Raw genomic sequence first — 129,209 nt, forward strand, 5'->3', positions numbered from 1 at the left:
CAACTCCCTCATCTCATCCTCTTCACGGGTCAACAGTTTGTCAGTTTGTGAGTAACTACTGACTCAAGTCTCACCTTCTCTCAGCACACAGATGCCATAATCTGATACTGTAAATACTTCTTTAGCAACATTCACAAAACTCTCCCAAACTTCACTCCTTATTTGACAGGCTATGGTGCTATCTTGCGTAGCCTTCTGCATCTGCCACCCGTCTGCTCATCTGGGCTCTGTCATTGAACCATTAAATGATCCAGAATGCAGCAACAAGAGTTGAGTTCGACCAGCCAGAGTGTTTCCATGTTTGCTCTGCTCTCTCTCCATTGGTCTTCTGCAGCTGCTCGGACTAAGTTCAAGACACTGATTACCATCTACAAAACACTTAAAGTATGAGTACCTTGACCCCTACAGAACCTTATAGTTCCCTACAACCCAGCAAGGCCATTAGGCTCCTTTACCTGCTCTGACTCAGCAGAGGCTGAAGATCCCAAATCTATAGGTTTTCTCTTTTCTCCTTGATGTGGTGGAACAAACTCCACGAGAGCGTCTGAATCTGTCACAGCATTCAAGAAGCAATGCAGAGTCCGTCTCTTTCAGACCAATTTCTGCGCCGATCTCGAGAGCCGCATGCATTTATCTGACACGTTCTGCTACGATTATCTACACATTTGATTTTTCATTCCTGTGGGGAGCTGCTTGAGTAACGCGTACCAGCAAAACTGCTCCGCGAAACAAACAGGCCGTGTTCACGTGTTGTCCGGTGCACTTTTGTACGCTCCAAGTTCTACGTTGCTATGGAGAAAAAGGATCAGCCAAGTGAATAAATGCAAATGCTGCATAGCGTCGTGGAAGAACAAAAAGTACCACTAACCATTTCGCTCGTGACTCGGTACTTGTATAGCGCACTCAGTACCAGGCAACTGTCTAAACATCTGTCTTGCTCATCTTTCTCGCGGAATCTCGCCCTAACCTTTTGTAACCCATGCTTTCTCATAATGGCTTGACTGTTTATGAGCCGTTGTCCTCGCCTTCTTCATAGTTCTTCTTAAATGATTAGGTCCAAAGTGGGCCAGTCCTAGGCTGACCTTGTGTTTGCCGCAACACAGCATTTCGTGGACCGTCATCGTCACACTGCTATCTATCTTGTGACCTTGCAAGCACAAGTTTTTCTTCGCACAGAGCCTAACACTGAGTCAACTTGGGGCAAGGTGTCAGTTTATTAATAATAATAACAATCATCATCATCACTGGTTGCCCCTGCATGTTTTGTACACTCAAAGCGACTCGATAAGATCAGAGGTGTCATGATGTTGTCCAGTTACAGTGATGCATTTACAGCAGCGACCCGCACTCCCACTCCTACCCACCCACTTTCCTGTTTGTTTGCTTGCAGTGAAGAGCGATCGCTCATAGCAGCGGGGCTCGATTGACGCTGTCTGCTGATCTGCTGATCTGCTACTGCGGCTGGCTCGCGCTAACGAGGCGCTTGGCTGATCGCCGTCAGCCGGGGCTTCTCTCTCTCTCTCTCTCTCTCTCTCTCTCTCGCGCGCGCGCGCGCACACACATACACACACACGCGCGCCGTCAGGAACCAGCGAGGCAGCGAGTTCCGCACCCCGGGATGGCTTCAGGGGATCTCTACGAGGTACCGTAACAGTCGGTCAAAAAAAAAAAAAAAAAGCAGCACTTTCTTCGCGTTGACACATGGAATTAGGAAGTCAGGAAGGTGTGTGTGTGTGTGTATACACGTATACGTATGTTTGTGTTTGCGCGCGCGCCGCCCTAGGGCAGTGTAGAGATGAAGATCTCCACTTGTTTTTCTGCTCTCGGATCTCCCCGGTACTTTTGGGTCGCGCGGGCGGCGGAGAGTCAGTCTCGTGCTCGCGCCGACCGAGTTACACGGGCGGCGCGTGTGTGTGTGTGTGTGTGTGTGTGTGTGTGTGTGTGTGTGTGTGGGGACAGATGTGAGTGAGGTGAACTGCCCGCGTGCCAGCCGCTCCCGGGGCGCAAGTGTGGCCGCGAAGTGCGGACACGGCTGGACGGACGGAGCTGACAGGAGGAGGAGGAGGGGGGGCTCCTGGATGGATCGCGCCTCAACGTGGGCTTGACGGATCGTGCTGCTGATCCGCGCGCGCGCCACCCGGCTCTTTTATCATTAGCAAATGGTGACGCGCGTCGCGTGTCCTTGAGCGCGCTGCTCTATCTATGCATGATTACCGCGGAGTTCACTCCTCAATTTGAGCGTGTGTGGCTCAACACCTTGGGGGTGACAACTTGGTGGCCGGTGGTAGATGGCGGTCGGCCGGAGGAGGCTGGATGAGGCTAGATCATGAGGGTTCCTTGGTCTTGCGTGGTCTTGGTTGCTCATCATCCATCGTGTTGAGGGGACATGATTCATTGGGTCTCCATTGGGACACCATCGGGACAGCAGATTGGGACCCCCAAGGTGCCGTTGAGTTGCTCTTGATCTCCATGCAACCACTCTCTGACTTCAGCCCTAATCATCTTGATGCACTGATGATGTCATGGAGTCACTCTGCCTTTCACTTTCTCTTCATGGTTGTCACCTGAACAGCTAATAAAGCAAACAGTTGTCAGAGCAGGGTGGCAGTACTACATTTTTATTTATTTATTTAGCACATGCTTTTCTCCAAAGCGACTTCTAGTGAACTCTATGTAGTGTTATGAGCCCACACACCTTATTCACCATGGTGACTTACACTCCTAGATACACTACTTACACTGGGTCACTCATCCATACATGAGTGGAACACACTCTCTCTCTCTGTCACTCACACACTACAGGGGAACCTCAACAGCATGTCTTTGGACTGTGGGAGGAAACCAGAGCACCCAGAGGAAACCCACACAGACACGGGGAGAACATACAAACTCCACACAGTGGGGATCAAACCCACGTCCTCTCACACCACCCAGGCGCTGTGAGACAGTAGCGCTACTCGCTGTGCCACCGTGCTGCCAAACTTACATTGAAAGACTTGTTTTTTTTGGGCACTTAAACAAGAAAGCATTTCGGTAGGTATGTGGGCCATGACAATGTCTTTGCCGCCATGTCCAGGAACCCCTCCTCTCTGGCTATGGAAGTAGACACCATTGGTGTTATTATTTTTTCTTTGGGCAAACTGATTTCTTTTTCATCTTTCTCCATATTTCTTCATCATATTCACCTTCATGGTCTCCGGAGAAACGACATTCCATTCCACTGTATACAAGCTATATGGAGGAATGACAATAAAAAGTCTTTCTCCTTATTGGGTTCCCAGTGACACGAAATATTAATGACAATACTGTCTCATCTATGTTTCAGTTTTAAACTACTGTTTTTGGAAAGTCTAGATGTTTTTTCAATTCCCCAGCAGCTAATATGCATAAATGTATGTGCAAAAGGCTATACCTGTAAAATGAAGTAGTTCATGTATTTGTTAATATTTCTTAACTATGAATTATTTGTAAATCAGTAACATTTACATGTATTCATTTAGCTGATGCTTTTCTCCAAAGCAACTTACAATGTTAAGCTTTTTACAATTATTTACCCATTTATACAGCTGGGTAATTTTACTGGGGCAATTTAGGGTAAGTACCTTGGTTGAAGGTACTACAGCCAGAGGTGGGAATGGAACCTGCGACCTTTGGGTCCCAAGGCAGTAACAAATGGTAAGTGCTGTGAATCCAGTGAATTTAGTGAGTATAACTTTCAGCTGAGCAGTAAGCTTTGCGGGTAACACCAACTCTTTATTGGTGCAAAGATCTTCTGTTGTGATGATGATGATTGTGATGTTGTGCAGTTAGTCAAGCAAACTGTGCTGCCAGTAAAGGAGTCATTCTGTGTCTCTTCTATAAAGAAAATGTGTGTTTAACATTCGTTGCATTTGCTCTTTGTTCAGTTCGGGTGGATTTGCTTCTCAAAAATTATTCGCAGTGATTTTGATCTACCTGACTGGTATTTTGCAGCATCTGTTATTGTGTAACATCTGTGCGGTGTTACAGTGTGTCCCTGGCATGCGGGACACACACAGAGGACACCGAGATCCTTTGTTAGCTATTGTCCAACCCATCTGTGTTAGTACAACCAAATTTTGACATGTGAATAGTCACGTATAACATTTAAAGCTCCATAGCTAATGTCCTTTACATTGTCTCACTATTGGTCCAATGCCATTGGGTAGAGTGGATATGAATTATAATGAAATAAAACAATACTTGTCTGTTCTTATGAAAAAATGTCGTATCATCTTTGAAAAGTGGTTGCTTAATTCTGTCTTGCTTTTTAAGCTGTAGAAAAAAAATGGAGGATTGAACTGTTTATTGAAATTTAACTGTTTGAAATTTGGGGGATTATAAAAATGTTCTATATTTAAGTGATCTGATGCAATGTTTATGAAACTTGAAATATGTACAGTTGCAGAAAAACTCAGTTTTTAATGCAGACAACGTCTTTGCACGCCGATGCTTCTCTAAATCAAACTAAATTCCCTGTTCAAATCAACCAGTTAGTCGTCACAGTATAATGAAAGTTCTTTTACTGTAAATACTGTCTCTTGATGTTATGATTTTATAATTTAACCATGTTTTTGTGGAGCAAAGATGTGGTTGCCCGATACACATCTTGAAGATGTAAGTTCTCCTTTCTTTGTATTGATGGAAGGGGCATTGTTTCTGGTTTCCTGTTAATGACGGAGGCTTTCTTGTATTCGAACCTTTGGTCTAATCCAGTCACATTTCAAAGTGACTAATATTCAAACAAACTTAGTGGACTCATAAGGTGCATAAAAGGCTAAATTCTTTCCTAGGGTCTTATTAAACTAACCATTGAGTAACTACTTCTCCACAATGGAGACTAAGTTATTGTCAGCTGGTTTCTGAGAATTAAAGTACAGCAACTGGATTCTGTTTTAAGATTTAACCGAGAAAAGTGACTTACTGTGCAAGCAATGTAAAAAAAAAAAAAAAAAAAAAATACTATGGCTTATATGTAGCCAGTAACTTCTTGTTGCAAAAATGGAATGATTAACAGCTTAAATGTTTTATATCTTAATATTCCATCTCTTCTGATATTTCAAAGTTTTTCAGTGTTTTTTTTAGCTTTTTTTTGTTTGATAATAGTTATAAATTGGTAGAGTAGCCAGTCGATGATTATATGGCATAATGGTGTGTTGAAAATCAGTGATAGCCTCCCCTTTTAAAGTTGACACTTTTTCCTCTGTACATGTAGCCATGTGCACCAGTTAAATACATCGATGGTGTGGTAACAGCCAATTTTCTTAACTTGCTTACTTCATTAGTTATTAGCCCAATAATTGAATCTCTGCCATTCTACTTAGGTCATTATTTGCACATGATTGAGCAGGATTTTTAAGCAATTCAGCAAGGACTCCTTGTCCCCCCCCATTAGTAATTTGTGTCGGTGCTAAAATAAAAATATTAAAAACATTTCCTGCTGACTCAGCTAAATATGCCACTCTAGGTTTTAATTACCAAGGAGGCACAGTATTGGATCGTCCTACTGCTAGATGAAATGGTAATAATGATCAGGATTGGTATTGGTATTAATTGTTAAGTTAATTTTAGTTACAACTGCTTTGAGCTCAGGGTACCAAAAGTAGGGGGAAAATACTGAAGTTGGCAACATTGGGCTAAATGTAAGACAAATGGAAGGACGGGTAACAAGAAAGAGGAAGGAGGAAAAATGAATATGACAAATTAGCAGAAAAAGGCACATTTTTCAGGAGCAGGATCCTCAGGCCTGTTTTAAAAGGAAGGCGCTTGCGAACGGCCCGAAGGCGATTCGGTAACAAGCTGCTGAGCGGAGCAACAGACTTGCTCACCCACTGTGTGCTGTCTAGTCCTGAGGCTGGGCTGCTTGAGCTTCCGGGATTCTTCCTGGCTCAAAGTGGGCCAAGGTGCTAAATGGCGCGGGCCAGCATGTGCTGCGTTCTGATCCGCAACTTCTGGGAGCCGCACGATACAGTAAAATCAACCAGGACCCATAAAACGTTTACAGCTGGTCCCCGATTTCCGATGATTCGACTTACGGTTTTTTTCGACTTTATGATGGTGAGCTGGCGGTAGGCATTCAGTAGAAACTGTACTTCGAATTTTGAATTTTGACTTTTTCCCGGGTTAGTGATATGCGGAGCGATACTCTCTTGCGATGCTGGGCAGCGGTAGCGATCCGCATCTCCCGGTCTGTCACGCAGATGTGTGTATAAGGTGTATTAAATGCATTTTCGACTTACTATGGATTTCGCAGAACGTAACCGCATCGTAAATCGAGGACCACCTGTACTCATTTAGCTGACACTTTTCTCCAAAGTGACTTACACTGTTAGGGTACATACAGTTATTTACCCATTTATACAGCTGGGTAATTTTACTGGAGCAATTTAGGGTAAAAGTACCCTTGAGCAAGGTACTAAAGTTAGAGGTGGGAATCAAACCTGCGACCTTTGGGTCCAAAGGTGACAGCTCTTACCACAACACCACCAGCTGCCCTGCGAGCTGCTGATTTGCGTATGAAGAAAATCACATTGAACAACATATAAATTGCATTATTATTCCCAAACGGTTCAGGCTTGGGCGTCACGCTCATTTTTTTTGAAAATCGGAGTCCTTTTGAAAATGGTACAACTCTCTGGGCGACTACTGCTTTGTTGGAGGAAATACAGCGTTTTATGAGTCACACCGGTATGGCACCGTTTGTCATACTGCCCTGACAACTGTGTCACATACAGTAAATCTACAAGAGCTTTTATGAACATTTACCACTGCCAGTATAAATCATTCTGCTGCTGTTTCTGTCATTGTTGTTCACTAACTACTTGCAGCTGACTGACTCCGTTGTCTGCTGTTCCTGTTGTCTTTATTTTTGTTCTTCATTCTTCTGCCGCTCCGCTTGCATGTTTATGTATGCGAGAGAACTGTATTTAGCCGTTTGCAGTGTACCTCTTCTCTAGGTCCGGAGGATCCCTGCGTATGCTGGTTTGCGTCCAAACTGAACTTTGAATTAGTCTTAACCGAGCTGTTCTTTGAAAGAATGTCCTAAATCAAATTATGTCAGACAAAAACCTTTTTGTAATCACTGAAAGCCCTGGGGGCCTCCCTATAATTTCTGTTATTAGTGGCTGGATTACCTGTGTTAGTAAATAACCAGCACTTTTTTTTTTTTCTTTCCTTTTTAGCTCGCAGAATACACGAAACAGCTTTTCATGTCTAAGTTATTCATTGACAAGCATAAAATTAACTCTGTTATTTATGCTATGGGGGGGCGCGGTGGCACAGCGGGTTTGGCCGGGTCCCGCTCTCTGGTGGGTCTGGGGTTCGAGTCCTGCTTGGGGTGCCTTGCGGCGGACTGGCGTCCCGTCCTGGGTGCGTCTCGTCCCCACCCGGCCTTGTGACCCGTGTTTCCGGGTTAGGCTCCGGTTCACCGCGACCCCGCTCGGGACAAGTAGTTTCATCCTGTGTGTATTTATGCAATTTATTTGATAATCGACTCAATTACAGCAAATGAATAAAAAGATCAACTTGCGAAAGACCGGCTTGCGCAGAGGTTGTCTGGAGCACGACGGAAATTTGTTGTGCTCAAATACCTTTGTTTTGGCTCCTGTTCTTTTCTTTCCAGAGTTGCTCTATCACTACGCTCTACCGCTGCCAAAAAGGTGTTCCCTACTCGGGCTGGTTGGAGGACTGGTATGCTTGGACAGAAATGTACATGTCAATAACATGGGAATAAAAAAACAGCTTCCAGCGATCTTTTGGGCAGATAAGGTAGACTGTGTCACCAGCATGGTAATTTCCGTACCAGATCGAAAGAGGGGAGTAGAATCTCGATGCTGTTGTGGGTTTTTCGTTGAGGACACTAAAAACTAGAAATAAAACCGGGCGGCACGGCGAGTAGAGCTGCTGTCTCACAGTGCCTGGGTGGTGCGAGAGGACATGGGTTCGATCCTCACTCAGTCTGTGTGGAGTTTGTATGTTCTCCCTGAGTCAGCATGGGTGCTCTGGTTTCCTCCCACAGTCCAAAGACGTGCTGTTCAGGTTCCCCCGTAGTGTGTGAGTGACAAAGAGCGTGTGTTCCACTGATGTATGGATGAGTGACCCAGTGTATCTAGCAGTGTAAGTCACCGTGGTGAATAAGATGTGTGGGCTGGTAACACTACATAGAGTTCATCGGAAGTCGCTTTGGAGAAAAGCATCTGCTAAATAAATAAATGTAAATGTAATAAGACACTACTGGTGTGCTTCTTTTTACTTAGCTTAACAAGGAGCCGAAGGAGAGCGGTTGAGTCCTGGGGAGACATAAACAAGCTTGTTCTTTGGAATAAAAAGGAGTAATGTTACGTGGGCAATAAACGTTTGTCTTTACTGAATAATGAGTGTTACCAAAGAATATCTGTGGGTGCAGAGGTCCATTTGCTGGTGATCTGCTCCAAAAAGGGAGTCCCTATCCAACCTCTTATCTGCTTATTTGACATTGATTGTACTGAGGGAGATAGCAGGAAAAGTACGGTACATTTCGTTGCAAGTGATAATAGTGAAATGATCACGAAAGAAGCTTGTAAATCTTGAATTAGACTGGACCTTGTACTGATCGTTGTGTTGGTGGCTTCTGATGATGAGGTCACTTACACATTCACTTTGCTTAGATAAGTGAAACATTTTTAGGATATTTCCCGAAAGTCCAGAATGTATTTTTTATTTTTTTTTTCCCTCCTCTCCTCCTCCTTTTTCTTTTTTCAAGATGCTGTGTTTCGAGCCGCACTCACACTCATGAGAAAAGCAAGACAAGGCTGGGAGCCATTAATAAATCATTTGCAACCTTGAATTCAGTGTTGCGCTCTTGTCTGAAACGAGACTGAACCTTTTTCTAGTGGTTTGTAGAGTCTGAAGGATGCCAAAGCTTTTTTGCATCAACTTTTTATAACGAATTAGTGAGATATAAGCGGCCTGTTGTTGACTGACATGTCAAGATGTAGGGTTAGTGCACATTTGTTTATGTATCAGTGGGCTCTCTGCCAATAGGTGGCTTTTTTGCAGTGAAGCACAGATATGATCAAGTGGAAGGGTTGTAAATTTCTTTGTAGGAATGTAGGAATCTCCTACACATCTCAGTTACTTTTCTGAAGGCCATAGAGGACGGTGAGCAAGTGGTGAATACCCAGTTTTTTCCCCTGGATTTTTAAAATTGAAAAAAATTCTTAACCTCACTATTTAATTTTTTTTCTTAAATTCATTACCTTGTTACACTACCCATCTTGAGTGTTAATGGTACGCCGCTCTGTTGTTCCAAGCCGTGGTAATTGCTGGAGAGGTGCAGTTAGTTAATTCTGAAAAAGGAATAAACCTCTACTGCCTGACATTGTTTGAGATATATATGCAAAACATTCCTGAATATCTCCTTTATGCGTAAGAGCTGAGCTTAGCTGTTCGAGGTGTAGATCAACAGATTTCATAGTGAAGTTTGTCGTCATCAATGTATGGCTGCTTACCTGGTGATTTTATTCAAAGGAAACTGAATCTGGGCCGTTGCGCAGTTGGATATTTTACTGGAGCTGTTCAGGTGAGCTGTGTTGCTCAACACTACAGCGGTGTTCCTCCAGGCCCAGTCCTTGAGCACCTTCAGTTTGTCTCCTTTAATGTGCTCTCTGTGCTTGTAAAACAAGATGAATTTGCTCTGAAATCATCTTTGCTTTGATACACTGTGTGTCCCAGAAAGCCATAATGGCAAGGGAAGTTATTAAAAAAGCTGAATACATACCCATAGCTGAGAGAAGAGGGTAAATGGAAGAATTAACTGGTCATTTTTCAATTTGTGACGTAACATATGTAGGAATTCACCAATATCCACAAAGGAAGGTGAAGTTTAAATGTATATTACAGTCCATTTTTAATATGGATATGAATCAATGAGCTCTGATGTAAAAGTTTTGCAGGATTTTGGTGTCTGAGAATGTTGAAGGGTCAGAGTTGCCAATTATAGCCAGACTAAACTTTCCAAATATGAAACTGGAGTTCATTAAAGGTTCAAAGGTCTCGTATTATTGGCTTATTACTAATCGCTACAACACTGATAGCCGTAATTATTATGAGCAAATAAGATGAATTTTGAATGCGTAGACCCCAAGGCCTTCTTGAGACGTGAATATTCCATTGTTTTGTTTTAGTAAAATAAATCTCCGCAATGATCCAACTCTAATGAAAGAACTGGTTGTGGACATTAGCACAACTTTGTCGTGTTTCCAGTGGTATTTTTTGCACAGAATTTTTGTTACATACTGAATGAAATGTAAGTTAACGTTAAACAGTATGCGTACTGTTAACTGTGCAATGCTTGTGTTACTATTCTGTTTGTGTAGGATATATCTTTTGGGAGGACTCTCTCCATCTCCAGGATGTTTTCCAACCTTATATTTATCATGTTCACCCCAGGAATTCTGGGGAATTGATAATCATTTTTATTCATGTGTTCTGAAATACAAGTCTAGATGATGCCTTTGACTTCAAACCTGATCAGGATGGGCTGCCAGCACGGTTGCTGGGAGTGTAATCAAATTTTCATTATAATCGCATCCTGTTTGCAGTTATGCGTTTGTATATGTAGTCTTGCGTTCCTCCATCATCTTCTGCGATTCCATTCAGATGTCAATAAAATAACAGAAAAGGAGTAGACGTTAACAAAAGGTAGCTGAAGTAATTGCTGACTCTCTCAAATTGCGAAAGGCACATGTAAATCAACAAACATACAAGTGGACGAGGGTTCTGCCAAGGGGAACAGGTGTTGACGTTTCTTTCGAGCTGACATTTTCAAGAGGCACGTCAGGCACGGAAATTAATCTCATCCTTGTGATGGATGAGGAAACCATGAAAATGTACGCCATTTGACATACGTCAAGATCTTCTAGAAGTGTAGTGTCAGGAATGGGTTTTGGAATGGCTTAATTGCACATGTGGCTACAACAGTTACTTCATCCTCAAATCACACTTGGAATAAATTTGAAGAGCTCGTTGCTTGTTCTGATCTATATCATGGCAATACCAACTTATTGTTCAAGACTGGAAGTGTTTATTCCCCGGTGAATGAGATTTTGTATTGGTGACTTTTGCAATCTAGATCTTAAAAACGGAGGAGATGAATAATACATTAGTTACATTAGTTACGGCTTTCAAATATAAAGTATCTCCGTGGCAGTCAAATTTATATTCAACTTCAACACATGAAAGGGAATCATTGCTCCAGTGTTTAAAATGTCTTATTTGCTGAACATTTTTCCCAGAGGAAGATTTTATTAGATAGTAAAGTCAACAGCTAATAAATAATTGCGTAGAATAATATGGTAATGAAGAGCCAGGATGATTTTATTTTTTTATTTATGTTCTGACACCAACATTGGATCTAGTTTGTCAAGAGGAAAGGAAATCTTCTCTGTCAGTTGTCTCCCAAAACTTTCTTCTGCTGCCTTCTTTTTTCATTTTTTGTGCAATTCGCTGGCCCCGTATCTTACCTTTGTGGCTCATCAGGATGATGATCAACGAGGAGACATTTAACTTTTAAGCTGTTGGCTGCTTTTGTCGTTGGCCTTTATTACCGCTCTTTAACACTCAAGGACACTGCAACCACATTTTAAGTTGACTGAAAAAAGAACATATAATATGTGATATATTTATACATCATCACCTGACCAGTTAACAGTTCAAGTGTTAAGATGACTAACATTGCGTGTTTTCTCTAGTTACAGTACTATCAGACAGGAACAGCATATATTTTAAGGGCTTTTCCCTGTTGTTTATTTTTGTCATTTTCTTTGACACGATTGTGTCTTGATCTTATTAGCTAGATGACAAACTATTTATTCAAATTTTTTTCAACTAAGGGTAGATGACTGATTGTGTAAACATCATGACTTACAGCTAGACTGTGATTGACGTCATTACCGGTTATCAGGCTACCTAGTGACAAGTGCTTCGGAGTTCGAAGCGATTACTGGAGTTGGAGTCAGTAAAAATATACCAACTTTGACTAAATGCACCGTACATGCCAGCATATAAGTCGACCCCCAAAATAATGTCCAACTTTTGAGCAGCGCTACGGAGTCGTAGACTCGGTCGGAAGCAATTATTGGGTCACTGGAGTCGGAGTGGAAGGTTTTGTGTACCAACTCCACAGCCCTGCTAGTGTCACCAATGAAAGCTATAGCTAACACCAATAACAGAAGATCAAAATTGCAGTTTTACCTGAAATCTTACATTGGTGGTAATTTTATAGTAGGTTATTTAGCAAGTAGGGGGGTGCGGTGGCGCAGTGGGTTGGGCCACAGTCCTCCTCTCCAGTGGGTCTGGGGTTCAAGTCCCGCTTGGGGTGCCTTGCGACGGACTGGCGTCCCGTCCTTGGTGTGTCCCCTCCCCCTCCAGCCTTACGCCCTGTGTTGCCGGGTTAGGCTCCGGTTCCCCGTGACCCCGTATGGGACAAGCGGTTCTGAAAATGTGTGTGTGTTATTTAGCAAGTAGTTGAAAAGCAGGGGTCATCTGGCAAGGGTCTGAAAACGCACCTTTTCCGGACCCATTTCACCCAAGATCTCTCCAGCTCATGTATGGTGTAAAAAGTTCATGCACCGTAACTTCGTGATCTTCCTCAGATAGGCCTTTACACAGCAGGTACTCCGGCATTGTATGCGATTGTTTGTTTGTGTACCTTATTCTTAAAAAAAAAAAAAAAGAGAAAGATTTGTGGTAGGAAGTCATCAGGATTCATTCAACATCGGTGCATCAAGTGGAAAGTAACAAACCAGGTTTACTTAGAGACATGGCTGCAGACGTGTCTCTTTCTCTTAACGTAATGCACAAATTGTATTTTTGCTGAGATGTATGCCGCTTTGGAGAAAAGCCTCTGCTAAATGAGTATATGTGTCAGTTAGTGATGTTTGTTCCTTGTGTTAAACCGAACATTTTATTTACTGTTACGGCACATCATTTTGCCTTTAGCAACACTTTTTTTAAAATAATTTAAAAATGGGGGAAAAAAAATTTATCAGTTATCATGATCATGTTTGGGAGGGGGCTATTAATGGTCTTTCAGCCTCTTGGAGTCTTGTTCATCCCCGTTCCCTGGCTCACCGACACCCCTGTTTCTCCTACTCGGTTTAGTTAGTAGAATACATGCATAGAGTTACACAGGGACTGGAAGAATAATCCCTCCTCCGTGAAGCCAGGACTTGGTGTGGTAATGCCTGTGAACAACATCGCTCTGACTCATTCGTCAATGTGCCGCCTTTACCGTCCATTGCAGCCGCCGCCACGCAGCTCAGTATTCCTGCTGATTGCCTTTCATAGGAGCTTTGCATATGTAGTCTCAAGCGTTCCCCTGCTTACGGAAATATTTTTAATTCTTTCTACAACTCGTTTCAGAGGAGATGAGAAGCTGTAAGGAGCTAAGTGGTGAAAATTGACCGGGGGGGCTATATACTAGTGTGCAGTGCTCTGATGGGCACCGGGGCTATTTAAAGGGACTGGACACACGTCACCCCGTGTGCTGCTCCACCAGCATGCATATATAGACAAATGTACAGTCAACAGAAATAGACATCAGCCACTTATGCGCATTGTTCATCTTGCGTTGCTTTTTGGTATTATTTACATTTTATATGCAAACACATTGTATATTTTATTTCCCATTTTACATGTGGCACCTTGAAATTCTTGTCCTAAGTTGCAAAATTTTAATTGTAGGTCACCTAACATTGTAAGTCACTTTAGAGAAAGTGTCAACTAAATGAATAAATGTCGATGTAAAACCCTGATTAAGCTGCTGTCAAGAAATATTCTTAGATTACTCCAGCTGTGAGGTCAAACTCACTGCAGAACTCTCACTGAGGCAGCTGGTAGCATAGTGGTTAGAGCAACTGCCTTTGGACCCAAAGATTGTAGGTTTGAGTCTCACCTCCAGCTGTAGTACCCTTGAGCAAGGTACTTACCCTGGAAATTGCTCCAGTAAAAATTACCCAGGTGTATTCATTTGCTGATGCTTTTCTCCAAAGTGACTTGGAATGTTAAGGTTACAGTTATTTCCCCATTTATACAGCTGGGTAATTTTATAAATGGGTAAATTAATTGTGAGTAGCTTTGGAGAAATGCATCAGCTGTATGAAGTAATGTAAATGTAAACGGTCCGTGTATGTTGCGTTCATTTGTTTTTTGATTCAAAATTGGAAAAACAAAATGCGAATTACGATGCCTTCATTCGTCTTTTGTTTTAAAAATGGAAAAAAAATTATGAATTAACTGTTTAAATTATGTAAATGATTTAAAATATGGCTCATTTATAGTTTCTTGCCATCTTATTTTTTGACTTTGAGTTATTTTGTTTTGTGGTATTCTTGAACAACCCGCATGGCTCCTTCAAACGTGCCGCCTTCGCTCCGAGTTATTGATCATAAGTTAATATGGATCACTAGGTGCTTTTCAAAAGCAGCAAGAGAGTGACAGTAAGGGAGGATGACATGTCCACCGAGAAAATCGGCAGGATTTATTTTTCAGGTGCTACTTAAGAATCTTATTACTAATTAAGCGCTGGTGTTAAAAGCACCATGAAGTTCTAGTTTACATTTATTTAGCAGAAGCGATTTCCAATGAACTCTATGTAGTGTTATGAGCCCACACACCTTATTCACCGTGGTGACTTACACTGCTAGATACACTACTTACACTGGGTCACTCATCCATACATCAGTGGAACACTCTCTCTCTCTCTCTCTCTGTCACTCACACACTATGAGGGAACCTCAACAGCATGTCTTTGGACTGTGGAAGGAAACCCTTGCAGACTCAAGGAGAACGTGCAAACTCCACACAGGGGATCAAATTCTTGTCCTCTTGCACCACCCAGGTGCTGTGAGACAACAGCGTTACTCGCTGTACCACCGATTCTAGCTTAGGCTACTTGCTAGATTGGAAATAATTGTGCACTTTAGGGCATTCATCATATTTGATACAGTGAGATTTTGATTTCTACGCTTTGTATGATTAAACGAAAAGAGAAGATTACGTAATCACACAGTGTGCACAGATTGTAAACCACTGAAATGTTCATACGTTCTCTTTTTTAACCTTGTTAAACTCTATGTGGGCTTTCTTCAGTGCTCCTTAAAGCATCTGAACGGTGTGATGGTAGCGTGCTCTGGAGACTGTTCCTCCAACATTAAAGAAGAGGTTTCTCAGCCACAGGTTGCCAGTGGTGACTTGGGAGAGTGTTGTGGAATCCTGTGTGAACACTGCCACCCTGCTGGACCCACATGGTGCATGGCGACATGACGTGGTTGGTCTCTTTCGATGTAGGAAACCATCTCAGAACCTTACAGATAGAGATAGTTGCAGCTTTGGAGCCAGAGGCAGAGTGCAAGGTGTGTGATGGATGGATGGATGAGTGAATGAAGCTCTATTAGTTGCAGATGGGCTTCAGCAGTATAAAGTATTCAACTAAATGATAACGGGAAAAAACAGCTGGTAGCGTAGAGGTTAAGCTGCAGGTTTGAATCCCACCTCTGGGTGTAGTACCCTTGAACAAGGTACTTACCCTACATTGCTCCAGTAAAATTACCCAACTGTATAAATGGGTAAATAATTATGAGTAGCTAAACGTTGTAAGTCACTCTGGAGAGAAGTGTCGGATAAGTCAATAAATGGAAAAAGTGGGGACGTTGGCAGAGGTTGGACTGGGAAGAAGGAAAACTGGAAACATCAAAAAAAGGAACATAATAAATAAGCAAGCAGATCCACACAAAAAAAAGGGGTGAGGGGTATGATAAGGTAAAACAGAGGAAAGTCAGTAGCAGCCCAACTGCCTGAGGAGTTATAGAGCCTAATGGTGGCTGGCAGAATATAGTGAAAGTTAGGGTAACACACCTGTGTCCAACACCTGTGGTGAGCTTTGGTGAGCTGTTTACTTCATGCTCCATGTTAGGTGTGAGCTTCAAAGTTCAGATCTGGGACTCACCCTCCATTTCCCAGATTAATACGCATATTTCATATGCCAGCTGTGTTTGCAGCCTGAAAAACATACTTCAAAAACAATTCCAACCTCAAAAGAAAGTCTCTTTTTGCAGAAACTTGAACTATAGTGTGGATCGAGGAGGTACGTTCTGTAAGCCATGTGCTGAAAACACAGTACATTTGCATGTTTTGCATATCTCTCACCTTAATGAGGTCTACCTTACATATATCATATTTTCTTTTTTAATCCATTTATCTCTGTATTGTTACTGTAATTATATCATACAGTGGCACATTTTTGGACTTGTTCATAATGCTGGTGACCCCCTATCTGCACACAGGTGTTAGAGCCGTTTACCCCTGGAGTGAACTCATTTACAAACGGGTCGGTTTTGTTAAAGGTTACACTTGTCAGTGTTCAGTGCACTCTTATTACTGCACAATTTTTTTTCTTCATTAGCATTGCTCATCCTACTGAAGTGGATAGCACACCTGAGGGTGTCTCTTCATACACCCTGTATGCCTTTGTGCATACAGGGAATTTGGCGTGGGATAAAAATGTACTCTGATAAAATAATAGAGGAAGTATCATGCAAGATGTTTGAGAAATGCAATAAATACTATATAAGCAATGCAGTTATGTACATTAATGTGTATGAACACATGTAAGTAACATGAACATAGATCTGGAACTACCAGTGGGGATAAATATGAATAGGTGCAGTTGGTGACACTAATAAATATACAAGTCGTCCTCAACGTAGGACGTATGAGTCTTTCACCAACCTGGACTTACAAGCGCTGACCCGTTAACCTTATATTATTTTCGAATCCCGACATCTCGTTGTAACGTCTAATGGCGACCGCTCCATCTGCTGTACGGCAACATCGACTGGCAGCGCTGCTAGAGGACACGATTTCTTATTTTCTGGGTCTCGATCTATGTTTGGGTGTCTAGCAGTAATTTTTTCCGTACAGAACTTTTCATTTGCGATTCCCTTCAAATCACGTTTTATTTAAAATCAATATCAAGGGAAAAAGTGTGTCCCGGTGATACAGGAAAAAAATGCAAAAGGCAATAGATTTAGAAATTAATGAAAATACAAAAATATTTCACAGTATCATTATTTTATATTGGTATTCTTGTAACAAGATAATATGTGAAATTAGTGGAAAAATATGACAGAGCCATCTTGTAAAACATTACAGGTATTCCTGTTGTTGTTTTCTTTTTTTTTTTTAAATCTTTATCTATCTTTATGATATATAATGTATGAGGGAATTTGATTTTTGACCAAGTCAAATTATGATGGAAATGTCAGACTTGAACTCCATCGTAAGTCCAGGACTAGCTACATACTACCAGCATGAAGCCTTAAATGAAATCTGTTGGTTTAGAGGCTGGATGTCGATGGAGGAAAACGGTATTAATGTGTATTCACGCATTGTACGGTTTATAATGTGCACGTCTTAGTGCTCCAAATATAGGACTTCTTGCATTGTGTTCCGTATAAAGTACGCATGATGTGTCTCAGTTCCGTTGTACACTTATTCGTGTAGCTGACACTTGACTTGCAATTATTTCCCCATTCACACAACTAGGCAATTTAGGGTAAGTACCTTGCTCAAGGGTACTACAACTGGAGGTGGGATTTGAACTTGCAACCTTTGGATCCAGAGGCAGAAACTCTGGCCATTACGCTACCATTTGCTGTTCTTTGAAGGTTCTGAGGTGTTACACTTCCGTATCACGGTAAAGACTTACTATGAGCCTGTGTTTTGTGCATTCCAGAGAGCAACTTCATTCTCCACATCGCGACATTCCTGCTGTTCTCCAAGGCTGTTGCCGAGCCTTCTTTATCAGTCGGACATATTTGCGGCCATCCATTTCACACAGCAACTTTGTAGTGACCCCACCCCCCATCCCCCCGTGCAACGTAGAAGAACACCCCTGCTGTTGTTCATAATTCCGTGCGGCGGTTGCAGTTGGGCTTGCCTGGGACCTTGCGACAGAATTTTTGTATCTGACCTCAAAAAGTCAAAGTCATGTTTAAGGGAGATGTGATAGGCAGTGTACCGTACTGAGTGTACTCTTATCCGTGCCCCGCATTAGCTACCGCCTCATCTTACACACGTGGAAGGTTAAGGGAAAATGCACAACCTCCTGGAAGAAGGCACCAAATAAGAGCATTTCTTCAGAGCAATTGCTCTTTCAGCTGTTTTTGTTGGGGTCAAGATGTAAAGGGCTGTCGGCTGCTCTTCTGCCGCTGCATTTATATTTATTCGTTTAGCAGACGCTTTTCTCCAAAGCGACGTACATCTCGCAGAAAATACAATGAGTGCGTCGCGTCAACAGGAAGGGCGACTTGGATGCAGACACACGATTGTAAAGCACAGTTAGTTTGTTCCTTTCTGCTATATGACCCAACGTACATCACACGAGTAGCTGCATAAATGTTTATCCATTAATGGACAATTCCTAATCACAGAATCGTTGCAGACATTTACGCCATACGAGTAGCTGCGCAACGATTTATCCGTTCAACAGTTATAATCAAAGAATTATTGAGCATAAACATTTAGGGGTTCATCATGCACTTAGGAGCTTAGGGGAGAAGTGAGTCCAGAAGAGGTGTTTTAAGACCGGTCTCAAACGTAGAGAGAGTCGAACGTATAAAAAAGTACGTCTTCGTAAATAAGAAAATATGTCGTAAAATGCTTTTCTTGTAAACATTTCGCTGTCTCTTAGGCCAGCCCTACACATGTCAGGAAGACGGGCAAAATTTCAACAGCACTGCGGGGTCAATAGGACCACATGGGCGCGATCCACACGATCGAGGTGTCCGTGTGTCCTGCCTCCATTCCTCATCAGCGTTTCCACAAAGCAGAATAGATCAGCGATCCTTGAAAGTAGTTCTCCTCCGAGGCCCTGGGCTGTCGGGAGAGCCCGGTCCCGCTTCAAGCGTTTGCTTTATTTGTGCATCATCGTTTCGAAGAGGCCTAGTGCATTAGTTTGATCCAATGGGCTGTTTTTACCCCCAAAGCCCCCATGTAAGCTCTGGATGAATGGATACAGTTTAGCTGCTTACGCCAAACAGTGAAACAGTGAAATAAAGAAACGTTCATTGTTGTTGGACACAGCTGTGGAAAATTGAGGCACACTGGACATTTGTTTTGCAGAGAACAAATTTATACATTTATAAATGTATAATTTTGCCTGAAAGTGCTCACTGTGCCTGGGAGACTTTAATAAAAAAAAAAAAAACGTGTGGCCTGAGGCAGGATAATGTGATCTTGGACTTGTAGGGACGCAGATCCAGAGCTCTGCAGTGTTTTACAAGAGATAAGTTGTCCTTGACTTGCGTTTGTTTGCCTGCTGCCTCCAACAAGGAGGCGAGATGAACCACGCGGTTTGGGAGCAGTTTGCATGATGCTCTGCTTATGTGTTTCATTGGGAGTCTTCTGGGGTTTTTTTTTTTTTTTGTGCTCCCAGCTCTGCAATTCTTGCCCCCCCCCCCCCCCTTCCCCAACGTAAGGCTGTGGTCATTCGAGCCACAGAGTTATACGCTTTCTTGGTTACTTGGTTGCTTGCAGGCGCGCATCTTCTTCCTTTCCTCTGTCGTGTTGGAAGGTATTCTTCAAAAAGACAAAAGCAGAGGCTCACATCCCCACTTGTGTGAATTCATTCTCTTAGGGTGCTGGTGTTCTTAAAAAAAAAAAAAGGACAGTTTTCACATGACAGTTGATTTACGGTTAGCTGAATTTTCACAGCGTTGGTGTTTTTTAGGGATTTTCCGTCCGCACAGTCGCTATTGTGTTGTTCACGCTGATTGTTTGCGTGAATAATTTTTTTTTCCTTTTTTTTTTTTTGTTTCCAGTTCTGTATCAGCTGAGTGCAGGAGGACCACGCTTCTTCGATTGTTATTCCACTTCCTTTACCATGCTGTCAGTTGCCTGGCGCCATGTGGAAGGGCAGAATGAAGGAGCGATGCTTCTCGCAACCCTCACAGTGGGCAACTTTGTGGGAAGCCTTTTGTGACAGTGGGAGGCATTTTTTTTTTCCTTTTACAGACTAATGGAATTAGTGTGAATATAAAGTCATCCAACTACATTATTGTTATTATTGATAGTAACCATTATTTGGCTCATTAATCCCAAATCTTACAATTTTAGGTTGTATTATGTAGTAGTTGATAGTGTGCTGGTCAGACCTGTTGCATTTGGATCCAAAGGTCACAGGGTCAAATCCCACTTCCTACTGTAGTACCCTTGAGCAAGGTACTTCCCCTAATATAAGTATAAATGAGTATACAAATTGTAGGCAATTGAACATTATAAGTCACTTTGGAGAAAAGCATCTGATAAATGTAAATTACTTATTTATACAGCTGGGTATTTTATGTTGGAGTAATTTAGGGTAAGTACGTTGTTCAGAGGTACTGCGATTGTAAGTGGGATTCAAACCTGTAACTTCTGGGTAGTAGATGAAGTCACTATGCTATCATCTGTCCTAATGGAGGACTAATGTACCTTGTTTCAACATTTGCTTTGTGAAACTACTGAACAGTAGGTTTTAGCAGGTGTTTAAGAACCTAGATTATATTTTCCAGTAATGTTTTCCCAGGTCATAATATTTTCATTTGTAACAGGAGTAATGTGGGTAGGTGGGATTCAAACCCAGGTCCTCCGAAAGGGACAGCTCTGACCACTATGCTGCCTGCTGTCCCATGGAATAGTCACAGCTGTTTTATAATATGAACATAAGATTTTATTTTTTTAATTCATTTTGCAATTCAGTTTACATTTATTTAGCAGATGCTTTTCTCCAAAGCAACTTCCAATGAACTTTATGTAGCATTATCAGCCCACACACCTTATTCACCGCAGTGACTTACACTGCTAGATACACTACTTACACTGGGTAACTCATCCATACATCAGTGGAACACACACACACACTATGGGGGAACCTGAACAGCATGTCTTTGGACTGTGGGAGGAAACCCGAGCACCCGGAGGAAACACAGATACAGGGAGAACATGCAAACTCCACACAGACTAAGTGGGGTTCGAACCCACGTCCTCCTGCTCCACCCAGGCACTGTGAGAGAGCAGCGCTACTCGCTGTGCCGCCATGCCATGGTTCTATAAAATGTTATGGGTTTTCTTGTTCTCATCACAGACACATTGTCTACTGCGTGCGCTTTATTAAACTCATTTGTGTAGTTTGCTGTCATGTGCTGTGGGGTTGGTTTTTGGGACTGTGTGTCTGATCACATGTGCTTCAGCACCAACGCATTACAGTTTTTTACTCGGTAGCGGCTCTTTTTAATCCAGCCATTTCAATGTCACTGTCACTCACCACCACGATCTTCAGCTTCTCATTCTTTGACAGTCACCTTTACATTTTACATATTGAGATATTCACAGCCTGTGACAGTTTTTATTATGAGGTTTGAAAAGGATGTGGAGGATTTTCTATGGCTGTTGAATTCTGATGAACTTTGAATGCAATAGTGGAAGAAGCAATATGAAATAATATAGATAGTTTAGTGGTTAACGCTGTTGCCTTTGGATCCTCTAGGTCACAGGTTCAAATCTCACCTCTAGCTTCAGTACCATTAACCAAGGTACTTACCCTGAATTGCTCCAGTAAAGTTACCCAGCTGTATAAATGGGTAAATAACTGTATCTTTAACGTTTTCAGAGTTTTCACAATTGGCAGAATGGAAGTTCTCCGCGCATCAGCGTGCCATGTGTTCACGTGGCTGCGAAAAGGACTTTCCTGGGACACAAGCTGGTGGTGTTTCATTTCCCAGGTGCCTCTGTGTGAATGATTCATGGCAGGCACATGACAGGAGCTGTGCCAATGACATTTCCAGCAGCCACCCGCTGCCTCGGAGCGGATTCCACCTCTCCCTGGGTTCGGAAGAGCTGCCGCGTACATCCTCTGTGAGACGCGGGGAACAGCGGGACCATGTGGGTTGGCACATTTTCAGAGAGGAGGGGAAAAAAGCATTTTTACATGATACTCTGGTGTCCACCTTCAACAGATTTTCAAATATGGGGGTTAGAAATAGGCTTAATAAACCTTCCTAAATAATTGACATGCAGACTTGAGGGCATACATACTTTGATTTGATCCGTTAAACGGCATAGAAGTTATACAAAAGGGACAGAGTTTAAGGTGCTTTGGAAAAAGTATCAGTAAAGCAGTGATGTAAGAAAGAAGAGTGCTTACTGAGTTCTCTGTAGAGCTCTTAGACCCCCCAGGCTCTTATAAGGACTATGTGTCGTCTTACTTGTCACTTAAAAAATAGAATACAGGAAGAGAATTTGACACTTACACCCTCCTCGTGAATTCCCATTCACATCTGTGGTTAACTCTGCTCTGGTCTCTTTCACAGTTCCTTTATGTGAATACAGCTCTTTGTCTTTACCATGTTAAAGCAAGATGCATTTTCTCACTGCCTATAGCTCTATCATCCTGCCACCTCCACCATTTGCAAAATACACTACAAAAATGCATCTATCAGAATTCAACAACCATGTGACTATTTATCCATTTCGATTATGTTCACAGAGGACAGTTGCTGTGCTCCGATCAGGCCCCAGTTTCCATGATGGGAATAGAGGATGAGGCTTGAATGAAACATGAATATCACAGTGCAACAAATCTTTCAACATTCTTAATTGTGTTGATTTTTACGTTGAGTATGATTTGTTACTGATTACAGAAATACCACTAGTTCTTCTAGAATGTTTTAGTTTGGTACTTTACAGCCATTGTAAGAGTCTAGAAGGCACCAGAACATTCTAGAAAGCATCAGATCCTAAAAGGGTACTGGAATATTCGGTGCTCAGAACCCGATGCCAAAATTCGCTAATTTCATGAATGTGGAATATTTTTCTGGAAACTGACATACTTTTGGTGGTAGTTCGTGGTGTATGATTAATCTAAAAAAACTGAATGAAAAATGCAAAAAAAAAAAATGGGCATAATAAACTTTGTCTGAAACCTTATGTCAATAAGGTCTGAAAATGGGTTGCACGCTCTAGCAACTTCAGGTGTTTTCGCTTACATCCTGTTGCTGTTTGTGCATTGATGCCACAGGTTTTTGCATTAAATATATTAGCCTTGAATTATCACTTGGATTTGAATACTTGGATACTGCTGTTGCTCTCAGAGAAACTCTGTACTCAATAGTTGAGTTAGTCTTGGTCATGGCAAGAAGCCTAAGAGAAATGACATAGAATAGGTGAAACACCCTGTTAGCTGTCATTTACACTCTTGTACACTCAGGGAACTGGACTGATGAGGTTCCTTTAGATATTTGCCTCTGGGTCACACAGCAGCCGTGTGGAATAATAAATCAATGGAGCACTTTGCAATCACATCAACGTTGTGGCCTTTGTCGGAAACCGTATTGCCGGGAAAATGTCCGTTTACGAAGGTGAGGAAAAAGTACTTCCTTTATGCGTGGCGTCATCGATGGAACTCAAAGATAAGGGAGACTAACGTGGTGCAAATAGGAGACTTGTGTGCATAGAAAGGAAATATTCTGTAGATGGTCATATATGTATAGCATATCCTTCTTAAATGTAGAAGGATTCAGCAGTAGTGAGAGAGAGGAGGTCATTCTGCCACATCAGGTCCAGAATACTTTTCTCTTCCTTTGTAGTAAGTCATCTCACCCAGTATGCTGACATCAGCCAAGTATAATGTCAATGAAAAACATAATATTTGCAAAATTACAGAAAACATGTATTGCCTAAAGTAAATCCTTTTGGTACCAGGTGTCTGCTGAATAATTCCATGTAAAAATAAATGGAGGGTTAACTAATTATGTAAAAGTATAGTGTGTGAGTGACAGAGAGAGTGTGCATGTTCCACTGATGTATGGATGAGTGACCCAGTGTAAGTAAGTGGTGTATTTAGCAGTGTAAGTCACTACAGTGAATAAGGTGTGTGGGCTGAAAATATTACATAGAGTTCATTGGAAGTTGCTTTTCGTTGAATATCGGATACAGTGTTCAAGTTAAACGTCATCTGATAATTGGCACACAGTCATGGATTGTGGTTCCAGCTTCTTTGCTGTCTAGAGTTTGTTTATTGCTCTTTGATTAGATCTGTGGTCATCTTCTTCCCTTTTCCTTTCAGGGTCTGGTATATATTTTTGCATGTGGGTTACCTGTTTTTTCTGCTCTTTGAAGGTGCACACAGGACGAGGAAGAGGGGGGAAAAAAGCATCTCCACTCAGCCTACATACTCATTTGCATCAATTACAGTCATAGTTATAGTCCTGTATTACTACACTGGGACTCTGCAATTTATTAATTCGATGCTTTTAATCAATTATTTACTGGTGTCGTGTAAATCTTCTGTAAAATGCCTACACAGACAGCACTGATGTGTTTTCTGGATCTCCCAAACTAAACCACCGTAACAAACGCCACCAAAATACAAATTTATTTAAGCTGTGTTGGTTTCTACGAAAACCCTTCTTGACACCTCTTCTCTTGCTTAAAGTTGGAATCCGAGTGTTTGTTTACATGGGCGGTGTTTACGTTCTCCAAAAATTTCTTTGAAAAGTGTCCGAGGCCTCGCAAGACGGAAGAAACGAGCGTAAGGGTGTTTAAAGGCATTGTGCGTATTTGTGTTGTGCGTATAGAAGGACTGTATATTACCCTTAAAGTGGGCTTGCGTTGACCTGGTCTCTCCTGCTTTTTGGAACTTTGCCGTACCCAGGTGGAGAGAATAGTGGACAAGCGGAGGAACAAGAAGGGCAAGTGGGAGTACTTGATCCGGTGGAAGGGCTACGGACCGAGCGAGGACACGTGGGAGCCCGAGCACCACCTGCTGCACTGCGAGGAGTTCATCGACCAGTTCAACGCTCTTCGTCTCCACAAGGACAAACGAGCCAGGCAGGCGCGGTCAACGAGCGAGCAGCGCAGGAAGAGGCGGTCCGGTGCCGGAGCTCCGCTCAAGCCCAAGAAGGCTGGCGCCAAGCAGCCCGGAGACAGGGTAACCAAGGCAATGCCGTGCAGGACCGCACCCGGTGACCTCCAGTTTGTGCCCATCAGGAAGCCGCATAGCGGCGGGGTGCCCAACGGGGAAGCGAGCCCCCTGAGATATGATGGAGCTGCCGGCGGGAGTAGAGTGGACACTGCCATGCAGGACTTGAACGTTCCCGAGACGCCACTCCTCAATGAGTTAGGTAATGTCCTTTCGCCTCTTCCACGCTTCAGTGTTTTCATGCATTTGTATGTATGTTCTGGGTGACAAAGTATGCAGCGATCCAGATGTTTTATGTATATGAGGACACAGCGAGTGCAGCGTACTAGAATGTCTTTTTACGTATATTTCCGCTCACAGGCTGCTGCTCCAGAGTGCTTGTATAACAGAGCAATATACTGTGCAGCTGGGAGTTTAAAAAAAAAAAAATTACGTCACCACCTCTGATTTATGTAGAAATCAGATACTGAATTTTTATGTCAGTCAAAAGTGGTTCTGAAACTTCTTAAATATTACATTTTGAAAAACACTCCTACAAACTTTCCAAATCCTCATAAAAAATTTCTTAGAATGCCTTAAAAGTAGCATTAAGGCGAGGAGATGTGAATAAATCAGGTATGGAGGTTGTTAGTCTCTATTACATACACAGCGTTCGCCAACTGAAATCTTGAGTTGAATCTGATTTTAATCTGAAAAGTGTAGGGATTCGACGAGGGCGGCGAAAATGCTGCTTTCCATCTCCGATTCCGCTTCTTTTATTCCGTCAGAGTTTCCAGTTATTGATGACGTTTGGCCCCCAGCATTTAATATCAGCGTTGCATGCGAGTTTGTCCCGGTGTGTTTCTGAATACTGAACTGACTAGATTTGATGCTCACTAGTAGTGGGCTGTTTGCGGATCGATAGAAATCATCTTAAAATGAGTTACGAATATTATAAAAATCCACTCATGTCATCACTGCCATCCATTAAAAAAAACTTGTATTTTAATTAATTTTAGTCCAGGAACCAATTGAATGTTATCCAGAAGGAATAGTGATAATTTGACCCCCCTCGCAATGAGAATTTGCCCAGCAGTGTGGTGTGTTTTCACAGAATAATTTAAAAGCGTGAGGAATGTGTTTTAGATGTTTTTTCTAATGTATATTTAAATGTTACTGTATAAACAGTATGTAAAGTACAATGTAAACATGCAACTTTCAGCATCCATTCCATTAATTACAGAATTAATAAAAATGTTACGTTGATTTATAGGGGGTGCGGTGGCGCAGTGGGTTGGACCACAGTCCTGCTGTCCGGTGGGTCTGGGGTTCAAGTCCCGCTTGGGGTGCCTTGCGACGGACTGGCGTCCCGTCCTGGGTGTGTTCCCTCCCCCTCTGGCCTTACGCCCCTGTGTTCCCGGGTAGGCTCCGGTTCCCCGTGACCCTGTATGGGACAAGCGGTTCTGAAAATGTGTGTGTGTGTGTGTTACGTTGATTTTTTTTTTTTTTCTTTTGCATTTTCCATCAAGTTTTGTTAGATTAATCATAATTTTGGCATTAATTTATACTATATGTCAGTTTTTAGAAAAGTATTTCTTATGTTTGGAATTAGCAAATTTTGGTGCCAGGTTCCGAGCATTGAATATTCCTGTACCTTTTAGGATCATTTGCTTTCTAGAATGTTTTGGTACTTTCTAGGTTCTTCCAGTGGCAGTACAGTACGAAAGTAAAACTGACTCTCAAGAAGAACTAGTGGTATTTCTGTAATCAGTAAACTTTAATGAATCGTAACCAACAGAAAAATTGATATTTACATTTATGTTTATTTAGCAGATGCTTTTCTCCAAAGCGACATACATCTCAGGGAAATACAATTTGTGCATTACATTAGGAGAAAGAGAGACATAGTTGCAGATGTGTGATTCTTAAGTAAACTTAGTTTCTTTCTTTCCACTTTATACACCGATGTTCATCGCACGAGTAGGTGCATAAAACTCAGGATAGACGAATCCTGATCACCTTCCTCCAACTTTTTTTTTTTTTTTTTAATAAGTAGGTACACAAACATTTACAAACGATACAGGAGTAGCGACTGCGTAAAGGGTTATCTGGGGGTGATCATGAAGTTACGGTGCATGAACATTTACATGAGCTTGGGAGATCATGGGTGAAGTGAATCCGGAAAAGGTGAGTTTTCAGACCCTTCTTGAATGTAGACAGTTTCAGCAGTTCTGAGTGAGGGGGGGAGGTCATTCCACCACAACGGAGCCGGAGCCAGAACCGAGAACCTTCGTGCTTCACCTTTCGTGCGCGGGACCACCAAGTAGGCAGAAGTAGACAAGCGAAGGGGTCTGGTTGGGGTGTAGCGGTTGATCATGACCTGTAAATAGCTGGGAGCAGTTCTGTTGATGCATTTGTAGGCAATAACCAGGGTCTTAAGTTTGATATGGATAGGGTACCAATTTCCTACAAACCACCGATTTGCATTGTGTTATCAGTAGTTTCGTGCTCGATTGCTGAACCGTGTTCTATCTCTTGAAAGGAATTACTGACCATCAGTCTTCTCATAATGGATGTATTGTCAGAAATCTTGTGTGTTTTTTTGCGACCATGTCGGAAATAAGAGTTGCTGGAAACCAAACCAGAACTAACAGAACTGGTTGTGGCAAATGAAATATGACGCCTTGCCTGTATTTGCTTTGGACTCGCAGGGAAGCAGCTTCAGAGGGTGTCGGAGCAACCAGAAAGACACGTTGAGCAAACTTTCATTACCGAAAAGGCTCAGCATTTCTTCAAGAGCTGATACCTCACACCCCTGAAATGGAGATACGGGGAAATTCACACATACCCTTCGTGCATTGTGTGTATAATGCATTTGACTCCTTCTTATCTTCGATCCCTTGAAAATTCTCTGTAATATTCAGCTGTATAGTATAAATCCCTGCACGTTGTGTGGAGACTTAAAGCAGTTTGTTGCTTTGTTTTTCTTTACAGAGCCACAGATATATAACGTATTCATTCTAGCGAGGTCAGCTCCTTAGAAGTGATTTGTGCGATAGATCCACGGCATAAACTTGGCAAGGTAATATCCACAATGAAGTGTAATTTCCTTCCATAATGGATTGATGCTCTGTTAAGAGGCTTCTCAATGATTTCCGCGTGCAGGGTACCAATTTCCTACAGTTATTTCATATTCATCTTTAATATTTAGTGTCTTTGCGGTGAGCCGGTGAATGGGTTCTGTTTTCTGAATTTTTAGAAATGGATCCAGGGCAACTGGACACACAGAGGTATCACTGCAGAACATGGTGGCCTTTCATATCAAATCGCAAATTGTGCCAGAGTCCAAAGTCACAGTAACGGCAAACCTGGTGGGCCTTCTACAGGACTCATGTTTCACGTACAGATACATTGTGTGTTGTTTCTCACGTTTCACGTACAGATACATTGGGTGTTGTGTTTCTCACTCTATTTTTCCTTAAAACTGAAATATAATGGAGTCCAAAGTTAATGGGTTATGTTCAAGCGTGCTGTTCGGGAGGGAGTCCGTTTCCGGCTTGGTCTGTGTGGAGTTTGCATGTTTTCCCTGTGTCTGCGTGGGTTTCCTATGGGTGCTCTGGTTTCCTCCCACAGTCCAAAGGCATGCTGTTCAGGTTCATCCATAGTGTGAGTGACAGAGAGAGTGCGTTAAATTGATGCTGGTGACACTTAATTGCCCTTAGTGTGTGAATGGGCGAGTGACTACGTGTGGCTACCCTGTGGCGGACTGGCATCCCGCCCAGGGTGTCATCCCCCCGCCCCGCCTTGCACTCAGTGATTCTGGAATAGATTCGGGACCCTCCCGACCATAATCAGGGCAAGCAGTTAATGAAAATGGATGGATGTTCTAGGGTTGTATCACTTTAATATATAGCATAAAATATTGTCATGATTTGCACCAAATTGCATTTGCCTATTGTTTTGATATACTTTGCTGTCTTACAATAACTTATTTTTGTGTTTTGTGTAACGATAATAAGTGCCCATTTTGTTGCTCACATATAACACACAGCTGGACAAATACCCCTGAATAATTAATATTATGTACCCATAACTATTTAACTAGGGACAATTTTTTTTTTTTTTGTTATTGCTCAACAGATAAATGGAAATAAACAACTAGAGAGAAAATAAGAACATAAAATGCAAAATATTTCAAATTATTGAGCTTGCAGAACAGTCCTTGAATATCACAGTATTATTCTGGTTACGAGAGCAACTGTAGTGTAAGTAGTGTCTGAAACAATATTCTGTATTTATATAATTAAATCAAACTGTGAATTATGTGGGTACTGTAATGATATGTAAATTGGGGATTTGCATAAATGAAACACTGTAATTAAAAAAAAAAATGAGTGATAGGGTAGCAACTGAGTTGTACATTAATTCAGAATAAATTAATTTTAGTACTGTGGTGATTATGGTCATAGATGTCACAGCACAGTGTTTTGGCTAATAAACATTTTACAGTGCTTGTCTTAGTTCTTGTTTTAATTAGACATTATGAAGACATTTTGTGAGCCGTTACTGAATTGTTTTTTGAGTTTTGATATCATATGAACAGATATGTAGACACATAGTTTTTCGAGGAGCAGATTAAAAAAGTAAGTCTCAAAAATCCTTCATTATCAAATGCCCTCATTGTGAGAAGTATAAAATTCCTGGGTTCGCTGTGTTTATTGGGTCTTTCTCCATCAGACACCCGCGCCCAGGTGACCCCAGCAGGGTCGATCACATCCCAGCCTGCATCCGGATGGCATAACCTTGAACCCACTGCTCACATCTCCCGCTCCGCAACCATCTACTATAGATGCCCTCTCGTTCGCCTTCTTAACATCTTTGAACATCTTCCTCCTCTGGCTGCCGGTGATACCGAGCCACCTGTAGACCCTGTGCAATGACTTTCCTGCAGAACCCCTGTAGCTCATTTCAAAGGACCCACACAGTGTTCTCCAGCCTTTCTAGTGGTGCTACCCCACCAGTTCCTCATGCTTCCTCTTCTTCCTCATATTGGCCTTTTCCATGTCTTAGTAGCTGGTCTGCTAGTGACTTCAGTGGGACTCGAGGAGTCCCATTTCACAGGTGTATAGATGTCATTTTCTAACCCAATCCACCAGTAAAGGTACCTTTTTATTTATCATAGCATTTAGTACATCATGGTGCCCTATACATTAAGACAAAATGAGCTGGAGAGCCATCCATGTGTAGCAAGTATGTAGTTCTTCTATGGATTAATACACACACACACACACATTGTCAGAACCGCTTGTCCCTTACGGGGTCACGGGGAACCGGAGCCTACCCGGCAACACAGGGCGTAAGGCCAGAGGGGGAAGGGGACACACCCAGGACGGGACGCCAGTCCGTCACAAGGCACCCCAAGCGGGACTCGAACCCCAGACTCACCGGAGAGCAGGACTGCGGTCCAACCCACTGCGCCACCGCACCCCCCTCTATGGATTAATATTTGAGTTAAAAATAGATATATGGGTAGATGCAAAGAAAGAAACCAACTTTATTCAACCCACGGGAAATTTCTTGACCCTACAGCAGCACACATACAACACAGTGTTGACTGAAGACACGTGAATAACATAAGAATAAATAAATAGTATCTCTCAGACAAGTATGAAAGGGTTCAAAAATAGACAGTGTGTAAATAAATAAAAAGGAGGTACTGACAGCTCAATAACAGAATAAGATGTTGGGAAGCTTCCCCGCTGGCGTGGAGCAGACACACTCCCTAGTATCTAAATAACTGTATTGGCAGAGCCAGAGGATGGAGATTTGGATATAATGTGACCTGCCGTGCGCCACGTGCTTTATTTGCAGCCCAGAATCATGGATGCATCTAGTGCAGTTTATTGGACGATACATTTCCGTCGCTGTTCTTCAAGACGAGTAGTGGAAGAGATGTTTCTGTTGGCAAAGTTCATAAAGAAACTAAATAATGTATTTACTGGTAGGTTTCGCAGGTTTATTGTGAAGGTTTTCTAAATGCAGGAGCATCAGTGCAGCCTTGGTTTCTGACTCTGTGTGCGTGTGTGTTCCAGAGATATACATAGCAGGTATGGATGTGGTTGAGCTGAATGATGGGGCACATCATCATCATCATCATCATCCTAACCCTGTTCTGTTTCTCCCCAAGCAGGCCACACTGTCTGCACTGGATAAGTAGAACCACTGCTTCTCAGCACAGGCTGGGAGCTGTCAGTTCGACCAACAACCCTGCAGCGTGGCGCTGCATCGAAATGCTCCTCCCATCGCAGAAAATGCTCTTCTTGCATGAGAATTTCCCCATGCGTTGTGTGATTATTCGCACTGCTGGCACCCGGTCCACAGGTGCACAGGCTGGGGCTGTTGAGGGAAATGTACCGTACTTGTGCAGCATCTTTATTCTTTGTCTCTCAGGCTGTTTCCGTTTAGGTTAAAAAAAAGATGTGTATGTGTTTGCATATATATATATAATTTTTTTTCCTTCCTTTGGTGTTAAAGTGGATGTGTTACTGGGTTCTTCTCAGTAGGTAAGCAAGCTTTTTTTTTTTTTTTTTTTTTTTCTCTCTCTCTAATTTAATTACATCATTAGAGTGACAGTTTGAACATAGAGGTCAATGGCACGTTTCAAAATGTAAAAAAATAAAAAACCTATCCGTTTTCATCTTTCCTTCCCAATCTGTACATGGGACTGGAATTTTCTGTTTTTGTTACATTTTTGGCACTATTTAGCAGCAAGAAAGAAATGGAAACATCGGTTGTGATAGAGAGCTACCTGCTGCATGTTTGCAATGTTGCACTGGAACACTGAATGTTTTTTTCCTTGAAACCCTTAATGCGCTGCATGGTGTTATTAATAGATGTGTGCACGATTTTCAAAGCGTGCTTCTTGGTAGCAGCAAAAATAGAGCGCTGCAGCCTAGAGGAACGATGTCAGCAGTTAAAATTGAGAATTAGAAAGTTTGAGTGTTGAAAAATCAAAGTCCCAGTGATACGAATGCATTTGGACGGGAATGAATCGATCCGACTGGGGTAGATGTGAACGTCCTCAGTTGAAACCACCTGACATCCAGGCTAGGAATTCCCAGCAGGTACGATCGAGAGAATCCAGGTGTAAATTGAATATCCGCAGCATGGTACCGTGCCGGATGGGAGGGGGTGCTTTTCCTGTGGGTCTCTGGGCCTTGTGCAGTGGAGGGGAATCCACCGCCGTCTTTACGTTGTCCACATCACATCGTGTCACATTGACATAAGTGCTACAGGTCACAGTCCAAACTGATACTGATCACCCTTGTCTCCCTTGTGTTAATAATTAAATCTTGTTAGATCAGCATATACAGTGCTGCTTGAAAGTATGTGAACCCTATAGGAATGGTCATTATTCTTGTATAAAATAGTAGCATAAACTTAAAAAATGTAAATCTTAAACTTGTAAAATGAAGAAATTACTATGATTTACACACCTGATTCTACTTAACCTGCTTGGTTTAACCAATATAACTTATGCTTCCCTTATTTTTTTTACATCTGCACTACATGTGTATTTCTACTACACGCGTGATTTCCTCTACGGCAACATATGGAACTGATCATTGCACAGCTATTATGTCACATGAGAAACACCGATTCTCATTAAATAACCATTTTGTGGTAAAACTAAGGGATACAATGGGTTCACATGCTTTCAGCAGCACTCCATAAGCATGGTTGAGCTTTGTCCTGTGCCAGATCTGGGATTCGCAGAAGCTCTTCTCTCCACCACACACTTCTCCCCAGCAGTTCTCCCCTGCATGTGTGTCATGGGGCGAGATTTCCGAGGAGGATGAGCGCGACACGTTCCCTATTAGAGAGCTGGCCAGCTTGCAGGCCTGACATCGGCAGGGGGTTTTCTGTTCAAAGTGCCTCCGCTGTGTGGAAACAAGCCCTTAATAGAATAAGCCTTTTAATTCCATACGAACCCATTGTTACCGTCAGCTGCACTCTGCTATAGTCCGAGTTATTGGTTCAGGGGCAATTACACTGTGGCATTTCTCTCAGTTGAGTTCGAGGTTCCCGGGTAATAAAATAGACGTGACCATCCGCTTTCTAGGGTCAATTTGTTACGGGTAGTGTATGTCCACAACGTTTGATGTGCCCCTGGCTGGAGGTATACCCATTTGTCGTAAACACATTTTGTTTGTCAGTACTTTGAGAAGCTTATTTATACATGTAAAGAGCTATTTCCACGAAGAGATGAGAACTTTTATTTGTAAATTCTCATTATTAAAAGCATTTCATGTTTTAATAGCCTTGTTTTAACCCTTCCTATTTGCTGAAGTAGTGTTAGGGCTTTTTTTAAGCTGCACTGATTTAAAATAATGCAGCAGTAGATGAGTGATACGTTAATACAAGCTTTGGGGTAAGTGCCATTTGGGCTCCAGAGCTCGTTGGACGCAGTTTCATTTTCGCCAGTTTCTCTTTGCTGTGGCCTCAGGCTTGGTTCTATGTCCAGCTTTTTTGCAGAAACATGTGCCTCTTCTTTATTTTGAGGCCAAATGCTATACGCAGTCCAGGCTCTCGTATTAACGTCTTTTCTCCGACATTATCACGTTTATATCTAAGCCACCTGCTACGTTCCACTTCTGTCCTACTTTACCCTGGTTCCTGAGATCCGGAGTGGACATATATGAATTTTTCATTGTTTTCACTGCTCATTTTGAGGGATTAGTCATGTATTGATTTATTTATACAAGTGCTCTGGACTTCCGGTTATGGCGGGAAGAGATATTTTGCTGCAGTACCTCAGTTTCCTTTCCTTTCCACCACACTGAGTACACATAACACTTCTTGAGCAAACAATGGATTGGCTTGGTCATGTAATCAGTTAATGATAATTTGTATGTCAAGGTTTTCCCTGGAAATTTATTTAAAATTTTTTATTTTTTATTTTTTTTTTTTTACAAAGCAATCATCTTGTCACAGTGATACAGAGGTCTAAGTTACTGAAAATAGCTCAGAATTACTGCTTTGACACATATAAGCCACAAGAAGGGGAGCCAGGTGGCAACAGTGGAGAGGAAAATAAAATAAAAATCACGGTCACAACAAAAGGGATAAATAAATAAATCTCTGGGGGTCCAAGTATCGGTGGCTGCCCACCGGTCCTGGGCATTATTCTGTGCTGATAGGGGATTCATGTATATATGTCTAATACAAAAAAGAGCTTTTGTTGAATTTTGCATTGTCATCATTGACTTAAAATTGCATAAAATTTCTTATCTTTTTTGAAGTTGCATGCAGTCTGTGCTTTCATCTGTGCATCGATTACTATTAAACAGGGAGAATGCTGTTGTGCGTATGTACCTATAGTTTCAGCGTGTACAGTCGATAAATATTGTTGAATCAATACGTTCCATTTTACGTGTTTAATGCGAAATGACAAATAGTGTTTCCTGGTGTTATAATTTGGTCTGCAGGTAACTTTAAAGCATGCGGTTAGAAGCTGAAAATGAAAGAGGATGAAACTGAGAGGCAAGGCTAGTTGAGTTGAGTCGAATGGACCGTTCTGTTTGTTTTACAAATGCACGTAGATTAGTGTGATTTTTGTAATTATAATCCTTGTTAGGGGCTATTTTCATCACCCTTCTGTGTTAAAATTGAAAGACCTTCCTTTCAAGTCCAGGTACCATGAATAGAAGCAGCTACAGTATATGCTCGGGAGTAGATACCCAGTTTTAATTATAATTAAGTAATGTCGTCTTGAGAAAGGCATTACTTGACTGTAAAATACAGTTTAATTATATAGGATTAATTAAAGACAGTAAATGGGCTGTGCATCATTCTGTATGAGTTGTTGTGGAGCTGCAACAACTGATAACGTTGTGGTTACAGCTACTGCTTTTCAATTCAAAGGTTGCAGGTTTGATCCACACCTCTGGCTGTTGTACTCTTGAGCAATGTCCTTACTCTAAATTGCTCCGGTAAAAAAAAAAAAAAAAAAAAGATGATAAATTACCCAGCTGTATAAAAGGATAAATAATTGTAATCTTAACATTGTAAGTCACTTTGAAGAAAAGCATCAGCTAAATGAATGTAAGTGGTGAGGAACACACCTGTGGCAGTATTTTTTGCTATTTACTCTACTGTTCTTTTTTTCTTATTTTTTTTCCCCTCTTCTCAGTGCTGTTTATTATTTTGCCTTCTTTTACTCTTGAACAATTAAATGATGTTGCCAGTTCCGGTCAGTCAGCTTGGAAAACACTGGAATAAGAGATGTGATTGAATTGAGGCCTTGAATTGACTTTTCTTTTGGAACTGGAGCGAGAAGTGGTTTACATTATTTAAATGGGGAAACTTGTCAGCCTCCCTAATCAACCCGCGATGTGAAACTATATATAGCCACTGTGGGAGTAACCACTAGTTTCCACTGAGGAGGATTATGGTAATGGAGGCTCTGAGGATCAATGCGAAGCCCGAGTGGACTCTCGCTAACAAATCACAGATCAGGGCATGAATCGATGGCAAACTCATTTAAATTCATCTCTTGTGTTTTTGTCTTTGTTTTTTCGGAAGTGGGTGAAAGGTTTGCGCCGTCTCCAGCTCTAGAACATAATGCGGCACTCTGGACCGTTTTACGGGCCTCCATGTGTTTACAAACACAATGTTTGTTCATGAGTTGTTCACTCCGAGGCTGAGGCTCCTTTGAGTGTGTGAATGGCGTGTTTGGTGAGAACAAAGGCCACCCTGGCATACATGAGTCACTGGGAAAACCTCTAAACTGACCTCCCTGCTCCTTTCCCTCTTCCACTGTGTCTCCAAACAGCGGCTACACTTTCTAACGGCGGCATGAATTTGCACAGTTCTGTGAAACGGAAGCTTGTGGAGGAGAAAGGCTATGTGTTCGACAAGAGGCTGAGGTATAACGTCCGGCAGAACGAGAGCAACTGCCGATACCGGGACATCGTGGTCAGGAAAGAAGAGGGCTTCACGCACGTGCTGCTGTCGAGCCAGACCTCCGACAACAACACTCTGACGCCAGAGGTATGTAGCAGACAGCGGCAAACGGCAGTTGTGTGTCTCTTTTTTGTTTCTACTGAACATAATGTGTGTCTCGAACCCATCTGGATCGTTCAGAGTAATGTATTCCATCTGGCTGGAGTGGTCATGAGCCATTCCATAATTGTTCTATTTGAAACATAACAGTTACAACACTTACAACAGTTCCAACACAAATTTTGCTGTGTTGTTTCTTTTCTAGGCTTTTTCTTGCACCACTTAAAAGCTGTTATTTCCATTTTGCCCTCTTGATGACAATGTTGGGGTACCAGATGTCAACTCAGTCACTCGCCATTGCCTTGATTCATCATTTGTGGCATGCAAAGCAGCTCTTGCAATCAATAATGAAATGGTTTGTTTCTTGTTATGCTGTGACCGGCTAAAAGCTTGTGCAAATGTTGCCTGGAGCTTTTCTGCTGGTCCTTTAAGCTGTTTAGCAGCATGATGTCATAGCAGAGTACACCTGCTTAGTAATCCTTCCCACCCGCATGATTCAGGATGGAGAGAAAGGGAGATGAGGGCAAAGTAGGCGATCCCGCCTCCTGCCCCTGCAAACATGAGCTAGTGTTTGCTTCTTTTCCATTTACATGTATTCAGTCAGCTGATGCTTTTCTCCAAGATGATTTACAATGTTCAGGTTACAATTATTACAGTTACAAGCTTACAATTGGTTACCCATTTATACACCTGGATATTTTTTACTGGAGCAATTTTGGGTATGAACCTTGCTCAAGGGTATTACAGCTGGAGGTGGGGATCAAACCTGTTACTTTTTGGAGCCAAAGGCAATAACTCTTACCAGTATGCTGCCAGCTCCCTCTTTTTATTTATTTGTTTGAGTACTGCGAGCCAAACCTTTGGAGGAAGTCTATGACTTGAAGGCTCAGTTGAGTAAAAGCAGCACTGCTCTACCAGGTTGGGCCATTTGGCAAAACCCTCTCTACTGAAGAAGTTTGTCCAAATGTTGCCACTCCAGGTAGGGTTCTGCTGGTCATTTCATGTAGTTTTACGACTGCAGTTAGGCAGCAGGGTACACTATTTTATAACAAGACTGTTAAAGATTAATGAAAATAAAGATGTCGTCTTCAACGCTTTTATGACAAAATCCTGAGAGTATGATGTCAGACTATGTGATTTTGATGCGATATATTTCTGTCTGATAATGGCTGACCATAAAAATCCTGCCTTGAAAATATTCTGTAATTCTGAAAAAGAAAATACTAGAATGGGGAGGGCCATGGCGGTATGATGTTGCAGTAGGTTTAGCCTGTGCCCGCTATGTGGTGGGTCTGGGGTTCGAGCCCCACCTGGGGTGCCTTGCGGCAGACTGGCGTCCCTCCCAGGGTGTGTCCCCTCAGCCCTCCACCCAGCATTGCTGGGTAGGCTCCGGCTCGCTGCAGCCCTGCTTGGGAAAAACAGTTGTAGCAATTGCAAAAAAAAAAGACTAGAATACACCCATTTTTAGCTATTATACAGTGTAGCGTGGATCTGACAGTTTTACCACAATACCGTTTAAGGCAAATAGGCTTAAATGTTCTTCTGGGACAGTTTTACTCCAAATGGAACCATTACCTGCAACTGCAAAGAGTTGTTTCACTTCATCTTATTGACAAGCTTCTCAACAGGCCACAGTTGTCTGGTAAGTAAGACATCTGTGTATCATTGGCACAATTAGATTAGCAAATAATGTTTCTGTCTCACACTTGCGGTGACCTGGTGGGTGAGCTGACCTTATGTGGTCTATTTATTTTTGTTGCGTTTTGCGATGTTCCGGCTGCTGTAGTCAAGCCCTGCCTGTGGAGTTTTCCTGTGTCCAACCGCAGTCCACAGACATGCAGTCTCGGATGACGGGTGTTGCCCTCCTGGGTGTGCATGCTGTGGGGGTGGGCTGGGAGGAATCCAGGTGTACCTTGCTTACATGCAGTAGCTGGCGTGGTAGAGTCCATGAGGACCAAACGGTTACTGAATGTGAGCGAGGATTGTTCATCAAGCAGGCTGCATCATCAGTACAACGTGATGGGTCGTTTGGGTGAGACAGCACTTTGTCATGATGTTTCTACATTCTCACTGCATCACAGGGTATACAGCTGACAAATGATGCATTCAGAGAGCTACCCATTATGAATCTTGAGCTATGTGGAGAGGAATTAGGCGAACAAACGGAGTGAGGCTTGGGAAGAGAAGTCTTTCCGAGAGGCGGCGGTTCACGTTTTGGTGTGTAGATGGCTCTCTGGCTTTACCTGTGCCGCACAGAAATGCGCAAATTGGTTGGACGTACTGTAAATTTTTAACATCTTCATCGTTGGCAGGACAAAACCATCAGTGGCTTTTAGGATCAGAGTGTTGCTAATGGGTATGGATTCAGGCAGAACAAATTCACTTAACACATCCACTTCATTTAATGGCAACTAGTTACAGTAAGATAAACCATACTGAGAACATTTCGGAACATAGCGTTAACCCAAAAATAGAAATTGAGCTTCAGTGTTGCAGCGAACCAGGCTCTCGCGCACATTTGTATAGCAGCAGCTCCTTGCACGAGTCATAATTTGCTTTGTAACCTAGCAAGGCAGTGTGGGCTACAGAAACACAATCTTAGATGTGAGTACGGGTGATGCAGAAAGCCAAAATGAGCTAAATTCAGCAGGTCTTGAATGTTTCTGTTCATCTTACAGAAAAGTGTATGAATACTAATGTAAATACACATGGATACCATGAACTCAAACTTCAGTCCTTCACTGACATAGATCCTCTATAAACTTGGGGTCCTCTGTGATCCTCTACAACTTCTTTGTGACTCTTGGAGGTGTCATTTTCTTGTCATGTCTAAAATGTCTCTCAATTTGGTAATATTTTGCATAAACCACTTCACGCACTAGTCAGCCAGTGCTGTGTGATCTGTGATTGTAAAGAGTGCGATGAGCGGTCTACATATACAGGTGGTTACAGGATAGTGTACTGTTCCAAATATAAAAACTCAGTTTAAATCCAAGTTAGTGAACTTAGTTCCTTGCTGATCTTGCACAGAATACTTTACCCCAGTCTATCCAGCGACCATTTGTCTATGTAAATTGATTAATTCCTGAATGCAACAAAGATTTAAAGTGGAAAGTGTGGGAAAGATCAACTGTTTTCCCAATGAATATTTGTTCGCCTTAGTTGTACTGGTTTGCTTGGGGAATAAGTGACTTTCTGTAATCCCACCATTCTTTCTGTGTGTTTATCTTAATGGTATTCATGTTGATTTTTTTTTTTTTTTTTTTTTTTTTTTCCCCCCCCCCTGCCATTTTTGAATTGCTAATTGCCACTTACTTAAAGCGTGGCAAAAAGGTAATGGGATTGGGGCTTCCAATGCCCTGCATGACATACTGCCATTTATCAGGTTTGACAGCCATGATACTCTTTTGATTCCTTGCTAGCAGAACATATATTACCTTGATATGTTGCTTCAGTCCGCTGCCACCACCACTCCTTTATAAATCCGGTTTTATCGGTTTAACAAATGGCAGCACGGACCGTGTGAGCCTTTTTTTGTCGCCTAAGGTAACACTCACGTATTCTGAATTAATTCAAGGGCATTACTCCTGGAAAATTCAAGGTAATTGAAGAAAATTGAAATAGTTTATTTATAGTGTAACTCTTGACGTTTTGACCTCGGCAGATGCGTCGTTGACCCAGTGGGTTGAAGCTCTTTGCTCTGACAGCCTTGACTGTTTCTCCACAGGTGTGCTGCAGGCCAGCAACACTGCGTTGTCGTGAGCCAACAAAATGCTCAGGAAAAAAGCTGCGTGTGCTTTCCACGGCATGCCACATAGTGAATTTCCCATTGTCTGCAAAGCCAGAAATAGTCTGTCAACGTAAGCTGGTTAACAGTGTTCATTGAGCCTTGCCTCTTTATCCATTTCAGTTCTAGCTCATGCCGCAGATGTATGAAACCCAGAAATCCTATTTTTCTCCTGAACAATGGGGTGAGTCATTCTGTACCTGGGAGAGGAATTCTCATTACCTTGGGCTTGTGTACACTTCAGTGTGCAATATTACGGAGACCACCCCATTGTCTGCAGAATCAGGTGCGCTAGCATACTCTTGCCAGAGCTAATCCTCAGACACATAGCTCTTCCCATTACAGCATGCGTTGTCATATTGTACCCATCACCCTGTGCTCTGACACTCACTGGGATTGTGCTTCTTTCTTCTCCATCTTTCACATTGACAAACATGGGTGCCAGTTACCTTGCGGTGTTCGCCCGTAAATACCCGTCAGTGCTTCCAGCACCAAAGGCAACCCGGGAGAACAATACACTGCGGCGCACCAGAGATGGAAAGTTTAATATCTTCTCGGAGAGGCAGTGGCGTGCTCTCATCAAGCGTTTCTGAAAGAAGGATGAGTAAGGTTCACATGCTGCACTGCGTCTGCGTTATTTTATCCTAAGGCTGACAAATCGCAGTTAATATCAGAATTTTTGAAGACTATGTGAGAAAGTTGTTTGATTTTGCTGTGCCTTTTGCTTTGGAGGTATGAATCAACAGCAGAATTGTGAGTAGCTTAATATTTTAAGTCACTTTGGAGAGCTAAATAAGTAAATGTAAATGGTGTGTAAGTCATCAGTTTCCGATTCCAACTAAATTACCTACTTGAAGGCCAAAAGGACCCAGACGCCACATAATGTACACTTTTGGAATATCTGTCCACTGGGATAGGGTTATTCACAAAAGAAGCAGATAGATTCATTAGTCTATAAGTTAAAATGACAAATTTTCTCACGTGACTCTGAATGTCCTGCATCCTTAGAAATCCGTTGACAGCTGCAGACCCAGAGAAAGAGAGACGGTGAGGTCTAAATTAACATCCTCCGTTGAGAACAAGGAGAAATGGTGGTATATCTGGGACATCATGCAACTCTGTGTAAAAAAAAAAAAAAAAGGGTGAGCACTTGAAGGAGAAGGACCTCACAAACCCATGTGACTTTCCATAAACAAAATCCTATCAGTTTTAGACTGCTTCGTTGATTAAAACCAGCAATCAATAGCAAATGATTATGCATATCCACTTAATGTTTCTGAATCGTTTTAATAAGCATAGTCCTCTACATCCCACCAATGTGTGAGTCATGATAGTTATGCTTAAAATGCAGGGCAAAATACATTGCTGTAAGCTGGGGGAGGGGACATTCTGCTGCTGTGTCCCACTTTTGGCATGGCCTCATCATTATGTTGTCCTTCATCATCTTGCTATCCTTTTGTCCTTAGGTCTCAAAAGTACTTCCTACAAGTCTGAGCTGCACAGCGACCCACTGCTTCGTACTCTGCCTAACTAGTAGTTCGTATTTTGTAGGGATAGCTAGGGGCATAGTGGTTAGAGCTGTTGCCTTTGGACCCAAAGGTTGCAGGTTTAAGTCGTACCCTTGAGCAAGGTACTTACCCTAAATTGCTCCAGTGAAGTTACCCACCTGTGTAAATGGGTCAGTAGCTTAACGCTGTAAGTCGCTTTGGAAAAAGCCTTGAATACATGTAATACGTGTCCATTGACTTGTTAACATGCCGACTTACTGTAATGATCAGAATCTGTTCTTGCCCTCCTGCTTCGTTTCACCTGAGTTTGTTTCGACAAAACCTAGCCGAAAACATAATGAGCCGAACCTAAACACACCTATTACTTTTAATTCCAACCTAATATCCATTGATACCGTTGAACTTTTCCAGCTTCTTGAAGGTCATTTCTGGCAACAGCAGTTGGCTTCTGTCATAAGTTCTCCTGCTCTGAGGGTGGTACTGACCTCATATTGTCCACGTGGTACTGAGCTTTCATTCATTCATACATATACTTGTCTTAATGTGAATATTCATTTACACTGGTGTGATTCCAGTGTCCTCTGTTACTACCTTGCGCGTGTGCGCTGCAATCTTGTGCAATTTGTTTTTGGGATTAACAAAGTTCTTCCTATCTACAGTTAACAGTATGGAATGAGTTTACCAATATATCAGTCATTCCTCATCTACAACATCTACAAATAATATACTCAGAAGAACATGTAAACGTGTTCCACAGTGCAGGTCAATCCTTCCAATTGCCAGGATGGCATGATGGTTTAGATCCTATATGTGCTGCACAGAGGAGGTTATTCTAGCAAATGAGACCTCATCTTGCTGGGACTGATCCCACGGGTTCTCATGTATTATCCCCCTTTTTCTGCAGCCTGTACCATATTGTTATTTTAGAACATGAACATACTGGCAAAGATTTCTCTACTAATGAGATAGTTCTGCACTTCTAATTTCAGGCACTTACGTCAACTCTTTCACCGTATTTTGCTAGAAATTACTAGTCTACATGACATGATTAACTTGTTGATCTCACGTTTTCTAACGGTCACTTAGAAGCTGGTAGTTCAGTGATTAAAGCTGCTGCCTTTTCATCCTAAGGTTGCAAGTTTGAATCCCACCTCCCCCTGCTAGCTGAGTGGATAAATGTTAAAGCTGTGATCATATCTGTAGATTATTTTTCTCTTCTCAGTTCTTCAGATAAAGAATATATATATATATGTGTGTGTGTGTGTGTGTGTGTGTGTATATATATTCTTTTTTTTAATTTCTATATATGTATATCCATCTAGAAAAAAATGACTATACTGGTGGTCCCTGATTTACAATGGTGTTATGTTCTGCGAAACCCATCATAAGTCAAAAAATGTCATAAGTCGGGAATGCATTTAATAAACTTAATGCACACCTCCGCATCACACACTGGGAAATGCGGATTGTTGCCGCTGCCCAGCATTGCGAAAGAATATCGCTCCACATATTGCTTGCCTGGGAAAAAATCAAAATTTAAAATTCGAAGTACGGTTTCTTCTGAATGTCTATTGCCAGTTCACCATCGTAAAGTTGAAAAAAACATAAATAGAACCATTGTAAATCAGGGACCACCTGTGCATGTATATGTGTGTATATGTACATTACCGGTCAAAAGTTTTAGAACACTCCCATTTTTCCAGTTTATTATTGAAATTTAAGCAGTTCAAGTCCAGTGAATAACCTGAAATGGTATAAAGGTAAGCAGTAAACTGCCAGAGGTTTTTAAAAAAAAAAAAAAAAGTTTAGGTTACCAAAAACTGAAAAATAATGTGCATTTCAGAGATTTATACAAAAAGGCCTTTTTCAGGGAAGAAGTAATGGGTTACCAACTTACAGCTGTTCTGCAGCACTGGAAGTGAATTAAGCCTTGGAAGTTGATGCTAACAATTCCTACAGGTGTCCTAACTTTTGTTGATTACTTACAAACCCTCTGTCTGTATAAAAGCAATGTTGGAACAGACTGTGTTACTACACCCTCTTAAGCATTATTTGGACAGTATTGTACTGCAGGAAATGGTATATTGCTCTCATAATGGCGAGAAAAAGACAACTAACAAAGGAAGACAGACCATTATAAACCTTGAAAGCGTAGGTCTTTCCTTCAGAGAAATTGCAAAGGTGTCGGTGAGTACAGTTTCCTACACCATTGAAAGGCACTCGGAAACTGGAGGAAACTCGGCTAGGAAGAGGTCTGGCAGACCCAAAGCTGCAACAGAATCAGAAGACGAGTTTCTGGGAGTCAACAGCTTGCATGATAGGCGGCTCCCAGGACAACAGCTTTGAGCTTTCTCTGGTCAAAGAAAGCAAGTCTCAGTTTGAGCTGTGAAGAGAAGACTTCGAGCTGCAGGTTTGACAGGTCGAGTGGCAGTAAGAAAGCATGCAAGTAAGAGGCTTGCCTGGTCCATGAAGCACCACCATTGGACTGCTGAAGACTGGAAGAAGGTCTTATGGACCGATGAATCAAAATTTGAAATCTTCGGTTCATCACGCTGGGTTTTTGTACGCTGTCGAGTCGGCGAAAGGATGGAACTTTCCGAACAATATTTGATTTCCGTTGTAGAAAGAATGCCGTGAGTGTGTTTGGCTGTAATCTCTGCAAAAGGTGGCTACTTCGAGTGAAAAATTTTGATTAAATTTTGTTAAACAGAACGATTCCATGATTGCTTTTACATTGAGACAAACAAAAACTGGTAAATTTCAGTAAATACTGGAAAAATGGAGGTGTTCTAAAACTTTTGACCGGGGGTGTGTGTGTTTGCCGGGTGGGGTGCAGTGGCACAGTGGGTTGGACCGGGTCCTGCTCTCTGGTGGATCTGGGGTTCGAGTCCCGCTTGGGGTGCCTTGCGGCGGACTGGCGTCCCGTCCTGGGTGTGTCCCCTCCCCCTCTGGCCTTATGCCCTGTGTTGCCGGGTAGGCTCTGGTTCCCCGCGACCCCGTATGGGACAAGCGGTTCAGAAAATGTGTGTGTGTGTGTGTGTGTGTATATATACGCGCTCTCCAGTGGTAATGCTATACAAGTTTCGTTTGTACTTGGGGCACCTTTTTGTTGAGGGAGTGGTCATTATGAAATGAAAATGTTTTAATGAAATGTTATTTCATAATACGCTCTCATTGCTGTTTTTATTTAATATTTAATCCCATACAATTTCTACTCCTGCCTTTTTGTGTGGTGTGACTCCGACATTCACATAAAATCATTATGTGCTAATGCATTCACTTGCTTTCCACACAAAGTGCCCTAAACCCTGTTATTGTGCAGAAGGAGCACCATTAGGTTGTCAGAAACACCCCATGCAAAAAGATAAAAATGATATATCGTTTATTTATTTTTCCAAGTGCCATTTTTTCTGCCACTTTCTGTAAAAGAGAGTGTTAAAGCAATCCAAAGACATGCTGTTCAGGTTCCCCCATAGTGTGTGAGTGACAGAGAGAGAGCGAGTGTGTTCCACTGATGTATGGATGAGTGACCCAGTGTAAGTAGTCTATCTAGCAGTGTGAGTCACCGTGGTGAATAAGGTGTGTGGGCTCATAACACTACACAGAGTTCTTTGGAAGTCACTTTGGAGAAAAGCATCTGCTAAATAAATAAATGTAAATGTTAGGACACAGGGACATGGTGGCGCAGTGGGTTTGATGAGGGCTGCTCTCTGGCGGGTCTGGGGTTCGAGTCCTGCTTGGGGTGCCTTGTGATGGACTGTTGTCCTGTCCTGGCTGTGTCCCCTCCTCCTCCAGCCCTACGCCCTGTATTGTCGGGTTAGGCTCCAGTTTACTGCGACCCCACTTGGGGAAAATGGTTTCAGACAATGTGTGTGTGTGTGTGTGTGTGTGTGTGTAAATGTTAGGTTCTGGTGTTGTACAGTGAAACACTGTGGTGATCTGAATGCACTCAACACCCCAATGAGAGCTGTGGTCAGTGAATACTGACCTCCAGGGAGGGTTATCGCCATCATTTCTTTCCATTTTTTTTTTTCTCCTCTCCTCCCCAGAAATTTTCCTCTGAGTTAAATTTTTCCTCCTCTGACAGTTTTTTTCCCTTTGGTTCTGTCAACAACTGTTGCCGATTGGCTGTCTTTGAGGCGCTTCCTCTAAAGAACTCTTCTTCCCAGATATGCAGAGATGTTTCTAGGAGTCAGCAGTTTCTCCGGTAGCCTCCGAAGAGCTTCAAAACTCGGGAAACCCAGTAAAGTTCTCTGTTATTGATACTGCTCAGCCTGCCGGATGAAGTAAATATTAGTGGACTGATGGAGATAAACCCAGTGTGACAGTACAGTGAGTGATTGTCACATTACTCCTATGTGTCCCGTGCAGATAAGCGGCAGGCCTCCTGTGTCGTTCCTCCACAGATCATGAAAGAGGTGAGCAGAGCCTTGAGCAATGCTGCCGCCGATGACAGCAAGCTGCTGCTGCTCAGCGCTGTGGGGAGCGTCTTCTGCGGGGGTCTGGACCACTCCTACTTGATCGGCCGGCTTTCGACTGACAGGAGGAAAGAGAGCAACAGGATCGCAGATGCTATACGGTAAGGAGAAATGCATTGTCCCCTTATGGACATACTCACACACTTTATCATTTATTATTATTTATTCATTCATTTATTTGATACTTTCCTCCAAAATGACCTACAATGTTGTTTCATACTGATTTACCCATTTGTAGAGCTGGGTAATTTTTACTGTATTTATTAATAGTGGTGGTAATAAACAGTTTATTTTATAAAGCAGCTTCTCAAAGCACTCTGCAGTAAAAAGCTGTAGAAAATATTGAAGCACAAAAATAACTTAGTAAATTTTTGGGACAGCTGTTACCGTAGTGGTTAGAGCTGCTGCGTTTAGACCCCAAGGTTACAGATTAGATTCCCACCTGCAGCTGTAGTACCCTTGAGCAAGGTAATTGCTCCAGTAAAATTACCCAGCTGTACAAATGGGTAAATAATTGTAACTAGCTTAACATTTTAAGTTGCTTTGGAGAAAAGCATCAGCTAAATGAATACATTTACATTTATTCATTTAGCAGACGCTTTTCTCCAAAGCGACGTACATCTCAGAAAAACAATGTGTACTTTACATTAGGAGAAAGAGACATTTAGATGCAGACGTGTGATTAAGTACAGTTTGTTTCTTTCCACTTCATGCACCGATGTTCATCGCATGAGTAGGTGCACAAAACTCAGGATAGACGAATCCTGAAGGTACACAAACATTTACATACAACACAATAAGTAAATGAGGAAATGTAATTATAATAAAAATGAGATACCAGCCCCAAGACAACGTGATTAAAAAATTGTAAATAATAGTAAAGAAAATGATGAAAGTGGGGGGAAAAAAAGGAGCACTCCAAGTATGCTATTTAAAGGCAGTTCTTAGCATTTAAGTCTTAAGCCTGGAGTACCTTCATCAAGGATACTATAGTATTAGCAGGATTTTTCAAACACATCGGTTTGGGCATCACTCAAGCCTACAAAGCACATATAGAGGTAGAGAGGGGCACAGAGGCGAGTGTAAGTGGGAAAGGCTAAACTCAGGAATAGTCTGTCAGGTAACTGGCACCAAGGCTATACCCCAACCCCCCAGTGCAGTTGAGTGAGGACACAGAAAGCTACAGCTGGAGTTCTGAATGGGTTCATGGCCCTTTGTTTCTCAGAGGAAGAGATGGGCACAGTGGATCACATGGATCTGGGTAGAGGTGGCATCTTGCCTCTGTTTTTAATGAAATGCCAAAGATGTGTCTCAACAGTGGGGGGCGAGGTTGTGTCAAGATGAGTCCACATCCTCACCTCCTTCGGCCCTCCCTCCCTTTCCTCGTGGCCCTGACTAACACGCAGCTGATGAATCTTGCTCATACTGACAGCAGTTTTTGTCTTTCTGAATAAAAACACCCTTTGCATAATGAAAAAGAAAATAACAGGAAAGTCAGAACACAAGGCTTCAGTGCTTTCATTATTTTTAAAATGTAATTACCGTGGTATAATGACAGGTTGTTTGGTTATTAAGCTGTCAGAATACAACTGGGGACCTGTTCTCATTAATGGAACGAAGACAATAAACTGTGGTTACACTGAAGTGGAGGAAGTTGGGCATGTTTTCTGTTTACCCCTCTAGTCAGTGCTGTTCTCTTTCATTAAAAAAAGAAAGAAAACATGAATTTGCAAGAAACGTTAATGGGATTTTTGCTGAAAAATAGATGGATGTGAAAGTAGACAATAATTTAAACACTTGATTTGACATTCATTTATTCTCCCTTCAATATCAGATACCTGTGGAAAAAGTGTAGGAGAAATGTCACATTTGGGACAAGTGGCCATTGTGTGTTTGCTTTTGAATGTTGTTAAATGGAATCTCAGCTTTTGGTGATGTAAAGGCCAAAATCAGGAGAAATCACATCAGGGGGAAAAAAACATATTTTGTTGATAAACACATGGATCATTATTAGGAAAAATAATTAAAAATATCAATGCTTTGGTTGTGTAAGAATACACACCCTTTATAATGAAGGTTGTAACTTAGATTTAAGCAGTAATATTCCAAATCCAGTACAAAGTTAATTTGCCTTCACCTGACGTCAGTTGAAGTGATTGATTAGCTGTGAATACAGTCAGCAGTTTCTGTAAGATTTCCCTGAAGTTTTCGTGGTTGCGCAGTGCAGAGATAACCGTGGCCCACAAGAAGTCAACAGAAGATCTTCTGGCTCTTGGTGTGGAAAGGTGCATATCAGGAGAGGGATATGAGAGAATTTCAAAGGAATTGCATTTGATGTGGACCAGTGTGGAGAACATCATTTAGAAGAGGAAGAGAATATTTCTTCTTAAAAGGAAACAATATTGCACCACCAGAACAGTGGAAAAATGGGTATCCCTTCAGAACTGATAACCGGACGAGGAGAAAGCTTGTCCTTGGGAGGATACCAGACTTTATGGCACTGGCCACTCCATAGATAGTACAGCCGTTCTGCATGTTCTCTACAAGTCTGAGCTGTGGGGTAGGGTGCCAACATGTGAGCCATCTCTCACAAAGAAGAACATCCAAGCCCCCAGAAATTTTGCAAGAAGACATGTGCAGTCTCTCAAAACCACAGGGGAAAATGGTGTGATGAAACCAAGGTAGAAGACATTGGCCTTAATTCCAAAAGATATTTTTGGCTCAAAGGGAACGCAGCCTATTAGTTAGAGAACAGAGTACCTGCTGTTACTCTTGGTAGTGGCACCATTATGCTGTGGGGCCGCTGCTCTTCAGCAGAGGTTTGGAGCACAGTCAGGATAGTGGGGAAAATGAATAGTTCAAGTAGCTTCAGATATCAAGTATTTTGGTTCAAAATCGGCTACCCTCTGCCAGAAAGCTGAAGTTAAAGATCTTCATTTGTCAACACAACAATTCAAAGCACACAGCCAACTCAGTGAGCAACTCACGAGTCCTACAGTGGTCCAAAGTATGGACTCAGTCCCATGGACAGTGAGGACTGAACTGAAGAGACTGGTGTCCAGGAGCTCTCCATGCTGTTTGACTGAGCTGGGGTAAAAATGCCAAATCCAAGTTGGAGACCTTTCCAAACAGACTTTCTGCTGTAATCGAACCAAAGGCGCTTTCATGAACCACTAGTTCAATGATGCGGAAATTTATGCAACCATGATATTGAAAGTTTCATGTCTTTGTTTTATTTTTATTGGAAATGAGCCAAGTGGCTTTCACTTACGTACTGTTGGTTCTGCTAATAGTGGGGAAAAAAGGCCTGTTGTGATTTTTATCTTGATTTCAGCTTTTATATCAACAAAAGCTGAAATTTCAGTAGGGGAGTATCTACTGTATGTGCCAGAGTTGGATAGGAAAAGAGTAAAGTATTGTGTTAAAATATTATCCATCCAGTTTATAATAAATACCAAAGTGTATTTAAACATCCAATCAACTATCCATTATCAATAAGTGCTTGTCCTGATCAGGGTCGCGGTGATTCAGAGCCTATCCCAGACACATTGGACCGAGGAAGGTTTATTTTAACATTCAAATAAAATCTTTCATATCGTTGTGATATATGAATATCTCAATAGAGCCAATATTATACAATGCGGTATAGTACAGCAGGTAGAGTAGCAGTTGGAGTCCCAGCCTCACACCCGCAGTGGCTGAGGTTCGAATTCCACCTTCTGCTTTAATGCCCTGGAGAAAGGCATTTACCCTGAATTGCTCCAGTGAAAAATACCGAGCTATATTACGTTTACGTTTATTAATGTCCTTGGAACTTTTCTCCACAGCAACATACAGCTCTGTGAATCACACCAGCAGACAGATATAGATGCAGACATGCAGTTCTTGAAGTACAGTCACATTATCCAGTGCCATCATTTAAAGCTTACATTATATGAGTAGCGAAAAGATATGTTCCGAGACCCTTCTTGAAAGTTGTGAGGGATTCAGCAGTTATGAGTGAGAGAGGGAGATCACGCCAACATTTCAACACATTGAAGCCGGAACAGAGAACCTTCTGTGTAAATGGGTTAATACAGTTTTAACTTTGTAAATCGCTTTAGATAAAAGGGTTAGCTAAATATTTAAATGTAAATCATTATAAGCAGGTTGACACTGTATGTCGTATTACAGATCAAGGTACACAAAGTAAATTTAATAAAAGTAAACGCTCTGTTGTGTGCAAGACTAACAGACAACATATGGTCAATATACTCAGTGTGGGACACAGTTTGTTTGTTGCATCCAGTAAAAGACTTGAATATGAGTCTTCATGTTTCCGGAAAAATCCACAAAGTGTATTGCAGTCATTGTACTAGAGACCTGTAGCTATGAAGACTGACAATAACCGTAGTGTGTCTAACATCTCAGCTGCACCTATAAATAATTTAAAGATGTCAAGTTGCAGCTCAGAACGCACACCTCCATTCCTGTCCATCCTTTTGGACCTAATGCTGCAACATTACATTTATTCATTTAGCTGTTGCTTTTCTCCGACTTATAATGTTAAGGTTACAATTATTTACCCATTTATATAGCTGGCTAATTTTATGAGAACATTTTAAGATAAGTACCTTGCTTAAGGGTACTATAGCCAGAGGTGGGTATCGAACCTGCGACCTTTGGATCCAAAAGCAATAGCTCTAATCACTCCACTACCAGCTGTCCCCATATATCCCCAACATGTCGATATGTGTTCAGTGTGCCACAAGTGCACCAGAAGGTTCTATAAAAACTGGGAAATCCAGAAATATTCAGGCATAGGGATGTGAGACGAAGGATGCTCTGTCGAGATAATTGCGTGATAACTCGGTGAGAGCGGAGTTTAATGATTCCTTTTTAAATGCGTAACGTGACAATATAATTGTGGTTTATTAGCAGCATTCAATAATTAATGTTGTTTCGTAGATGAAGGAAGAAAATGATATAGAATAAATTTCAATAAATACATACAAAGTTAATTGTATGCACATTAGCCTCATAGAAATAATGGTGATTCGGTGAAGGGACATTTTTCTGGAATACACTGAAAAGGATCCCGTAAAACTGTGTGTGTGTGTGTGTGTGTGTGTGTGTGTGTGCGCGTGCTAAAATATGAGCCCACAAAGAAACTGTGTTAATTAGCAGTGTTAATTGGGGTGGAGGGTGTGCTAAAGACCATGGGGTCGCTGGCCTCCCGGAAGGAAGACGGCGGCTGCGGAACGCCGGATGCGGTGCGGCCAATCACGGGCGAGCCCTTTGTCCTCCACGGTGACGGCTGCGGCACCCAGAGGGCAGGCTTGGTCTGCCGTAGCAGCAGGAGCTCATTGTTGGCCTCCTCCTGCTCCTCTAATCCCATTAAAACACAACAACAAGCACTGTAAGACATCATTAGCCATTCAGTACAGAGCATTTACATTTTTAACCGTCTCACGGGGAATTCGGAAGAGGCAGAGACTTAAATCCAACATCCACAATAGAATTCTGGCAGCGTTTTCCTCGCCTTCAGGTTCCGGCATCATCCTTCCGCGTTCCACAGTTACCGTGTTTACCTCTGCTGAGGTCTAGGTCCTCGCGGTGGTACAGATGAACTAGTGGTCCCGTTACCAGAAGATCGCAGATCCGTATCTAAGCAAGGATCTCTCAGCCTTTGAGAAGATGCTTTCCCTTCAAAGTAAATGTCAAACTTCATCGATTGATGAAAATAAGACACTCGCGATCAGAGGGACATACCCTTTACACATTTACGTTACGACCCTGAGGTGCCGAGGAGCGAAGAGGTGTAACATTAAGTTGCCAGAAGGCCAGTTGTCTGGATGGGGACCAAAATAAATAAGCAAATAGGATTTTTGGTGTGACAGTGATTTACTGCATACATACTGTAAGTGAGATGTGCGACAATGGAATAAGTATTGTATTTTACACATCCAAAGACACGTGGACGGAAGGAACCTGAGTGGTGTCGAAGGAGCGAACAAATCGGAAGCAAACAAACCTAAAGTAGCGCAAACTATTCTAACAAAATGAAACGGACACCAACGGAAGAAACTTTTTGAGCGTCAGAGGATGCCCTAACCACCCAAACCGAAGAAAGTACACATCTGACACTCACCCCTTGCCTAGTGTGGTTTAGAAACTCAGAACAAACCTGCGTGTGCAAGTGCGTGTCCTGCGTGTCGCTTTGGGAGATCGGAACGTTAACAGCGTAAGAACTCGGTGATGAAAGGGGAGTAACGACCCAAGCGAGGTGCTTTTGCAGAACTGACCACCTGTGCGTCTGTGTGTTCTGCAGAGACTTTGTGAGAGCGTTCCTACACTTCAGGAAGCCCATCGTGGTGGCCATCAACGGACCGGCCCTGGGGCTGGGCGCCTCCATCCTGCCGCTCTGCGACATCGTGTGGGCCAGCGAGAAGGCCTGGTTCCAGACGCCCTGCGCCACCGTCCGCCTCACGCCCACCGGCTGCTCGTCCTACACCTTCCCGCAGATCCTGGGCGTAGCCCTGGTGAGTCAGTGCGCCGGAGCCGGGTGCGAGCCGGCGCCAGGCCGCCCACGAGCTCGGCACGTGCCGACCGGCAGAGCCGGCACATTTACCCGGGAACCGCAGAACAGCAACATCGCGCTAACAGTGCTGTATTTTGGCTACTACTGACTCACTTTTTATTGTAGTGATCCAAGTAATAACCTAATAAAAAATTATTCACGTTTGTGTTTGTGTGCACGCAGGAGCGAAAAAGAGAAATGTGTTCGTTTGTTGCTCAGTTGACAGTTTTATCCATCACAGTTTCAGATAGTCCACCTTTTTATAGTTGTGTGTGTTGTTATATATACAGATTTTTTTTCGTGTAGTAAAAAGTAAAAGTTTTTCTGATGTTTACTGCCAGTCTACTAGTTACTGGAGGAAAGCAGTTCCAATGTATCTTTTCACATATTTTATTTACCATCTGTTATTGTAACTCCTGCATGGGTCGAGGTTTCACATTAGAGTTCTTCCTAAAACGTCACGGATATTCTGTATTTCATTTGGAAGAGGGTTAAATACCTTTAAAATGTATGATTGCATGGTGTATTATCTAAATACATTTTTTGAGCAGTGTGTAGTGTTATATAACTGGAGGGCGCCAACTGTCCATTTTAAGTACATATACTGGGTTTTAAAATATCATTTATATAACAGAATTACAAACGGTAATATAGAAAAAAAAAAAAAGACTGTAAGGGTGTTCTGTGACCATTCTGCGTAAACAGGATCAGAATAAAGGGGCATTATATTGATGAGAAGGGGGTCAGTGTGCTCTGAAAGAGAACTGAAAAAAGCTTGTGTGTTCCTAACCCAAAGAGCGCTAATGGGGTGTGCGTGCGTGCGTGCGTGCGTGCGTGCGTGCATTCAGTACCTATTAGGGCTGGAGGTAGCTTCTATGATGGAATGCGCAGCTGCGAAACACTCACTGCAGCAGCTCTGTGTTCGCACGGCAGGCCAACGAGATGCTCTTCTGCGGGAGGAAGCTCACCGCCCAGGAGGCCTGCAGCCGAGGCCTGGTGTCCCAGGTCTTCTGGCCCAGTACCTTCAGCCAGGAAGTGATGCTGCGGGTGAAGGAGATGGCCTCCTGTAGCGCTGTGGTAGGGTCTGCTACCGCAGCTACTCCGCAAGAGTTTCTTCCCTGAGGCGGTCGCATTACTCAGCACCCTGCTGCCTCCCAACGCTCACCCGGCACAGTCAAACGGCGAACCCAGCGTGACTCCTACGCTACAAATGCCTACAGTTCACAGCCCATGTCCGCATCCACGTCCTGTCCTGTGTATTTATGTACCGTCTTGTACTCCTGTTCTGTGTTGCACCATGGTCTCCGGAGAAACGACACTTGGTTCCACTGTATGTAAGCTATATAGAGGAATGACAGTAAACACGACTTGAACTTGAACTTGCTAGAGCGGGACGACGGGAGCAGGATCTCTCTGCTGAAACGGAAACAATCAGCAGACAAACGCAGTGATTTGTTATTTTCAGCAAAATTCTGCACTTGTTTTGCAACTAAAGTCTGCAAATATTTTATGTAGAAAAGCCGAAGACATAAATGTCATAATGATAATCAGGCAAGGGGTGTGTGAGCCAAAGGATGTCGTGTGGACGTAGTTGCGTGACCAGATAGGTGAGGCTAGAGTTCAAAAGCATAATGTGATAATTATGGTTTATTACCAGCATTTAATCATTAATTTCTGATGGATTGAGGATGAAAGTGATAAAGAATGAATCTCAATAGACACGTACAGTTATCAGCGAAATAAAGTAAAGTTCTCAGCAAAATGAATTCTCTTGTTTTGTATGTAAAACCCAGAAGGGTTCTTATTTAAAAAAAAAAAAAAAGACAAATCACACAGTAATATTTGCTTTTAAAAGCTACTTCAGGAATATTCATTGATAAAGCTTCACCTTTAAACTTTTCATCTTTTTGTTTTCTTGTTTTCTTGTACAGTAAATATTGAAAATTACATTTGTTCAGAGCAGATTTTAAGGAAAGGGAACATGATCCGTGTCTCTAGGTGCCATTAAAAATGAAGATGTATGAGACTTTTTTTTTTGTTTTTGCGGAGGCAGGTTTATTTTACGGCACTGCTTTCCCGTTATCTCACAGGTTTTGGAGGAGTCCAAATTCTTGGTGCGCAGCTTCTTGAAGTCCGTGCTGGAGGAGGTCAACGAGAAGGAGTGTCAGATGTTGAAGCAGCTGTGGAGTTCCACCAAAGGGCTCGAATCCCTCTTCACCTACCTGCAGGGGAAGCTCTATGAAGCCTGAGCTGACCGCACTCTGCTCCAGGGAGACCGAAGCTTCCCGCTCCACCGGCCCGAAGAACAACATCGGAGAGGCAGAGTGCGTTTCGCACCTCGCCGTCCTCTCGGGAAACATCTCGCACCCCTCAGTGTCCTGTGGCAACGCTCCTCGCTCTCCGTGTGGGAGCCCGTTGGGTCCGGGGCGCGACTGCGGTATTGCTCCCTCGATAGGCATCGCCCACGGTGGGAGTAGCTAACGGCTCTGCCCCATGCTTCACCCTCGGTACGTTTAGCTTTTTTATGGTCCGGGGGTACAGAGGTGTCGTTTCCGTCACAACCCGGCATGGACTACTCCCACCTGAAGGGTGCCTGTCTTCCTGTTCCACAAAATTGTCTTAAACCATTATTCAACACTTGCTATTTATTTGTAAATTTATATGGGTGTCTCATATTCGTAAGATACAAAATAGTGAAAACCATATGCAGTTTTTGTAAGAGGAGTTATTTGTTTGTTTCTAAAGAGCACACTTTGTTGTTTTCTTATTATTATTATTTTTTTTTTTTTAACCAAAGCTTCACTAGAGGTCCTTTTCTTTTTGTCTTCTTTTACAGACACATTCCTCAACTTGGTTTGTTGGAGTAAAACCATTCTGAAGCTTTGTCCAATGATGTGCAGATGAATTTATTTATCATTTCTTTGTGCTATTATTTACGGTGAGCCTGTGTTTGTGGGACATACTAAAATGAAGGCATGAGTAATATAAAACGAACAGGGTTTGATACAGTCGTTTTATGGAAAACACGTGTTGGTTATTACCTGGGTTTTACTGGATAGGGTTATGGAAATGCAATCAAGCGCCTTAAAATGGGAATGATGTCTAACGACTGTGACGTTCTGTTACCCACTAGTGCTGATGTCTTAAAAACATAAACAAGTGTATGAAATTGCTGATGATATTTTTTTGAGGGACAGCCTCAGGACAGATGGGTTGCAGACCAGGGTGGAGATGCTGAGGTGGACAGACTGTTTGCTATGGAAGAAGGGCAGCTGAAGACATGAAGTTGAACTCCCTTCCCCCTTCCAGGTCAAAGGACACGGCCTTAGGGGTTGACCTTCACAAGTAGGACTTGTGTAACAGCTTGGAGAAACAGTTTTTAGATTTAAAATGGCTTGGGTTCAAGTGCTAGAAGAAAAACAATCAGAGTCTAGACAGGAAGCTGTCAGAGCTGGGCGTGGGGTGGAAGGCGATGTGGATCATCGAGGGGAGTTCAAGTACGATATGCATCGTACAGTTTAGGTTGGATTCACTTGGAGGGTGATGACTCGGAGCATTTTGGAGGGAAAGCTCTATGAAGAATTTCCGGAAGCATCAAATTAAAGGAAGAAAAAAGTGCAGACTTCCTCTGCTGTTTTGTGGGAAGAAGTGGTCTCTTTGTTTATCTGCACAACAAAGGGGGACTGAGATGACAGGAAGAGAAGCACAGAGATATGTGTTTGAGTGTGTGTGTGTGTCTCTATGTGTGTGTTTGGGTATGGATGCATACATGATATATTCAAGCTGGTGCTGATGCTGACATGGAGTTTTTCCCTTTCTCCAGAAGAAAGAGTGGGAACACTATAGTACTACAGTGTCTTCTGTGACCCCCTCTAGTATCAGCGATGGTTTGGACTACAGGTTCTCTACAGCTGTGCCACATGTCGCGTTCAAAACCTTGATCTGATGTCCGCCCATGTTGTAGAGTCTGGTTCGGCCAAATGGGCAAACTCAAGAGTCAGTTTGACCTCTTGGTTAGGAATGTCAGGGGAAACCCTCCGGAGGCAGTAATATCCAGTACTGTGGCATCTCTTTACCCTGTCTTTGAAGTCAGACATTCTGTCCTCAGAAAAATGATTGTTTAAATGTTCGTTTATGACTGTCAGGGAATTTGTTCGTATTCTTTATATTTCTCCTCTCGAAGGTGTAGGTATTTGGATGAATCCTCCCGAACTGCTGCTATGCAACCTCAGTTTTCACATTTGGTCTTAATAAAGGTTTTGTACCTAATAGATGAGTAACGCTGAAACTAAAAAAGGCCTTTTTGAGATTTTTGTTTGAAACGGAATGTGTCGTCTCATCCACTATCCAACAGTGCAGTCGTATAGATGCTTTCGCACGCTCCCGAATTCTTCTTTCTGCATCTTCCACGTGGGCTCTTCGTGGGCACCTCAGTAGTGTGGAGAACATGTGCACTCCCACTTCAAAAAGGCGTCCTTTTCCGAGTGTCACGTTGGAGAGAAACTAGGCATCGTGGGAAGTTTATATTACGGCGAGTTTCAATGACACAGTACTGGCTGAGATGGAAGAGTACAGGGTATCAATGGGAAGCAGAAATGACATTCAAGATCCAAAAACACATTTTACATGCAACAATACAGCGTAAAACAATGAGCTGAGCTGTTTGCTTACATTTGGTGAAGAAAGAAATGAAACGGCGTCACCTACTTCTTTTCCCCCATTCAGAGTAAAGCTTTTCAAAAGGAAGACAGAAAAATACATTTGTGTTGTATGAATATGGTTGAAGAATTTAAAAAAAAAAAAAAAAGTCTCAACTTTGTTTAGCTGTGATGCATAGACGTTGCCCTGAATGAAGTATTGTTGGACATTGTGGAAATGGGGTAGATGAGCTTGGGGCGGCCACGATGGAAGCAAAAGACAAAAGTCGGGTTCCTTCCATTGGGTTATCCGTGCGCCGTGCATCCGGGGGAAGAAACTAAAACGTGGTAAAGAGAGAGCCCGCTTGAAAGTGTTTCTTTTCCTATGTTACGCTTTTCAAATTGCTCAATATTTTCCTTTAATTTCAAAAGCATGCAAACTCTTCTTGTATCATAGTGCAATTGAAGCTCTCACACTGAGTTTAACTATTTTAAGGCTTTATTTTGAGAATTTATTGCACTGCTTTCCAACTGAGTTAGGATCACTCATATTTATAGAGTGAAATGTATATTTTATTTGCATATTTGCTTAATAAAGCAATGTCCTTATTAACCTGTTTAAGTACTGTGAAGATGCTGCTTACCTGTTGTTTAGCAACCCAGTTGTTTCTCAGTTCTTCACGTATTTGTCACTTATTTGGCAGTTTGATTCCAGTGCAACACTGCGCTCCTCCTGTCGTGGTGTTTAGCTCCTAAACTCGGTGACCTTAGCTGATCCTTAGGGATCTCGTTTCCAGTTACGGTGTGAAGAAAGGCCCTGTTCTGGAATTTGGGGATCAACAATTATTGTGCAATTTCTCATTTCAGTTTTCGTAAACCTCACCCACGATTTCAGCCCCAGTTCCCTTCAACCAGCTGTCATTTAGCTGAATAGTGGTTTAATTTTTTTTTTTTTTTTTTTTTAAATTGGAATTTCCCATCTTTTTCAAAGAGTGATGTAATTCCTCTCAGAATTGAGCTTTTTTATTTTTTCATGTGTTTAACGGCTGACTTTTTGGCAAAACACATTTTATCTTACTGCCGTTAGTTTAAATCAACTAAAAGAAGTCTAGAAAAAGTTCCTCACTCATGATCCTGAAAAACGCAGACAATCCTGCCTTTAGGTGTTTAGGGGTATTGTTCGTGGAAGTACGCCTGGACTGCTTGTAAATGTATGGTACACATCAGTATGAATTATATAGAATTGCAAAACAGAAGCATAAATGATGATGTTTGTAATTATATTTGAAGAGTGCAGATTTATTATTTTGCTATTTTCCAATAGACATTGATGTGTATTTTTGTAAATGTATTCTTGCCCCAAAGTCATCTGTTCCTTCACTGCACTTTTTGTTAATAGGGTGATATTTGTTGAAATACTTGTGCAGAAGAGGTGATGATGATCTTGAACTGCATGTGAGGACGGATTTAGAAAATCGATGTATATGTTTCGGCATAGGTATTGGTTTATACGATAAATACGTGTTGTCGGGTCGTGAAAATCGTTTTGTATAACCGCGAGGAAACTGGCAACTGTACATTTATGTAAACATAGTAGGTTGTTAATTGTGAAATGATGCATGTAAATATTTCTGTTGTAGAGAGGTGTGTTGCCTGTTAAAACAGTATATTTTCAGGATATGCCTTTTTTGTAATAACATAGTAAGCAATGTTAGAAACCTTGCACAATTTATTTTTTTATTTAATCGCCAATTAATGTTCCATTCTTTCCGGGTTGGGTGGGTAGCGGGGATGTTGTAGTGCCATAATTTTCACTTTACCCAAACGAAACACTTCAGACTAGCGGAACTGCAGAGAACTTAGTCCCTCCTTAATGCTGTTTGTTTTGATCGCCGAATGAAACGAAATCAATGTTCAGTTTGTTCTTATTTCTCTGAGTGTTGATTCTGAATTCTCTGGGTAAAATGACTGGCACTTTCTCACAACAGGTGCGCTACGTCAGTCCTTTCGTTGGGACTCTGTTTGCGGAGAGCACAAGCGAACCTTCTTACCCCATCTGAAACATCTATACTTTGGATTTCCGACACTTGCATTAGCTGCATGTCTATTAGTCTAAAAAAAAAAAAAAAAAAAAAAGTATTTTTAATTTGAGTGTGAAATGTTAGTTTAACTTAGGGTACATTTATGCCTGATTTTCACTTTTCTGGATATGTATGAAAATGCAGTGTTTCCCTGCAAAATTTAAATATTTTTTGTTTGAAAAAAATTTTTAAAAAGTCATTTTATTTAACTTTTTATTACATCAGTTTGTTAAAGAATTTTAATAGATACTGACAGGGTCGTATTAAAACTATTTTGAATGATGACAAATTTACCAAAAATGATTTTCTTTTTATCCTTCGCTGTATGGCTTAGACAAATCAAAATGCTGACCTCTAAAACAAATAGTTTATGGAGTAAAACGTTAACCATGTGTTGAGCATCACTGCCATAGGCTTAGCATCTTAAGGATTTTTTTCTTGGATCAGTTTAACGTTACTAGATTTTCTCTTGGATCACTGCAGTAAAACCTTTATTGAGGAACACGTTTGTCTTATACAAAAAATACGCAGTAGAATTATGAGTAAATTGGAGGAACAAAAATCACAGATGCCCAGAAACACAACCCAAACTATTAATAACAGTATGTGTTATGAATTCCCTATCTGTTACCTTTTTTGCCCCCAATAATTTTCAGCTGAATGTGTCTCCCTCCCCTTCTTGCTCGTAGTGCTCCGATCTGAGTTTGTACAGTATGTTTACTTTATCTAGTCTATGAACACATTTCTGGGTGCCTTAGAAGTTGTACTTTTCCTGTCCGTCAATGAGATTCAGTATTTATACATTGTGAGAAGAAAAGCTGCTTTGAATAAACAATGACATTGATTTCAGCGGTCTGGCTGCAGCGAATTGATTTCCAGGGTGCTGCTTCAAAGGGTGGCTGTGGGGAGCAGCTCCTCACGTGTCCAGGTTTCGGAACCCTGGTCCTCCAGGGTCCGCATAGTACCACCTGACATACGGTGGTGCTTCAAAGTATGTGAACCTGATACGGATGTTCACTATCCTTTGTGAAATATTAAAATAAACATATAAAATCTAAATGTTACATCTTAAAATGAATTAATGATTATGATTTACACAACTGATCCTAGACCCATGACCTAGATAATTGAGAATCTTCAGACATATTGCCACAACTGATCCTACTTGGTATAACTTGGGCTTCACTTATTTTTTTTTTTTTTTTACCTGCACTGCTTGTGTGTTTCTACTACACACCAACACAACCAACACAATTGAATTGGTCATTACACACCTATTATGTCACATGAGAAACACCGATTCTCATTAAATACCCATTTCGTGGTAAAACCAAGGGACACAAGGGGTTCGCATACTTTCAAGCAGCGCTATATTGGAACAGCGGGTAAGGTGACTTGTGACTCATATAATTACTTCATTAATAAAGCAATTAAGATCTGAGTTTTCAGGAAAGTTCAGGGCCACTGACTTCCAAGAGTTGAGCACCCATAGAAGTGTAATGACATACAAGCACCAGTAGGTGGTGCAGTGATTAGTGCTGCTGCCTGGGATGCAAAGGACCAAGGTTTGAATCCCACCAACTGCTGTTGTACCCTTGAGCAGGATATATACCCACAGTTTATACAGAAAAAATTACCCTGATATGTAAATGGGCGAATAATTCCAAGTAGAGTAATATTTGAAGTCAGTCTGAAGAAAAGTGTCAGCTGAATGAACAAAAATTTAAAAAAAAAAAAAAAGTACAGTAACTTTCAAGTATCAAAGGGTATCTTTTGTCATTTTTGGGGTAAGTAACGAAAGCACAGACATTTACAGCCACCTTCACACATGGAGCTGTTTGCTGAGTATTTTGTTATTGCTACAAGCAACTTCAGCCTGTGTTTGTGTTAAACTTTTAAACTTTCCATTTTTTTTTAATTCATGGCATAATCAGGCTTTGATTTTTCTACTTTGTATCTCAGGCCAACTACGGTTATGTTACACTGATGTTTACAACTTTTACACCGCCTTACCCCGAACAAGTGAAACAATAGCTTTTAATTGTCGGTGGGAAGTCAAACATAGATTCCCACCGTAACACAATTTTTGGTACTTATACACTGCTTTACATGGGTGGAAAGTGTTTGGTAAATGAATTAACGATCAACAAAATCTGGATTCATTTCAAAGTATTCGTTCTTACTGCTGCTGCAGGCTGTCGGATACACGTAAGGTGGCGAGAAGGTGCCCTGGTCTCCAGTCACGACTTTGCTACCTCCTGTTACTAAGATAAAGGGTTAAAAAACAGTAAAATAACGTGTTGCACCAGCGATCACTGACAAATGAGAATTTAGCCTCACCGTTTCATCTCAGCTGCACGTGTTTGCAGATTTCTTCTACGATCCAAACTCCACACAAGCAGAGCTGGGGATTTGAACCCACAAACCTGCAGCTATGACACTGTTGATCGTCGCAACTGAGAGACCCTTACTGCCTACTTTTTAAACAAACTTTCATTACATATACATGTATTCATTTATCAAGACGCTTTTGTCCAAAGCGACGTACATCTCATAGAAAAGATAATGTGTTCATTACATTAGTAGAAAGAGACACTTAGAATCACACATCTGCATCTAAGTAATTTCTTTCCACTGTATGAACCAATGTTCATCACACCAGTAGTGGCATAAAACTTCATCCGAATATCGATAATTCCTGATCACCTTCCTAGTAGGGGTTGCACCACTTCAGCCTTTTTAAAGTCGACAGTTACGTGATGCAAGTCGAGTCGACGTTGACTAATCGCTGATGACGTCATGCATAAAAACACAGTAGAAGGGAAGGCTTTGCAACAACCAACAATCTGTATTCTCCAGCTGACTGCATATGCTGACACAGACAGCTCATACATACGCTGTGTTTATCTATATATATCTGTTACATATTATACACTGTTATATACTTTATTTAAAAACCATTTTTTGCTCAAGATGTAAAATTTTTAAAATATCGCTCATTTATAGTTTCTTACCATCTTATTTTTTTGACTTTGAGTTATTTTGTTTTGTGGTATTCTTGAACAACCCGCATGTAAACTAATTCAAACAGCACATAATCCATCGGTGGCTCCTTCAAACGTGCCGCCTTCGCTCCGAGTTATTGATCATAAGTTAATATGGATCACTAGGTGCTTTTCAAAAGCAGCAAGAGAGTGACAGTAAGGGTGGATGACATGTCCACTGAGAAAATCGGCAGGATTTATTTTTCAGGTGCTACTTCTTAAGAATCTTATTACTAATTAAGAACCAGTGTTAAAAGGGACAGCTGGTAGGATAGCGGTTCAGGCTGTGTCCTTTGGACCCAAAGATTGTAGGTTTGATCCCCATCTCTGGCTGTAGTACCCTTGAGGAAGGTACTTTTGTTGTACTTCAGGACAGACTTGCATATTTTGCAAGCAGCACAGATTTCATCTTTAAGGAAGCGCTTCCACACACTTGATAAACCGCTGCTGGTTTGCTGCAGTGACCCACCAGGCTCCTCACCTGTTCTCTCCTCTGAGGTGTCCATGTTGTTAGTGCCATAATCGTGTGATCGGCGACTAGTCGGTGCAACCCCTACTTCCTAGTCATTTTTTTTTTGGGGGGGGGAAGATACATATGAACATTTCTGTTAAATTACGGGAGTGGCTGCGTAAGAGGTTTATCCGGCATCATCTTAAAGTTATGGTGCATGAACATTTACACCTTACATGAACTTAAAAGGGGCCCGTGCTGATGCAGCGGGTTTGGCCGGGTCCTGCTCTCTGGTGGGTCTGGGGTTCAAGTCCTGCTTGCGATGGACTGGTGTCCCCCCCAAAGGAAGAGGTGTTTTAAGACCCTTTTTAAAGGTGGAAAAAAAAAGATGCAGCAGTTCTGAGTGAGAGGGGGAGGTTGTTCCACCACAACGGACCCAGAACCAAGAAAATGTCGCATGACTTGGCTCTTGAGGTTTGAAGAAATATGTCGTTTCACGCAACACCGTGTGATCTGTAATGGAACCACAGGACACCGCTGGGATGAGCAAGACGACCTCTGAACTGCCACCTCTCCCCGTTTCCAACTCCATCTGTAAGATCCACCAGGCTCATTCCTGTAAGCGCTGCTCATCCACTTGTCCAACATCCTCGCCAAAGAGCAAGCATCTCAGAGCAGCAGCTGTCTTCAAGTGAAGCGTAATGAACCACTGTAGAGAAACTACGGCTGGAAAAATCAGCGCACTTTATTTTACCGGGAACGTGGTGTAATGTTGTACACAAATTACTCATGTTCGGAAAGACCTCAAGTGCACGGGGTAACATGTTTCCGAAAATGACGGCGTGAAACGGAGCGGAAAACACGTCGCTCGGTTTCATTTCTGCTCCCGGCAAACGCAACAATAATCCAACCAAGCGTCTGTAAAGAAACCTTTAAATCATTTCTTGAACACACTTAGAAGATGGTACTCAGTGTGCAGGCCATGTTTACACTGAATTACATTCAGAGTGTCCAGACACACATGGCCAATTCGGAAATAACCGCAAATTTAAAAAAAAGGAGGGGGGGGAGAAAAAGAAATCTTAGAGAACTCTGGCAGCCAGATGGCAGGAAGTGAGACCTGCTGCGCTGTAAGTCCATGTGCCCAGTTCCAGTGTCACTCCCTCATCCCTCCAGCTTCTTGGGTCTCTCTCTCAGCCTCCGTTTCATCTCATCCGCGTGGGCCCTGCTCCGCTCCCGCTTAGCCTGGTACTGCATGACACACAGGGGCCAAACGGTGACGATCGTTAAACTGAGTGACCGACCAACCCCCCTCCAGGAACAGCCTTGCACTCCAATGTGCTGTATAATGTCCATCATACTGGGCTCTGACGCTCTACGTAACTGTCCGCATGATTAACAGCCTTCGCCGGTTTTAAAATAGAGCGGCACAGCGGGTGGCACGAGCGCGTCGGAGGGAACGCGTGCAACGGGACATGGGTTCGATCCCCGTTCGGTCTGTGTGGAGATAGCATGGGTTTAAGTACATGCGTTTCAGGTGAAGTGGGCACTCTACAAATTGCCCTGCGTGTGTGTCCGTGTGTCCTTTGATACACGGCCATACCATCCAACCTGTACTACAGAAGGCAGCATTGTCACTACAGCAGCTGCCTTTTGACCGAAAGGTCACAGGTTCAATTCCCACCTCCAGCTGTAGTAGCCTTGAGCAAGATACTTACCCTGAATTGCTCCAGTAAAATTACTCCGCTGTATAAATGGGTAAATAATTGTAAGTTGCTTTGGAGAAAAGCATCAGCTAAATGAAAACATGTAAATGTACCTGGCTGCACAAACGGGTAAATAACTGAGTAGCTTCGCAATGTAAGTCATTTCGGAGAAAACACACACACACTGACTAAAACTTCTTGTACCATGCGGGGTTGCAGCGAACCGGAGCCTAACAGAGGGTGCAAGGCTGGAGGGGGAAACACCCAGGACAGGACGACAGTGCATCACAGGGGGCCCCAAGCGGGACTCGAACCCCAGATCCACCAGAGAGCAGGACCCGGTGAAACCCGCTGTGCCACCGCACCCCCCTCTTCAGAGAAAAGCATCAGCTAAATGAATAAATGTACAGTAGATGTACCATACCCAGCCTAGCGCCCTATACAGACCACTGTAACCCTTTACTAGAACATGAGGCGAGTGAGTTAGTGGTTTTAAAATGTCCAGCAAACTACAGCAGCTTGTAAAAAAGTGGCTTTTCTCACCTCTTTCTTCAGGCATTCACGCATGGCCCGGTCAAAGTCATTACAAGTGCCAAAATACTTTAGGAAACTGTGCTGTGGATGAGAATTTAAAGAAAAAAAAATTAAACGTCACACAGCGTACTAATACTTAGCAACGTAACACCTGGAAAAATCCGGGTGCTGATATTTTGAATGATTCCAGCAGTTAGTTACTTTCCACCAAATGAATCAATGCACATCACGCGAGTAGCTGCGTAAAATATCCAAATATCGACAATTCCTAATCACGTTCCTCATCGTTTTTTTTTCTAAACATTTACGCTACAGGAGTAGCTGCGTGAAGGTTTATCCATTTCTTAACAGTTATGATCTCAAAGTTACGGGGCATGAATATTTACACATTACATGAATTTAAGAGATCACGGGAGAAGTGAGTCTGGAACAGTCGAGTTTTCAGACCCTTTTTAAACGTTGACAGGGATTCAGTAGTTCTGAGTGACGGGGGAGTCCGTTCAATCACATCGGAGCCAGAAGTGAAAACCTATTTTGATAGGGAGTCACTTCGCTGGGTGTTTCAGCTCTCAGTCAGGCTGAAATGAGCTCCCGCGGCTTCGCACGAAACGACCCGGCAACTGCTGCCGCGTCGGTATGTCGTGGAACGAGGACGTACCTCCTTGTGGCACTGTCTCAGCTTTGCGATCAGTTCATTGCACTCGTCGGTGTGCAGATGCGGCGACAGGTCTGAGTGCATCCTCAGTTAAGGTCCTACCTCGCCAACAACAAAACTGAAACACAAACCAACAGGACATGCCTGAAAGGATACTGCAACCCCCCCAGGCCATCGCATCATCAGAGTTCATGGCGACAAGATTTTTTTTTTTTTTTTTTTTTTGATGCAAGGGCACTAACCTACAACGAAAGCACATTAAAGTTGAATGTGAAATGTTGGTACACATGTTGAATAAATGAGTAAATCAGTGTAAAGTTGTTTCTTAGACAATACACGATAGGTGATACAGGAGGTACAGATGTGCTGTTGTGGGAAACCACTTCCCGCTCGGGTCTCTCGGTAACCTGCGGGACGGTCAGATGGAACCAGTGACATCCACTTTGTCTGGAAGCCACCAGAGCTCATCATCACAGCAGGTATTGTTGACAGGACTCTTGCACAATAGGCACTGACATTTTTTTCTTTCAGCTGACACTTTTCTCTAAAGCAACTTACAATTATTTACCCATTTATGCAGATGGCACAGTGAGAAGTGCTGCTGTCTCACAGCGCCTGGGTGACGTGAAAGAACATGGGTTCGATCCCTGCTCAGTCTGTGTGGAGTTTGTACGTTCTCCCTGTGTCTATATGGGTTTCATCTGGGTGCTCTGGTTTCCTCCCACAGTCCAAAGACATCCTGTTCAGGTTCCACTGATGTATGGATGAGTGATGCAGTGTAAATCACTCTAGGGAATAAGGCATGTGGGCTGAGAGCACTATACATAGAGTTCATTGGAAATCACTTTGGAGAAAAGCATCTACTAAGTGAATAAATGTATAGAGGTGGGTTGTTTTACTGGAGCCATTTAAGGGAGCTAAAGCTAGAGGTGGGATTCAAACCTATAACCTTTGGATCCAAAGGCAGCAGCTCTAACCACGACAGTACCAGTTCTTGACGTGACTCTTCCGCAACAGGTACTGCCGACACACACTCGGCCCACCAGCGTTCAATGACTCAATCCCATAGTGTAGGTAAAGCAGGTACAATTACACTCTTATAACAGTGGAGCATCTTCTCAATAAAGAGACTTCCCCGGAAAGACACGCAGGCTGCTCGTAAAAGAAAGTCCCCGGAGGTCCAAAGAAGTCTTGATGGAAGATTAACACCTTGAATCATTCCACCACTCAAGGCTACTAGGCTAGACTGTATAGTATAGGGCAGCTGTGGGGGACTCGAACCTCGAACCGTCACGTTATGAGGTTTACCGGGAGATCCAGATTCACTGTTAGCGCTCGTGTGCAAACCCACAGCAAACTCAAACAAATCGCGCAGAGACATAATTAAAAATTATTAATAACTAAAAATTTGAGGAGTATTCCATGAATGACATTGTGATTGTCATTGACATGATGTCATCATGAGCCCTGCCCTGGCTGTCCTTCAGACAAGCCGGGTCCCGTTTCTCTTAGCTGCACTTTACACTTTAAAACAACAAGAATGTTGCGCCAGGTTGGTTTTATAATAAATTCGAAGTGATCGACGGAATGCTGCATTAAACCCCTCGGTCGGCACTCTTCTATACTTACTCATCGCTCACCAGAGACTGCGCTCCACTGTTGAACAGTAAGTGCTAGCAGCGAACGGAAAGACGGGAAGGACGCAATGACAGACATGTCCGACAGCCATTCGGGTCGGGACTTTCCTTTCCGGCTTCTGCTCATAGGTCCGTTTGATAAAGTAGGCGGGCCTTATCGTTTCACGTGAGTGGGAAATACCAGCACGCCTACTAGTTAATAACGGTGGATGGGAATTAAGCCGTGCTGTCAATCGCTCAGTCTCAGGTTACATATGCGAGCAATAGATTTGACTTCCAATAGTATTTACACGTGCAGTTGGATAAATCTGGAATAACCACAGCCCCGCCCACCACCCGAGTGCGGTGTTATGTTAATAAGCACATACAAAGAATCTTCCAGTCACACTGTAGCTTTAAAATGGTTAAATAAATTACATTACGTAATGTATGGTTCCCAACTGAATATTACAAGTTACCCTGATCTGAGTACGTGTAGTCTTATGCAGTTCTCACTATCTGAACTACACAACGCAAAACTGTGAAAACACTCATTCTGATTCTGAGCGGAGCTCGTTTTGTAGCACCCCTCATCTCCAGCAGTGGGAGCCAATATTAGAACTAAATGAGCTGGTGGTGAGCTGATTAGTATTGTATTGTTTTAATATTGCGAATTTATCGTCTTGGATCTTAATATTCAATTCAGACGAGATCTTTTTTTTTCCTGCGGTTGACACTGAATCATTAGCCTAGAATGCGTACCTTAATATGCAGCCGCTGATGTAAAGCGGTGGTATTGCACAAACCAACTGTGCTTCGAAAGACGCGTGTCTACAGCTACAACTCTGTTTGTCGACAAATTGTGCGTGTGAGTTGGACGTCGCTTTCGAGAAAATCGTCAGTTAAACGAATGAGCGTACAAGTACACGTGACTATGCAAAGTAGTAGAACGTTTGTAAAACTACATTGCCCAGAGTTCATGGGGAACGTCACCGGAAACACGTGCATTGCCTCCTGCCTGTGATTGGGTCGTTCAAGCGCTTGGTCGGCGGGTTGTTTGGGTACTGCAAAGAAGCACCACCAGCGCGGCGCTTCTACCATGAATGCTGTCGTGAGCTTCGCAGCCGCTTAAAAGGACGGAGCAGGTGTATTGCGCTGCGTTTGAAGAACAGTTTTCAAGGAACGCTGCCTTTAGGTTTAGGCGTCGTGGAGCAGCAGCATGGAGGACGTGGCTAAAGAGCTGCTGTCCCGCCTGGTGCGGAGAATCCCTTTGGTGAGGCTGAGGCACGTCCTGGGCCGCTGGGAGCGGCTCTCCAAGACACAGCTGCTGTCGCTGGACTTCACGCAGCCCAAGTGGGCCCTGTGCGAGAATCTGCTCTCCCTCTGTGAGGTACCTCTCTCCTCGGCCACTTGTGCACGTCCCCAGCATGGCAACACTAGGCTAGACTAGCAGTGGAGACTAGTAAAATAACTCCCCATGTGGTCCACAAATGAAATGATATGCTGCAGTGCAGCTAGCTAGGTTAGGTCACGTGACGTGTTGTTGTTGCTCAGCTGGCAGCTGTGACCCTTCAGGCTGTTATTACATCTTGAATAAAATAATAAATGCAGAAACCAATAACGGACCCTGCTGAAGTGGTGTCAGTTGGGTGACTTGAACCAGCAACCTCCAGGTTACAGGTGTCCTCGACCGTTACGCCAGCTGGTGACCTGCAGGCTCAGCTTATGTCACATGTGCTGTGTGTATTATTATGGGTCTTTGTTTGAAGCCATCAAACTGGAGCTGCGTTTTATAACTTTATGTTGTGTATGAAACAACTTTTACCGATTCCCTGTTATTCAGCATGTTTTTACTGGACCGATTCAGGCGTTTAGTACCTTGTCCTTGATCATGGTTCCGTTGCAGAGACAGGAATCCTTTGTTCATTAATATCACTGAAATAATCCTTTTACTTCCTTTTTTAAAAGTTTTTTTTTTTGTCTTTGCAGATGCACAAAAACCCATTTTATAAATAATAAATGTATGTAACAAAAACCACTGCAATGATTACAGCTGGCTTATTGTTTAGTACAGTGGCATTTTTACCTGTTGTGCAGCCATTTAATGTATATATTGTTTTATTCTGTACAGTGGCTTGTAGCAGATTTTGGAACAGAAATACATGCACGTAGTTTCTCAACTGCACAGGGTTTCATCCTTCAGTGGTTTGTCTGGCTGTTTTCTAAAAATATACTAGCAAAAGAAAAGTTAGAAATTATTTTCTAATAAATACTACAAATCTTAAACTCTGCGTTTCCCTGGAATCAATAACTCCTCATGTATAAGTAGGGTTCAAATGGCGATGGTTGGACGCCTGTCTTTTAATAAAGACACTAAATGCAGACATTCTGTCAAGCATAATAATGTGATCAAGCTTCTTCCATAATAAAACCAGCTATAGGTACTCCCCAACTTATAAACTTTCAAGTGACAATTTTATACTGTATTGCATGTAAATAATAATTACTAAAATTATTTTATATAAACATGTAAATTATATTTATGTAAATATAAATCACAAGCAAAATAGCTGATTCTGTTTTATTTTTTGCTGGAACATTTGAGGTAAAGTACCTTTCTCCGGGGTACACCCGCTGGAGCACGACTGACCCACTCAAAACTGGGTTATTCGAGTGCTACCGACTACCCCTTAATACTGACTATCAAAATAAATTTTAAACAGGTGAATATTAACTCATTTATTTAAATCTCAGAAAGTTTTTAATGACATGAACACATTTACGCTATTGTAAGTAAAGCCTTGCAATAAAATGATGCTTTACACAGTGAAAGACATAGGCTGTGATCTTGTGAATTTATTTATGAACATAGTTGTGCCTTTCCTTTGACTGAATGAGTCCAGCATTTACCCTGCCTTGCTCCTTATGCTTCTAGGATAACATGACCCTGCACTAGACAGGCAGATGGGTATTGATCATCAATAAGTGAATGAAACATGGTGCTAAACGATGACTTATTTTTGAATAAATAGTATAAGTAAATAGTAATAGTATATGTTGCTTTCATGCATAAGTGTTTCATTTTAGCATTTTAATGAATTTTAGGTGATGTATTTTTTTGTGTGTGGAAGCCACTTTAGTATTTTCCATCAGAAATCATGTTAGTTTCACCTCCCCCCCAAACTGGAATTTGCCTCATGGGGTATTTCATCTGGGGTATTTACCATGTTTTGTGAGGGACAGGTATAAATATGACTGTTTCCTAAAATATCTGTTAATTATCTTGTTTCTATTAGGAAAATGAAATTGCAGTGAAAGACTTGACAGAGATTGAAATGCTTTGTAAGTACTTTTATGTGCTACTAAATTCATCTATCAATTGATCCATCCTCCTTTACTAGTACAGATATCCTTTCTTGGTACTACCTGTTCATTATGCATGTTTATAACCTTTTATTGTTCTAATTAGCTTTATTGGTGTTCTTGTCCAACTAGCAAAATATGCATCTTCACTGGTTTTTGCTTTCTGCACCAGATCGTTCAGAATATCCAGATCAGGGAGTGTGGCATGTTTTTCAGCTTGTGGACACATCAGGTAAATTCATCCAAATGTATAATCTGTTTATATTATTCATTTGTGTGTGTATCATTTTTTATGAACTTCAAATTCACTTTCTGCATAGCTTTTTTCGTCTAAAACAATATATCTCAATAAGGACATGGTGGCACAGTAGGTAACACCCTTCTGAGCTGCTTGGAGAGTGTTGGGTTTGAGTCCAGCTCAGTCTGTGTGGAGTTTACATCTTTCTCCCCATGTTTGCACCCCCCAGACATGTTTGATAGAAGGTATCATTCCTCCCTTTTCTTGTGAACCATGCAGGTGGCCGCTATGAGTCGGCCTCGACACAATGGCATTTCCATCCCTCCGTCCATGTCTCAACGACTGCTTATTTGTTTTGTCATAAGTAAACATGAAACAGTAGTGCTTGTATGTTATTGTTTTATATTGGTGTTTCTTTCATTTTCTGTCCACAGAAGAAAGTCTGTCTTCAGATTTCATGCATTTCAGAGACCAGTTCAAAGCAAACCTGAAGGACCTCATAAATCACGTAACTATCCAGTCAGATTCACCTTGATCTTGCACATTGAGAGATGAATGAGAAACAATTGAGATCCTTATTCAGAATAAAAATGAATAAAACTTACACTTAGGGGTTCAGTGCCATTCTTCTCTATAACAGCTCTAATGCTTTTCATAATATGCAGGTTTCTATCAAAATGAAGAAGCTTGAGGATGAATCTGTGTGGATACGTATCGCCTGGGGGGGGAATTTCAGCCGACCAAACCACCTGAAACCGACATACGTTGTGCATCATCTCCAGACCCCATATGTGTTTGTTTCCAGTTTGGCCAATAAGCACAAGCCTTTGCTGTTTCAGGTAGAATGAAACCAATTATAAAGGTTTTTCTCTCTTTTTGGTGATGCTGTTTAAAGGACATCTTACATTTAAGTTTTTAAGCAGTTTTCTGAACTGAGCATACATAGAGAAAAGGCCTCTTACGTGCCTCACTTTTACACGCTGCAATCCGACCCATAGGCTCTGGCTCTCTCTGCTCACTGTGGGTCAGTGAAAGATGTTAACCTCAGCGGACGCTGCCTCACTGCTCTCAGAGACCTGTCCATGAGACAGTACAAGCAGGTAGGTCTGCTGTTTTCTGCCTAACTAGGGAATATGGTTGTAGTAGAGGGGGGAAACTGCTTTGAGTATTCTCATTTTAACGTTTTACAGGTGTTTCCTTCACGTCACCAAAAGCGCTTAGAAGAGAGAGATCTACTACCAAGTAAGTAGTTTTTTTTTTTTTTTTTAAAGTTGAATTCACAACCACAGATTCACAAACTCATTGACTAACAAGGTCCAATGTTGAGTGTTGGTTAAGAATAGCTTTTCCGTTTGCCCCCCCCCTGCAATCCAGAATCCATTTTTTCTGTTGCATAAAGATTTTACATCACTAAATGTAGTTACTTAAAGGAGCTTAAAATTTTTGGCACAGTGGCACAGCATGTAGGCTTGGTGTTTCACTCAATCTTCTTGGAGGTTGCATGTTCTCACCGTGTTCCGTTGGTTTCCTCCACAGTCTAAGGATGGGTTTCAAGCGAATTCCTGACTCTGAATGCCCCTAGTGTGTGTATGTGTGGGGTGACTGAATGTTTTACAATGTTTTAAGTGGCTGAAAGATTGTAATGTAGTGCAGTGCATCTAGCATTCTACATCATCTAGAGCAAATGTGTTTCAATTTTCAATTAGCAACAATCATATGTCACTTTGGAGAAAAGCATGTTGTGCTCCATGAGTGTATTACGTTATTTATAAATTCATTTCACTAAAATTTCCTTGTCAATTTGCCATGAACATGTTGCTGACCCCAGTTTGAAATGAAAGGAAACCTTTTTTTTTTTTTTTTGTGTTACTTATAAGATCCAAGTATTGAAAACGAACACATCAAGCTGGCAGAATATAAGCAGCAGGTGGCCTCAGAGGTGTTTGGTGATGGAGTTTTGCCAAAACTAGAAACAGCTGTGTACAAGGTATGTGGGGAAGAATTGCTGTTGTCCTGTTTTTTTTATTTTTATTTTTATTAAATGCATTATGTTGATGGAAGAATCCTTAGATTCCCACTTGCTGATGTCATCAAGGCTGCTTTTTCGTGCTTTCTAACCAGTTGGAAACTAAGTACAGAGAACATGGAAGTGAAAATCTGGCACGAAGGGATGAGCCTTTCCGAGGTGTCGTCAAGTTCTCCAGCTCCAACCTTCTCGAGTCATTAAAATACTGTGTCTCTTCAGGTAATGGACCATTTTTGCCTTTACATACTGAGCTTTAGCCTGTAGCAGTTTCCACATCTGTGTCCTAATAAAATGATCTATAGGGCCAGAAATTAGGGACTTCTGTTAATTTGTGATGACCAGTTAATTTGTCATTATATGCAAATGCAATCAAGTGTATAAACACTATTGTTAATCTTGAGCAAATATTGTACATTATCGTTATTTGTTCAGGATAGACTTCTATCTGAAAAACATTTTTCTGTATTTGCCAAATATAGTCTTCCCCAGTCTTACAAAGGTAATGTGTTCCTGAAAAAAAGCTTTATAACACAAGGTTTAAAAGAAATCAGATGTAATCACCAGTAGTTTCATGGGGAAAAGTTTTGCAGGTTCCTGAGCCCCCAAAAGAGGCTCCCATTTATGCTAAAAATCACCACATTGAAACTAATTTAATGGCTAATTCAAAGTTAATAATTTTAAAATGAAAAGTGCATTTAAAAGTATATTGCTTCATCTGTTGTTTTTATAGAACCCAAACAGCTAGTAAATGAAAAGGAGGTCGGTACTGTGACTTTGGTTTTAGGAACAAACTTCTGGTTCCAGTTGTGCTAATAAGAGATGTTTGTTTATACCAGGGGTGTCCAAAGTTTTTTTGGTGAGGGCCAAATACAGAAAAATAAGCAAAGGCCCGGGCCACACACAAGAGGTGACATATTGACACATGATTACTGTGTGTATTTCTAACTCACCTATAATGTGAAGAACATTGCTCTCAGTGGGAGCAGTGATGCTGTCCTTTGGATTGAAGGATGGCTGGGATGTCAGGAGAAAGTTTGGTGGTTGAGACACGAAGGACTTCACAGAAATGGCTATCAGTCATTCTGGATCTCAGTCTGCTTTTGTTCTGATTTAACAGAGAAAATGTTTGTTCACATATGTATGTTGAGCCGAACAGGCTCATCATTCTTTTTGCGTGGCGTCTCATCAGAGGAAACTTGGCATGATCCAAACTCTGATAGAAGTCAGGGAGGGAGAGAAGCTAAATATTAAATATTTAGTAAAAAAGTAAATATTTTTCTTTGCTTAATTTTGTTTAGTGGAGAAGCACCTTTTCTGTGACTGGCTCCATCTAGTGTTGAAACTGAGAAGTGCAACAGAGTTGAGCTCAAGCGCCATGTGCGGGCCATATTCAATTATATTTTCAGAATTTGCTGCGGGCCAATAAAAACTGACCCGCGGGCCGCAGTTGGCCCGCGGGCCGTAGTTTGGACACCCCTGGTTTATACTCAGTTATAATTGTCTATGGACTTAGCAATGTAATACTACCTTAACTCAATCTTTGAGCGTTATGTTCCAAGAACCATTTATATACTGAATTATGACATTTATTTAGCAGAAGCTTTTCTCCAAAGCAACTTCCAATGAACTCTATGTAGTGTTATGAACCCACACACCTTCACCAAGGTGACTTACACTGCTAGATACACTACTTACACTGGGTCACTCGTCCATACATCAGTGGAACTCACTCTCTCCGTCACTCACACACTATGGGGGAACCTGAACAGCATGTCTTTGGACTGTGGAAGGAAACCAGAGCACCCAGAGGAAACCCACACAGACACAGGGAGAACATGCAAACCCCACACAGATACCAGGGATAGAACCCATGTCCTCTCGCACCACCCATGTGTTGAGACACCAGCGCTACTTGTTGTGCCACCCATTACAATTTTTGTAACTGGAGTCTAATTTAATGAAGAGAATTAAGATTAGGTCCTGAGTCCAAAAAGTCAAATTTTTCACCCAGATGTGTTAAATTACCAGGGTTTATACCCCACATGAACAGAGCATTATATGACTCAATATCAGTATTTGGCCCTGGTTTTCCAAAAAAACTTAAGGCAGTAGTCTGTACATGCTGGTAGCCTGCCCCTTTGAGCTGTTTCATAAATAAAGGTAAAAATGACTAAACTTTAGCAAAACCACAGGTATAGTCTGCAGAAAATCCAGACGAATCGTATAGCACGTAACTTTGAGGGCGCCCGTGCGCGGTCACATGGGTGCTTCAGAATGCAAATATGAGAAATGATGCTTTTTGTAGTAGCTCTACTCACTCTGTCTACATTTTTGTCCTGACTGTGGGGTAGGCAACTTGTGGTTTTACTGAAGTTTAAATACAGTTTGAATGCTCATAAACACCACTTAAGTGTACGATGCACCACATTTTGCTGCCATCAGAGGGCAGTGACCACCAATGCTCGGCACTGTAGCAAATTAACATTTATAATTAACATAGCGTGTTCTTTTTCCAGTGTAGCAAAGAGGATTTGAATAATTCATTTTTTTTCTGTTAGGAATGGCCTCTACCCCTGTCACACCTCTACTTTCATCCATAACCCACAAAGGAAGAAATTATTTTGTGATCAAAGACAAACAACATGGAAGTGTTCCCAACACATCAGCGTCAAAGTTTTGAACTGCAAATACTGGATATTTACTGGACTTATTTCTCTGGATGATTGGACTCATACAGTAACTTCAGTATGTAACAGCCTGGTTTTTAAAAATGTATTTTGTGGCACTTTTATTTTGGGGTATTGGGTTTTACTGTTGTATGAGTTGGTAAAAAGCCCTACAAATGCCAGTTTTACCCCTTTTTGAAAGGGTTATTAGACTTGATTAATAAAATGATCCAAGAAATCATGTTAAATTAACAAACAGCTTTCATTTTACAGGATTTGTTCTAGGAATCTTTGTGCTGCTTTTCAATTTATTGCTTGTATAAATAATCATAGTTTTGAAATGTATTTACATAACTAAAGTACAATTAACATTTAAACACTTTGAGAATTAGCTTATATCCAGCTATTTCATATGTTCAAACTTACTGTGGTAGGGATCTATGCTATATTGCTAACTTTTTTTTTTTTTTAGTAAATAAACTAGAGAAATTTAGTGTCTGGTACCCCAGTTTCTGGATGGCAGCTTGTTTCATGTCTTCCCCCGTTTTTTTGACAACAGAAGCAAGTGCTAACAGCATAGAGACAATCTTTACACTTAAGCAAGGAAAATGCATGTAGGTACAAGGAAACGGCACAATGGCAAAAAGCTGCAGCGTTTAACAGGGTAGTCGTAGTTCCAAAAAGGTGACGATCCTCATCGAAAGACAAGTCAAAGTCGTACTTTTACGTAATGTACGGTAAGTAAAAGTATCGGTGCTTGCACATACAGAAGGTCAAACTCCCGACAAAAGGTTTTTGCTCCAGCAGAATATGCGGAAATTCATTACAAGCTGCACCTCTCATTAACGACAACTTTTTTATTTCACTCAAAACGTGTTAACCGATTAAATACCGGGGTTTGCAGCGCAGCCTTTCAGTCGCTCAGCCGCTATTGCGACACCGGTCACGTGTTATTAAGGGGCTGTGGTTACGTACCCGGAAGTGGGCGGTTCCTTCCTCGGGAGTCTTGTCTCGTCACCCCTCGACTGTCCTCGCTGCGTCGCTTCGGCCCGCCCGCCCGCTCAGGCGCTTGTGCCGGAGCTCGCGCTCGCGCTGTTCGCCTATAGCAGGCAAACATGGCGGCCGCCGCTGCCGCGTCAGATCGAAGGGAAGCGCGTCTGTTCCGCAGCGGCGAGCAGGCGGAGATCATCAAACCGTCCGTGACGGAGCTGAGCAGGGAGGTGCGAACCAACATCCTGTGTACGGTGGAGGGCTGCGGCAAGATCCTGCCCAACGGGCCGGCGCTGAACATGCACCTGGTCAAGTCTCACCGGGTCAAGGCAAGTATGATCCCCACAGTGGGTACCGGCGTGCTTTGTACGCTAGTACTGTCTGTACTCTGTGTGCTGTACCATGCCGCATGCGGCAGTGAGTGACGCTGCCTACTTTCCGCGCCGTGGTTGTAGCTCTCCCCAAAACACGGCGGCGAAGATGCACCGTGACCGTCGTCGCCCGCTCTCTGCGTGTTTAGCCGCGCTAGCTAACGCGTAGCTAACGCGTAGCTAACGAGCCACTAGCGTCGCGTCGCCTGTGTTGTCCCGCCTTCTTACTTACCGCTCTTCTTCAACTCGCACCAGGCTTGTGGTGAGTTGTGTAGTGATCAGCTTTACAGTCAGATTACCCGTTTATGCGGCCCGCGGCTGTCCTTATTTTGTCCGTTCAGGGCACGGCTGTATCGGGACTTGAACCAGCAACCTCCAGGCTGTCCAGGTACAGGTCTGTCTGTGTCGCGAACCTCCTTCCGGAACGCGCGCGCGTCCCGCTCGCCTCGTGTCGCTGCGGAGGCCGGCGGGCTTGAAACCCATGACCCCTGGCCTGGCTGGAGCTGCGAGGGAGCTCTGCTTTCACACCTTTCGTTGACTCGTTTCACACCCTCTCCTCCTTCTGTACTGCAGGTGGTTTTACTGAAGTAAGTCAGGGTAAGTACTGTGTTCAAGGGTACTGCAGCGGTGGAAATGGGGATTCAAACCAGCAGCCTGTATGTATGACTACTTCTTTGAGAATAATCATTGCGATAATTAACAACTAGCATTGATTTGACCCCTTTAGGCTTTACCCAAGATGGGGCCGCTAGCTGGTAGCGTAGTGATCAGAACTGCTGCCTCTGCACCTAAAGGTCACAGGTTTGAATCTCACTTCCAGCTCTGGTACCCTTGAGCAAGGTACTTACAATAAACTGTTCCAGTGGGCGGCACATCGGCGCAGTGCCTCGACGGTGTGAGAGGATGTGGGTTCCGGCCCCGCTCAGTTCGTGCGTGCAGTTGGCATGTTCTTCCTGGGTTTTGTCCAGGTGCTCTGGTTTCCTCACACAGTCCAAAGACATGCTGTTCAGGTTCACCCATAGTGTGTGAGTGACGGAGAGAGAGAGTGTGTTCCACTGATGTATGGATGAGTGACCCAGTGTAAGTGACGTATCTAGCAGTGTAAGTCACCACGGTGAATAAGATGTGTGGCCTTATAACACTACAGAGAGTTCATTGGAAGTCACTTTGGAGAAAAGCGTCTGCTAAATGAATAAATGTAAATCCAAAAATGTATTCAGGTTTTATAACAGCAACGCTTGTTATTCCTTTAATAAATATTACAAGCATTTTAAAACATAGTATCTAATAATAATGGACAGGGTCCATCTCACAGACCATGTACAGTATAGCCATGTTGGACTGAAGTCGGTAAAACGTAGACTTTTTTTATCCACTTATCAGGATCTGGTAGCAGAAGTAATATCCAAATGGTGTGGTAACCAAACCCCCCCCCCTTCAAACACACATACGTTAATGAATTATTAATATATGCAGAGCAGTATACAGTTTCAGCTTAATAATGCAGATCGCAGGTTCCTCAGCTGTAGATGTACGATTATACTGTCAATCGTACAGGGATCAACTCTCAACTCCACATCCTTCGCTCTCTTCTCTCACGTTTATTCCAGCCAGAAGGCCCGGAAAACACTTTTTCCCCCCCAAATGCAGGTTGTATATATTTTTAATATGCGAATTTGGCTGTTGCATAATATTTTATTTTGTACTGTTAGTGAGTGCAGAACGTGGTGAGCAATAGTAGTGGGTGTCTGAGTCCCTCATCCAGTAAAACAAATAGTTTTTCTATTTTTAAACACCTTTATTGGTGTCTTATTTGCTTGTGCTGCTGGTCCCTCCTCTGCAGCACTACTGGAAAGCGATGGATGTCAAGAGCGTAATAAGTGCGCTGTTTTATAAGTTTATGCTTTATAAATTGTGGAGAGTATGTTCTGTAACCTTGGGTCATAAGTTTTTCATCCCTCTGCTTTCTACATCAAAGTGATGCAAGTTGTTGACTCCTTTCTCAAAAATCATAATTTTGCTGGTAGTTATTTTAAGATGTGATTGGATATTTTATTGCAATATTTACATTAACATTTTCTAAATATTCTGGGTGGAGAAATGGTGAGTACTTATATGTTTATCTACATTAGTGTGGCTGCTGGTGGGACAGAGGGGAGGGACAGCAGGTTTCCCAACATAAAAACAGAATTGAAATGTTGGCCCTTTTTAAGGAAAAAGCAAAAACGAACTCAACTGGACACAAAACCAACAACAAATGTCCGTTGTTTTTGTTTAAACCTGAAGCGCTTATCTTCATGGCCCTATTAGGGAGTTTTTCTGCTCACCTCTGTCCAAGTTCACGTCCACCCCCAGCTCACCTCCTGTGATGTTGCACTATGGAAAATTTTTTTTTTTTTTTTTTTTTCCTCTCCATCCAGTCTACAGGAGAGGGTATTGAAATTAATGTAATACTTTAGCTGATCTTGCCTGATTAATCATTATTTGAATGTTACCCTGAACTATGCTGTTTGGCAGCGTGTGGTCTTTTAAGTTGAACTTTCTTCATAGGTAACAAATATGATTGTTAGATTCTTTTTTCCCCACCCCAAAATTGTGCATTTTTGTTCACATTTCCGTAGTGAAGGAGATGTGATCCATGTTTACATTCATGGCCTGATCTGTAAAACACACCTAAGCAGAATAGAAATGTGAAACAACCCTGATTCAACTCGCTTCCGCATTGTTTACAGCTCGGTGTTGACTGGTGTTCCTGAATGTTGGTGATTGTAACAGGGCCAGGAAGAAAAGGAGACCTGTTACCATGGAGACCTGTCTGAAAGTGACAAGAAGATTGGGAACATTGCACATAAAGCAGTAAACTGAATTTTGGCATGAATAGGAGTTAGCAGAGATTAAATTTTTTGGGGTAATTTCAGACCAGTTTTAGTTTGAATGCAACTCAGAGTTATGCAGTTTCTAAAATCTTATTTGGTCTGTTGTTGCTTTACCTGAGATTGATTCATATACACTTCAGGTTCTGCAAACAAAGTACAAATGTTGGTTAAGCATTTATTGATTGTGACTTAGGTGGTAAAAGTGACTTCAGTGACATTGAGAAGCCAGTGTGTTAACTGCTGACATTTCAGTTAACTGTGGAATTACCAGATTATTCTGTTTTCAGGAATCATATCAGCACCACTTACATTGCTGCTGTGACCTTGTTTCTGTCCCCCCCCCCAGGACGGCCTGATCAATCCCACAGTGAGAAAGGATATAAAAGGGTCAAGGAAACTTTACTGTTGTCCTATCGAAGGCTGTCCAAGAGGACCGAACCGACCATTCTCCCAGTTCTCCCTGGTTAAACAGGTACATTCTAAAATGTGTTAGAGGATGCATCACCTTGCCTGTATTGTTGTTATAATGCCCTTTAATAATGCTCATTTTCCAATGTACTGCCTTCTTTCTTTCTTGTTTTATGGAAGCATTTCATGAAAATGCACGCAGAGAGAAAACACAGGTGTGTTAAGTGTAGTAACTGCTACAGCACGGAGTGGGACCTGAAAAGGCATGCCGAGGATTGTGGGAAGACGTACCGCTGCACCTGCGGATGCCCCTACGCCAGTCGGGCAGCCCTTCTGTCTCACGTCTACCGTACGGGCCATGAGGTTCCACTGGAGCACAGGTACCCATGTGTGTTACGAGAGCAAGAACTGTCTCCCGCGCAGTTGTTGCCGTCACAATTGGATGATGGGACCATTTTTTTATGTGTCGTTTTACAGAGATCCTCCTGTTAAGAAGAGAAAGATGGAAGGATCGCTTCGCGCTGCTACGAAAGTCCAACACAACGAGCAGACATGTCAGACCGTGATAATGGAGAAGGAGGTTGTCGTGTCAGTTCCTTCAGCCAACGGGGTTTGCCGTTCAGATTCGGCAACTCAGAAAGTCAGCCCCACGAAAGGTGCTCCGAAGTTGCTGCTGCCAAAGCCCAAGGTCGCCTTGCTGAATGTTCCGGTGATGCAGTTTACGCACCTGCCGGTTCTTCTGTCCTCGACAGACAACATCCCAGTGAGATCGGTGGTTTTGTCTTTGAACAATCAGAGTGCTTTTATGAGCACCGTTCACCTGCTGCCTCACTCAACAGGAGGTGTGCTTTCCACACTGAACGCAAAGCCTTGCGGGTCCAGGGAGGCCACAGCTTCGCCCAGGATAGGCCTGGATCCTGTCAGCATGGGCGTCCAGGTCAATTTGGAAAGTATGGCTTCCAGCCAAAGTACAACAGGTGATCCTTCACAAAGGGGCAAGAGCACCTCGACCGATATTCAGACGGACATCTCTTTCCTTTCAAAGAGCACTTGGCCAGGTACCGCCGGTGTTCTCGGGGAGTCCTCCGTTTCGTCCTGCTCCCAGACGGATATCAGCGTCAGTGCTCAGGTTCAGCTGCCGGTCAGCGTCGAGACTCAGACGTTTCCCTCGCAGTACAAAGTGACTTCTTCCACGGGTGCCCAGACGGAAGCTCTAGGTCAGATGTGCTTGAATCCTGGCAATGTTACCCGGGAAACGCAGACTAGCACTGTTCTAAATGTTCCTGGGGACAGAGGCCAGATGGACCAAGCTATAATGTGCACTGATGTTTTCGACAGCGACACCCTCAGCGTTTCAACGCAAACCACCTTCAAGGAGAGAGCCTTCGGTGCGGATGCTGCTGAGGAGCCTGAGAACGACGGTGCTTCCGGTCTCTATGATGATAAGTCGGCGGGGGTCATGTGCTTTGCTTCTCAGACCGATCTGCTCCAGCAGAACACGGTGGCAGACAACCAGACTCAGACTATGGCATTATTCAGTGATTTGGAGAACATCCTGTCCCACACAATGACCGGCAGTGCTCTGGTCAGCCACGGTACGCTGTCAGACACGGTGGTCAGCTGCGAAGGGGGCCTCGCTTCTGTCCAGGAACCCAACAGTAGTATTGACTTTGACTTTGAGGAGTTTCTCAACGCAGCGCACATTCAGACTCAAACGGAGGAGAGCGAGTTTGGGACTTTGACTCCTGAGGCACCTTTGGAATCCCTGGACATTGAAACTCAGACCGACTTCTTGTTTCTTGACCGTCCGGCACCCATCGACGGCAACCCTAAGGCTCAGTCCAACTATCTCGGCTTGGAGATGTTTGACACCCAGACGCAGACGGACCTCGACTTCCTCTTGGACACTAGTGTTCCCATTCCCTTTGGGAGCTTCCTCAAACAGTCCAGTTTCTCCATGAGTACCGAGTCGTCAGACACGGAGACGCAGACGGACGTCCAGGCCCCCTCGTTGACAGGTGTGCATGACAGCCAAGTCCAGGTGAAGCTGAGCAGCGCGGAAACGCAGACCGTGAGCAGCTCCTTCGAAAGTCTGGGCCACTTGTTTCTGACCAGCAACGAGACTCAGACGGTGATGGATGACTTCCTAACGGCCGACCTCGCCTGGAACATGGAGTCCCACTTCAGCTCCGTTGAGACGCAGACGTGCGACAAGCTCTGTTCCCTCTTTCAGCCTTCAGAGAAGCCCGATAGCTGAACATGGGCTGATGGGGCGTCCGAGTCCTCCTCAAGGGCAGGCTTCTGGTGCCCAGTGAAGATGTCCTCCAGGGAGGGACGTGTGGTGACATCACATAGACTCCTCTGGGGAAAAAGCTTTGCTTGGTGGGAATGAACCACACTCTCAGCTGACATTCCACGATGGTCATTTCACATGTTACATTTCAGGTTTTTTTTTTTTTTTTTTGACTCTCAGCTGCACTTTATCTCATTTTTTCAGTTTACACTGTTTACACAGAAACAAAACACTTCAGTGTGATCCTTAAATTTTTATTTCAGCATTTGAAACCTGAATGCTGTGGAGTCTTAACAGCTGAATGTTAGGATTTGAAAAAAAATTATAATAATGATAATCACATTTATGCCTGTGCCACCAAAACGGCCTGTATTTATTTTGCTCCGGCACGGTTTTGTGGTGTTTGTCTTGAGTGCGGTCACAGTACCACACTGTGAGTGAAAAGTGGCATCATCTGGAGTGCCGTACGGATTCTTAGTTTCTCTACAGGTTCATGCATCACATTAGCATGCTGATCGCTGTAGGAGGGACTTTCTCAAACCACCTTTTTGCACTGCAGGTACCAAACGATAATTGTTGAATTCTGTGTCGGCATGTCTTTCTCTTGGTCGGCATGTTTCAAGGGTTTGATTTTATAATTTTTTTTTTTTTTTTTGTTTTGTTTTGTTACTACAGCCTGCTTTCCGGGTTTTTATTTTGGAAGCGCTGTGATATAACCTGTACGTCTCTTGCATGTGTTTAGTTTGTGAAAAGCATTGCAGTGTTTCCTGTCTAAATTCAACCCCAATAACATCCTGTGCATAATTTGGCAGTAATACTGTTCCATTCTCTTCAGAAACATTAACAAAAGCATTATGTACGAACACACGGTAAATCAAAACCGTGAAATAGTGTTAAATGGAGTAATTTACTGGTACAGCCCATTTGAAAGTTTAATTTTCTTTGCTTAATCGGTGCCTTATGTCACGTATTTACTTTTTTGTGTGTTTTGTTTGTTGTCTGAAAAAACACACTGTGCTGCTTCTAAAGGAAGGGATCCGGTCTAAAACAATGAATGTATTAAGTATTTTACAGCTGGTTATTTTTCAGCGTAGAAACTGAATATGTGTTAAAATGGTCTGTTGTAGCTCATTCCACTCCTCACCCTTTGTCCATCATTGCTGTAAAACTGGAAAATATGAACTAATCTTTTTAATATTTGGAAAGAACATCAGAGATTAAGGAGAAACTTCTTTAACCCCATACTTGCTGGGTTAAGAGAAGCATGTACGAATGTACGAGAAAATGCTTTGGGAAATACCTCCTTGTCCGTCTTGTATCCGTTGTCAAAAAAAAAAAAAATTGTGACAATTCAGTCTAGTAAAATATGGATCCATGTTGGCCATGTTCCTCACTTGTGGCACATCGCTATCCAGGCCCAGGAGTCAAGGAATAATGTCGACTATAGAAATAATGCCTGTAAACTGAACATAAATATGTATCACCTGCTACCTGTACTGTTGAGATGTTGTATTTACACTAGTGCAGTGCAGCCTGTCTAAATTCCAGCTGAGCAGGATGTTAGGTTGTGGTGTTGTGGCATCTTTCATGTCTGTATTTTAGTTTACAGTACTGCCTATTCACTACCAAATGTCGGTTTTGATACTGTGCTCTGTAACTGCTGGCTACTGACGGTGGTTCTTGAATGGTGGCTGAGACGCAAAAGTGTGGTTGTTTTTGTAGAAAATCTAGACAAGCCCAGGGAGTTTGTAACACTACATATAGAACAATGTATTGTATAGCTCTAAAGTTGCTTCCAGTCTAATTTATTGCTGCTTTCTTTCCATTATTGATTACACTAAAGGAAAGAAAAATGTCTTACTGCAAAAATGTACATAACATGGTCTATAGTTTGTAAATGAATAGCGCTTTTTCTCTACAAATTGCATGTGCCAAGTTTTTTTTTTTTTTTTGGTTCAAATAGATCAGTTGGCATTTTTTGTTCAGTTATTTCACTGGTTTTACATTTGTTTTTGGAATACATACACATCTGTGGGGGGGGCAGTGGTACGATGGGTTTGACCAGTGCCCACTGTGTGGCAGGCTTGGGGTGCCCTGCGGTGGACTGGCATCCCGTCCAACACGTGCCCTGCGCCGCCGGGTGAGGCTCCGGCTCGCTGCGATCCCGCTCAGGACAAGCTGTTGTTGTAGTTGGTTACTATACATTTGTGACAAGATTTTTCCTACTTTTAAACTTGTCAAAATTTATTGGACAATATTGGTAAAAATATTGAAAATAGCAAACATTTTAAAGGTGAATTTACTTAATTTCTCAAGTTTGACTTCTTTATGGCTTCAGGAAAAATGGTAAGAAGTTAAAATGCCAGGTCTTACAACAGTGTGGGCATCTTCCATACTATTCCTGGCGCTTCTCAAGGGATGGCTAAAACTGCATAGTACTTAACCACCAAATTGTATGATCCACTGGTTCCTCTGAAGTTGCAAACATTTTGTCACCCCCCTCAATTTACATATTTTCTTTTAGTTTGTAGAAGATGAGGTGTAACTATTTACGCACCCAAAGGTGACAGTGACACCACCTAACTTTCATTTATGGCAAACTGCTGGGGTTTGTGGTGATTGATGTCACAGTTCCTGTAAGGCAAAGGTGTACTGTTACTGTGGAGATGACAAAGTAATTCTCTTCAGTAATATTAATTTTAAGCTTTTTTTAATTGTAGCTGTATCTTGAGGTTTTTACAGAACCTAATGTGCAAATAAAAGATACATGCCTGTATTAAACTTTTACTGATTGTGACTTGGAGATAAATGTGAATTTGGAGTTACAAGCAAAACAAATTATGGTCTTCTGGTCCCACTTGTTACTGATTTGAGGATCACTGGAAATTTTGACTATTTGTAGCACTCTTGCCTCAAACATGTGAAATGTAAGCTTTTGTGAAGAGGGAATGCAGTTGCTTAGCAACCACAAATGCTCATCTGGAGTGGTGAGCCCAGCAGTGAAGCCTTATGTAATCCATCACAGTTTGAAAATTGCTCATGCGTAGATGTTTTCACCTGTCCTTTTCTTTGTCTTCATCTTGCGTTAAATATTTTGAAAGCTCTGTGCTTCCTATGAGTTGGGAATAATTTTAAATAATAGTATGTGTGAACTAAGTACTCGCTGGCTGCAGTACTTGAACTTGTGCTCTTCCAATGTCGTGGCTTTCCAGTAACGCATCTGGAAAAGTACGACTACGTTTACAAAAACATCCTAGGCTTGTTCAAAGCCTTGTTCATAAGCCCACTTTAGAAGTGCGGTGTTCAATTTCACCATCTTTATTCAGTGTTTCAAAAGTATCATTCATGCAGCTCAGAATTTGCAAAAGGAATCAAGGTGAAGTTGCCTAGTATGTTAAATGATTTGCACCCTTTATTCTGGTCCCTGTGCCCTATTGTGCCAAGTTTCGATGGCTGTAGTAATACTAATATTTGTGTATGTTTTCAAAAAAATCCCCACTTTAATCAGAAGTCAATGAAGAACTGGACATTGACCATACAGCCTAGTGCTGAACGAGCACACACACACACACACACACACACGCGCGCACACACTCATGAGTATTCACAGTAGGCGGTGACTAGACGCTTGTATTGCAACCCTGGTGCCAAACAGTAGAGGCAGCTGTGGCTCTGGTCGTTTCATGGTTTTCGATTTGAGTCCACCGTAAAATTTTTGGCTCTGGCCGTTGCCACCGGCCACTGTGCTCAGGTCCTCTTGCTTGACGTATCTTCCAAAGGGGTAGATCACCCGTGGCACTGTGCCCACAAGAGAGCTGAAGGGTGGTTCTTCACCCTTGGGGACACACACACTGAAGGTGGTCAGCAAGTTCCTACCAGGGTGCAGGGGCCAGCTGCAAGGAAGGGGTCGAGTGCCATTCTCCGAGGCTGCAGTCCCTGCAAGCATGTCTGCTGTGATTTCCTGGCTTCTCTCGGCACCGGCCTTCTCCCCCGTCGCTGGCGGCCCGGCCTCTGCTGCCAGCCTGTGAGAGGTAGCTCGGCCAAAGGCGGTCTCACTCTTCTCCGGTGTGCTGGGGCTCCTAGGATTACAAGACCCGGCAGGTCTCACCGCAGGTAAGATCGAGAAGCCGTTGATGGTCTGAGCAACATTGTGGCAAGTGTCCCTCACCAAGGGCCACTGGGTGGCCACGTTGTACATCTGAAGTGGAGTTTCTTCAAGCAGGTGCAGCTGACCCCCCTCTGCCGTTCTGTACAGCGAGTCGACCTGCTCTCCTGCGTTTTCCGAGGCTCCCAAGATCTGCTCCTCTGTCTCTCGATAGCCAAATCCCACGTGCTGGCTAGAACCTTTTCTCGCTAATAGAGCGGAGGCCGTAAAGCCTTTTGGCCGGGGGTCCTCGGTGGGGCTGGGATTACTTTTGAAACTCTTTGCTGCTGTATCCCCCAGGTGCTCGGAGTCGGGGCGCTCCATGAGCATCGCGTCGATGCAAAGAAGACAATGGAAGTCTTTCTCTTCAGTCTTGCATTTTTTACCCTTCCTCTGGGTGTGGAACAGGCACGAAAGGGGTGGACACTGAGCCCAGCCTTGAATCTGGTGAGAGAGAACATAACTGTAAATTCAAAAGGGAACATCCTCCCTGCAAGACCTGCTGCCTTATCTTACACAGCAAAAATGTTTTAGACACCACCTTATCTTATTAGTCATACACTATGTATGATTTTTTTTTTAACAGGGCCTCACTCTTACTCATCACAAGCATAACTCATAACCACCCTGGCCTCAAAAGGAAATTTAACAGCTTGCTGCATAACATATGGCTCTGCCACAAATTAACTTTAACCTCCTTTTGGCTAAAATTAAACTACACAATTCACTGGTAAGGAATAAAGAACCAAAAGACCAAGACCATTTATTTATAAGAGAAAAAAGCATGAGACTACATGCAAGGTCCCTGCAAAGGTGATGACAATAAAAATGAGAAAAGCTGCCACATAAGTCCACCTTAAAGTGTCCTGAGGCTCATCTCGGTGGCTCTTTAATATAACTGTCAACATAGTAATTTCAAAATGCAAACATTATTGCAGCATAAAATCACAATAAAATGTGTGAATGTGTATCACAGTATTTTGTGTGTGACCATTGTAATAAAGTATATTTTCATCCATTCATTCTTTAATACCAGCTTTTCCAGGGGTGAGTTGCAGTGCTGGGGAGCCTAATTTTGAAGCAGGGGCTGTGGGGCTGGGTATCCTATCCTGGACAGGACACCAGCCATTTGCATGGCATTCACACACACACCAGGGGCGATTTAGAGTCACCTATTCACCTAAAAACTGCGGTTTTGAACTGTGGGCAGAAACCGGAGCAACTGGAGAAAACTCAGCTGAATAGTGTAGGAAAGCTGTCTTCTTAAATACAGTTCAATGTTAATGTAAGATTTAAACATCTGAAGATAATGCTGAAAACGCCACACATAACATTCTTAAAAAAAACCGCATTATCATTGAATTCATTTCTCTCAAGCCTCATTTTTATAAGAATACTGAATTGTTTAGCTCTGTACGCCCTAACAGAACAGCAAGCAGTTCGAGCAGTGAAATCGAACGCAGCTTTTTTTATATATATATATATGTGTTCGCCGAAAAATTAACCTCACTCACTTTCATTAAGTGCGCCTCCTCGTCAGGGTCGCGGCGCTCCGGAGCCTATCACACAATCAGAGCGCGTGGCTCAGAGGGGTACACCGTGGGTCGGGACGCCAGTCCATCGTAGGGTTATTAACCTTTATTTAGCTGCCGGTGTTCTTAGTACACCTTGATGAAACACAGGGCGCGGCAGGGCCGGGATTCGACCCAAAAACCTTCAGAATGCGAGCGCCTGTTAACCACTACGCCACCAGCAGGCCCATCGAGTTGAGCACGGGAAAGGCTTGAAGCATGTGCCGCCGTGCGGTATCCAGGGTACGGGGGGGGGAGGACGACGACACACCGACTCACCGCCTCGTCCCAGCCGGACTCGACGCTCCACTCGTAGGGACCCTCCTCCGTGACGCCGCTTTCTTCGCTGATGCGCAGGAGGGCGGCCACGGACACTCTGTCCGCTCGGTACCGTCCCGCATCCGCCTCCACGCTTCTCTCATCATCATCATCGGGCGGAGCCGAAAGCGCCGGTGTGAAAACGCTCATGGCGCCGCGATGTGTAGGACGGGACGGACGGCGGGGACAGTCTTACACAAACAGCCCGAGCGATCACCACTCACAGAGGCCACATGTCTCCGCTGCGCGTTCCAGGGGAAACACAATTATGACCCTTTCGTACCTATGGAACACATAAGTACAACACAAAACACATGATAGATCATTCTATCAAACGTGTGGAATGTTATTAGAACTCGTTGTAAAAAACAAAGCGAGAAGATTTTTTTTTTTTTTTTCCTTCAAAAAAGTGCACAGTGCCACATGAAAGAGCAAAGGACGCGGATACTACTGTTTGGCTGCGCAATTTGGTTACCGGGGCAACCGCGGCACATCTCACGGAAGTGACGTTGGGACAATATGGGCGGTGATGTCAGAGCCCCCACCCCCCACACAGCTGTTCGTCACGTCGTTTAGGATGTTTAAAGGTCCCTTAGTTACAAAAGATTCGTTTAAAGGGAGTGTTTGCCATTGCTGAGTTAACGAAATGCGTTTCATATTTTGGGCTAAACGCTAATTGTGGAGCACAGTTTAGAAACTGCATGCACAATTAGTAATGAGTTATATAATTAGAATAATTGTCCGTGTTATTGCAACAGGGCGAACCACCGTGACTGGAATTTGATATTGAACCGAAACAGTGATTTCGCGTAAGACGGTGTATTCGTCTTGGTCACTGCATTTCTTCAGCTGGGTCAAATCTTAGAAACTGGCCTCTTTTTTTAACTACAGCTGAATACGGGCAGCACATTGTCACTCTAAATGTCACTTAAATTTAAGTAAAGCATTTTCGAAAGCATAAAATATTGTATAAGCGAAGGACTGAATTTTAAACGTGGACTTTTTTTTTTTTTTTGTTGAGATACGCGTCGTCGTTCCTCAACGAAAGCGCGCTGCTGCAGCGCGAGGGCCGCACGAGATGCGCACGAGCCGAAACGCACGTCGGCGCGCGCTTCCTCTGGTCTGGCGGTCGCGCGGTGTGCGTCCCGCGCCGCAGCGCTGCGTCGCGAGCTCGCCAAACTAGGAGCCCGTCGAGCGCAAAGTGCACACGCGTGTGCTCCATCAGGGATTCCCAGGGTGTGCGTGGTGTGTGTGCGTGTTGAGGAGGGAGAGAGAGGGGGCCATCCGGCCGCTTGCGCGCGACGCCACTCCAAGCGGAGCATCCTCTCCCCGCCAGCGGTGATGTCACCGGCGCCCGCGCGCGCCGCGCGCCGATTGGCGTAGAAATCCGCAGTGTCACAGGCGCGAGGACGTCCTCCGCCGCCGCGGCGCGTGCGAAGAGAAGACAAGCTGACGGCGCTCCGTCCCGGCCGCTGTCACGTTCCACCGGGGAGCGCCTCCACCCGTCGTCGTCGCCCGGTATATGGACAACGAGCCCGCGCGCTCCGTCGCGGTGATGCTGCCCCCCAACAACTGCATCCCGAGGAACTACAGCTGCATGGCCGGCTTGTTCGGGAGCTTGGCCGCGGCGGCGAACCAGAGGAAGGAGGACGGCGAAGAGGAGGGCGACGCCGGTGCGAGCGACGCCGGCGCTCTCGACGGCAGCAGCAGCAGCAGCAACCAGGTCGTGGACGAGCGGCCGAGGGGCAGGGAGTGCTTCCTGAAGCCGCCTCAGAGCCCGACGCTTCGGAGGAGGTGCAAGTCGCTGCCCACGCCGGTGGAGCGAGCCCGCCTGGAAATCGCTCGCAGCCGCAGCCCGTCGAGCCAGAAGAAGGTGAGGTTCGCCGACTCGCTGGGGCTGGAGCTCACCTCGGTGAAGCACTTCTGCGACGCGGACATGCCCGAGGTGCCGCAGCGGATCCTGGACAAGCTCCGGCGCGCGAGCCCGCCGCACGCGAACCACTTCGACAAGTTCCCGCGCATCCCGAGCCAGGCGCCCTCCTTCATGGAGGCGCAGTTCGAGAACCCGGGCGAGGCGCCGGGCTTCCTGGAGCGCGTGCGCGAGCTGCGGGTCTGCCTGGAGCGCGCCGACGCGGACGAGTTCAGCCTGTCGGGCCTCGTGCGCGTGCTCAACGTGGCCTTCGAGAAGCGCGTGCTGCTGCGCTACACGCTCAACAACTGGGTGACCTTCTTCGACGTGCCCGCGTGCTACGTGCCGCAGTCGAGCGACGGCTTCACGGACCAGTTCTCCTTCAAGATCATCACGCCCGCCTTCCTGGAGAGCGGCGGCGGCGGGACCCTGCTGCAGTTCGCCATCAAGTACTCGGTGGGGGGCGACGAGTTCTGGGACAACAACCATGGGAACAACTACAGAGTGCGCCGCCACAGGTTTAAAATATCTCCCCCCAGGGAGTGGGAGAACGGCTGGATCCACTTCATATAGCTCGGGGGGGGGGCTGGCGGGGAGGGGGACGTGCGTGCCATCGCTCAGGACCCTGGACGGCCGCGCCATCGGTGACCACCTGATGACAGGTCAGCGCTCAAGGAGAGCGGCTGTGTCTTCACCGCTTCCTTAGTTCTTCTAGATGTCCCCCCCTGCCCGCCCCACTGACAGGTTGAGTATCAGGAGAAAGGCCTCAGGTGGATGCTGGAAGGCTTGTTTTGGACCCAGGCTGTCGGAGAAGATGATCGGTCAGCCTGCAGCGCGGTCGGTCGGTCGGTCGACCCGCCTTTCCAATTACCTGGTTGCCCGACCCGCCCTCTGCTTTCCTGTCATCTCCGACTGCTGTGCCCATCGGCCCGTGAGGGGTCTCATATAGCCGGGTGTCACGTCTCCCGGCCATCAATAGGTCGCTTTGTTTTTTCCTCCTCCTCTCCTCCTTGTTCACACACTGATTTTGTGTGCGGTGTAGTGGTGTATGTGTGTTTGTGTTCGGAGCACTTAAGTCGCACACTTTTCTTTTCTTAGTGCGCGCTTTTAGACGGGCTTCCTAGAGGCCTCAGGGGGCAGTGAATAACGTGAGACCCGCCGTGTGGTCTTCTGCCCCCCCCCCCCCCGACACACACACACACACACACACACACACACACACACACACGGCATGTCCTTACATTTCCATTTGCTGTCCCTATATACCAAGTACTTATGTCAAGGGAAACAAGACTTGCATTTAAACAATTTCTAATGATCCTGAACAAACACAAAAATATGTTTTATTCTCACTAAACAGTGAGCAGAACCTGTAGGCTTGTCATGTTTTTGTTACTTTAAGGCTGTCGTCGTAACGGGACCCTTGATGCTTTGGGCATTGATACGGACGAGCTTTTTGCAGTCCACGTTTTGTTCGCGTGCGGGTTCGAGGAAGCAGCCTCTATGTCTCCCTGAATGACCTTGTAAAGTGACACCCTCGCAGGCCGTGCACGGAGCCTACGCCTCCGCACCAGCCGTCCTTCGATCGTCCGTTTGTTTCACTCGGCCTTCCTGTAACAAATCACCGTTCAGGTAAATGCAAATATGTATACAAAAGATTTTATTTTTAGAGAGGAAGACTTAAAAAAAAAAAAAAGGGGAAAGTTCGGTTTGTACAGGTGCGTCCTCAGATGGGGATCCGCCTTTATTTACATCCGGGCTCGAGCAGAGAGGTAGCAGATTTTTCCACAACTATATTCATATTAAGTGCAATGGAGCACTTGGGCTTCCCCGCTCCCACAGAACCCAGCGGAACAGAGATGTTTATTCCCTCAGATACATCATCAGGTCAGAGCGTGGCTTTAACATTGTTCGCCGCAAAGATGTGAATAGAAAAAGAAAATTATAAATACTATTATTGTACACTTAGAGGACATATATGAACCACAGAGATTTCACGAAAAGTGCTTCTTTCTGGAGTCTGATTGTAACTGTTTTCTTGTAGAGAGTATTTTGTATCTCACTCTGATCAAAGACCTTTGTAGTATAAACCTCATAACCTTCCAATAAATGCAGGTATATAATATATTTCTTTAGGTTTGTCATACCTTCAATGAATGAAAATATTTTTTTATGAAATATAGCAAAGCCAGTAAATATTTGCCATACTCAAGTCTTCTAGCTGCTATTCCGGTTTAATTATAATTTGAGAAGAATATCTCCATTTGCCCTCCCCTTCAATCTTATTGTCGTTCCAAGCATGACAAGTCGATACGTTAGAATCGTTTGTAAATAGATGCGGTTTTGTGCAGTTGCGTGTGTCCTGTTCGTACAGAAGACATAGAAGCCCTTAAGCTGTTTCGGCAGCGTTGAAAATATTCTCGTTCGTTCCGAGTGCCTGCTGTGTTTGTGTCAGCAAAAATATAATCTCTTACCCACTAACTTATAAAAGACATCCCAAGTGTAGCTCGGAGGAGAGGTGCGCCGCTCTCAGCGGTTAAGCCATCTGATGATGTAGATATGTGAAAATTGAATATCTGCAGCGTGTATCTTCACGAAGAGGGGCGCGTTCTCCGAAAGGGTCTTCCTTAAAAGTTTTCTCGAGTACGTTCAAATGAATTGCGCTCAACCGAGGACTCCCCATGCCTCCGTCCTCGAAGACGTCGCTGGGAAGGGAGGCTCCTCCTCGGTACGCGATTAAAGCCGATGGGTGTTTTTCCAGTGAACCTCTGGCTGAACTCTCGACCTTGCACTCTACTGCAGCTTCCGCAAACACACTGTGAAATCGCACGGCTAGATGGAGGCCAGGGACCCTTAGACTGCTTATATAGTATATATTAGTATATAGTATATATTAAAATCCCGCCAGCATGTTTCTCCTGAGGATAAATATACACATTGGGCTAAAAATTCTCACAGTTTTCTTTGAGTCATTCCAGCCTCAGATGGATTTAACCACCGGGAAATATTTTGGCTTTGGAATATAAACAGTCGATTTAGTCACGTAATGGCCTCGCAAGAAAGGCCACCTGCTAACGTTGTACTTGCGCTTGTGTTCTTGCGAACCGCTCGCAGCAGAAATACAGAAATACTTTGCTCTTCGCAAGCTGTCGTTCGGCATTGGATGGACTGAAAGAGAGAGGGCTGGAAGAAAATACCGTACTTGTTCCGTGTTTGACGCCGTAGGCTGCGTTTCAGTTAAACGCCACACATTGAGAGCATTATCTCAACCTTTCTGCCCGATATGTGAAATAACCTATGTCGGTTATCGCCCCTTTTTATCGTGGTAAATTAATAAAAGGCGGCTTTTCTTTTGGGACTTCCGTAGTCCGGGGGAGTCCGGGAAGTCAGGGAAAGTTGTTCGGTTGCTTCTGCTTCGGTTGCCGATGGGCAGAGCGGAAGCGTTTGGAACCGCTGCGCTTCGTCACGCGTCCGTTGACTTGTCCGTGCGAATGCTGGCCGATGATTTGTGCAATATGTTACATACCCGTCATTCACTGAAGTGCAAAACCAGCAAAACCCAGCTATTAATTGTAAGAAATGTCTGTCTGTCAGTTATCGCTCTAGAGTAGAGTATGGCTTCAGGAAGTCGGTCCTTTGATTTCTGGAAGCTCGTTGCTGCTGTATCTGCTTTTCCACTGCTGAAAGGATTATTGCTGTAACGCAAAGTACTTGCTGCCACCGTTCCGTAGATTTAAATTGTTTTTGTGCCGCGTGTGGTTTTCTTGCTGGCACCTGTCACGCTCTTCGCAGCACGGCGCGTCGAAGCAAAAGGACGCGTTGCGGGGCGAGGCGAATTCGTTACAGCCGCCCTCGTAGTCCTGGATCAGTCCTCCTGGTTGGCTTCAGGCCCTGAACGGGTTGGGGGGGGGTGCAGCCGAAGAAGGTGCCACCCAAGGCACGGTGGCGTGGAAGGAGAGCGCGACGATGACGTGTTGAACTGGAGTGTCGGCCGCCTTGGGATGGCTGGGGACGCCACGCAGTAGGGACACGGCCACTTGGTATCCAACCCTCTCGCCACTTCTTCTCCAAATAGCTGTTAACCAAGGTGTTTGAAAGATCTATATATGTACATGTTCGGTTACTGTTTCACCATCGGTGCGTTCCAACACATCTGATAAAGCTTTAGTCATGTTAAGTTTGCGCTTTCCTTTGAGTAGTTCTAATGAAACTGAGTTGCTAAGTTTGGAAATGTTTTGGTTTCTCTCTTTTTTTTTTTTTTCCCCCCACTTCATGGGGTTGGAGAAATTTTTTATTTTTTTTTTTTAATCTATGCAATACCTCTGTCATGTAGCCCAGCTAATGTCGGTGTCTTTCTCTTTGTGCGTCTTCTCTCAGTGTTTGTGTGTGTGTGTGTGTGTGTGTGTGTGTGGTGTTTCTCCTGTCCTGCACGCGCACCTGAGTTCCATGTACATTTTTTTTTAACTGTGAGATTTTATTGTATCCTATATTTTGTTATTCTTGTATTAAAGGCCTTTGTGATGGTAAATAGCTGTTGTGTGTTATCCTGGTTATACTGTTCTGAAATACTTTGCAATAAATATGCAAGAAAACAGGCCTTTAGCCAATGTATCTTACATTTGTTCATTTAGCTGGTCCTAAGCCACTTATAATTATTTACACATTCATACAGCTGGGTAATTTTACTGGAGCGATTTAGGGTAAGTACCTTGCTCAAGGGTAGCACAGTTGAGATTTGAACCTGTGGGTCCAAAGGCAACAATTACAACCACCATACTACCAGGTGCCCCTCTTAGGGCAAGGTCGTGATCATCATAACAACGTGATGTTCTGAAAGTGTTTCGGCTGCGCAAATATATTGTGTCCTGATATCATCCCTCCTATTGCTTATTCCAGCCCGTTCCACTTGATGACAAGTATTCTGCAATCTCCCAGTGTATCAGTCCAGTGCTGCGGTTATCAGATGGGATTAACCCATGACAGTTCGAGGTTTTTGTTCTTTCAACAAGTTAATATCGGAGATCTGAAACTGCCGAGAAGCTAAAGATTGTTCCTATAAATGGAGGAAATGGTAGCGAGTGTGACCACATAGCTGGATGTCAGATAAGGAAGTAATAACTAAAGGGCTTTTTGAAAAACGTGTGCTTATCCTGCAAAGAAGACACTTTGAAGACCTGGTACTTTGCCAATATTTGCAAAAACAGTGTTTATTACTGTTCCTTTTGACACTTCGGGTCACAGACGAACACGTGATAGCTAGAAATATAACACTGCAGTATCGGTGTTTTTTTACCTCTGGTTTTGATACTAAGGATGTGTTTTTTTTTCCTTGAGAAAAAGGATGGAAAGAGGGCTGATGGAGGATGATTAAGGATGGGGAAATGATGAGCAAATTACCAACCCTTGCGCACGCCCTACACCCCGGTCTATGACGCATCTGTTGCGTTTTTACTTTTTTTACCCTTTCCACGTACATTTACCGCCTCTGCGGTGGTGCGTGCAGTCCTCAGTAAGTCCGCTGCCGAATCGATGCAGTGCGGCTGGTTTTCACATGTGCTTTTCTCTGTGATGGATGGAATGTCCTTGAATCGATTGTTGCACTCAGCTTTGCCCCCGCAGAGATTGGGTGTGACTTTCGCCTCCAGTGGAGGTTGACGGATGGAGAGTGAGGAGCTGTCCTCAAATCGGAGCAGACTATTAGATATGGACACCGTTACCAGTACCCCCCTGGCGATGATCCGATTTCCGATGGTTTCGAAGCGAGGTGCGAAGAGCAGTCGAAGGACGATGAGATGACGACAAAAAGACGAATGCCGCGGAAAATCCCCCCTTGAAAAATCCAAGCTCTTTCTCAACTTCCATGCTTTTCATCCCGTTCATATTTAATCACTTAAGAGCTTGTATTTTCCTATAGGCCCAATAGCACAGAACACAAAGGGAATGCATATTGGGAATACGACTGGTGGCCTATTTGCTGCTGTCTGGAATATTGCTGTCATCTATTTCGGGCCGCCATCGTCAAGAAGGACCTGATTAAGGAGGGCGTGACGTTATATTCCATAAATCGCTGCAGAGCCTGTGTTGTGTTGTGTTGAGAGCTTATAAGCCGGGAGAGATGAATGTCAAGGGCGGTTCTGACCAGACGTTAGGGAAGAGGGGCTCTTCCCTGCTGGCTGCGGTGTATAGTGATAAACAAATAGAGACTCATCACAGGGAGGACTGTTTACCCTGCGGAAATAGCACGCTCTGCTCTACTACCCGTCTCCATAAGGGGAGAGTATTCCCGCAGGACTGTATCGCTCTCCGCTTAACATTCTTCTCAGAATGGATTCCTGGCAGTCTGAGAGCTCGATGCAGCGGAGGCGAGTCATGTGACCTTGCGATATCAGTGACAAATGTGCCACAAGGCGCCAGGAAGAGCAGACCATATATTTGACATTCAAATTTAAACTGTACCATATATGGCTGCGTAGAGCAGTGAAAATTACCCCCCCCCCCGTTGAGTAGTCATAGGTTGCTGACATCTTCTCGCTTTGCTCGAGAGGGTGACCCTTGGGGGATATCTTCTAGGCACATGGAGTGAGCCATTAAAGGCCTCAAGTCTTGTTGTTGGAGGCTATGAATTGAGAAGGACTGTCCACACAGCTCCGATACGGATATGCACCAGTGGAAGCTCCGATTAACCCCGACTAGAACGAGCCGGGAAAACACAAGGATTACGGTTTCCTAGGAACAGCTGTTTGCTTGCAGACCGTTGGGTATCTTTTTTTGGACCGATTATGCAGGTCCGCTGCTCCTCACGTGCCAAGCTGCGAAGGTCCAGCCGGCGCTTTAGATCTCTGATCTTTCAGCTGCTTTAATTAAATTAGGTGTCTGAAGAGATTCAAACTCATAATTAATGGCACAAATTGCAGAGCCTTATAAAGTCAGCGAAACCAATTTATGCGTAACGTCGGTCGGGAGCCGCTGTTGTAATTATAGGATTTTTCCTTTTGGTTTCTGAGTAGAACATGCAAAAAGGATTTTACTGTATCATTACGTGCCCAAATGCGGTTGTATGCAATGTCGGATATGAGCAGCGGGTTTGGCCGGTGCCCGCTGTGCGGTGGGTCTGGAGTTCGAGTCCTGCTTGGGGTGCCTTGCGATGGACTGGCGTCCCGTCCAGGGTGTGTCCCCTCCTCCTCCAGCCTTGTGCCCTCGGGACAAGCGGTTGTTGCCGTTGGTTGGTTGGGAATGTCTATTATAAAGGGATTTCTAATAGAATAACTACAGCGATGATTACGATTGTATTGTTAAGAAGAGGAGGAAGGATGTCAGAAGCACAGGAAGCGATGCTTCCTGTTTTTATGTGTTAAGAGGTGGTGACCCCGCCAGCACGCACACTGATTGGCGCACTTCTTGGCACACGCAGTAGGTAAGATGACTTTTGCAATTGGCACCGGTGGATGGCAGCCAGTCAAAGTTTCACCAGACTGCTCTGGCACTGGGTCAACAGACCTACCAGTGAGCAACGATTCCCTCCCAGATGCAATTTACAAAATGTTCTGCTCATGTTGCATTTGGATCCAGGTTTTTAATCCCCTAATAGTCGCTGACTCTTGCACTTTGTGCACCTGGCAGGTTTTCCCCTATGTTTGTAAGCGGAAAGAGAACTACACGACCGCGTCCGTGATGGTCTCTTGGAGGAGCTGAGAAGATCATAAACAACTGAGACAAACAACCACCTTACTCATCTGCGTTCTTCACCCCAAATATTAGTTTCCTACTCAGCACAAGAATTTAGCTCTCAAGTTAATTGCTCATTTTATCTGCAAACCCTCCAGTGGATACCAAGCCTGACCTGAAAAACTCAGATCATTCTCCTTCAGCCGCCGTGGCCTAACCCGACAACTAGTGAATTGGTCCAGCTGTGGAAAGCATGCTCCTTAAGAAAAATTCAGTGCTGGAAAAATAAACAGTGGTTATTTCTGCTATTTATTTATCTCATGGGGATGCTTGAATTTCCAGCTGGAAAGCAGAATACATACAAGACGTTGTGGGCGGAATACACTGGAATGAATAAATATTACAGGAAAGTACTGGCAGCTTGTGGGGGGTGTGGTGACACAGTGGGTTGGACCACAGTCCTGCTCTCCAGTAGGTCTGGGGTTCAAGTCCTGCTTGGGGTGCCTTGCGGCAGACTGGTGTCCCGTCCTGGGTGTGTCCCCTCCCCCTCCGGCCTTATGCCCTGTGTTACCGGGTTGGCTCTGGTTCCCTGTGACCCCATATGGGACAAGTGGTTCTGAAAATGTGTGTGTGTACTGGTAGCTCCATATCACTCAGACAATAAGAGGTCAGCACTGCCCTGACAGTGAGAGGACTCCAAACAGTCTAATAACTGCTGGCAGAACTGACCTCACACTGCACTCTTTGGAGCAGCACATTTGGACCAGTCTGTTGCTGAAGGTCCTCCGTTCACCAAGGGTTGTGTGCAGAAGGTGATGGTTATCATCCATGATTCATCGTCTTTGGTACATTTTGGAAAACTAGAGGGGTCTTTAGTATAGTTTTGTTGCAGCTGATCTCGTCCTTCCAGCAGTTTTTAATTGTACGACTGCAGCATTGTGGCATAATTCTTGGCCCAAGGAACACGTGTCCCTCTCAGAGCCGGTGGCTTCTAGGAGACGTGTGGAATCGCAGCAATGGGTGCGGGCACCTCAGGATGCTGTGTCTGACTACGGCAAGGTGGTGGTAGTGCATGTCACCGATAAGCTGGTCCCCACTTTGACGAGGACATTACAGCTCCGGACTCCCGAACGAGCAGACTGCGGGCTCTGTGGGGGGCACTGCTGCGCACACCAGCTCCGACCGCAGCTGATGCAATCCTGATGATGAATAGTGTTTCGGGCCTTAATTCACCGAGTCACTAGCTGAAATCTACTCGCACATCACCGGAACGGTCTTGGCAGAAGACAAACAACCTCAGAATGGTTTGGAAAGACATGAAACGCAGCGCATGAACATCACAGCGGGATGTGCTCTATATGTGCATTTCAAAAGGGCATTTATAAATGTATTTTAAAGAGGGTGTAAATCTTGCTTTACCACAATGGCTTGTCCAAGATACAGAGTGATAAGGATCTGAATAGGCAGAAATGTTTGGTGCGCACAGATAAGATTAGGGGCTCCTGTGTGTGTGTGTGTGTGTGTGTGTGTGTGTGTGTGTGTGCGCGTCCTCCAGGCAGTTTCAAATGACATTCCCTGATGTGACAAGAGAGATGGAGCAGGCAAACAATTTCACAGCCCTGCAGTGGCCTAGGTGTGCTCTTAGCTGGCTGCGCCCTCAACAGGCAGGATAATCTGGGAAGACCTTACTGCGGTATAGAAGCAGGCGAGGAATGTCCTACATGGACAGCGGCATCATCAGCCAATGGTTGGCATGTCCTGCTGTCAAGCACCAGGAGACAGGATAAGATGGAGTGGTTGAGCTTGATGAAGTGGTCTGCTGGGGGCGCTTAGACAGGGGGCCACATGTGGTGCAGAGCACAGCTGCGAAGGATGGATTGCTTCATGTACCTGTGTGATCGGCGGATGAGCTCTACACACTAAACACACAGAGGCTGCGCGCACAATCCATACCTGAGCCGTACAACAGCAGCACCGCAGCTCCCCTCCATCTGCAACGCGGTTCGATAACATCGTTTGCCACTGTCAAAAGTAGTTGCCCACGTCGTCGAAAGAAGTTACCATGTTGTCAAAAATAGTTTCCTACGTTGTTGAAAATAGTTACCCGTGCCGTCAAAAGTAGTTACCCACATTACTGAGAAGTTACCCACGTTACTGAAAATATTTACCAACATTGCTGAAAATAGTCACCCATGTTGTCGAAAATAGTTATCCATGTCATCGACAGTAGTTACCCACGTTGGTGCAAAGTTACCCATGTGGTCAAAAATACCCACATTGTTGAAAATAGTTACCCATGTTGTCGAAACTAGTTCCCCACGTTGCTGGAAATAGTTACCCACATTACCGAGAACAGTTACCCACGTTGTCGAAAATACCCACGTTGCCAAAAACAGTTACCCATGTTGCCGAAAATATTTACCAACATTGCTGAAAATAGTTACCCCGTTGTCGAAAAGTTACCCATGTTGTCCAAAACAGCTGTCCACATTGTCAAAAATAGTTACCCGGATGGATGGCACAGAAAGGTCTCCAGCTCATTCCAACTCATCATTTCTGCACAGATCAATTCCTGCTCATCTTCTTGTGTGGTGCTTATGAGTAGTCACAAAGGTTATAAAGACAGTAATGTGTTGTTTTCCATTTCCTGTTCTCTGTGTTTACTCTAATTGGAAAAACTGGAGAGCTCCACCGTTTCGTTAATAAATCCTCAAGTTTTTGATTAGTTTCCATATTTAGCGTGGCTGCCCGCGCTCTGACGAACGGTGACCGAAATACGAATTCAGATACAAGTACTGCGATGATTGATAATACTTCATCAGAGCAGCGCGGTACAAAATCATTGCTTGACTTTGCTATGGCGTGACTTACCCGAAACACAAACAGGTGAAATACAAAGAGACCTCGCACCTGTGTGAGGGAATGGACGCCGACCCCATCCGGGATCAGCCAAGAGGACACCGCAGGAGATGTGTCATCATCTATCAGAAAAAACAGGAGGATGCTTCATTCCCACTAGGAGAAAAACATGGCAAGATTGGTGCTGGGAAAGTGGCTGCAAACTGCATCTCAGCATGGACACCTTGTGCTTTTCAGGCTTCCTGCCACCGTTGAGAAGCAGATCACATTCATGTCTGGCTCAGTTTACCTCTGCATTTGTTCATTTAGCTCATGCTTTTCTCCAAAGGGACTCACAACCCATTAATAGAGCCAAATAATTTTTACTGTACCAACGAAGGGCAAGTACCACGTTTAAGGGTACAGCAGCAGAAGGTGAAATCCGTATCCTTTGAGTCCAAAGACGACAGCTTGAACCGCTACGTCGCCTGCTGTCCTCCGCGGTCTTCAAAACCCACAAGTCTGCTGTGGTCTACAGGCTGAAATTGGCTGGGATTTTATCTGGGCCGTGGAACCTCAGCAGGGAGGTTTATTACTTGAAAAGAGATTAACTGTTTAAACAAAATGCTGCTTTGATGGATTGTATTTACTCATCTAGCTGACACTTTTCTTCAAAGCAGCTTACAATTAAAACCCCTTCATAAACGCATGGCTCAACATAGGAGAGCTGGTTCTTCAGGTCAGGACTCAGCAGTTCACCTACACCTGAAGGACAAGGGACATTCTTTTGAGGATAACAACGTACATATTTTAGCCAGAGAAGACAGATGGTTTGAAAGAGGAGTGAAGGAAGCCATCTGTGTAAAACTGGAAAACCTCTTTCTGAACAGGAGAGGTGCACTGAGACACAATTTATCAACCACATACAATACAGTTTTAGCATCTGTCCCCAAAAAGTTTCCCACCCATTTACACCTTGGGTCTGGTGGTTCTGGCCATTAATGGGTCGTTAAGTACTGCTAATTGTAGAAAAACAGGACACAACCCAGGTTCATTTCAATAACATCCTCCAATTGGCAGGTGATTATTGGGTTGTTAACAGACCCCAGTCATGTGAGTCTCAAATGGGCTCCACCCATAGATGTTCCAAGTTTAAAACCAAAACTCCCCACCAGTCTTTTAGAACTGAAGAAGCCACTTGGATGAGGGGTGAAATGTATTCCAAAAAAAAAAAAAAAAAAAAAAAAAATTCATGCAAGTCCAGTTGCCTTTGTTCTTTTAGCTTTTTTTTTTTTTTTTTTTTTTTTTTTTTTTTTTTTAATAAAGATGCCATGACCTGGATAATTGAGAATCTTCAGACAGCTTACAATTATTTACCCAGTTACAACATTCAAAAAGTCTTGAAATGCAAATGCCAATGTTCCTGTGACTCAACAGTTGAATTTAATAAAAAGGGACAGGGAAGAGCTTGTTGCATAGATACACCAATTTACTTCAGGCTAAGGACCTTGTTCAAGGGTATTGGAGGTAGGATGTGAATCTGCCACTTTTGGGTCTGAAGGTAGGTGATCTAACTGTTAAGCTACCAGCTGCCACTTGGTAGAAACTTTCCTGTTGTACCATTCAGGAGGTCTGTGTTTCAGCCAGGGGGGGTGCGGTGGCGCAGTGGGTTGGACCACAGTCCTGCTTTCTGGTGGGTCTGGGGTTCGAGTCCCGCTTGGGGTGCCTTGCGACGGACTGGCATCCCGTCCTGGGTATGTCCCCTCCCCCTCCGGACTTATGCCCTGTGTTGCCGGGTAGGTTCTGGTTCCCCGCGACCCTGTATGGGACAAGCGGTTCAGAAAGTGTGTGTGTGTGTGTGTGTTTCAGCCAACTATTCAACTGTATATACAGATAAACATCAGTTTGAATAATTAGCAAATCCAGGGAAATAAATAAAATATGCTATGATAATCGGAAAAGGTTGCGGACCCAACCTCGTCATTAGGTCCAGATTTTTTTTACTGCTGTCCCTGGTCACGCTGGACATGCACGTCATCGTCATACATTCTGTACCGAGCCGTATTCTTGCAGAGCCGTCACGTCGAGACCTCGCCTGGCAAATGACCCCGCGGGGATGCGGGCTGGGCTGTCCCAACAGATGCGGTTCCACCCTCAAGCTCTCAGACCCGCCGGACGCTGCAGCGCTCAGGTGGCCCCTACAGACGGCCCTTTAAATGGCTCTCCCAGCAGACAGCGCAGTGGAGCTACTGTGTCTCGCGAAGGATCTCCTCCCAGGAGGACGTTGCCGATTGCGACGCGGTGAAGCAGCCAGCGAGACGATGGGCGGTGCCTTCCCAGCACTGTCCCTGACTTGTCCCTCCAGGGACAGCGTCTGTGCCGCCTCCTCGCCCCCATCCCCCATTCTCAGGAACGAGAACTGGCCGCGACAGCCGTCCGCACGCATTACCCTCTCTCCTCGGCACGGTTCGCAGGGCCGTGCCTCCCGCGAGCCCTCGCCAGCGACGGAGAGCAATTATCTCGGCTTTTCTTTCACGTTTTTCGGGGGAATCTTCCATCGAAGCAAGACGACGCAATCGGCTCTCGCTTCGAAGAACGTGACCTTTTATTTCACATTTTCTGCAGGTTGGATGCATATTGCGAAGCTCCCTGCATTTCCTTATTCATTTAAATAGCTGGATATTTTTTTTTACTGGAGCAGTTTTAGGGTTAGTCCAGCTTTCAACTGTATTACAAGAGGTGGTGGCATTTGGACCTGATCCTGGGATCAGAGGTAGAAGCTCTAACCACTGCACCACCTGTTGTCTGTAGGCTGAAGATCCAGAGTAACGTCCCGGGTTCCTACCGATCCCAAGGTACCTCTGCCCAGAGATAAGGCCAGTGCAGCAGTGCATCTGGGAGTAGGAAATACTGTGTTTACACACTCTTTACACAGTATTTCTGTGTATCACTGTGTTTGTCCAGCTTCACAGTCCTGGGCATTGATGACATGCTGTAATATTTAGGCAAGTGTGTATGCAGTACCCGTCTGTCCCCTATACACTGCACTGCTCATCACACACTAATGCTTTCAGCGTAGGGGAGGGGTTTGGAACCTAGACAAAAAGCATTTCTTCAGACAAGAGTTACTCCTTGGGCCTCCAGCCGACGGCACAAAAGCCTTTTTGCCGAGTTCGCCGCGAGCGGCCGAGCGCGCTTTTCTACAGGCGAGTCGTTTCCGAGGGAACGATAATAAATATCTCCCTAAAGGCTAATTGGAAAGGAAGCCTTTCCAATAAATACTCATTTTTGTGGCTATTTTTTCCAAGAGAAAATCGGACGCTTTGCCGTGAAAGCAAATGAGCCCGGTAGGGACCCCTCCTTGTGGAGATTGAATCCAATTTTACATGCCAGGGCTGAAGGACTAAACCCAATGTGAAAACTTGTCATGTATTAATAGTGTAATGTTTGAAAAATATCATTATATTTTACCCACAGCAGCTTAAACTGCAGGCAGCCGTTCTACTGGAGCACCTTCAGGTGCACATCAGCGGCTGTTTTTATGACGTCTGCATGGGGGTCAACGGGCAGGTTACAGCGCTGTTAGATGTACCGATGCTCCCCAGCTGAGCCTCGCTCGATACCTTCTGCGGCCCAGCATGCACTGCAGCTCGGCACACTCCCCAAGGGACCGTTGCCAGGGCTGCTACAATTTCCACTGCATTACGTAACAGGAGATGTTCGCAGCCGCGTATGTGCGTCCGTGTGTAAGGAGTGGAGCACCGCACGCTGGGGCTTCCTCCTACCCCAAAGCTATTTCGTTTCACACCACCGAGAGAGGTAGCTCACATTCATTTTTCACTACAGTGGAACGTTGAGCACATCTTTATAACACAACGGGCTGCATGAGATTATTTCTGCTCCGGACGGGTGGATCGGAACCAACCCGATGGAGGCCAGAGCACGACGCACGGTAAAATACTCTGCAAACGGTTCTTGCTGTGCAGCATTGTCGGTTAAGTCCTTCTCTCTTACATTAATTCGTGTGGCTCACACTTTTCTCCAAAGCAACTTATTTACCCATTTATACAGCTGACGAGGGGGGTATGGTGGTGCAGCGGGTTTGGTCGGGGCTTGCTCTCCAGTGGGTCTGGGGGTTCAAGTCCCGCTGGGCGTGCCTTGTGACGGACTGCTGTTCCGTCCTGGGTGTGTCCTCGTCCCCTCCCCCTCCCGCCTTGTGCCCTTTGTTGCTGGGTTGGGCTCCGGCTTGCTGCGACCCCCCCCCCCTTGGGAGAAGCGGTTTCAGACTGCGGGTGTGTACAGCTGGCTAATTTTACTGGCCCAATAAAGGGTAAGTACCTTCCTCAAGGGTACTACAGCCAGAGGTGGGGATTAGACATGTGACCTTTGGATCCAAAGGCAGTAACTCAAACCACTAAACTACCAGCTGTCTTGTTTCATCATTCTGAAAATAAATATCATTTTATGACAACTGCCAAAAACAAAGGGATGGACGAATGAAAATTTATTGACCAAACTGGATTTTCCTCTGGGGTTAATAAGGTTTCATTCATTCATTATCTACTACCTTTTCAATGGCTCCATGTTAATGTAGTAACGTGAAACTGACTGTTTCAGAATTCTCTTCCTTTCCAACAAAACACTTAACAGGAGACTAAATACTCAAGTGACAGTTATTCCATGTAATCCTGTTATTTGCTAATGGTGTTACTCAGCTACTTACCCTCACCAAAAAATGCAAAACATCACCATGAGTACCTGATCTCTGGGCAGAGTTGCCTCGGCATCGGTAGGAAACGGGGACGTTATTCTGGGTCTCCAGTTTACACACATACTTGGGACCGAGGTTCTGTTCATAATTCAACTTGTTCATAAATCCAGGCGGTGGGACAGCAGGTGGCTTAGTGGTTAGAGCTTCTGCCTGTGATCTCAGGACCAGGTCTAAATCCCACCACCTCCCCTAATGTGGTTGAGTGCTGGACTTACCCTGAAAGTGCTCCAGTAAAGAATTATGCAGCTGTAAAATGTAGAAATGTAAGGATCTTAACTCTGAAGTCGCTTTTGAGAAAAGCTTCAGATAATATAAATATGAATCCAAAGTCACTTTTACCACTTTGCCACAATCAGTAAAAGTGTAATAATGACGATGTACATCAATTTATTCGCTGAGTAGTTTCGGTTAAAGTCTCTGATTTAGTTATAATAAATGTTAAAAAACTGCAAGATGCAACATTCAAGCCACACTAAAATGAAAACTAATTTGGAATAACTGCAAATAAAGATGTCGCCCTCACGAACTCCTTTTCAGCAAGTGATTGTTAGCTGGTTCATCCCATAAACATGTGCAACACTTGTCATGTTGTTATAATCATTGAAATCCAGGCGCACCAGACACGAGTTGTAAACAATGTGGAATCAAGTTCAATTAATCTGATCCAACTTTCTTACCCTGATTGGGGGCATTTTACTGCCGGCTAATGGACGGGTGTAAAATCTCAGGATGCACTGACTCCAATAAATTAAATTTATTTACATATTTAGCTGATGCCTTTCTCCAAAGCAACTTATAATGTTAGTCTACCTACAATTATTTATCCAGGTGGGTAATCCTACTGGAGTAATTTAGGGTAAGTATCTTGTTTAAGGATACTACAGCCAGAGGTGGGCATCAAACATGCAACCTTCGGGGTCCAAAGAAAACAGCTCTAACCATTACACTACCAGCTGTCCTGATTTACACTGTTAAGCTACTTATGCCCATTTTTTCCATTTATACAACAGGGTACTGAAGCAATTTAGGGTTAGTGCATTGTTTAACTCAACTACAGCTGGAGAGAGGATTTGAACCTGCAACCTTCCAGTTTTATGGCCTAAACCACTACACTACCAGCGAAAGACATTGCACGTCTTTAGTGAATGAGAGTCATCACTTCACTGTGGCAGGTGGTGCAGCAGTTAGAGCTGCAACCTTTGTCTTCGAAGGCTCTGGGGTTGAATCCCACCCCTACCGCAGTACCCTTGATCCAGGTTCCTAAGCTGAGTCAACACAGTAAAAATGATCCCGTTGTGTAAATGACTGTAAGACACTTTGGAGGAAGGCGTCACTGATATAAATAGGCGTATTCATGAGCTGTTGTAATATAAGGTGGTTCGATCTCTCCGCTGGGGTCGGCCTTTTTTTTTTACCCAGCATGCAGCGGTGGATGTGTTGCTGTCCCCTACGTAAGAAAGACGTCTGTTCTTATTTCAGTCAACAGTTTCCAGACGGCAGCACTTGAGCACAGAGCTACTTGGTATTCCGGTGCTCGGCGCAGGGCACTTAAGAGGAAAGGGAAACTGGAGGCCTTCCATGAGCTTCCGTACTGAAAGGTGGCGCCTGGCGCTCTTCTCCAAACACAGCCCTGTGCGTCTGAAGGGCCTCCTCTGCTGTCCATCGCCGCGCTCCTCCGTCAAGCGACCCGGGATATTCTGATCACGCCGAGACGCAGCAGCAATAAACTTGGGCCGTCTGAGCCTTGAGGGAATGTAATAAGCGGTCCAATAACGTCGACCACTCTCGCATCGGCAGCCAGGCGTCACCCTGGCGTTCCTCATCATACGGCACGTGAATTATGGATGTGCCGTGCTGTTCCCCGGCTGGAACAAACCTTCAGTCGTGCGTTCTGGAAGGGTTTTTCAAAGTTCTTAGTTATGTTAATTTTTTCTTTTGCGTCGGTTCTGATCAGTTAAGCTTTACTGATTATGAAAATATCACTAGTTCTTGTAGAGTGTCAGTTTTACTTTGGTACTTTACAGCTATTGGAAGAGTCTAGAAGGAACCAAAATACACTACAGTCACTTGTCCTGAGCCAGGTCACAGCAAACCGGAGCCTAACCCGGCAACACAGGGCACGAGGCTGGAGGCGGAGGGGACACACCCAGGATGGGACACCTGTCCGTCACAAGGCACCCTAAGCAGGACTCGAACCCCAGACCCACCACCCAGCAGGCCCTGGCCAAGCCTGCTGCACCACCCTGCTCCCATCCCCAGTGGCAGTGGAACCTGGTGCCAAGATCTGGCAAAATTTTATCATTTTCAAATGTGGAATATTTTTCTAAAAACTGACACATACTACGAACTAACACCAAAAGTATGATTAATCTAACAAAACTGAATGCAAAATGCAAAAAAAATAAATAAAAAATTGACATTGTATAATCCACAAGTGGCTGTGAATGGTCAACCCAGCAGTACCGGTCATTCATTTCTCAGCGGTGACTGTGGTGTCTGTTTGAGTCACAGCTGCAGCTGCTGTAATTCTTACCAGTCTTTTGTGGTGTAAATGGGACTGGTAATTTGAAGGTTGTTGCCTCAAGTCCCAGGGAGGGTCCTGCTGTTATACCCTAGATGCCCATAATGACAGTTAACTGCCCCAGCAAAATACCCATCTGCTTAAATTGGAACGTTAAATATTTAGCTCATGATTTTGTTGGAAGCAAATTACGATTTACCCTTTTACACGGCTGGATAACTTTTACCGGAGCAGATCAGGGTAAGTACCATGCTTAAGGGTCCACCATCGAGAGATGGGATTTGAATTTGCCGCATCGTGAGTCCAAAGGCAGCAACTTTCAGCACTAACCGCTACGCCCCCTGCTGGCTCAGGTCAAACATCGATCACGATGACACCTTCTCTCCTTGTGCTGCACATTTCTTGTGCATCTGCAACGAGTCCTTCCTGCTGATGTTTACTGCGGTGTTATGGCAACATCACTGAGAGGATGCCTGAGGGAGATCATTAAAGGTTTTGCTTGGTGTGTGTGTGTGTGCACTGATCCATCTTTTCCATTCCAGCAGATAATGGGGCTACAGATCTCTCGTCACACATTCAACAGTCCATGTCACTACAGTGGGCTTTTCACATCATTACCCCGGAAGAGACCGCAGCTGCATTGTGGGTAAATTATTATGGGCTGGATCTCAGCCCGTGCTCCCGTGCGGCGGCTTTGGCGGCCACCATGTTTGTGACTCAGCAAAATGTAACATGCATTTTGCGGGTTTTCAAACATCATTAAAACAGTATGAACCTGAGCCGGCAGGAGTGTGACACACATCTGGGTTTTTTACTCTGCTTTGTGCCTCTGGGTAAATGAAAATTACACTTTGCACATAACCATCACTCATAATAAAATAAAATGCTGTCGCTGTGCGGAAGCTCTCCGTCGGACCTTTACTTCCGAAGGCATTACGACCACTATATTAGGCAACGAGCATTTCGACACACAATTTGCTCGAGGCAGTCCTTTTTTTTTTCTTGCGACATTTAAAAATTGATTTGTCACTGCGTATGGCATTTATGGCTGGTATTTTCTATTATTTGTCACTTTTTAGTTATTGCTTTATTATCTGAGTTAATTACATATTATTTAGGAAACAACATTGCTTAGGCTGGAATGTAGATGCAGACGTTGATCCTCTGAAGCTGGACCAGCAGCAGGATGTCTCACAGGTTGCAGCGGCAGATCACACCAATCAGCTGTATGGAAGCCATATAATTTATCACTGTTTTTAATAAGAGTTTATCAAAGAGGGATTAAAACAAAATGTCAGAGTGGGAGCATCATCTCAAGCTGAAAGTGCGCAAGGCGAAGGCTGGAGGATCGATTGGATCAGAGCCCATCTGTCACAGCGAGGACGATTCCGTGGCCGGGGACGTGTGGGTGCGGGTGCGTGTGTGTGTGTGCGCCCATGCCCGAGGTGTCTAACACACCAGTGTGTAACCCCCACCTCCACCTCTACCCACACTGCCCCAGTGATTGGATGGTACTGCCCTCTGGTGGTGAAAAGTGATGATCAGCATTTGCCTCCGTGCTTTGATGCCTCATTTCAAAAGGAGGCTTCGTTTCAACGTGGCCTGCAGAGCCAGCCGTTCCCCAAAAAGCCTTCCTTCAAAAGCTCACACGAAATGACGACAAAGTAAGAACCCGAATATGTGCGGAGTCAAGCTAATGATGGCGGCGCCGTGCGGCCTGCCGAGGGCCTGAGAGGGAACAACGATGAGATGAAGGAGTGTGCGAAGCGCTTGTTCGTGAACGATAGACGAGTGCAGACCAGCTGGGAGGCCACAGACCCCCTGCATGTGTTACAGGAGCACACGAGAGCTGGATGAGAGATTGAGAGATGACTGCCCAGGGGTCACCAGATGAACCCTCTGTGCTCATTGCATTATTCATGACAGCTCACACTCACACACACAGGGGTGATCGCACTGGGATACTGCAGGTGCGCGCGTGCACACACACACACACACACACACACACACACACACACACACACAGAGTCTGAAACCACTTGTCCCAAGCTGAGCTGCAGCAAACCACAACCTAACCCAGCAACACAGGGTAAAAGGCTGGAGGGGGAGAGGACACACCCAGGACAGGATGCCAGTCCATTGCAAGGCACCCCAAGCAGGACTTGAACACCAGCCCCACTGGACAGCAGAACCCGGTCAAACCCACTGCACCGCTGCGCCCCCTCCTCGTGCTTTTTCAACCGGTTTAATTCATTACGCCTCACATCATCTTAGCCCATACAAACTGTAAATCAAGGGATGGCTGTATTAATTAATTTATTGAAAAGACTTCTGGTCCCAACTGTGTTTCTTAGTTAAGAACTCTGGTGTGGAGTGAAGTTCTGCAAGCAAGTACGGTACTAAAATAGGTTCCTTGTGCTTGATAACGGTGATAGAAACTTCTCACACACTACAGGTGAGTACCTCACTGCGGTACACTCCTTCCTGACAGCTGCACCTTGGTAAAGGGGACAATGAGTATCAGGTTCAACTTCTCATCCAATGAAGGACTCCTTACAAATTTTAACTGATAGGTATCACATGAAAGGAAAGAAACTTCCAGAAAGGATCTAACATTAACATGACACTTTTCTCCAAAGTAACTTAGTTGCTCATTCATACAGATGGGTAGTTCTACTGGAACAACTGCAGGTAAGTACCTTCTTAAGGGTATAACAGCTGGGATTCAAACCTGCAATCGCTGGGTCTAAAGGCAGCAGCTTTAACCCCTACACTACCAGCTGTCTAATTTAAGGAATGCACCAAAAATACCAAGATATAAAGGTGGCAATTTGCTGAATGACAAATTTGGGCACTTTGTAGGGAGAAAGACTGGGGGGGTGTGGTGGTGCAGTGGGTTGGACTGGGTCCTCCTCTCTGGTGGGTTTGGGGTTCGAGTCCCGCTCGGGGTGCCCTCCGGTGGACTGGTGCCCCGCCCTGGGTGTGTCCCCTCCCCCTTTGGCCTTATGCCCTGAGTTGCCAGGTAGGCTCCGGTTCCCTGTGACCCCGTTATGGGACAAGTGGTTTAGAAGGTGTGTGTGTGGGGGGAGAAAAGAATTTCAAAATAAAAATACAGACGACACAGCTGTTTTACCTTAATAGACTGCCCATCTGTCCACTGAACAGGTATTAGAACAATGTACCACTATGAAGAGTTCAGGACAGCGGTCACTATCTGAATCCGGCACAGACCGACACACACTCTTCATAAAATTAGCGAGGCAAAATGGGACAGATATAATAAAGCTTTAAAAACAGTGATCACCTGTCTTTTGAAACCACACACGCATTGTCTGAGTTGTCCCATAAAGGGTCGCGGGGAGCCAGAGCCCAACCCAGCAACACGAGGCAGGAGGGGGGAGGGGACACACCCAGGATGGGACACCAGTTCATCACAAGGCATCCCCAGTGGGACTCGAACCCCAGACCCACCAGAGAGCAGGACCTGGTCCAACCCACTGCACTACCACACCCCCTATTTTGAAATCGGTCTCCTTCAAACCGTACTCTTCCAAATTACAACCTCAGGTCCTTTTTTCCAGGGCAGGAAGCAGTAACGAGCAAATCTACACGAAAGCTTAATGCAGCTGGTGCTTTTATTTGCCAGGGTGAGCATTTTTCCTATTTGCTCTTGCAGTCAGACGACAAGGCTCCAATACATCAAAATGAGCATTAATTATTCATTTCTGTTCATGTTCCAGGTTTGGAGCACAAATTAAATTACAGAATGTAAACATGTCCCAGAACAAGGTTTTCTGATATGAGGCTGCCTACCGAGACTCATTACATATTCCTGAAGCTAGAGGTGGCGTTGGGAGGAACTCCCCCAGCCAACGGAGTCACCGCAACGCGAGACCATTGCAGCCGCGGCCCGAAGTGCCGCTATCCCACCCGCTTTCTGCTAAGAAGTGGTGCACAATGAAGACCTGGCTGGGTGGGAATCGCTGGTGTGTAAGTGGTGTTCACTGGGTTCAAGGGCCACCCTCAGGACTTTTGTCGTTTCATTCTAGTGTACCTAGCAGCGTAGGACTCCTTCACCTTTTCTTCTTCCTGTAGTTCTTCCTCCTCCTCTTCCTCCCCCTCCTCCTCTTCGTCGTCTTCACCTTCATCATCTTCACACACCTCCTCTTGCCGGGGCAGTCGCCTCTGATGGGCCTGTTGGAGAGACTGACCCAGTGCCTAGTTTATGCTTCATCGTCCAAAGGGATCGTTCACCGAAAACCTATGACTCTGGAACCCAATTCTATCTGCGGTCGGTTGTGAACCAAGTAGAGAGCGAGCAGCGGTCAAGACACGGGCAAGAGGAGCACTGCTGCTCCATTCTCGGTGAAAATGTCCACCTCGAAAGCCAACTAGGAGACCAGCTCACCCTCTTGGTGTAGTCCAACTGCAGTCTCAGAGACGAAGGAGTTGGGCTAGGGTAGCGAGGCAGTGAAGAAAGACCCGAAGAAGTCATCGGAATGGACAGCTGCATAGCGTGACCGTCTCCGACATCGTCGTGCACCTGGATCCTTGCCCTGAATGCCTGCAAGGAGAGAGGGGAACGCATAGGCTACGATCCGCTAGTCCGCGGCGACGCAATCTGAGCAGCTGCGAACTCTTACCGCAAGCCCTCTTTATGTACTGCAACCCTTTGCTTTCTCCTCACCTCCAGGTCTTTGTCAACATCCATGTCTTTGAGGGTCTGGAAAGTATTGGAGTAAACTTCGAGTGCTTTTGCATGGAAGAGCATCTCGATCGTGACGAAGTCTGCGAAGATCCTCTGAAAGGAGAGATGCCGTTAGCTGCAGTGTGGCCTCACTGTCTCATGGCCTCCTCTGTGCTTCTACGCGGACAACGCACCTTGATGTCCTGCAGCTTCTGCAGCTGGAAGGTGCTCATGGTCTCCTCCAGCTGCCGGATGCTCCGGTTGACATTGGTAGTGGCTATCAGGGCGTTGGCCTCCGCCTGGCACAGGGGAGAGGGCAGGTTACCCTGTCAGCATCGAGCCATTGGGCTGAACCAACTTTGTGACATAAAGAACGAGCAAACGGTCAGTCCGGACACATCACAACATCATTTACATTTATTTATGTAGCAGACACTTTTCTCCAAAGCGACTTCCAATGAACTCTATGTAGTGTTATCAGCCCACACACCTTATTCACCAATGTGATTTACACTGCTAGATACACTACTTACACTGGGTCACTCATCCATACATCAGTGGAACACACTTTCCGTCACTCACACACGATGGGTGAACCTGAACAGCATGTCTTTGGACTGTGGGCGGAAACCAGAGCACCCGGAGGAAACCCGGACAGAGAAGGGGAGAACATGCAAACTCCACAGAGGCTGAGCGGGGAGTGAACCCACGTCCTCTCACACCACTCGGGCGCTGTGAGACAGCAGTGCTACTTGCTGTGCCACTATTTTACAGCAACAGGTTAGTAATGAAATTCACTACAGGACACATGGAGTTGTATCTGTTGATGGGGCACATGACTGCTTGGTGTCGCTGAAATTTTACTGCATTGTGGGTGGTTTCAAGCTCCAGTTGTCCATCTCAGTGGTGGGGAACAGTGTTACCTGTGACTGAGAGTGGTGTGTCAAGGAAATACTGCACGCGCACTGATTCCTTCGGAGCCTCGGTGTTAGGATACGAGACAACAGCTTCACAGCTGGCAGAGAATAACAATCTAAAAAAGATATTACCTTTAGACTAAATGTATTATTCCTACAGCTAAGTTTTAAACCGCGGTACATTAATGCGCTGGATCCTCACAGGAAGTCGGTTCAGAACTCGATTTGTTCATAAATTCAATTTTCCTGTTTACTACTGTCACAATCAATAAAATAATGCAGACATCCAGTAAAAAGCATAAGAGTCTCAGATGTAGCAATAAAAAATATAAAAATCCTATGACACTATAATACTAAAAATAATCAATATAAAAATATATTAAATAAATAAAATAGTTTCACGGTTTTGTTAATTTTCAAGCCAAATAAAGATTAATTGAAACGACTAACAATAAAAATACTTTTGTCTCAATAATCTCCTATACTGTGCCAGTTGTCGACATGAAGATTCACACTGATCGCTGGGGGGGGTTGTGAAGAGTGAGGTGAATCACAGTATTCCACTTTTGTTTTCGTTTCACTCGCATCTATCAGCCAGGTGCAGAAACTCCGGTCGCTTTTTACTCCACAACACAAAATAAAAAAAAAAAAAATTAGAAATAAATGGAAAAAGAGTTTGTATGTTTAGAAGAGTGAAACTCGAGCGTTCGCACCACGAGGACCCGGCGAAACCTGAGCGTTAACCTCGATGCAAATTAGGAAGGATACGATGGTCTGTCTGTCCGAAGGATTCTTCATCCTGATCCTGTCCAGTTTCTGCAGCACTTTCACTTCTCGACTGTGATCAGCGGCGAACTTCTTCAGCTCGGCCTAAAAACGAGAGCCAGAAGAGCGGAGCAGCGGCTCATGCGGCTGTAATCGCGGGGGACCGTCGGCAGTCCCGCAACGCTGCCGCGGGACTGATTTCGCTCGCCGTGGCATGGTGGACATTGTGGAGGAAACGACACCAAAACAAAAATGACAACGAGTCTCAACGAGCAGATCGTTGAGCGAAAATGTACTCACTCGCTTGTTTTTGACAACGTCTCCGTAGACTTTCAGTGGGTTAACGACTCGGGTCTCTAACCGCTCCACCTTACAGGGACAACGATAGAGTGAGTTTGCAGTGATGACAATGACGCACTGTGACAATATAGGGGCGTTTTCCCATGTCAGTGTGTGGTTGACCTGACAGGGCCCCGAACCAACAACCATCACATCGCGCTCAGTATAAAATCAGCTTTTCCGACACCTGCAGGGTTAATGGCGAGCTCCGGTTAAAGCGGACCTCACGGACCTGACGCCCCTTTCCTCCTCCTCGGAGTGAAGTTCATAAGATTACACTGACAACGTCTCACTAGCTAAGGATAAGGTAACGATAAAACTTCGTAGTATACAATTAAATACGGCGTATTATCAATGTTTAATCCATCATTTATCTTTGGACTTGAGAAGGATTTGTTGAAACAATAATAATGTGAAATAGTGCTTTACAAACAGGTGGTGCGTCGGGTGTGCCTGGGTCCTGCTCTCTGGTGGGCATGGGGTTCGAGTCCTGCTTGGGGTGCCCTGCAATGGACTGGTGTCCTGTCCTGGGTGTCTGCAGCAACAAAATCTCACATACACAGAGAGTCTAAAACCGCTTGCCCCACGTGGGGTCGTGGGGAGTCAGAGCCTAACTCGGCAACACAGGGCGCAATGCTGGAGGGGGAGGGGATGCACCCAGGGCGGGACGCCAGTCCGTCGCAAGGCACCCCAAATGGGACTCGAACCCCGGACGCACCGGATAGCAGGACCCGGTCAAGCCGCAACAAAATCTGATTTTGGGAGATAGTTCATATAAAACTGAGCTGAATCCTGTCTGGGTTCTTCTTGCCCAGGTACACAGATTCGGAGGTACAGTACTTTGGAGGGTACCGGGGGGGGGGCACATTTCTCCTCGTACTTGCGCCTGCCTGTAGTCCTGCAGCATGGCCAGGTCCTCGGCCAGGATCCGCATGCCCGTGCGCAGCTCGTGGTCCTCGGTGTTGGAGAAGTCGCCGAGCTGGCGCACCAGCAGGTCGGCCTTGTCCCTCAGCTTGGCTGTGCGGCGGGTGTAGGCAGCCAGCTGCGAGCACAGCTGGCCCAGGTGCTTCTCGGCCTGGTTCACCACAGCCTCCATCATCCTGACCTGCGGGTCCCTGCAACGAGAAATCGTCCCCTCTCTGAGGAGAATAGCCTGGTGTGGTAGTTAGTTTGTCTCCACCCTGAGCCCGTCACACTCCCTGATGGTGATTCCTCAGAGGAGACACCAGAGCTCTGCCACTCACTGTATTGCTGTTTTGTAGATATTTACCGCTTTCATTTTCGAAGAAGGATTTAAATTCTACAAACACAAATGAGTCATACTTGGCTATGATTGCGACACTACTCCAGTAATTTCACCTAAAGTCCGAGACTGAGGATCATTTTGGTTTCATGTGCTGGACTGAGAGCCAACGACGTCGTCCAGTAATTATAATATTATACAGTATGTTAAGATAGGACATAAAAAAGACATTAAAAAAACAAACAAAACATTTCAAAAATCTCATACAAATCAACTGGCGAAAAAAGCACAACTAACCTGGCAATAAAAGAGTTCATTTCTGTTGATCTGAAGGTCACCAGGGCGAGCAGCGAAGGGGAAACTGCGTTCGCTCCGCCGCTCGCTGAGCGCCGCCTGCCGCGGGCAACAAGCGCAACGGTTTCCATGGAAACGACGACGCGTCTTAAACTGCAAGCTCCAGTTTTCCTCCACGAGAGGGCAGCGGATCCACGTCTTCAGAGCCCCGTTCACAAGCGCTGCCTCCTGCATTCAAAGGTCTTCCGAAGTCAAAAACACACAGGCATGGCACGCAGACACACACACACACACACACACACACACACAAAGCACAGACAGAAGCATAACTAGTGCCATCTTCACATAAAGGAAGGTGGTGACGTCTTCATCTTGTCGCCGAACATCTGGAACTCGCCATCAATGTTGCACAAGGTGACTGGCATGTGTTATATTGCAAATATTGAGTCACATTTTTACTGAGAGTCGAGATACAACAAGGGCAACACTGAATCACTGCCCCACACTGATAAATGCACCATTCTTCTCCTTGTTAAAAATTATGTATGTCCTTTTCACAGGCTAATCCATTTTCCTTGAATAATTCTTCCGCTGGGGAAAAACATCGACATTTCTACGGATTACACATCTGTCTCGCTAATAAATATTCATATCCATTAAATCAACAGATATCCATTGTGAACAGGGGTCTGGAAAAGCAGCCGCTGTAACAGCACTTGGAGAGTGTGACAGCAGTGAGGTGTGGAGCACTGCATGCCTGGGGTGTGTGTTAGGTTGTGGATTGCAGTTTTTGCTGCTTCTGTGTGTGCGTATATGTGTGTGTACGTGTGTGTATGTGCGAATTAGATAATGTGTGTCATAGAGTGTCACACATGGGAAATGCGTGTTTCTCTCTGTGTGTGTGTGTGTGTGTGTGTGTGTGTGTGTGCGCGCGCATGCTTCAAGCACAGGAAGAGGTGGGCTGTGAACTGGCCTTTGATGTGCCTGCCAAGTTTCCCCTATGGACAGCAGCTGTTATCTGCTATGATAAACACTCCTTTCTAGCGGGCGCAGACACCTTCCCAAGATGCAATGCTCTTCCTGCCCCCCCCCCCCCCCTTATTTCGAGGGAGGGGAACGAAAACAATGCCAGCCCGCTTGCTTCCAGGACAACGCGATTCCTAATCTTCCAGTGTTGCGTCCCGGTCCAGCAGCGGCGTCCTCAGGTCCTGGTCAGGAAAGGGGAGTTGCTGGCGCTCCAATCATGGAACAATGACTTTTCGAAAGCCCTCTGATTACACGGGCCCCCCAGCGCAAGGCTGCTGCGTGGAGCGGGAATGGCAGCCACATGTCTCGCATGGGGGGTGGGAGGCTCCGACAGGACGCCTTCCTTCTCCGCATTCGGGGCCTGACGGCCCAGTAAAGACTCCTTCTCTGATTCTGCTGGCATGAGCCTAAAGTAGCTGCGGGAAAGAGGCCAAAGCGACGTCCCATCCCTCACCCCAACACACCCCAAGCTTTCCGAGCAGCTCTAGGAATCCAGGTGCAAGGTAGCATGTCTCCCCTCTACCTCCCAGAATTCTCTTTTCTCCTCCTTGTACGCTTCCTTGGCCCCGCGAGCGCAACGGATCACTGCCAGCCGACTCATCGGCCTCGGGTCTCAACAGGACGTGGCCCTAAACGGGGATGGATGACTTGGCACCGGGGAGCCTATTTACCCACACCTGGAGCAGAACTTCAAACTGGCACTTAGCTGCCTTCCAGAAGCTTCCCTCCCTGGGCGTCGTTCCTGACTCTGTTTACAAGCCCAAGGAGCGAAGTGATGTGATGTCACCACACTTCATTATCTGAAACGCCCGGCGGCGGTGCGGGGGGCTCGGCTCTGACGGAGGGGCTGGTTTGCGATCGACGAGGAGCTGTGGAAACAAGATGTTGCTGCGCAGCGCTCACCCCCAAAACGTCAAAGCCCGGCCTCGAACAACTGCCGTGGGCCAGGAGGAGACCCTGGGACTAAATGCTGGCACTGCACGGCTGACCCTGAACTGAATGAACCAGGATGTCCAGCAGGCAGGACAGATGACAAGGGACACAGGTGTCTCCAGGAGCTCAGAAGCTCTGACGTGCTGAGGAACTGTGATTCACCACATTCTAGCCAGTCATGACCTTGACCCTTTGAGTGTCCAAGGATGGACTGTGTGCAAAGGATTCTTTGCCATATTACATTTATCTGATGCTTTTCTCCAAAGCATCTCAGGGTGTTAATCTACTTACGTTTTTTTATCCATTTACACAGCTGGGTCATTCTTTTTTTTACTGGCGTAGTTTGGGGTAAGCATCTTGCTCAAGGATACTACATCTGGTGGTGAGATTCACACTTGCAGCCTTTGGGTCCAAAGGCATCAGCCCTAACCACTACACTACCAGCTGCTCCTGGTACAAAGGCAAACGGTTAAATGAATAAATATTTTAATGAATATGTGAAAGTCGTCCCGATTGCACTCTGCCTTTTATTTTTTCTTGCGTTATCGTTTTGTTAAATGTAGCGGTGCTCCGACTGTAGTTCTGGACAACTCTACCCACCTATATCTGAGAGGGGCTGCACTGATCTGCTGCATACCTCAGGCATCTGCTTTCCTCATCATCTCCTCGGCTGGTTGCGATCCCACGCTGGGGGTCCGTCACACGGGGGCACGCAGAAACCGTCTCACTCGTCACCCGGCCAAACGCTCCGGAGGACCTTCCCCTAGCGGACGCTGGCAGCCGCACATACAGGAGTCCCTAACAGACGGAGGGAGACAAAGTGTGAGCCTGACCATCGTAATTTTTGATTATACTTACATTTATTCGACACGTTTCTCCAAAGCAGCTTACAATGTTAAGCTACTTGCAATTATTTGTTCATTATCACAGCTGGGTAATTTTACCGGAGCAATTGCAGGGTAAGTACCTTGCTCAAGGCTACTGCAGCTGATGGTGGGATTCAAATCTGCAACCTTTGGATTGAAAGGCAGCAGCTCCAACCGCTAAGCGACCAGCTGCCCTGCAACACCTCCAGGTCAGTGTTTGACGTTGGAGAACATTCCCCAGGGCTCCGCACTACATGATTGCTATGAAGAGATCCTCCCGCAGGTTCAGGAGGTTCGCCTCCGTTGGCGGCAGGGGGCCTCGCGGGGGGGGGGGGGAGGGGGGCGCCAGTAGTCGCCTCTCCGTTTATAAGATCAAACGGGCTGCCGCTCGGCGCCGACGTCGTGCGTGATGAGCCGAGGGAGCACTCGCAATCGCGGCTCCCCTTTCGCAGAGGAAAGCCCTCGGGAAGCTGGCGTGGGAGGACACGGGAGTCATCAGTGTGATCTGCGGTGTGGATGGAGAGCGGGAGGTGCAGAGGCCACCTGAACCGCGACAATATTACGCGTCACAAGGGTCACCAAGCGGTGCCGCAAGGGCTTAGCGGCAGGGTTCTCGTCTCCGGGGCCAGCGGAGGGCCCTCCAAACCCTGGAAGACCCAGAAGGCATCGTCAGTCCAGCAGCTGAGCGGAAACAACAGACGTTCATCACTGTGTTTCCGTTGTGTTCGTTGCTTACAATTTTGGTGCTAAGCCGATGCTTTTATTCGAAGCGACTTACGACTGATGAACCCGGATCTTTCTCTCAAGAGCTTCATACAAAATAAAATCCCTGCCCTTTTTGCGGTCCGTATTTTGTCACGAAATCATGTTCAAAATGTCTGTACTATTTTCTCTGCCTTTTATTGCTTTTCCAACTATTACATCCCAAGTGACGCAGTAAAGAGTCCAGTTTGAACCACGTATTGGATTGTTAAATGCTTCACATGTTAAATGGCTTGTATAAACTTATCCCTATAAGTTACCCTGGGCAATAGTGTGAGCTAAATAAATAAATAAATAAAATTTGTTACTTAATAACTACAACAATAATAATACATTTACATTTCTTTATCTGACAAACACTTTTCTCCAAAGCGACTTCCAATGAACTCTATGTAGTGTTATCAGCCCACACACTTTCTTCATCAAGGTGACCTACAATAATAATAATAATAATAATCACTTTTTATCACTTCTCACTCACTGTCAATAATTGTTTGTCGAAGTTAGGGTTATGTTGGCCCAGAGCCTATCCCAAAAATAAAGGGTGCTAGGCTGGTCAGGGTATAATAATAATAATAATAATAATAATAATAATAATAATAATGGGGGCACGGTGGTGCAGTGGGTTGGACCGGGTCTTGCTCTTCGGTGGGTCTGGGGTTCAACTCCTGCTAGGGGTGCCTTGCGACAGACTAGTGTCCTGTCCTGGGTGTGTCCCCTCCCTCCTCCAGCCTTATGCCCTATGTTGCCGGGTTAGGCTCCGGCTCCCCGCGACCCCGAATGGGACAAGCAGTTCAGAAAACGTGTGTGTGTGTGTAATAATGATAATAATAATAATAATAATAATAATAATAGAAAAAGAAGCAGCAGTTGGTAGACTGGTGGCTACAGCTACGGCAATTGTATCCAGTGGGTGTTGGTTTGATTGTTACCTATAGCTGCAGTACCTTTGAATGAATTACTTACAGTAAATTGTTAAGAGTAAAATTGCACATCTGCATAAAGGGGTGAAGGACGGTAGACAGCATACTCTTGTAAGTTGCTTTGGAGAAAAGTGTCAGCCAAATGAATAAATGTAAATAATAATTCACCGACTATCTTTTACACTTGTGCATTTCAGCTGAGACGGAGGGAACGAAGTCGATCGTAGCGGAGCTCCGAAGGCTCGGACCCAGTGCCGTCGACGGGCGGGGGCGGAGGGAAGCCGTCATTAGCGGGGTCGCAGATAGCCGGCGGCGGCAGCGGCGGCGCGGGGAGGGGAAGCTCCGACGTCACAGTCCTGGCCTTCTGCTGGACCCGGGGTCTGGTGCACAGGAGCCGCTGCGGTCAGCCCACGCTGCCAAAGGCAACAACGGCAAAGGGTTTGTGAAAGAGGGCTTTTCACAGGTCCCCAGAAAGGGTGGCAGCTTATTCATTTCTGTCCACAAAGACCCGGGAGCCATCAGGGCAAAGGAGGCACGGGAGAGAGCGCGACGCCCCTCCTCCCGGACCCCCACGACCCCCCGTCCTCGCCCCCGTCCCGGGCCTTGCCCCAGCGGAGCTGCGCCGGTCCCCGCCGGGCGGGCCGTAAATCAGCGGGAGCGTTCGGAGCCGGTGCCAGCAGAGGAAGGAGCGTGTTTGTCTGTGAGAGCGGCTCTCTGTCCCGCTGCCTGCGGAGCCACAGACAAACAGTCCTTTCCCGCTTCCTCTTAGGAGGCAGACGCAGCAGGCGCCATTAACTCCTGAGCGGGCGCCACCTTATTTATTTGTTTCATGTTAGTCTGCTCCCTACGCCGGGGTGGCCCCTACCGGCGCTGCGTCGCCGAGCTGCGGGCAAGGTGTCAAAAAGGAAAAGCGGCCTCGACTTTATCCCCCTCGTTTACGCGATATTGAGTATTAATTTAATAAGAGCTGTTATCTCGCATTTATTTTCTGCTGTTGGAGTTTTACGACGTGCTCAGAGGTGTAATAATATTTCAGTCTCTGAATGTACGTACAGCGCTGCTTGAAAGTATGCGAACGCGTCGTGTCCCTCGGTTTTACCGCGAAACGGGTACTTAAAGAGAATCGGTGTTTCTCATGTGACGCAACAGGTGTGTAATGATCAAGTTCGTATGTTGCTTTAGAGGGAATCGTGTGTAGTAGAAACACACAAGTAGTGCAGGTGGAAAAAGAAGTGAAGCCCAAGTTACACTGGTTCTAAACCAAGTAGGTAAGTTGAGTCAGGGGTGTAAATCACAGTCATTTACTCATCTTATAGGTTTGTTTAAAAACTTTCTACGAGACTAATGACCATCACTACAGAGTTTGCATACTTTCCGGCAGCGCTGCATACAGGGAATTGAAACCGACACCTTTAATTATGAAGATGGAGCAGGAAAATCTGGTGTCTCGGGGCTCCTGGCCTCAAATCCTACTCAGTCTCTGTGGAGTTTGTATCTTCTCCTTGCGTCGCCGTGGGTTTTCTTCCTCGGTCCAAATATGTGTGTTTCAGGTGGACCGGGGAATCTGAATGGCCTGCAGAGTGTGTGTGTGTATAAGGGAATGAGTGTGTGTCTGTGTGTGTGTGTGTGTCACTGCCATGTGATGGGCTGCCATTCCAGCCAGGGAGTATCCTGTCTTACACCCTGTCCTTTCTGGGATATGCTCTGCTCCACCACAAGTATATTTACTGGATAACGGGTTCCTGAAAATGGATTGATTTTTAATTACTTAATAATTTAACTACATTAGTAATTTATGCGCTCAATATTTTTTCTTGTATGAACTTCCTTCAGTTCATCTTCACCATATTTGTGCACCGAAAGCGTTAAACTCTCTTGAATACTTTGCAGGCTTTGGCGCCTGGCTCCAGAAAGGCACACAAACACACACACACACACACACACACACACACACACACACACACACACGCACACTTGCATGGTGCTACAGTGCCAGGTGGTCTGTGTGTGAAGCCCAGCTCATAGAGCTCTCCGCTGCGCTAATTTGGGTGGCACCGGCGGCTCCCCATGTGCCGTAATTCGAGATGGAAGCACCGCGCCACAGCGGCCAGGTCAGTCGCCACAGAGGAATGTGTGTTTTCTCTCTCTCGCTCTCGCTCGCTCTCACCTCACACTGAGATGTAGTCTCCAGTCTGGGAGCGCCGCTGTTGACGTTGTGCTTTCCAAATTGATGGAGAAAGCCGAAGAGCTTTCCCAGGGGGGTCACGGCGCTCCGTCCACGTGATTGTGTCTCGGTGCTGGTCCTCTGCGGTTGGACTGAGCTGCAGCAAGCGCACCGACCCTCCGCGGTTTCTCGTGTGAGCGGGATGGAGCTCTGGCCCTTCGCCCAGGAGGTAAGCTGGAGGACTTTCACAGGGACGCGGGGTGGACTGGCCACGTGCCCACGCACGGAGAGTCGGCCTCGGTGGGTCGGGAGCTCGATCAGATGATGTCCCCAGAAGCTCGTCCTGTCCAATGAGGACACACGGAGAGAAAAAGTGGAGCCGGGCTGACTTCGCTACAAAAGTGGTATATATTTCATTGAGAAGCTAATGAAGGGGATGCTGCGACTGGCAGAAGAGCAGTTTCCGTGTTAGTCAAAGGGGACGTTTCCCAGAGGCTGGAGCTCCTACGCGCAACGTAAACACTCCTAACTGGCTGCCGGATCCTGCCGCTCACAGAATTTAATTGCTCTCGTCCCCTTGTAGTTCCAAGAAGCCATGGGGAAACCGCTCTGCGCTCGCACTATCCCAGGACCCGTGGACCTCATGGGTGCTTTTCAACCAGCACGTTGCCAGGACATCTTGGCTGTGCCGAATCTCAGCCAACAGCCCCTCAGGCCTTCTCAGGGGTAGGCTTTGTGTGGAGCCAGGAGAGTGGAGGCAGGAAGCGCGAGGCAGCATTTTATCTGCTTTCGCATGTGTCTCTGGGGGGGTTTCTCCTCACCTTCTATTTACTGAGGTCACGGTGGTTGGAGAGACTTTTCTAGGGAGGAGTGAGCATGCGGTTGTCCGCAGCCATCCTCGCTCATCCAACCCTGCAGACCCAAAAGTCTGGCTTGGAAATGTTAGTTTTCTCATGTCACTGCCACCCAAGTGATCCATACAGCATGGTTGGTACACGACTGGTAGTGTAGTTGGCTTGACCTGCTGCCTTTGCACCCAAAGGTTGCTGGTTTGATCCTCCCCTCCCGCTGTAGTACCTATGAGCAATGTACTTACCCTCAGTTGCTCCAGTAAAATTACCCAGCTATGCAAATGGGTAAATAGCTTAACATTATAAGTTCCTTTGGAAAAAAGCTGAGTGAATAAAGTTAACGTACACAGGGGTCTGTACAGATGATGCTAGGGGAACAGAAGAGATGTGGTGCAGGGGGAACATGTGTAATCGTGGGCAGATCTGCAGGACGAGTCAAACTATTCCTGTCCAAAAATGCACTTTATGAAACAGACTTTGCTAGGATGAAACTGAATTTTCCGGAAAGTTCCGGTCCCCTGTAACGAATAGAGCGTTCCCTAGAGGATGCAGAGTGACACTCATCGGGGTATTTCGCACCAAGGCCTACTGGACTAAAGCGGTTCTCCGAGTAAATGAAAAGGAGTATAGGATGAGCAGCGGGAGGGCTGTTAGGCGGTGCGGTAAAATCATCAGGAGATCGTCATGCGGATGAGCTCAAGAGTAACAGAGCTGTTAGGAGATGCGGAGTTGTCAGCAGAACGTGTTGAACAGCGATACACGCACGTGACACACAACAGTAAGGACACAGGTACTCCCCTGGGAGATCCCTACTTCCTAATCTCACACACGGTGCTTTGTGCACATTGACTTGCTTGGGTCACAGCCTTTATTCTTCTGCCCATTTTCACAGCTGGTTATTTTGGTTTTTCTACCTCCCCTCTTGGGATGTGATCCTATAACCTTTTGCATCAGGCCCGTGTCAACCGTCGCTCGGGAGCGCGGCTAAACCAGCGCCTGGCTTCTGATGACATCAGGAACTGTGAGGCTTAAAAAAAGCACTATTAGGTGACCGAGAGGTCAGCTCAGTTCCGCACTATCTCACTTTGGTTTTTTAATGCGTGTTTTTCCCCTCTCTTGTGTCTCTTGACTTTTCCGAAGCACGTTTTGTTTCCTAGTGGCCCCGGAAAGCCCAGAATAACATGACCCGGCCGGTCTGGCGTTGTTTGTACATTGTGTCTTTGAGATGATGTCATGCAGAGCGTGGAGACCTCACAAAGGCAGCCCCTGTTCTCCGAGGCCCAGCGACAGGGCTTGCGGTGGAGATCGCGCCGCTGGCAGCTCAGCGAGGAGCGAGGGCCGCCGCCGAGACCAACCGCGCTGTGTTACGCATCACAGATCTTACTTCGCTTCCCTCCTCATTAGGACTCCGCGTCAGTCCTCGCACGCAGCGCCGAGGACCCCTTCAAGGTGCCAGATCTCTCTCCGCCACTGAGGTCGCTGGGGGTCGCGTCGCTCCCGGGTTCTTCCCCCAAACCCTGCTGTAGAAGTCCTTCCTCTTCAGGTTCCCTTATTATTAAGTGAGCAATTAACCTCTCTAGATGATTCATTTATTTGACGGGTACAAGGATGCCCTTCACACCTGCAGAGATTTTTCACCTTCTGTCCCTGGGCAGGAAAATTTCCTGAAAGTAAACTTTATACCATAAATACACAAAAATATCTCACAATAAAACATCACTGTGACATCAGATTTCACGCAAAATACTGCATCACCCTTTTCATATTTCATATAAGGAATAATATGTACAAAAGGTACACATGATCCCATCTGCATTTTTTTTTAGTTACTATAGTGGCCTTGCAGCAAAACACGTGAAGCCGGAACTCTATGTGATACTACTCTATTGTACAATACTGTACCGGGTGCAGAGTTGCACACTTTGTTGCCCTGGTTGAAAAGGCTGATTGTCCAAATGAGGTTTGCCTAGACTGTGCGCAGCAGTTGCCTCGCAGCTGTTATCCCTGAAATTATAATATGTCGGAGGAGATAGCAATGAATGGCTCTTCCATCACATGACTCTGAGTACGCTGTGCGGGCGGCACGAGTGGTTTCGGTCCAAAGGAGCGGACACCTACCCTCACATTTGCACGAATTCTCTTCAATTCAGCCTCCGTAAGTTTATCTTTACAGTGCCCTTTGAAACAAGGTAAAAAAAAAAAAAAGTGCACTGGAAGAGTTATTGGCCCATCCGGAAGATGCCCTCGTACCGTGAGCGAAACAGACCGGGAAAATCAGGCGAAGTCTTCGAAAAATCTTTCTTTTGTTTTTCTTAGGGCGAAAAGAGCGAGAGAATGAGAAAGAGGGGTTACGTTCTGGGACGAGAACATGATTACAGGATGTATGCAGACTCTCTGAGTTTCCAGTTACTTCCCCAATTTAGTTATTATCTACAGGCCCCAGTCACGGTTGTAGACCAGACAGCTGGTTATTGGCTACAGCCTTGTTCTTACCGTAGACCGCGGAGGCCCTTATGGTCGTCAGGCCCCGATCAGAGCTGCAGACCAGACGATCTAAAACACGAACGAAACATGGAGCTGCCACACTGTGCGGAGCGCATCGGGGCACCGCTCCCTGCGTCCTTCCCCCAGCGTTCATTGAAAGCACGTGTGTGTGTGTGGTGTTGGGGGTGGCGGGTGGGGGTGGCAATAATGTGAAACACACGCATTCCAGGTCTGGCCTTATTTATTCCGCAGTGACGCCATATTTACAGGCTCGGGGAGCGCCAGAGCAGTTAGCGGCGGGCTTGGATGGGCAGCTCAGACTCCCTGACAGGAACACTTGAATGGCCCCTGGCAGCGGCGCCACCTTCTTCAGTCAGAGTGTCCCCAGAAGGGTACACCCAATAGGGCCTGGCGCTGGGGCAATTACCTTTAATTGCAAGAGGCCTTTAAATAGCCCTTGTGTTGGGGAGGGGGGGCTCCTTTCTCTGGCTTCCGTAATTGGATGTGAAGTTGGATGTGGAGGACAAGGCTGGGACGGCAGCCCGGCTTTCTTCCGCCTCGCTTGCAGGAGGAATGGAGCTGTGACCTGCAGGCGCTGAAACAGTGAGAACATAATGCGTTTTTAACAGAACGGAGCTGGCCGGCCGAGCGCTCCCCTTCGCCGGGGGAACGTTAACCGAAAGCTTATTCGCGTTTCGAGTTCCTCTGCCGCACGTCCTGCCGTAACAGAGCTCATCGGAAAGGCGCGGTCGAGGGTCTGAATCTGCGGAGATGCCAGCACTAGCAGGTACCGCGAGACGTTCTCCATTTGGGGTTGCCCGGCGAGCTCAGCTCCAGGCTTTGATGCCATTTAGCCGGTTACCCTGGTGTCAGCAGGCTGTGGAAACCATCACGTCCTCACATTCACAGCCCCAACAGGTCTGGCTCCAAACAAGCATCCTTCATCCAGAGTCTCCTGAGTGATCTGAATGTTGCTGTGGGTAGATTATGTAAGTTCAAAATAAATTTCACTCAACAAGTGTGAGGTAACGTTGGCTTAGACGGGATGCTGGTCATCCATCACTAAGTGTCTTTAAGAAATGCTCTCCTGAAATAACACGCCTTGCTGCACTGCTGCTTCGGGTCAAGTGCCTCGACCGAGCGCTCCAACAGTGACGGCGAAGATCTTCAATGACCGACAGCACCGAAATCACACTGAGCCGGAATCACACTGGAGCGCCTGATTGGACCTGTTTTTCAGGAGCTCTCCAGATGCATCCGGAGAACATCTAAGAGGGGTCTTGGTTCCTGTAGGGAGAAGAAATCTCGAACCCTATTAGGTACAACTGTTCCTCAATGCTGCCGCTCAGTAGCGTTCTCTGTTCACGCGTGACCCGATCCATCCAGTCAGGGCTCGCAAATCTCATCTTTACCTATTTGACAGCTTAGGCCCGAAAATGTGAAAAACAGTTGTCCTTTGACTAGCGGTGCTTTTTAACCTTGGAAAGCTTCTGCAAGCCATCATACGAAACTCTGTAAACTCTATAGTCCATAAACATCGGCCATCCTTTCCATGTTTGCTTTTCCAGCTGGCCACTTCTGTATGGATGCTGTCCACCACTTCAGCCAGGATTGCTCTCTTCCTCTATAGAAGGAAATTGTTTGCTGGAAGAAAGTCAACAAGATGCTCTGGAGTCCATAAAACCACAGCATAAAGCTTGCATGTATGCAAGGGTCGTGCGAGGCAAAATTTCCTGATGGAAGGGGCTGTGTCCATTCACACATCTCCAGCAGGCGGGAGGCGGCGGGGCGGGGGTCTGGTGCGGGGCTCACGGCGGTGGGCCACAGCTCTCGCTGTCATACCCCGGGAGAGGTATTAAACAGGAATCGCTTCAAATAAAAAAGCCCAGCTGAAAAAATCCAGCACCAAATCATGTGCGAGACCGTGAGGCCTCTAAACGTCTCTGTAAAATGTTTTCGTGAAGAACTAAATAATCATTTAATGTGCTGCAGGGGAATCCTGTTTGCGGAGTGTGGGGGACAGCGACATGCCCCCTCGTGGAGGCCTTCGCAGTGTTGGGGTCGGGGGGGGTGAATCGCTCTGCAAGGCTGTATCATCTTTTCCAGCGTCCTTCCAGAGCATGTCATGTCATCAGCGTTTCCCTGGGCGTGCGGAGGGAGGGAAATTTCTTCCGAAGGGCGGGCTGCCAACAATAACAGCCGACTCCAGTAGGTCGGCACAGGAAGAGAGCGGCTGGAGGCTGATTTGTAAGCCTCCCGTTCCCGCGCCAGAACGCCTTTATTTGCTCGGGCCTCCAGAGGGCCATAAGTGCTCCGAGAGACACATTCCATTCACGTTATTTCGTCTTGAGGACTATGATTTGGGGGATTTTTTTCTTTATTTTCCTGTGCTTCTTAAGCCATTCTGCGAGGGACAAGGTAAAGGGCTATAGTGCTCTAGGACAGGCTGCTAATTCCCCCACCTCCCTGCAGTCCTGACGGCTAAAAGGGGGGTTGAAGAAGAGACCTCTGTTTATCGGGGCAGCAGGTAGCATAGAGGTGCTGCTGTCGGACTCCAGGGAGCAGGCTCGAACCCCACCTTCTGCTGTCATATCCTTGAGCATTTACATTTATTTATATATAGCTTTTCTCCAAAGCAACTTCCAGTGAACTCTATGTAGTGTTATGATCCCAAACACCTTATTCATCAAGGTAACTTACACTGCTAGATACACTACTTACACTGGGTCACTCATCCATACATCAGTGGAACACACACACACACACTCTCTCTGTGTCACTCACACACTATGGGGGAACCTGAACGGCATGTCTTTGGACTGTGGGAGGAAACCAGAGCACCCATGCAGACACAGGGAGAACATACAAACTCC

At 44.7% G+C, this 129,209-nt stretch overlaps 7 protein-coding genes across 15 annotated transcripts; 4 read left to right on the plus strand and 3 right to left on the minus strand.

Moving 5' to 3' along the window:
* The first annotated feature begins 1,436 nt into the window (after nt 1–1,436).
* Nucleotides 1,437–57,496, plus strand: LOC108941245 (chromodomain Y-like protein 2). The gene is made up of 7 exons (XM_018763941.2): nt 1,437–1,642; nt 24,749–25,217; nt 35,829–36,046; nt 45,760–45,932; nt 52,142–52,352; nt 53,324–53,467; nt 54,481–57,496. The coding sequence occupies exons 1-7, from the start codon at nt 1,619–1,621 to the stop codon at nt 54,637–54,639; spliced, it is 1,398 nt and encodes a 465-aa protein (XP_018619457.1). The 5' UTR covers nt 1,437–1,618; the 3' UTR covers nt 54,640–57,496.
* A 5,836-nt stretch (nt 57,497–63,332) lies between these two features.
* cmc2 (C-x(9)-C motif containing 2) lies at nt 63,333–67,212 on the minus strand. The gene is made up of 4 exons (XM_018763426.2): nt 67,128–67,212; nt 65,502–65,616; nt 64,853–64,924; nt 63,333–63,854 (listed from the first exon to the last, which is right to left on the minus strand). The coding sequence occupies exons 2-4, from the start codon at nt 65,580–65,582 to the stop codon at nt 63,768–63,770; spliced, it is 240 nt and encodes a 79-aa protein (XP_018618942.1). The 5' UTR covers nt 65,583–65,616; nt 67,128–67,212; the 3' UTR covers nt 63,333–63,767.
* A 541-nt stretch (nt 67,213–67,753) lies between these two features.
* cenpn (centromere protein N) lies at nt 67,754–75,787 on the plus strand. Its single transcript, XM_018763427.2, has 10 exons — nt 67,754–68,504; nt 70,411–70,456; nt 70,650–70,709; nt 71,150–71,223; nt 71,381–71,554; nt 71,714–71,815; nt 71,906–71,957; nt 72,593–72,702; nt 72,837–72,960; nt 75,300–75,787. The coding sequence occupies exons 1-10, from the start codon at nt 68,334–68,336 to the stop codon at nt 75,419–75,421; spliced, it is 1,035 nt and encodes a 344-aa protein (XP_018618943.1). The 5' UTR covers nt 67,754–68,333; the 3' UTR covers nt 75,422–75,787.
* Nucleotides 75,788–76,312: 525 nt separating this feature from the next.
* On the plus strand, nt 76,313–82,523 carry atmin (ATM interactor). Of its 2 annotated transcripts, none has more exons than XM_018763224.2 (4): nt 76,313–76,726; nt 79,991–80,116; nt 80,233–80,432; nt 80,530–82,523. In XM_018763224.2, exons 1-4 carry the CDS (start codon nt 76,523–76,525, stop codon nt 82,307–82,309), a joined length of 2,310 nt encoding a protein of 769 aa, XP_018618740.2. In that variant the 5' UTR covers nt 76,313–76,522; the 3' UTR covers nt 82,310–82,523. The 2 variants fall into 2 exon arrangements, with proteins under 2 accessions (XP_018618740.2, XP_018618741.2); XM_018763225.2 differs by lacking the exon at nt 76,313–76,726 and adding an exon at nt 79,656–79,676.
* Nucleotides 82,524–84,442: 1,919 nt separating this feature from the next.
* Nucleotides 84,443–88,542, minus strand: c11h16orf46 (chromosome 11 C16orf46 homolog). Of its 3 annotated transcripts, XM_018763240.2 has the most exons (3): nt 88,340–88,542; nt 86,514–86,933; nt 86,349–86,424 (listed from the first exon to the last, which is right to left on the minus strand). In XM_018763240.2, the coding sequence occupies exons 1-3, from the start codon at nt 88,526–88,528 to the stop codon at nt 86,398–86,400; spliced, it is 636 nt and encodes a 211-aa protein (XP_018618756.1). In that variant the 5' UTR covers nt 88,529–88,542; the 3' UTR covers nt 86,349–86,397. The 3 variants fall into 3 exon arrangements, with proteins under 3 accessions (XP_018618755.1, XP_018618754.1, XP_018618756.1); XM_018763239.2 differs by lacking the exon at nt 88,340–88,542 and adding an exon at nt 88,004–88,207 and having other exon boundaries at nt 84,443–86,933; XM_018763238.2 differs by having other exon boundaries at nt 84,444–86,933.
* A 1,197-nt stretch (nt 88,543–89,739) lies between these two features.
* On the plus strand, nt 89,740–90,891 carry LOC114911940 (protein phosphatase 1 regulatory subunit 3E). The gene has a single exon (XM_029256520.1). The coding sequence runs from the start codon at nt 89,901–89,903 to the stop codon at nt 90,858–90,860; it is 960 nt and encodes a 319-aa protein (XP_029112353.1). The 5' UTR covers nt 89,740–89,900; the 3' UTR covers nt 90,861–90,891.
* Nucleotides 90,892–110,387: 19,496 nt separating this feature from the next.
* Nucleotides 110,388–116,437, minus strand: LOC108941004 (protein FAM92B-like). 6 transcript variants are annotated; one of them, XM_018763436.2, is made up of 10 exons: nt 116,331–116,437; nt 115,671–115,929; nt 114,752–114,820; nt 114,455–114,556; nt 113,693–113,698; nt 112,964–113,068; nt 112,770–112,883; nt 112,491–112,646; nt 112,160–112,288; nt 110,388–110,573 (listed from the first exon to the last, which is right to left on the minus strand). In XM_018763436.2, the coding sequence occupies exons 1-10, from the start codon at nt 116,348–116,350 to the stop codon at nt 110,547–110,549; spliced, it is 987 nt and encodes a 328-aa protein (XP_018618952.2). In that variant the 5' UTR covers nt 116,351–116,437; the 3' UTR covers nt 110,388–110,546. The 6 variants fall into 6 exon arrangements, with proteins under 6 accessions (XP_018618952.2, XP_018618950.2, XP_018618949.2 ...); XM_018763434.2 differs by having other exon boundaries at nt 110,388–110,579; XM_018763433.2 differs by lacking the exon at nt 110,388–110,573 and having other exon boundaries at nt 111,597–112,276.
* Nucleotides 116,438–129,209: the final 12,772 nt, after the last annotated feature.

Source organism: Scleropages formosus, chromosome 11 (assembly GCF_900964775.1).
Source record: "Scleropages formosus chromosome 11, fSclFor1.1, whole genome shotgun sequence".
Classification (NCBI taxonomy): domain Eukaryota; kingdom Metazoa; phylum Chordata; class Actinopteri; order Osteoglossiformes; family Osteoglossidae; genus Scleropages; species Scleropages formosus.

Bases quoted from the DNA above. Each gene is read 5' to 3' on its own strand.
- cenpn (XM_018763427.2), top strand. From the start codon at position 68,334: ATGGAGGACGTGGCTAAAGAGCTGCTGTCCCGCCTGGTGCGGAGAATC. The intron at 70,457-70,649 runs GTAAGTACTTTT...TTTCTGCACCAG, and splicing joins GACAGAGATTGAAATGCTTT to ATCGTTCAGAATATCCAGAT. The intron at 71,224-71,380 runs GTAACTATCCAG...CATAATATGCAG, and splicing joins TGAAGGACCTCATAAATCAC to GTTTCTATCAAAATGAAGAA.
- LOC108941004 (XM_018763432.2), bottom strand. From the start codon at position 116,350: ATGAACTCTTTTATTGCCAG. The intron at 115,930-116,330 runs GTTAGTTGTGCT...TATTCTCCTCAG, and splicing joins ATGAACTCTTTTATTGCCAG to AGAGGGGACGATTTCTCGTT. The intron at 112,647-112,769 runs GTGAGGAGAAAG...CTCTCCTTGCAG, and splicing joins ATGTTGACAAAGACCTGGAG to GCATTCAGGGCAAGGATCCA.
- LOC114911940 (XM_029256520.1), top strand. From the start codon at position 89,901: ATGGACAACGAGCCCGCGCGCTCCGTCGCGGTGATGCTGCCCCCCAAC.
- LOC108941245 (XM_018763941.2), top strand. From the start codon at position 1,619: ATGGCTTCAGGGGATCTCTACGAG. The intron at 1,643-24,748 runs GTACCGTAACAG...TGCCGTACCCAG, and splicing joins CTTCAGGGGATCTCTACGAG to GTGGAGAGAATAGTGGACAA. The intron at 25,218-35,828 runs GTAATGTCCTTT...GTCTCCAAACAG, and splicing joins GCCACTCCTCAATGAGTTAG to CGGCTACACTTTCTAACGGC.
- atmin (XM_018763224.2), top strand. From the start codon at position 76,523: ATGGCGGCCGCCGCTGCCGCGTCAGATCGAAGGGAAGCGCGTCTGTTC. The intron at 80,117-80,232 runs GTACATTCTAAA...GTTTTATGGAAG, and splicing joins AGTTCTCCCTGGTTAAACAG to CATTTCATGAAAATGCACGC. The intron at 80,433-80,529 runs GTACCCATGTGT...GTCGTTTTACAG, and splicing joins GAGGTTCCACTGGAGCACAG to AGATCCTCCTGTTAAGAAGA.
- cmc2 (XM_018763426.2), bottom strand. From the start codon at position 65,582: ATGCACTCAGACCTGTCGCCGCATCTGCACACCGACGAGTGCAATGAA. The intron at 64,925-65,501 runs GTACGTCCTCGT...TCTCATCCACAG, and splicing joins TGAGACAGTGCCACAAGGAG to CACAGTTTCCTAAAGTATTT. The intron at 63,855-64,852 runs GTGAGAAAAGCC...TGTGTCATGCAG, and splicing joins GTGAATGCCTGAAGAAAGAG to TACCAGGCTAAGCGGGAGCG.
- c11h16orf46 (XM_018763238.2), bottom strand. From the start codon at position 88,528: ATGAGCGTTTTCACACCGGCGCTTTCGGCTCCGCCCGATGATGATGAT. The intron at 86,934-88,339 runs GTGAGTCGGTGT...CTCTCTCACCAG, and splicing joins AGTCCGGCTGGGACGAGGCG to ATTCAAGGCTGGGCTCAGTG.